This window comes from Muntiacus reevesi, chromosome 4 (genome assembly GCF_963930625.1).
Source record: "Muntiacus reevesi chromosome 4, mMunRee1.1, whole genome shotgun sequence".
NCBI lineage: Eukaryota > Metazoa > Chordata > Mammalia > Artiodactyla > Cervidae > Muntiacus > Muntiacus reevesi.
In genome coordinates, this window is record NC_089252.1 from 17,941,732 (window position 1) to 18,085,910 (window position 144,179).

A 144,179-nucleotide genomic window follows, 5' to 3' on the forward strand; every position below is an offset into this window, starting at 1 on the left:
GATGTACTCCTTTTCCTATTTGGAACCAGTCTGTTGTTCCATGTCCAGTTCTAACTATTGCTTCCTGACCTGCATACAGGTTTCTCAAGAGGCAGATCAGGTGGTCTGGTATCCCCATCTCCTTCAGAATTTTCCACAGTTTATTGTGATCCACACAATCAAAGGCTTTGGCATAGTCAATAAAGAAAAAGTAGACATTTTTCTGGAACTCTTGCTTTTTCAATAATCCAGTGGATGTTGGCAATTTGATCTCTGGTTCCTCTGCCTTTTCTAAAACCAGCTTGAACATCTAGAAGTTCATGGTCATGTATTGCTGAAGAATGGCTAGGAGAATTTGAGCTTTACTTTACTAGTGTGTGAGATGAGTGCAATTGTGTGGTAGCTTGAACATTCTCTGGCATTTCCTTTCTTTGGGATTGGAATGAAAACTCACCTTTTTCAGTCCTGCAGCCACTGCTGAGTTTTCCAAATTTGCTGTCATATTGAGTGTAGCACTTTCACAGCATCATCTTTCAGGATTTGAAATTGCTCAAACAGAATTCCATCACATCCACTAGCTTTGTTCGTAGTAATGCTTTCTAAGGCCCACTTGACTTCACATTCCAGCATGTCTGACTGTAGGTGAGTGATCACACCATCGTGATTATCTGGTCTATGAAGATCTCTTTTGTACAATTTTTCTATGTATTCTTGCTACCTCTTCTTAATATCTTATGCTTCTGTTAGATCCATACCATTTATGTCCTTTATTGACTCCATCTTTGCCTGAAATCTTCCCTTGGTATCTCTAATTTTCTTGAAAAGATCTCTAGTCTTTCCCATTCTATTGTTTCCCTCTATTTCTTTTCACTGATCACTGAGAAAGTTTTTCTGATCTCTCCTTGCTATTCTTTGGAACTCTGCATTCAGTTGCGTATATCTTTCTTTTTCTCCTTTGCTTTTCACTTCTCTTCTTTTCACAGCTATTTGTAAGGCCTCCTCAGACAGCCCTTTTGTGTTTTTGCATTCTCTTTCTTGGGGATGACTTGATCCCTGTCTCTTTTACAATGTCATGAACCTCCATCCATAGCTCATCAGGCACTCTGTGTATCAGAACTAGTCCCTTGAATCTATTTGTGTAATCGTAAGGGATTTGATTTAGGTCATACCTAAAGGTCTAATGGTTTTCCCTACTTTCTTCAATTTGAGTCTGAATTTGGCAGTAATGAGTTCATGATCTGAGCCATAGTTAGCTCCTGGTCTTGTTTTTGCTGACTATATAGAGCTTCTCCATCTTTGGCTGCAAAGAATATAATCAATCTGATTTTGGTGTTGGCCGTCTGGTGATGTCCATGTGTAGAGTCTTCACTTGTGTTGTTGGAAGAGGGTGTTTGCTATGACCAGTGTGTCCTCATGGCAAAACTCTATTAGCCTTTGTCCTGCTTCATTCTGTACTCCAGGGCCAATTTTGATTGTTACTCCGGGTGTTTCTTGACTTCCTACATTAGCATTCTAGTCCCCTATAATGAAAAGGACATCTTTTTTGGGTGTTAGTGCTAAGAGGTCTTGTAGGTCTTCATAGGTTCAACTTCAGCTTCTTCAGCATTACTGATTGGAGCATAGACTTGGATTACCATGATATTGAATGGCTTGCCTTGGAAATGAACAGAGATCATTCTGTCATTTTTGAGATTGCATCCAGGTACTGCATTTCGGACTCTTTGTTGACTATGATGGCTACTCCATTTCTTCTAAGGGATTTGTGCCCACAGTAGTAGATATAATGGTCATCTGAGTTAAACTCACCCATTCCAGTCCATTTTAGTTAGCTGATTCCCAAAATGTCGATGTTCACTCTTGCCATCTCCTGTTTGACCACTTCCAATTTGCCTTGATTCGTGGACCTAACATTCCAGGTTCCTATGCAATATTGCTCTTTACAGCATTGGACCTTGCTTTCATCACCAGTCACATCCACAACTGGGTGTTGCTTTGGCTCCATCTCTTCATTCTTTCTGGATTATTTCCCCACTGATCTCCAGTAGCATATTGGGAACCTATCAAACTGGGGAGTTCCTCTTTCAGTGTCCTATCTTTCTGCCATTTCATATGTTCATGGGGTTCTCAAGGCAGGAATACTGAAGTGGTTTGCCATTCCCTTCTCCAGTGGGCTATGTTTTGCCAGAACTCTCCACCATGACCCTTCCATCTTAGGGTTTTGATATATTCATTTAGGGAGCATAAACAGTCTATAATATAGTCCAGTTCATTAACAAATGAATTATTTAATCAAATTCTATACTGTTCTAATTAGCTTAGTTCTGAAATATGTCTTGGTATCTGGAATATGTAATTGTCTCAACTTTTTCTTCAGAAAAGTCTTGTGATTTTTGTCATTTGCTTTTCCATACATTTTGAAATCAGCTTAACAATTCCACTAAAATTCTACTGGTGTCTTAATTGTAATTGAATCGATGCACAGATCAATACAATGAGAACAGTCACATTTTTATGACTGTCAATAAACATTATTTATCTCTTCTTTTAGTTGGGCTTTCTTTTATAATTTTCTTGAGAAGTCTGGCACATCATTTATTTTATTAGTTCTCAGATACTTTATATTTTTGGATGTTATTGTAAAAGGAAACATTTTCTTTTATTATATTTTTCTGAATTATGCTGTTATATAGAAATACAATTGATTGTGTATATTGATCTTACAGCACACAGCTGCATTGCTGAACTCTTTATTACTAATAATTTTTCTGTAAATGCCTTCTGAATTCTATGTAAACAATCATAACATCTGAAAATAAGTTGTTTTGTTTATATCTCTCTGATTCTATGTCTTTAATTTCTCTTTTCTTATCTTACTTTGCTGGCCTGGGATGTCTGCTAACCCTTTACTGCAGATGATGATAACTGGCATATTGTCTTATTCTTGATTTTAAAGAAAGTGCTTTAAAATATTTACCCATGTGGTAGGTTAGGTAGATTATTATCTCTGGTTTTTGTTTTCCTTCAAAGGATGAGATGGTTGGAATTCATAACCAACTTGATGGGCATGAGTTTGAACAAGCTCCAGGAGTTGGTGATGGACCCGGAAGTCTGACATGCTGCAGTCCATGGGATCACAAAAAGGCAAACACAACTGAGTGATTGAACTGAACTGATTTCTTCTTTTTATCAGGATAAGAAGGTGTGTGATATTGTGATTTATTATAAGAAAGATATCTTTGTTGCACACTTAATGTACATGTTTTGATGCTGTTCTATATTATCAAGCGTAAAACAGACTGCCAGTCCAGGTTAGATGCATGACACAAGTGTTCAGGGTTGGTGCACTGGGAAGACCCAGAGGGATGGGATAGGGAGGGAGGTGGGAGGGGAGTTCAGGATGGGGAACACATGTAAATCTATGGCTGATTCATGTATGGCAAAAGCCACTACAATATTGTCAAGTAATTAGCCTCCAACTAATAAAAATAAATGGAAAAATAAAAGATATATTTGGTCTTCATCCTATACCTGGCAAAGAGATACTAAGACATGACATTTTATGTGATGAGAGCAATAAGTGTCTTTAAAAGCTACATGTTTGTTTTTTTTTTTAACACAAATACAGTATACTAACACATATATATATAAAATTTAGAAAGATGGTAATGATAACCCTAAATGCGAGACAGCAAAAGAGACACAGATGTATAGAACAGTCTTTTGGACTCTGTGGGAGAAGATGAGGGTGGGATGATTTGAGAGAACAGCATTGAAACAAGTAAATTATCATATGTGAAACAGATCACCAGTCCAGGTTCAATGCATGAGACAGGGTGCTCAGGGCTGGTGCAGTGGGATGACCCAGAGGGATGGGATGGGGAGGGAGGGAGGTGGGAGGGAGGTTCAGGATGGAGAACACATGTACCCCTATGGCTGATTCATGTCAATGTATGGCAAAAAGCACTACAATGTTGTAAAGTAATTAGCCTCCAATTAAAATAAATAAATTAATTTTTTAAAGTTATGTTAATGAGGAGATTTTGGAAAACACCTATGGATGGGAGCTGGTTGCCAGGAGAACCAACCATGTGATTTAAAATATGTAACTTTCAGGCCCATCTCCTTGACCTTCAAGAGGTGTGAAGGGCTAGAAATTGTGTTCAAAAATCAATGCCTAATAATTTAACCAATCATATTTATATAACAAAAACCTCCATAAAAACCCCAAAGGATGGAGTTCATAGAGCTTCTGGGTGATTATCATGTACATATTTGGGAAGATTGGCGGCTTACAGAAGACATGGAAGCTCCACACTCTTTCCTAATATTTTGACTTATGACTCTCTTACATCTAGTTGTTCCTGAGTTATATTATTCTAGAATAAACTGAAAATATAATAAGCAAGCTCTTTATCTCATTTCAGGAAGCCCCTCTATCAAATTAATCTAAACTAAGTGGAGGATTTCTAGTCTTTCCCATTCTACCCTTTTCCTCTATTTCTTTGCATTGGTCACTTAAGAAGGCTTTCTTATCTCTCCTTGCTATCCTTAAGAAATCTGGATTCAGAGGGATATATCATTTCTTTTCACCTTTATCTTTTGTTTATCTTCTTTCTCAGCTATTTGTAAGGCCTTCTCAGACAACCATTTTGCCTCTTTGCACTTACTTTTCTCAGGGATAGTTTTGATCAATGCCTCCTGTACAATGTTACAACCTCTGTCCATGGTTCTTCAGGCACTCTGTCTGTTGGATCTAATCCCTTGCATCTATTTGCAACTTTTACTGTAAGGCATTTGATGTAGGTCATACCTGAATGGTCTAGTGGTTTTGCCTACTTTCTTGAATTTAAGTCTGGATTTTGCAATAAGGAGTTCATGATCTGAGGCACAGTCAGCAACAGGTCTTGTTTTTGCTGACTGTATAGATCTCCATCTTTGGCTGCAAAGAATATAATCAATCTAACTTTGGTACTGACCATCTGGTAATGTCCATGTGTGGAGTCATCTCTTGCGTTGTTGGAAGAGGGTGTTGGCTTTGACCAGTGCACTCCCTTGGCAAAACTGTGTTAGCCTTTGCCTTGCTTCATTTTGTATTTCTACATTTGCATTCAAGTCCACTCTGATGAAAAGAACTTTTTTTTTTTTTTTTGGTGTTAGTTCAAGAAGGTTGTGTAGGTCTTCATAGAACTATTCAACTTCAGCTTCTTCAGCATTAGCTGTTGGGGCATAGACTTGGATTACTGTTATATTGAATGGTTTGCCTTGGAAATGAACAGAAATCATTCTGTTGTTTTGAGATTGCACCCAAGTACTGCATTTTGGACTTTTTTTTTTTTTTTTTTTTTTACTTTGAGGGCTACTCCATTTATTTCTAAGGGATTCTTGCCCACAGTAGTAGATATAATGGTCATCTGAAATAGCTTTGTCCATTCTGGCCCATTTTAGTTCACTGATTCCTAAAATGTTGATGTTCACTCTTGCCATTGCCTGTTTGACCACTGCTTATTTACCTTGATTAATGGACCTAATATTCCAGGTTCCTATGTAATATTGTTCTTTACAGTATCAAACTTTATTTCCATCACCAGTCACAGTCAGAAGTGTGTGTTGTTTTACTTTGGCTCAGCCTTTTCATTCTTTCCTGAGATATTCCTCTACTCTTCTCCAGTAGCATATTGGGCACCTAACTCTTCTCTGGTAGCATATTGGGCACCTACCTACCCAGGGGGTTCATCTTTCAGTGTCATATCTTTTTGCCTTTTCATACTGTTCATGGGGTTCTCAAGGCAAAAATACTGAAGTGGTTTGCATTTCCTTCTCCTGTGGACCATGTTTTGTCAGACTCTCCACCATGACCTGTCTTTCCTGGACAGCCCTAGATGGTATGGCTCATAGTAGCTTTGAGTTTTACAAGGCTGTGATCTACAAGATCAGTTTGATTAATTTTCTTTGATTCTGGTTTTCATTCTGTCTGCCCTGTGATGGATAAGGACAAGAGACTTGTGGAAGTTTCCTGATGGGAGGGGCTGGCTGTGGGGGAATCTGTGTCTGGACTTGTTTGGCAAGGCTATGCTCAGTAAATCTTTAATCTAATTTTCTGTTGATGGGTGGGGACTGTGTTCCCTTTCTGGTATCTCCTTAGAGACACCAAGAGAGCATTTCACATAAGGATGGGCACAATAAAAAACCAAAATGGTATGGACTTAACAGAAGCAGAAGATATAAGAAGAGGTAGCAAGAATACACAGAAAAACTATATGGAAAAGATCTTAATGACCCAGATAACCACGATGGTGTGGCCACTCACCTAGAACCAAACATCCTGGAATGCTAAGTCAAGCGGGCCTTAGGAAACATCACTATGAATGAAGCTATTGGAAGTGATGGAATTCCAGCTGATCTGTATTGCACTCAATATGCCAGCCAATCTTGAAAATGCATCAGTGGCCAAGGACTGGAAAAAGTCAGTTTCTAGTCCAATCTCAAAGGAAGGCAACGCCCAAAAATGTTCAAAGTACTGCACAACTGCGCCCATTTCACATGCTAGCAAAGTCATGCTCAAAATTCTCCAAGCTAGGCTTCAATAGTAGGTGAACCAAGAACTTTCAGATATTCAAGCTGGATTTAGAAAAGGCAGAAGAACAAGATATCAAACTGCTAACATCATCTGGATAATCAAAAAAGCAAGAGAGTTCCGGAAAAACGTCTACTTCTGCATCATTGACTACACTAAAGCTTTTGACTGTGTGGATCACAACAATCTGTGGAAAATTCTTAGAGTGTTGGGAAAACCAGACCACCTTACCTGCCTCCTGAGAAACCTGTATGCAGGTCAAGAAGCAACAGTTAGAACTGGACATGGAATGACGGACTGGCTTCAAATTGGGAAAGGAATATGTCAAGGCTGTATATTGTAGCACTGCTTATTTAACTTCTATGCAGAGTATATCTTGTGAAACGCTGAGCTGGATGAAGCACAAGCTGTAATCAAGATTGCAGTGGGGGATACATCAATAATCTTAGATATGCAGATGGCACCACCCTAATGTCAGAAAGCAAAGAGGAACTAAAGAGCCTCTTGATGAAAGTGAAGGAGGAGAGTATGAAAGCTGACTTAAAACTCAACATTCAAAAAATGAAGATCATGGCATCAGGTACCATCACTTCCTGGCAAATAGATGGGGAAACAATGGAAACAGTGACAGAATTTATTTTGTTGGACTCCAAAATCACAACAGATGGTGACTGCAGTTATGAAACCAAAAGACGTGTGTTCCTTGGAGAAAAGCTATGACCAGCCTAGACAGCATATTAAAGAACAGAGACATTATGTTGCCAACAAAGATCCATCTAGTCAAAGCTATTGTTTTCCTATAGTCACGTATGGATGTGAAAGTTGGACAATAAAGAAAACTGAGTGCTAAAAAATTGATGTTTTTGAACTGTGGTGTTGGAGAAGACTCTTGAGAGTCTCTTGGACAACAAGGAGATCAAACCAGTGAACCCTAAAGGAAATCAGTTCTGAATATTCATTGGAAAGGCTGATGCTTAAACTCCAGTACTTTGGTCACCTGATGTGAAGAACGGACTCATTGGAAAAGACCCTGATGCTTGGAAAGATTGAAGGCAGGATAAGTTAGATAGATGGTGGCGATAACCCTATATGCAAAACAGAAAAAGAGACACAGAAGTACAGAACAGACTTTTGAACTCTGGGGGAGAACGTGAGGGTGGGATTTTTGAAAGAACAGCATGTATATTATCTATGGTGAAACGGACCACCAGCCCAGGTGGGATACATGAGTCAGGTGCTCGGGCCTGGTGCACTGGGAGGACCCTGAGGAGTCGGGTGGGGAGCGAGGTGGGAGGGGGGATCGGGATGGGGAATACGTGTAACTCTATGGCTGATTCATGTCAATGTATGACAAAACCCACTGAAATGTTGTAAAGTGATTGGCCTCCAACTAATAAAATAATATTTAAAAAAAATAAAAAATAAAAAAAATAAAAACAAATATATAAACATAAAAAAAAAAAAAGAAGGGGATGACAGAGTATGAGATTGTTGGATGGCATCACTGACTTGATGGACATGAGTTCTGAGAAGTTCCAGAAGTTGGTGATGGACAGGGAATCTTAGCATGCTGCAGTCCATAGGGTCTCAAAGCCTCATACATGACTGAACTGAACTGAGGTGGGGGAGCTGTGGAAACTTTCAATCCATAGCTGGTTGGTCACAATCACAAGTGACAACCTGGACTTGGCGGGGGGGGGAGGGGGGCACTGGGGGAAGCAGTCTTGTATGACCGAACTCTTAACCTGTGAAATCTGGTGGCATCACAGGTTAATTGTATCAGAATTGACTGGAACTATATGTAAGAGTTGAACAGTGAAGAAAGATGAGTGCAGAAGAATTGATGCTTTTGAACTGTGGTGTTGAAGAAGATTCTTGAGAGTCCCTTGGACTGCAAGGAGACCCATCCAATCCATCCTAAAGAAGATCAGTCCCGGGTGTTCATTGGAAGGACTGATGCTAAAGCTGAAATTCCAGTACTTTTGACACCTCAGGCAAAGAGTTGACTCATTGGAAAAGACCCTGATGCTGGGAGGGATTCGGGGCAGGAAGAGAAGGGGATGACAGAAGATGTGATGGTCGGATGGCATCACCGACTCGATGAACATGAGTTTGAGTAAACTCTGGCAGTTAGTAATGGACAGGGAGGCCTAGCGTGCTGCGATTCATGGGGTTGCAAAGAGTCAGACACGACTAAGTGACTGAACTGAACTGAACTGATAGGACACACAGATGGTGTCTGAGAATTACTTGGTGTGCAGAAAGAACCCACACATCAAATTTGGTGATTGAAAGGAGAAAGTTTCATTCTTTTTATTGTTTAACAGGGTTTTATATATATAGATACATAGATATACAATTCTACTAAATATTTTTAATGTGTTTGTTGAGATGCCCTTATGCCTATTTTCTTTCTAATTTGCTTATGTAATGTGTTACTTTAACAGACTGTTTACTGTTAAATTAAACATTTATTTCTGTGATAAACCCAAGTCATGTGTGTTCAGTTACTCAGTCATGTCTGACTCTTTGTATTCCCATGGACTGTAGCCTGAAAGGCTCCTCTGTCCATGGTATTTTCTTGAGTGGGTTGCTTTTCCCTACTCCAGGAGATCTTCCAGGCCCAGGTGTTGAAATGGCATGTCTTCCATCTCCTGTATTGGTAGGCAGATTCTTTACCACCAGCGCCACCTGGAAAACCTTCCAAATTCAAGTTAAACAAAGAAGGCTGAGCACAGAAGAACTGATGCTTTCAAGTTGTGGTGCTAGAGAAGACTCTTGAAAGTCTCTTGGACAGCAAGGAGATCAAAGCAGTCAAACCTAAAGGAAATCAATCCCGAATATTCATTGGAAATACTGATGCTGAAACTCCAATACTTTGGCCACCTGATGTGAAGAGCCTACTCTTTGAAAAATACCCTGGTTCTGGGAAAGATTGTGGGCAGGAGAAGGGGGTGACAGAGCATGAGATGGTCGGTTAGCATCACCAACTCAGTGGACCTGAGTTTTAGCAAACTCCAAGAGATAGTGAAGGACAGGGAAGCCTGGTATGCTCCATTCCATGGGGTGGCAATGAGTTGGACACAACTTAGTGACTGAACAACTACAAACTTGATTTACCAATATCTCAGTTAAACAATTTTACTTCGAGTAAGAATGTGTTTGCAGCAACTCCTCTTCTTTTCAGTACTAAAGCAATGTTGGAGAAATCAGAATAATCTGCTCCTTGAGTATTGGCTAGTCACAGCAGATGGTCTCAACACCCTACTCTCAGCACTCAGACCTGATATATAGACAGGCTTTTGTTTGTTCATTTTTGTTTTCTAACTGCAAACACTAATGACTCTGCCTGAGGACTTTCTCTGACTATTGGAAGCCAATAGGTTTACTCTCAGGATAGGGGAGCAGGGCTGCAGAGTAAACGCCATTGGGAGCCGCCCTCAACTAGCAACAAATGGATGTCAGTTTGGGGCTCCCCAGGTGACACTAGTCATAAAGAATCCAGCTGCAAATGCAGGAGATATAAGAGATGCAGATTCAATCCCTGGTTCAGGAAGATTTCCTGGAAGAGGGCATGGCAACCCACTCCAGCATCCTTGTCTGGAGAATCCCATGGGCAGAGGAGCCTGGTGGGCTACACTCCATAGGGTCTCAAAGAGTCGGACATGACGGAAGCAACTTAGCATGCACACATGTGTATCCCAGTTTCCTTTCTCCTCAGTGGGAAAGTTTGGAGTCAGTGTATTTTCACCTTGCTTATAGTTTCTTTCATTGTACAAAAGCTTATTCAGTTAAGTTTTGAATCGTGTCACTCAAATAGCATGTATTCTTACTGCCTACTTTTCCTGCTTGTTTCTGTGATTGTGAACATGCTAAGTATTAAATTTTGATGGTAGATTTAAACATACTTTTCACAGTTTTGTAAATTTTTATTTTGTATATTTTAAAGCTATAAAAGTAGTTGCATACAAATTTAGAATTTTTATACCAACCTGGCAAATTGAAATCTTTATGTAGTGGCACATTTTATCTCTACAACAAGTGTTTTTGATATTAGTATAGCCAAATCAGGTGCATTTTGCTTAATATTTTCCTGATGCACCTTTTCCAATATTTTTCTTCTGTTCTGGGTATATATGTCTTAAATAGGCTCCTTGTAGAATGTATATAGATGTATTTTTCATGTAGTCAGTCAATCTGTTATTTTAACCTGAGTGCATAGTCCATTTATATTTATTGTAATAAATTATATATTTGGATTTATTTTATTTTGTAATACTTTCAACTTTCTATGTTTCCTTTTCCTGTTTTCTTGACATTTTTATTGACATTTTTAGTGGGGTTTTTGGCTGTAAATCTGCCTATTCTAGGGAAAAATTAATGCCTGCTTAAGGCTTCCCTTGTGGCTCAGCTGATAAAGAATCCGCTAGCATTGCGAGAGACCTGGGTTTGATCCCTGGGTTGGCAAGATCCCCTGGAGCAGGGAAAGGCTACCCACTTCAGTAATTCTAGCCTGGAGAATTACATGGACTCTATCGTCCATGGAGCCTTAAAGAGTCGGATACAACTGAACAACTTTCACTAAAAAAAAAAAAAAAAAGAGTAACAAAGCAAATATCAATGCATTAAAATAGAATATCTGGTCACTGTGAATTAGCAAAGAAGTTTCTGATAATTTCAATGGTAGCTTACAAATATGGATTTTTACTCAAGATACGCCTATAAATCAATAACAAAAAAGCCAAAAACCATTAAAAGGAGGAAAAAACACTTAACAGAAGAAAATATAGGAATATCTATCAGGCAAATGAAAAAGTGCTCAACAGTATTAGTTGTCAGAATTTGATCACCATGATTTTTTAAGTGATTAAAACACTAACTATTGGTGAGGATGCAAAGCAACTATAACTTGTAAATACTGTTGAAAACATTCTGACAGTTTATCTTAAAACTAAATTTACATCCTTCTACCCTCTAGCATAGTAATATACCCCTTCATATTTACTCAAAATAAATGAAAATATGTGTTCACAAAAATTATTGTGTAAAGATGTGTTAGCAACTTTATTCACAGTAGTAAAAATCTGGAAATAACTCAGGTGTCCATCAACAGGAGAATGAGTAAATAAAAGGTGATTTATTTACTTCATGAAATATCATTTAGCAATAAAAAGGAACATATTACTAACACATAAAAAATGAATGAATTTCAAAAACATACCAAGTGATTTAAAAAAACCTCACAGAAATTAATATGTACTGCATTGCTCCATGTGCAAATCTCTAGATAAGGTATAATCAATTTATGATGGAAAAACTTTAGGATAATGATTGCCATTGGAGAATGGCAGCAGACTTTCACTGAAAGGGCTATAAGGGGATTTCCTGGGATGATTACACTGTTATATTTTGACACAGGTTTATATTACATGGATGTATGCTTTTGTCAAATTCGATAAAATTTATTTTAAGATTTGTGCATTTCCTTCTATAAAAAGAAGAAGAAAAAGTGACAAATATGAGTGGAACTCTGGTTGATGACATGTGTGGTGGGTTATCAAAAAAAAGAAAATTTATTCCCACACTTTGCTTTAAGTCTCGTGAAAGAAATGAGATGAATGGATGGATAGATGGAGGAGTATAGTGAAATGTTTGTGATGTAGTCTGAGTGATGAATGTATAGATATGTAAATCTTTCACCTTTGCTTTATGTTTAAAATTGATCTTAATAAAAAATCGTTTGCATAGTGGGAGAGAATGAGAGGAGAAATACTGGAGTTAAACTCCTACCTGATTTTTTCACTCCTTTTCTTGCTCTTTACAACATAATCCGAACATAGCCAACTAAAAAGGAAATAACAACTCGTATCAAGTCCTTCCTTTGTTCCTAAGCCTCCAATGGTGTCCCATATCTATCAAAGGCCCCCCCAAAAAATGACCCCCTACCCCCTGTTGTATGCCTCTTTGACCTTAGCTTCCACCACAACATGGGCTGCTTACTCACATCATCTCCACCAATCTTCCTGCTGCTTCTTAAGCACACCCACATTTTTCCTCTTCAAAGGTTTAGCCCTGTTTCCTTAATCTAGACCACTCTTCCCCAGCCATCCAAAGATTTAGGTCTTTTGACCATATCAAGCCTTTTCCCAGTCATCATGTTCACAGAGGATCTTCCCTGCACACTCCATCTAAACTAGAAGGCATCTGCCTATGTACACAATCCCTTTCCTGATTATTGTTTTTTCTTAGAAGTCTAAATATTTAGAATATCTCTAAAACATGCTATATTTTTACTTATCTTGTTTCATTTCTTGAATTTTCCCTTAAAATGCATCATAGTAGGAATTTTTATGTTTTATTATTCTTTGTTCAGTATCCATAGCAGCGCCTGGCACACACTGTGCACTCAGTCACCATTTGAAAGGTGAATAAAAACCTATGGTTCTCATGTGTTAACCCAAGGTTTATTACTCCCAATAGAATACACTGTTGTTGCTCTGTCACTAAATCACGTCCAACTCTTTGCAACTGCATGGACTGCAGCATGCTAGTCTTCCCTGTCCTTCATCATCTCCCGGAGTTTGCTCAAACTCATGTTTACTGAGTTGATGATATTATCTAATTATCTCATTCTTGGTCACCCCCTTCTCCTCCTGCCTTCAATCTTTACTACCATCGGGGTCTTTTCCAATGGGTAGGCTCTTTGCATCAGGTCACCAAAGTATTGGAGCTTTAGCTTCAGCATCAATCCTTCCAATGAATATTCAGAGGTATTTCCTTTAAGATTGACTGGTTTGATCTCCATACTGTGCAAGGGACTCTCAAGAGTCTTCTCCAGCATCACATTTCAAAGGCATCAATTTTTTGGCCCTCGGCTCTCACATGTACAGCTCTCACATCTGTACATGACTATTGGAAAAACCATAGCTTTGAGTATGCAAAGCTTTGTTGGCAAAGTGATATCTCTGCTTTTTAATACACTGTCTAGGTTTGTCACATCTTTTCTTCCAAGGAGCAGCTATCTTTTAAATTTGTGGTTGCAGTCACCGTCTGCAGTGATTTTAGAGTCCAAGAAAATAAAACTTACCACTGTTTCCAGTTTTTCCCCATCTATTTTCTATGAAGTGATGAGACCGAATGTCATGATCTTCATGGGTTTTTTTTTTTCAATTTTGAGTTTTAAACCAGCTTTTTCACTCTCCTCTTTCACTCTCAACAATACTGGCCATCTATTAGAGCAAATGTGGGGTGAAGTGTTAGGCTAGAGTAAGAATACTCACTGACTACAGGATGTAGTCTCAGATTTTTCACCTTATTCTTCGGGTCATCATCATCTTTCCTTTCAAAATAATGGTGCTGTATTAACCTGGGATCTTAAAAAAATGCATAAATGAGTCCTTTGTATACATAGAGGCACAGGAGAATTGCAAGAGGGTGAGTTTCTAGACCTTCTTCCTCCACATTTACCTCCCTTTATTTCTTTGTTTATGTTAATATATTGGCCTTCCATAGCATATTTCATATTTTATTTACCTCAGATAATTATTTAAAAAAGCATAAATGGAAGCTCCACTCAGATCTTTAACAAAAAATTCTATTATTGTATCTGGGAACAATATTTGTACTATTACTATGAAAGATTTAAAGATCAAATCTTGGACCTACCTCTTTATAATTATATAATTAGACCCCCCTCTGTCCCCCTCCATTGTGTTTGATAAGATTAAAACAGGATCTAGGTAACATGGTGATTTTGTTGATTGCTTTAAGATAGAATCACATGAGATCATCCAGATATAGCACTTAACATCATGATTGGCACATATTAAATGTTCAATAGGGCTTCATAAGAGTTTCCCTTTACCTTTTTAACTTATTTAAGGGTTCTTAGTATACCAATGAGGTCTAAACGTTGTTCTTCAAATAGTCCATTTAATTAGATATTATGAAGAGACAAAGGAAACTATGTTTGGTATCTTCCAAAATATAAGCAAAAATGAGTTTTAGAAAAAGACACAGTCAGTTGCAAACTTCCTCCTTACTTGGGTCCCACACTTCTCTCCTGTCTCTCTAGTCACTACCAAGTATATCTCATCACCAGGCTCACATATGTGACAATGATAATAAGGTCTGTGCTGGGAAAAATATAGTGGGTAATAAATCAACACTGGGAGGGATGTACCAAACAGGATGGGAGGAGGGGGGATGACATTGTAAATAATCAATGCAGCAGGCTCTGTAAGAACATGGTAAAACATCTTACTTAGCATGGTTAATAAAGTTGAAGAGGGGAAAGCCGTGATAATATGGAAACAGGCGATCAGATTGCTGAAGAGCCCTTTGACTGCACAGTCAGAGCAGGAAGATAAAGAGAGTGACCTCCACCGCACTGGAACCATCTCTGAGCACCCACCCTGCATGGTGCTCATTGTCTGGAGTGATACACATAATTCCTCCCGACTCTCTGCCAGCAGTTTCAGGAATAAAGAGAGACTATATATATATACATATAAATTAAAGTTTATGCTAAGTCATGTCCAACTCATGATCCAATGAACTGTACCTTCCAGGTTTCTCTATCCATGGGATTCTCCAGGCAAGAATGCTGGAGTGGGTTGCCATTTCCTTCCTCAGAGGAACTTCCCTACCCAAGAAATGAACCCAAGTCTCCCACATTGCAGGCAGATGCTTTACTGACGGAGTTATATACGAAGCTCTCAAATATATATATATATTTGAGATGTATATATCTCTATCTGTGGTTTCCCCTAGAGAAGGAAACAGCAATCCACTCCAGTATTCTTGCCTGGAGAACTTCATGGACAGAGGAGTCTGATGGGCTATGGACATGAATGAGTGACTAACACCTAACACTAATTGTGGTTAGATCCAGGAACACACAACAATGCTGCTGAGAAGCAAAAGGATCCTCTCCCTATTTGGAGCAGCAAGATGAAAAAAGAATTCAAAGAGTGCTTTGATATTTGAACTGAGATATTATTAAGACTACTCCAGAATGATAGTGCAAGGAAGAACTTCTAGAATATTCTAGTCCAGTCCTCTTGATTGCAAGAGGGAGGGAATCAAAGTTCATGGAGTACATGTGTCTCTTTCAATTCTGGTTTCCTTGGTATGTATGCCCAGCAGTGGGACTACTGGGTCGTATGGCAGTTCTATTTCCAGTGTTTTTAAGGAATCTCCACACTGTTCTCTCTAGCGGCTGTACTAGTTTGCATTCCCACCAACAGTGTAAGAGGGTTCTCTTTTTTCTGCACCCTCTTCAGCATTTATTGTTTTTAGACTTTCTAATAGCAGCCATCCTGACTGGCGTGAGATGGTACCTCATTGTGGTTTTGATTTGCATTTCTCTGATAATGAGTGTACCCCAGTGTTCATCGCAGCACTGTTTACAATAGCCAGGACATGGAAGCAACCTAGATGCCCATCAGTAGACGAATGGATAAGAAGCTTTGGTACATATACACAATGGAATATTACTCAGCCATTAAAAAGGATGCATTTGAATCAGTTCTAATGAGGTGGATGAAACTGGAGCCTATTATACAGGGTGAAGTAAGTCAGGAAAAAAAAAAACACCAGTACAGTATACTATCACATCTATTTAAAGTTTAGAAAGATGATAACGATGACCCTATATGCTAGACAGCAAAAGAGACACAGATGTATAGAACAGTCTTTTGCACTCTGTGGGAGAAGGTGAGGGTGGGATGATCTGAGAGAACAGTATTGAAACATGTATATTACCATATGTGAAATAGATCACCAATCCAGGTTCCATACATGAGACAGGGTGATCAAGGCTGGTGCACTAGGATGACCCTGAGGGATGGGATGAGGAGGGAGGTGGGAGAGGGGTTCAGGATGGGGGACACATGTACACCCATGGCTGATTCATGTCAATGTATGGCAAAAACCACTACACTATTGTAAAGTAATTAGCCTCCAATTAAAATAAATTAATTAATTAAGAAAAAAAAGGTTCATGGAGAACCAGGGCCCAGTGGTGTTAGAGGAGAGATCAGGGTCTTGGCTGCCAGTGTAAGATATTAAATTGCATAAAATGCCTTGCACTCAGGAGTTACTCCTAGTAACTTCAGTTCTGAGTTTGTTGACTTCTCTTTTCTGCATTCAGAATTTAAAAAGAAATGGAAACGTTAGTACTAGACACTAAAGACATTAGTTAGAAAGCTGGGTCTTTTACATACTGGTATCACTTAGGCAAAGTACAGATTTGGGGCTTCAGTGTCTTCATTCCAAGTTGAAAAATTAGTTTGGTAAGACTTCCATAGGTCTAACACTCATAATTTGAAACATTTTCATTTTAAAATGGGCTTCCTTGGTGACTCAGAGGTTAAAGCGTCTGCCTGCAGTGCGGGAGACCTGGGTTCAATCCCTGGGTCGGGAACATCCCCTGGAGAAGGAAATGCAACCCACTCCAGTATTTTTGCCTGGAGAATCCCATGGACAGAGGAGCCTGGTGGGCTACAGTCCACGGGGTCGCAAAGAGTCAGACATGACTGAGCGACTTCACTTTCACTTTCACTTTTCATTTTAAAATTAAAAATGATCTGCCTGCCTAATATAAGAGGGGTGAAAACACGAAAGAAGGGGGGGGGAAAGTGCTACAATATCATAAGCCCTTGTCCCTTGGTAGCTTTGAAATAAGTATGCTATCGTTAAATTCATTGTTGCCATCTTAGCAAGGCAAACAGAAATATAATGTTTGCTAATTGAACTATAGAAGTAATAATTAACTTCAATGTAGAATGCAAAGTCCTCAGTAGTGAACTCTGGTTGTATAAGTGAAAGCAGTTATCAGAGGCCAAATCAGTTTAGAAAGGAACCATTCCAATTACATCTGGGTGGTGTTGAGTGTACACCAGTCATGGAGTGCCTTTTGCACATGCAACAATATTTTCCTCAGATGCTGCAGGAAAATGAGGCGAACATGAGAACTCATTGCCATGAGTAACCTGGGTCTGGGCAGAAAACTAGAATCTCTTAATCAGCACCCTGGCCTGAGGAGAGGGGTGGTAGGTGGAGTAAAACGTTGAGATGCTATCCAAGAGATGCTCTGACCACATTCACAAGGTGAGATGCTCTTATTCCTGTAGTACTTGATTGAGTCGATCGAACTTTCCTCTAGGAAGCGATTTTGCCCCTAAAATTTGTACCAGCAACCCTAGTTGGGGAGATGAAATCTACCTTCAGAATTCAGGATGCTGGGAATGGGGTACACCAGTTCCCACTTTCTGGCTCATCATAAAGGACAGTGAGGTACCTCTCAGGCCAGCAAGGTCACCTAGGGGGAAGGGACCCTGCCTCACCACCTCTGATGCCTGCAGGGCAGGTGGGACATCAAGTACTATGCTTTCTCTCCAGTCCTCAAAAACATTAAGATTGAGCTATGGAACAACAGGCCAGTTGTGCCTCCAGAGAGATAGTAGCTGGGATCTCTCCATAATGTCTCCTCTGGCTCATGTCTATGGTATGCTTACTATCCCTGTTTCCCACCCCTACAATGAGTATCTCCTGGATATCATCTAAGATGTGTTTATTTGTTTTGTTTGTTTGTTTGCTTTTCTCTTGATTCCCCTGATTCAAGCCTAACAAGTGATCATGTTGAAAAAGGATGCTCAGTAGATGATTGCTGATTGGGGAGCTGATTGAGGACTTGATTGACTCATTTGGAATAACTTGTCCAAATCTAGCTTACCGCAGATTCTCACAGAAACTTAAGAGAGAAGCTGTTTTATTATCTAGCCAAAGATATGTGTGAATTTTGTTAGGGATCTTTTTCAGAATATTTTCAATGAGTATTTTATTATACAACAAATTTTCTTTGGAGACCCCCTTCCTCCTACTTACAGCTCTCACTTGGCTTCTAATTTCAGCCCAAGCTGTGTCTCCACCAGTGATTTCATTCCCCATCTCTCTCTAGCCCTCTCCCCAACTAAATCATATCCATATTTTTTTCCAGAATGCAAAATATAGAAACAAGCATCTGTTTGGACAAAATCAGTTTTCACTTGTGAAAAGTGGATGCTTTGTAAAATCACAGGCAACAAGAAAAATGTCAGAGAGTGGAAGCAAATGTTGGAGGGATAATAAAAACCTTCAACCTGCAGTTGGATGAGCTGAGGAAGAGGTTTGCTAAAAACTATATCATCAAGACATATAATGACTTCATTTGGTCACTGAGTTTCACACCTCACCTTAGTGAGGGGTGGATCTCACCTCTGGGTCCCCTGAGGCTTGATTTCTCACAGTAATAAAAGGACTAACAGACTCCCGTCACTCCTCTGTGTTATGAGCAGATACATAGGATCAATCACTCAAGTTAGGGGGTGTCAGTTTCCTTGTTTTCACACAATGGTATTCCAAAAGCTGTTTTCTCTTACTGAGCAAAGTTGTCCAAAGTCCCACTTCCAAATAATAATGCTTTGAAAAGTTCTCAGTTTGATGAACACTGTCTAATCTATCTAATCTATAGAAAGAATGCTGTTGAATACTTGGCTCTTTAGTACCTAGGTCATTCCATCTTTATAATGTATCTGCATGAATGTCTTGGGCAATTAATTTGTCTTGGAGAACCTAGAATTCATATTTGGCACTAAGTTTGAATTATCTTATCTGTTATTAATTGAAAGGATGTGAGGTAAAATGCCTGGTGCTTAACAGTTGACTTCAACAAACTTTTACTGGTTATGAACTTCTTACGTGCCAGACCAGACAAAATGAAAAAGACCCTGAACTCACTGATGATCTGTAGTCTTTAAGGAAGGAAATTTCATATGCTGCAATAACTGGTTAAAGTTAATGATGTACAAGGGGCAGTTGGAACAAGAGACTAGACTCTGCAGGTTCTAAAGCCTTTCTAAAGTCTTTGTGGTATATCTTCACACTAGTTCAACATCCCCTTGTATTAGGATTTCAATACATGTTGAACAAACAATTTTTCAAAAGTTTGGGTACGTTTTGCCAAAGCTAATAATGATTTTACAAACTCTGTATTCACAAAACTAGATTCTGTGTCTTAAGAGAATGTCTTTGAAATGTCTCAAGAAATATTTAGCTTTCTTTGTAGAAGTAGTTTTAGGAATAAAGTGTGTTATAGTCTATCATGTATTCTATTGCTTCCATCATTCCTAAAGCAGAAATTGAATAATAGAAACTATATAATGATTAATTTAGAGCTTGATTTTTGGAGTTACTAGAGTTATACTTCAATAAGTTTACCAGTAGAAATGCAATGCCTCCTTCTTAAAAACTACCTTTCCTCAGTTTAGGTCAACACAATTCTATTATGAACTCCAACCTGTACATTAAAGGAACAGAGATACAAACAAAGATTGACCCTAAGGAGTTTACATTTTAACTGTGCTTATAATGTACTGTAATACAGTTATGTGGTTCACACAGGCATAACAGATAACATTATGAAAACATACATAATCAAACATGTAAGTGGAAGGTTTTGGAATTTATGTATAATTGCTTCATAAATTGAAGAAGCTTTCCTGGAATAGGTGGAATGTGAGCTGAACTTTGAAGCTCATTAGAATTGATGTGAAAAACAATTAAAATGAAGGTGTGAATAGCATCAAAAAACAAAGGCAGGAATTGCAAATAAGCCTGATATTATAAGGTCAGAAGGGCAGGTTGGAATTGAAGTATTCTTTGAAAAAGTGCCTCTTAATTGCACAGGATAAAGACAAAAGTTCTTAGCCAGGAATTCAAATACCCTCCAAATCTAGATACATTCTGCCTTTCATGTTTTATTTCTTCACGTTCCATGATGACTAAGTCAGCATGCAAGCGTGTGTGCTAAGTTGCTTCAGTCATGTCGAGTCTTTGCGACCTTATGGACTGTAGACTGCCAGGCTCCTCTGTCCAAGGGATTCTCCAAGCAAGAATACTGGAGAGAGTTGCCATGCCCTCCTCCAGGGGATCTTCCCGACCTAGAGATCGAATCCAAGTCTGTTATTTCTCCTGCATTGGCAGGCGGGTTCTTTACCACCAGCACCACCTGGTAAGCCCCCTAAGTCAGCATAGGATTTCCAATCTCTATGTACTTTTCTTACTTCTTTCTCTTCGAATGACAAACTAATCTCTACTTTTTATTTCATTACTCCCAATCAACAATAATTTACCTGTGATAACACTTGTTCTCCTCTGAGCTCAGTAATCTTTTATTGCCTATGTATTTATTTATCTTATTATCTACATTACTCTGATATTTTATCAAAACCATTCCGCATTGGAATTGTAAACATTCTGAGGCCAGTGAGCTTCTTTTAACACTCCCCATATTTGCCCACATATTTCTAACATTGTTAGGAGCAAATAGTCATGATAATTAGTAAGCAGATAGTCATGATAATTAGTAAGCAAAGGGACATATGAAAGGTAGATAACCTTTCCAGTATCTCTGAAATCTTACCATGAAATTTCTATTCTAACACTGTTTCAAGTACCACATTGGTTTGTGGTCCTGGTTCTACCTCTATTTCACAATGGGACTTTCAATATCACTTATGATTTTGGGTCTCCAGAATCTTTATTTTCACAGAGTTAATAAGAATTACCTTGCTCAGTTTATGTCAAGGAAGAAGACTCAAAACTAAAACTTACGTGCTGTAAATACTGACCTATTTTTTAAGATTTTCTCTTTCAAATGTCCAAAGCTAACACTGTGGGCAAAGTGACACAGGTTCTTTTGATGCAAATTCAAGCAGACAAGAGGACTGAGAAAATGGACCTCAATAAAGGAGGAGGCAATGGCAAGAAGAAGACAATTTTATCACATGAAACATTAAGTGACTCCAACATTGTTTATCTTGGCAGTTGGATCTTGATGCAGCTGAATAATGTTGAAGTCTACTTAACTTAAAATAATTCATCCTCCAGAGCAGATGTGATCGTCCAGAGCATATGTCATTTTTTAGTTTCTTATGGATTGAGTTTGGATATGACCCATCCCCTATAACCCTAATTTCTTCTTGCTATTATAAACTCTGGTGATTTTACTCTTAGAGACCCAGGGTGAGAACCCTCACAGCTGAATTAGTGGATGTGTGGCTGGTCCCAGGAGATAGCTAAGTTGAACTGAAGAAATCAAGTTTGCAGCCCATGACTAGGAGTGGGAACTTTATTCTGTGCCCACGGCTGATTGTGGACACCAGTGCCCCATGCCAAGGCATCATTTAAATACCAAGGGATGAGCTACATCACCGCACAGGCATGACGCCTGGCACCCACACTATCTCCAGATGGCTTAATGTGCAGAAATAGCCTTTGAGATCAAACTCAATGTGCAAAAGTCCAAACTCGTGATCTGTCCCCCGGGACTTTTCTGTAGTACAAGTACCTTCTGCTGCTTAGAGGCAGAGCTCACAGTTTGTTAAGGTGCAATTGAATATAGAAATTATCCTCTGCACCAACAGCACAAATATTGATTGAGGTCCTACAATCTGTGGGTCACTGTACTGAGCATTTAGGATATAGAGGAATAGTCTGTGGTCCTTCCCCTTAAGAGCTTCCACTAGTAGGGGGTAAAGACATATACAGAAGTCCCTTCTTATCCATGGGGGATATATTTCAAGAATTCCAGTGGATTCCTAAAAGCACAGGTAGTACCAAACCCCATATATACTGTTACTTTCCTGTATACCTATGATAAAAGTTTATTTTGTAAATTAGGCATAGTATGATATCACTAGTAATAGCTAATAATAAAATAGAACAATTATAAAATATACTATAATAAGAAATATATGAATGTACTCTCTCTCTCTCTCTCCCAAAATATCAGTTCAGTTCAGTTCAGTCATTCAGTCGTGTTTGACTCTTTGTGACCCCATGGTCTGCAGCATGTCAGGCTTCCCTGAACTTCACCATCTTCTGAAGCTTGCTCAAACTCATGTCCTTGAGTCAGTGACACCATCCAAGCATCTCATCCTCTGTCGTCCCCTTCTCCTCCTGCCTTCAGTCTTTTGTGTCATCAGGGTCTTTTCCAATGAATAAGTTCTTCGCATCAAGTGGACAAAGTATTGGAGCTGATGCCATGATACACTCCTTTCCCAATATGGAAACAGTCCATTGTTCCATGTGTGGTTCTAACTGTTGCTTCTTGATATGCAAACAGGTTTCTCAGGAGGCAGGTAAGGTGGTCTGGTATCCCCATCTCTTGAAGAATTTTCCACAGTTTGTGATGATCCACATAGTCAAAGACTTTAGTGTAGTCAATGAAACAGAAGTAGATGCTTTTCTAGAATTCTCTTGCTTTTTCTATGGTTCAGTGGATGTTGGCAATTTGATCTCTGGTTCCTCTGCCTTTTCTAAATCCGGCTTGAACATCTGGAAGTTCTCGGTTCACATACTGACTGTTGAAGCCTTTCTTGAGGAATTTTGAGCATTACCTCCACTGAATGAGGTCAGTTTTCATATCAATCCCAAAGAAAGGCAGTGCCAAAAATGATCAAACTACCACACAATTGCACATGCTAGCAAAATAATGCTTGAGGCTGTATATTGTTATCTTGCTTATTTAACTTATATGCAGAGTACAACATGTGAAATGTTGACTGGATGGAACACAAGCCAAAATCCAGATTGCAGAGAGAATTATCAATAACCTCAGATATGCAGATGACACCACACTTATGGCAAAGCAAAGAGGAACTAAAGAGCCTCTTCATGAAAGTGAAAGAGGAGAGTGAAAAAGCCTGTTTAAAACTCAGCATTCAAGAAATGAATATCACGGCATCCGGTCCTATCACTTCATAGCAGATAGATAGGGTGAGCTATTTCAGATCCTGAAAGATGATGCTGTGAAAGTGCTGCACTCAATATATCAGCAAATTTGGAAAACTCAGCAGTGGGCACAGGACTGGAAAAGGTCAGTTTTCATTCCAAATCCAAAAACAGACAATGCCAAAGAATGTTCAAGCTACTGCACATTTGCACTCTCAAAATATATTATTATTTAAATTTAATGCCTTTTCCATTCTACCTAAGCACTTATCACCCATTGTGGCCACATTTGCATTTTGAGGTCCACAGCAAAATTAGTGCAAATTTCTTTTTCTTTCTTTGCAGTTTCACAGGTAGAAGATTTGTTCTTAGCATTGATCTTAGCAACCTTAATGTGTGATTGTCTTTCCTTTTCATGTTAATTCAGAAAACTTTCACTTTTCACTTGGAGCACTTTAAGGCATCTCTTTGGCAGATCCCTGCTTCTTCAGATTGGGGCCATTGAGTAAAATAAGGATTAATTGGTCACAAGCACTACAATACCATGACTGCCTATCTGATTATCGAAAGGGCTACTAGTAACCAATGGGAGGACACACTGGACAATGGATGGTTCATGTCCAGGAGGAAACAGAGTAGGCTCATGTGAGATTTCATCACACTACATAGAACAGCAAGTAATTTAAAACTTATGAGTTGTTTACTTCTGAAATTTTTATTTTACATTTTCAGACTGAAGTTGACCATGAGTAAATGAAACCACAAACAGCAAAAGCATGAATAAGTGTGGAGTACTGTTTAAGTAAACATAAATATTTATATAAGTTTGCCTAGTAATGCCAAGCAATTCATGTACAGGAAGAGAATGTAGAATTTCATAGTAGAGAGCTACATGTTGAATTCTGTAGCCAAACATCCCCAAAACAAACAAGCATCATTGGTATCAACTCCAGAAGTTGTCTTCTGAAGCAGTGCTGTCCGACAGAACTTTCTGTGGTGATGAAAATGTTTTGTTTTGAACTGTTCAACATGATGGCCATTGGTCACAGGTGGCTAGAAGCACTTGAAATGGGCTAATGTGACTGAGAAAGTAAATTTTAAATTATATTTAATATTAGTGCAATTTAATTTACTTTTAATAGCTACATGAGGCTAGTGACTTTCACATTATTCAAAATAGTTCTTGAATATCTATGTTTCGTTGTGCACACAAGAACATAGGCACAGAGATGTTGCATTGAATATGCTCAAGGGATAAATTATTTAGAAGCTGTTCTAATTCCTAGCCCAGGAGGATCTTGAGCTTATGTCAAGTCTCATCAGGAAGAAAAGCACTATTCTCATTACAGTGGATAGGTTCGGTCACTCTCAAATTACTTTTGTGCTGCCTTCAGGAGAAACTGGGGGTCTCTGAATGGAAAAAGAACATTTTATACAAATAAATATATATTACTCAACCATAAAAAGGGATGAAGCAATGTGATTTGCGACAACATGGATGGACCTAAAGATTATCAGACTAAGTGAAGTAAGTCAGAGAAAGACAAATATCATATGACACTGCTAACATGTGGAATCTAAGAAAATGATACAAATGAGTTCATTTACAAAACAGAAAGAAACTCACAGACATAAAAGACAAATTTACAATTACCAAAGGGGAAAGATGAGTGGGAGGCATAACTTGGGAGTTTCGAATTAACATAAACATACTACTGTGTATAATTATACTATATATAACAGATACATCTAATGTATAGTGCAGAAAACTATACTTAATAACTTGCAATAACCTATGATGGAAAAGAATCTGAAAAAGAATAGATTTATATATGTGTGTGACTGAATCACTCTGATGTACACCTGAAACTGATACAAGATTATAAATCAACTATATTTCAAATAAAATACGAATAAAGGAAACAAACAAAAAAGACAGAGTCTCTAGACTGTGTGTTCCATGAGGTAAGGGACTTCATCCATATCCTTCACTCTCATAATCCCAGCATTTAGAAAAGTAAATGACACATAGTAAGTGATCGGGAAATATGTAAATGAATGGGCAAACAGTATTGTAAATATCTTAACTGGGTGGACTGAGCTAGCATTTGTGGTAAAATTCTGCTATCTAGATGAGGAGCACTGTCTATTTGTAGGATGGGTAAAAATTAGGCTGATTCTAGCATGGGGTCTTACACATTTCACATGCTCAATCAATACTTATTGGATAAACATGTTGTGTTTATTTCAATAATTTCTTCTCCCAACTAACTATTTAGAACAGGAATTTTGTCCACTTATTTTTTTTTCTTACCCCATGGAATGCCTGATACTGGAACCAGCACATTCAAAACTTGTCAAGCTTTTTTGACTGGATTATCTAGAAAGGCAAAAGACATTTTTGAACAGTCACCACTCTTTTGGAGGGAACAGTAGAAAGAGACTAGAACTTCTTTACCCTTTTTTCATGTTTTTATTCTCCATGGAGGTTTAGCAGAGGTAGTGTTACAATACAAAGAACATAAATATCCACATTGCGCAGTGAGATATTGGGGAGTAAGCTGTGTGAAGTCCTCATTTCTATTTTATAAATTATAAAATGTTTTATCTGCCTTACCCATCCTCCTGTCTTTCTATTAATTTTCTGTTAGTTTAATAGCTTCTACATATTCCTTTTATATAGAGAAGTCAAAATATGTTTCCATGAAAATCAAGAAAAAGAAAAGAAAAGCTTTTTGCTTCCCAGTGATATGAGCACACACTGATACACTTGATCTTTCCCAGTGGAATGGGCATGGGAATTAACCCACACACTGGCACATGAACTTCTTGTTTCTGCCAAACGTGTCAGCTGAGACAGGGTTGCTAATTTATTTATGGGGACATATGTCAATGTCACTCTGAGAAAATGGTTCCAGGACACATTAAAAAAAAAAAAAAAAAAAAAAAACTGACTGCTGTCAGAGCTGACCTTATGTGTAGGTGGAATAGCCACCTGCTTGCTCACTTCTTGGTAATTCAGGAGATCCAGAGGGCCCTGCCTCACCTCAGTCTTTGCTCAGAGTCTTTCTAAGTGAACTTCATCAGGGTTTCCATCTGAGCAAAGTCAGTGCCCCTATGAAAGAAATGTGCCCTGTCCATCTATAACTACTCTCCACTAAATGTAATCAGAGAACAGATTTTGATAGGGATTGGAAGAAGGTATAAGATAAATTGCTAATACTTAATGCCAGGCTCTAATTGGAGGAATGGGCATGAAATAATGAGACCGGAGGCCTTAAAACATCACTGTCTCTAGAGATTCCTGCAGGCACATAATGAAAGGTAAGCAATGCCAGAGGTACATCTATTCAAGTCTTAAACCCAAGTCTTGGATGCATCAGTCAATACAAAAGTTAATTCCTTTGCAGCAATGACCACAGTCAAATTTCCACATCTCTCTCTTAGGCTCCAGAAGAGGCACCGTTTTCCTGTGGGTATCTGAGATCCTTCTTTCTTTAATGCCTAGGATCCAAAGCTGCTCACACTCAGCAGGCAATAGAAGAAGTGTCTATCCTAGGATCTTTGCTTGTCTTCATGTCTCCTGTTCAATAGAACCATTGTCCCTGTTTCTGTGATCAGGGAGTTTATGGACCCTGACTGTTTGGGCTTTTGATATCCATTAGCCTAGCTGACTTCCCTGGAAAGTAGCCTCTGACCTGACAACTTTCTGTATCTTCCAGCCCACACTTGTATGATCGAGCCCTCAGCCCTGCCTCCTCCTGGTCTGCCTGAGACCATTGCTGTCCTCTCCTCAGCATGGCCCCCAGGGTCCTGCCTTAAACGACAAAGGGATATCAAAGCTTCAGTACCAGGCTGAGACAACTGTTAGAACTGCTATCTTTGTCGATAGTCTGGTGGCAGTGGTCCTTGCGAGAAAGGAAGTACAAATCGAGTTCATATTAGGAACAGTGGCAGAGAGACAGAAGCTAGTCTCTGCTGTTATCAACTGCATGACCTTGGGTGACAAACTCTCTGAGCTTCAGTTTCCCCATCTATAATTGGGTGATACTAATATCCACCTTGATGGCTCTTGGGAGAATTAAATGTTTGAAAGTGCCCAGGGCAAGTCTTGGCACATAGTAGGTAATCAATATACGGGGGATTCTTTTCTTCCTTCCTTAAAATAACTGAGCATGAGCCCAAGGTGAGAGTTGAGATTAGCTAATATCAATTTACTCCTTTGTGCTAGGACCTCCTCTTTTTACACTTCAATTCTGTAGGCATTACCTTTCTATGTCAGAGGTTTCCCTTACGCAATTTGGGCAGAGGATCCATAAAGTTCTTTGATGCATGGCAACCCAAACATAGGATTCCCAGGACTTTTCCCACTGAATTCACTGGTGCATTCTTTGCTTCATAACTAGCTTTGCAATATCAGAGAAGAAGAGAAATATGATTAAAGGGAGATAAAACAATCATGAGGAAGACAAGACATGGAGGGATATAATATATCAAAGGCCTTGAAGATAAGGAAAATTATGGGGGAAAGAAGTATAAAAAGACTGAGAGTAGTGGAAGGAGAGAGAAAGAAGGCATACAGTAGGAAGGAAAGGAGAAGGGGAAAAGGCAGAAAACTCAGAGGAGATAGACTTTCCTAATATGATTGGGAGCTTACCAGATACTGGTTGTATAACTTTGAGGCCTCTTTCACTAAATAAGTTTTCCAATGGAAATGACAATTGAAAACAAGAATTTGAGAATCCAGGTCAATTCTCACTCCTTTGAGGAACCCATTTTTCTCTTTTGGTTCATGGTCATTTAGTCCTTGCTCACTCTTCAACTTCCAAGCCAACAATAGAGCTTTATTGCATTACGTTTCACATGGTTTATCTTTCCTCCCTGTGTAAATATAAAACTATTCAAAGTCAAAGACTAGGGACTACCTGATCGTTGTACTTTTCACATGACCTAGACCAGTGCTTTCAATATAGTCAGGCTTAATAAAATAGGCAGGGTGCTGACTTTTCACCCAAGCATCCATTTATCATCTGGGAGAGGGGGTAAGTGATTTCAGCAACATTCAGAGGCCAGTCTAAGTAGGGTAGCTTTAGGCGTGCTGCACAGCTTTCTTTGGGACTGAGGAAGCCATGCAAAAGGGAATGGGGCTCTATGTAAATAGGATAAGGACTGTCTAGCCAGTTATCAAAGAATAATTTCAAAGGAGACTAGCCTTGGCACCACAGATGCTTCCCCCACAATCCTTACAACTTTGTGTCTGTTCACATATGCTTCTTGTTGTTATTTGTTTTTTTAAAAAAAATTTATTCAGAAGCCTCTCTCCTAGGGAAGATGATCTTTAAATCAGAAGAAAAAATAGCTAGGGTCATTTACAAATAAAGTAGTCAGTAGAATAAAGAGTCTCAGGCTTCCTTGATGGCTCAATGGGTAAGGAATCTGCCTATGATGCAGGAGACACAGGAGACGCTGGTTCAAACCCTGCGTCAGGAAGATCCCCTGGAGAAGGAAATGGCAACCCACTCCAGTATTCCTGCTTGGGAAGTCCCATGGACAGAGGAGCCTGGTGGGCTACAGTCCAAAGGGTCGCGAAGAGTCAGACATAATTGAGCAGCTAAGCTCAACACGTACCTAGAATGGATAAACAACAAGGTCTCACTGTATGGCACAGGGTACATATTCAATATCCTGTGATATCATAATGGAAAATTAAAAGTCTCTCGAGCTTCCCCTGGCAGTCCAATAGTGAAAACTCCATGCTTCTATTGCATGGGACACAGGTTCTACTCTGGGTTGGAGGAATAAGATCCCCATGCCACAGGGCGTGGTCAAAAAAAGTCTGTTCCCCTATCTGCCACCTTGAAATTCCTGCACATTCCCTTTTCAGGAAAATTCCCTGGCAATAGAACCATAAGTCCTGTACTGTAACTATAGGGATTTGAATTTGATTATCCCTGATTTCCACCTCACTTAGAAAGAATCACATAGAAAGAATGGCATAAGCAAATTAAAGCAAATTAAAAGAACTATCTGTCTGAATTTGGATTAATTGGGTAATACCATCAAAGCTTCAGTTTTCTTATCAGAAAGATAAGAATTTTATCATTTTATGAACTGACAAATATAAAATCACGGAACACAATGCCAAGTTTTTGATAAGAGCTCTGTGAATGCTTGTTTACACCCTCTGGATTATTTTGTATATGCATCTTTTATCTTGTGGGTGTTATTGGGGCTGACTTGCAATCTGATTCTTATTTAGTCCAAGCTTCTTAGAAAACAATCAGCATCTGAGTTTGGTAGTGATGATGGTAGAGGAAATGGAGACACATGAAAATAATTAGGACACAGAATAAGATTCTTCAGTAAGCAGAATTTGTGCATCTCCTCATTCAGAAAAGAAACAAGAATTTAATTAAATATTTGAGATAGAAAGTTTTCCATGTCCAAAGTGACTGTATCGTTAACACATATTTCCCCATGGCCCTTCATTTTGTCTTAAGTTCTCCCAATTATTCTTACATGATAACAAAAGAAAACTGGACTTGATTCAAAAGGTCTCTATTTTAATTCCATCTCTGTTGTTTACTAGCAAAGTGAATGAAGCCTGACAGACTTAAGTCTCATATTACCCATGTGTAATATGAGGACCCTCTGCTACAGGATCATGGCTAAAGACCAATGAGTTTAAGTCCACCTGGTTACCTTGTATGTAGATGTCATTAAACAACTGTCTATGGAAGCCAACAGTGACCCCTAAACAGAGGAAAGGCAGCAAGCAGGATTCTTTCCATTTTTCAGATGAGGAAAATAATGATCAATGAAGTCAATTCTGAGAATTAATGACAGAAACGTGATTGGCACTTAGAAGGCCAGATGCCTAACTTATTGCTGCCACCTCTAAATAGTATCAGGCTGGTGGTTTTGTGAGTAATATTGGAATTGTGCAGGTCTAGTGTCTAAATGATGAGGCAGACCTGGTCCTGAGTTGTTAGATGCAGCTAGTCATTTTCAGTTTATTCTCCCATTGCCACCACTGTATCAGCCCCAGAAAGCACAGAGAAGTCATCTCCAGTCCCACAACTCACCCAGGAGTGACCTCCACTAGTTTGCTGCATTTGCTGGACTGCTGCTTTCATGTCATTTTATAATCCCTGCCTACAGATGTGATTCGTATTTCCTTATATTCACAGACAACCAAAATGAATTTGTCTCATCATGTTTTACACCTCTGAGACCACAAAGTAGCATCACTTATTATCAGTCAGGTGGCTATTAGCTCACCTATCATAGCTTACAGAGTGACTAACAGTAGTTAAAAAAAGAAAAAAGAAAAAACATCTTCTGGAGGCAATAGCACCCTTTGAAGGAATGAGGATTCCACAATTCTCTTCATGGTTCAGAAGACCATATGGTTTGCAAATACATGAGCATTGATATCCAAGTAGAGAAGTAACTGGGAAAAGTCATAGTTAGAAAAGACTGAGGACCTCCAAAACCCATGTATCTTATTTAGGTTTTCTTTTTATGTATATACAAAAGAGTTTTTCATAAAAATCTATGTTTAAAGCCTTCTAAAAGAATTCTTTCAATTAAAATAAATTGAAAATAAGAAAAACATATCCAGTTATCATTTACTTCTCTATTTTTCATTCATAAATAACTTTTCTTTTTTATCTTACAATAAATGTTCTTCAAGGTGACACAGGGTATGATGTCTTCCACTAGCAAATCATTCAGATTTCCTTCTCTAGGAGCTGCCTGAGTGCCTTCTCAAGATTCGAGTCTACCTTCAAACCTAATGGCAGTGCCAACTGTGGTCTGGGGTGGAAGAGTCAATTTCCAGTTTTTTCCTCACACAGATATCTAATTAGATCAGTCCTCTGTCCCAAGGTAGGGCAATTTGGATACATAACAAGCAAAACTGATTTTATAATCACTTCTTCAAATAAATTAAAGTTATCATTGATGTAAAGAGAAAAATATATATACTTTATAATTTTGGAGCTGGTTTCCTTGGATTTCTCATCTGTAAAATAAGTTTTAGGATGTTTTTATTCATGAGTATGCCCAAAAGATTATATGGAATAATACACATGAATATACCTTTAAAAAGTTAAAAAAAAAAGACTCATTCAAAATTTACTGCTTATTTTCTTTATTTTTCTTTATTATTTGTGTCTGAAGGTATTTTTGCTAAAAGTTCTAACACCAAAATGAGGTCAGCAGACTTTAAAATCAGTTAAATCAAATAAAAAGTTAGTGAAGAACAGCTGGCGAAGGTGCCTTTGCTAAACTGAAAGTTATGAGGAAAGTATAATGAGTTTACAGGGAAAACACAGCCCCTCACCCCAGGCCCGCATAGGTTCCATGTTTGAGTGACCACAATCTCATATAGATGGGAACCAACTCCATTTGAACTTGCAAGGACTAAGGAGAAAGGAAACTCAAAACCTCAGTCATGGACTGCCAAGATTTTGAAATATTGTTAGACCTTGGATCATAAATCTGAAGGCAAAAATGAATCAATCAATTCAATCTTTATGTGCAAATCACTCTGCTAAAACCAACAAAAAATATCTTGATCTTTATACACCAAGACAAATGATTGAGGGCTAATACGATTGGAAGCAGGCATAATAAAATCAGTACCTTGTGTTCATGTAGCACTTTAAAATTTACAAAAGAATTTCACACTTTCTTATTTTGTCCTCACAACAATTTGTGAGGGAGGTATTATTCCTATTGTAGATGAGAGAGATTCATCATTTTCTCAAAGTCACGCAGGCTAGTTATGTGACAGAGATAGGGACCATGGACAATTCACCATTGCATCCCCAACACCGAGCTAACAGTGTGATACTCTACTTAATGTGACAAAAGAGTTTTTCAAAGAGTATCATAGTTCAGATGAGTAAAAGAACATATGAGATTCATTGGTTAGGTTACACTTCATGGAAATCATGTAGGTTATGTAGAAACAGAGAGGGTGGGAAAAATATAAATATCCCTAGTAAGTGGTATATAGATATGCTAGGTGGAAGGAATCAAGAAAACAAAATAATAGAAGAAAGAGATTGTGTGGACTATTCCAGAGGATTCATGATTAGCTTCATGGCTTGACCTCCAGGGATCAAATTCAAGCATATCCCTTAACTAGCATAAGTTCAGAAGGAATCATATGACTTGACCAGGAAGCAGATGGTCCAATCTTGGGTCACAAGGGGCAAGGATGAATCTGTGACATTGTCACTAGGGACACATTGTTGGATGTCTATGGTATAGCTGCAATGCCTCCGGGGGGAGGTGGAATTAATAGATGGGATGTAAAAACTAGTTAGTCTGTAGGAAAGAATATAATGAAACTAGAGACCCTGAACATGCCAAACTAATGCAGGGCTGCAGGGCTTGGCATCTGCCTGCCCCTGTTGTACATATATAGCCATCAGCTTCACAGCTAATAAGCAAGCAGAGGGAATGACAGGCTTTACCTAATGAAAATGGCAGCTATCAGTCTGTGACTCGAAAGGTCTGGCTCCGATTCCTCTTCCAGTTGATGACTTGATCCTTGTCGAATTAGCGGGGTTGTAACAAGGAGGCTGTATGTGAAGGCTGCCAAGTGTTCTTTTAAATCCTCTCCAAATTTTCCTTTTGCATACTTCCCACAGAAAACTGTGGCTACTTAGAAGAACGTGTGTTCTTTATTTTCTCTCCCAGAAGACAGAAAGTAAAGTATCCTTTACTGAATACCTGTCATAAATAGCAGATTAATAGCAGATAAGAGAACCTCAAAAATGTTTAATTGGGTAAACATTTGGCTCAAGAATGTAAGTATTTTCACCAATTATCACATTTACCTTTATAAATTTTGTTCATCATCCAAATGCAAAGCTATAATATGTACTCATCATTTATGGTTTCTTGGTAGCCCACGCAGCTTCTAATCTTGACTTGATTGATACTCAAACAAATAAAACTCAGATGGTTGCTTTTGATAACATATTCTCACCCTCAACACGGCTTTTGGTGACATATTCTCACCCACAACAAGGTTTGGAGAGCAAGGTTGAACAGTCACTTAGTTAATCCGACTTAGAACAGCACAGAATTTACCTTGCAAATTTCTCATATGCTCTGAAATATACAAACTGCACTGGCCACCTCAGACCTCTCCTCCTCAGTGTCAGAATCTTCCCTATTTTCTCACCTCTAGTTCTCACATTTGGAAATGTATCCTTTTAACATATTTTTCAACATTTTAACAGATGCCTCAGAGTGTTCAATAGAGGTAGACAGAAAAGGGAATTTCATCTTATTTTACAGACGACAAACCTGCGATTCTATGAGGCAAAGAAGTTTGAGAGGTGTTGGGGACCAGATCTCCCCACCTCACTCTGAATCTAGTCCTCTATCATGAGTATTCTCTCTATGGTTCTTTTCTATAATCACAGAACTGAAAATATGGTCAGAGAAAGCGCTAAAAGAAAGGAATATCAGTGATCATGTATAAATATAACTGGGCTCAGAGCAATTATGCAAGTTTCCCAAAGCCACATAACTACTAATCAAGGCAAAAGAAATATAGCTCAGGACTTTCGAATTTAAGCACAATGAAGAGGACTTTCTACTCAATATAATGCCTCAATCAGAAACAGGAAACAAAATAGGGAGCCTTAAATCACACCCTGTGCAGACTTTTGAGAGTATCCCAGCCATAATCAGACAGCAAGCAGCGGAATGGTCAGCTTGTCCATTCTGGATTTCTGAACAACAGCTTCTGCTCAAAATAAGCGGCAGAAGCGTGAAGTGCTCACAAAGAAATCAAATCAAATCAAATCAGCATTTGACTCCTTAAGGAAATGTTCCCCGAGACAGCAGCCAGCAAGGCTGTCATGCAGGGATGTGTGGCTTGCAGGCAGCCATCCATTCAGGCCACTGGCTACCCACAGCTGACTCTAGGAGTAGTATTTGAATCTGCCCTGAGGGGGGCCGGAGCCCACAGACAGCCGGGCCATCTGTTCCGATAATACCACATTACTCTCTACACTCAGTAATGAAGGCTCCTGAGTAATCTTTCATCAGAATGACTTCACGGCATTAAAAATGTATTTCAATACATAGCTTGTTTAAATATTTAACCCTCTTCGGCTTTGAGAGATTGATTCGGAGCTGCAGTGTTTATATGGGCAGGAAACATTGATTTTCATATGCATGCATGCATTAATTCGGGAAGACTTGGGCACACACCAAAGGTTTTGATAAATGGATCTTTAAATCTCGGACTTTAATGGAGAATATTGGTTTGCCGCCCAGATCCCATCCCTCTGCCAGTATTTAAATATTTTCAATTCTCATTTCCCGATGGTGAGGGGGAAAGTCAGTAGATGAACAGATTTTGGAGAATTATTTTGGGCAAAGTTTGTTTATCCAACACACACACACACACACACACAGAGATATTATTCATTTTGCTGGCCTGCAGTGGGAGCTATTTGTGCACAGGGCTGTCCAACTTTTATTAGATCTGTCTACAGCTCACCTTTTTCTGATAACTTGTCAATAAATTCAAAGACTGCAGTATATAAGCAGCACATGAAGGGTCCAGGGACAGAAAACATTCTTCTTATTTATTTATTTTTTATTTAATGTGGGACATCATTTAAACTCACTCTTGTACTCAGAATTGCCTTATTTAAGCCCCACCCTCAGCTTACTAAGTCTTCCATGCTGGGGGTTCTGGCTAACTCTGAACATTTTTGGAAATATAAAATACTTCACTGGGTTTGGAAGACCAATCTCATCATGCAAGAAGGACTGTAAGACTTGTAAGATCTCTTTACCTCTGTGTAGATCATTACTCAATACCACCCTCCTTTATCTTCTCTCCAGATATTAGCAACAGTCACTTCAGTCATGTCTGACTCTTTGTGTCCCTATGGACTGTAACCCGCCAGGCTCCTCTGTCCTTGGGATTCTCCAGGCAAGAATACTGGAGTGGGTTGCCATGCCCTCCTCCAGGGGAATCTTCCTTACCCAGGATCATACTTGTGTCTGCCTCCTTTGGCAGGTGGGTTCTTTACTTCTTGAGCCACTTGGGAAGCTCCATGAGGTGCTTAACTAACATTCTGTCAATATCACTGAGTAAGTGAGGAAACAAACCTCCAAGAGTGTAAACTTTTTCCAAGTGCATTCAGCTGGTGAGTGGTAAGCTGGAGGTCTGACTTGACTTTTTAAATTGTCCACCGTTGTCGGTGGAGACACTTCAGTCTTCAAAAATACACATTCATGGATTGATTAGCAAAACTAAATCAAAATCTATGGGTCATATAATTAATATCACACAATGTTTTGGCAATGATAAAACAATGATAAATAGGATAGAGGTCTGCCTTAAGGAAACTTGAGAAAGAGGTTTGGAGTAGAAAATTAGAAAACAGAAAGTTAGTATAGTCAGGATGATAAAGATATTTGTGGATGTAGTGGGAATAAATACTCTGCAAAAGATAACGTGATTTTAGAGTTAAGAAAGCCGAAGTACAGTCTTTCACCACCTATTCAGCAAGAGAATTGTCTTAACAGCCTAGCATAAAATACCTGTTGACTGTAATGAATTAACTTCTTTTCCATGTATCTATGATGGCACTAGTCAGGTACCCTTCTTGAGAGAAGTGAGAAAATGATAACTCATCATTTTCTGTGTTTTCTGATTGACTCTAGAGGAGAATAAATGAGCTCATCATGGAAAGTTTCATGGAAAAGAGAGAGAGAAAGAGAAAACAAGCACTGTTTTTCTAATATAGATTTAGGTTTTATGTCTATCTCCATAATACATACACATATTTTGAAAACACAAAGAGTTTTTAATGACAATCCTATATCCCAATATACATATACAGTCACTCTTTGTATCTTATTGTAATCACCATATTTCTAAATACTATGCAAAATTTTTAATTGATTTCAGGCAGTATTCCTTATACAACATCTGCTCTTATCTATCACATATATATAAAATAGTGAGTCATTCAATTAGCTAAGATAATAGTTATATTAATATTATAAGTATATAAATACTGTTCACTTCTGAGTCAAATAATATATCATTACTGAGTTCCCTCTCTTTACAGCAGTTTGCTTACCATCAGCTTTTATTTTATTATTTTCTTTCTTTTTCTTGCTTGTTCTATCCAAAAAGCACAGATCTCACATTTTTCCTGAATGTTCTACCGTATCAGATATTCTCTTATCTCCTTCTATTCTCTGAGGACTTTCCTACCAGACTTTTCTTCTTACTACAGTCTAGACTTGAACTATCACCTCTAAGATTTTTGTTTTTTCATTATGCTGTAAGGAATTCTCTTAACTGCTCTCTTGGTATGATTACATTCTTTCCTGGCTATAAAATATTCATCTATCTTGGTCAACTAACTGCATATTTCTAGAGCACACCATTATGTTATGTCTCAAAAAAGAGTGACTGGTAGGTAAATTTTTCTGAACTTTTCTTGTCTTTGTTTTGTCCTCAAATTCAGCTGATAACTTGACTTGTGTCTGAATTCTAGGTTGAAAATAGTGTTTACTCAGAGTTTTGAAAGTATTCATTTCCAGCATTTCTTTTTTGCTATTTTGAAAATATATAAAACCATTACTTTGCATGTGACTACTAATTCCATCAACACTCTCTGTTCTGAAATATCACAATAATTTGTCTTATATGGATATATTATATTTCACAATGCTAGGCACTAGATGAACATTTGTCTTTCAATGCAGAGTTCCATATCCTTAAATTTAAAAAGAAAAAACTGTTGTTATCTCTCCAATATAGATATTTCTTATGTTTGCTCTGGACTCTACTTCAGCAGTTTAGGTCTTGTGTTTATTTTGTTTGTCTTTTATCTTTTTATTTTTTATAGTTTTAATTTCCACTGTTTTTGCATAATACTTCATGGTAAATTTTGACTTTATGTTCTTATTTACTTGATTCCTAAAAAACAATATTTTACTTTTTCACAAGCTTTTTTATTTTTAAAAGAAATATTAAATTTTAAATAGCATTCTTTATCTTATATGTGGATTTTATTATTGTTATAGTTGAAAATAGTTATGAGGAGAATATTTATTTAATTTTTGTTTGTCCCTACATTATCTGCCTCCATCAGATAGCTATCTTTTTTTTGTATCTTCCATTGAGTTGTCTTTATGTATTTAGTGATCTGTTAGTCTCTAAAAAGACTTAACTGTGAAGCATGTTAATAGTAACAATTAGGAAATAGAATCTTTCAATAGAAATAATAGCATAAGTTCATTTTTCAATGAATCGTTTGTCTCTTGAACATGTGGAATGACTACTAAAATGTTTTAAACAATAGCTGAATTTTAAAATAATGTAAATATCACTGTGACCCAGAAGTAGTCAAAAAATACTACAATACATGGGGATAAAGTTCTGAGTTCTGAGTGTATGTGCCACAAATGGCAAGACTTGTGAGTTAAGGGAAGAACAAACTTCCATGAGAGTTGGGGGACCTGGGCCCAAAGACAGTGCCTTGAGTGGGCTCCCTCACTCGTGAAAGAAATGAATTGAGAGAAGTTCTGTCAAGTATTTCTAAGTTTATAGCTTTGCCTCATGACCAGGAACTTAATAAATATTTTAGCTGACTCTGCATAGGTAGGTGATAGCTCTCCTCGGTGGGATGAGAAATCAAGACTGCCCTCATAGAGCTCTTGGACTAATTAGATGCAATCGTGGGACCTCTACATTGGAGAAGATGACTGGAAAGGGAGAGAAAGAGAGAAAGAAAATGAAACAACAAAACTCACAATTTGTTGTTGTTTAGTCACTAAGTCGTGTCTCTTTCTTTGTGACTCATGGACTGTAGCCTGCCAGGCTCCTCTGTCCATAGGATTTCCCAGGCAAGATTACTGGAGTGGGTTGCCATTTCCTTCTCCAGGGCATCTTCCTGACCCAGGGATCATACCTGCATCCTGCATTGGCAGGTGGATTCTTTACCACTGAGCCACCAAGGAAACCCAAATACACAATAGAAATGCATAAATATAAAGTAAACCTAATATTAGCAGAGTCAACCAAATGCAAAATCAACAGAATAAAGTCCAGATGAGGTACTGTTATAAAACAGTATGACAAAGCTTTATAACAAATATAATTACAATGTTTTAAAGAAAATAGAATGAATTACTTCCATTAAAGCACACACACAAGATATTACAAAACAAATTAAAGCAGCAGTAAAAAAATTTAAAAAAATTTCTCTTTATTGAGAAATGTTGGAAATAGAATATGGGAAACTGAAATTAAATAAAATGTTACAAAAATGAGATAAATTATTGACTGAATAAAGTCAAAGAAAAGCATGCATAAACAGGAAAGTAGTACTGAGGAATTCACTCAGAAAAAGAATTCACTCTTAATGTCATGAAATTAATTCAGGCATTATTTCCCAAATTGAAATATACATAAAGATGTTCTTTGGGAAAAAAAAAGGGACTGTGTTCCCTTATGAATTTGACAGGCATTGCATGCTATATCTCTCACACTTGGAGATGCATAGTTTATATAGACATATCAAAGTCTATGTAAAGTATCTCATGAAAAATAGTTTTATTTCATATTTCCCCTAAACTATTGGTCTTTTGCAACCCCATGGACTGCAGCTTATCAGGTTCCTCTGTCTATGGTATTCTGCAGGCAAAAATACTGGAGTGGGTTGTCATTTCCTCTTCTAGGGGATCTTCCTGACCCAGGATTGAACCCGGGTCTCCTGCATTGCAAGTAGATTCTTTGCCATCTGAGCTACCACAGAAGTCCTAACTATTAGATACTGGATTTTATTTCTAACTACACAATATATTTTTTTTCAAGAGATAATGCCTTGTTATGCCAAATATTGTAGCTTTTCTCCTTCTTTCCCTCTGTCTTTCTTTCCCCTTCCCTTCCTGTCTTTCCCTTTCTCCCACCTTCCCTCCTTTTTCCCGCTTTCAGTTTCTCTCTCTCTCCCCCTCCTTCCCCAGTCCTTCTCTCTTCCTCCCTTTCTCCATCTTTCTGTCTCTCTCTTCCCCTCCTTTTCTCTCTGTCTCACTCCCTTTCTCCTTCTCTTCTTTTCTCCCCTTCCCTCCCTCATTCCTTCTCTCCCTCCCTTTCTCCCTCCTTCCCTCCCCTTCTCTTCTCTCTCTCCCCCCTCTATCTTCCTCTTTTCTCCCTCCATCCCTCTCTCTTTCTCCAGCACCCTGCCTCTTTCCCTTTCTCCCTGTTTCTCTGTCTTTTTCTCCCTCATTCTCTTTGTCTCTGTTTCTCTCCCTTGCTCCCTTCCTTTCCCTCTTTCTCTGTCTGTCTTTCTGTCTCACTGTCTCTCTCTCTCTCTTTCTCTCTGCCTTTCTCCAAAAATAAACAAGAAAACATTGCAATATAGTTTAAAAAAATCCAGACTGAGTATGATAAAACTAGGATTTTAATTTGACTTCTGTCACTAAAACACCCTGTGATACCTGTTACTATTTTTTTCTAGAAAAAGAAAATAGAGTAATAATTTCTTATCTTTTATTACTTTAATGTTAATTTTTATGAATAAAATATGTCATTTCAATGATATGTGACAAACTAGGGTGAGCGATGCTTTGGTGGAGAGTAAGAAAGTGTTTTCCCTGTTTTCTACAAGTGACACATGCAGGCAAATACCCTCTTGATATCCAGGTATGTTAGACCCTGTACTCTGAGGTGACCAGGATGATAATGAGTGGACTTTAAAAAGAAATCTTGAAAGGGAGGAATCATGCCTGTCAAGTACACTACAAAATAAAACAAGCAAGCAAATATAAAATGTTGAGAAAGCCTATGCTGAAATGGGGACAATATCCAAGATGGTTACTCTTACAAATGCTCTAAAGTGAAAATGGAACTCACAGACATTAAAGTAGACCCAGACTTTGTTACCACATAGCAGAGAGATTCCTTGCATTTGATAACCTGTTAGGTTATCACTATCAGTGACACAACTACCACAAAGGTGCTAGTTCTTGGACCTAGGACTTGGCATTTAAATAAGCACAAAGGGCTTCCCTGGTAGCTCAGCTGGTAAAGAAGCTGCCTGAAATATAGGAGATCCCAGTCAGATTCCTGGGGGGGGAAGATCTCTTGGCAAAGGGGTAGGCTACACATTCCAGTATTACTGGGCTTTGCTGGTTGCTCAGATAATGAATCTGCCTGCAATGTGGGAAACCTGGGTTTGATCCCTGGGTTGGGAAGATCCCCTGGAGGAGGTCATGGTGACCCACTCCAGTATTCTTGCCTGGAGTATCCCCATGGACAGTGGAGCCTGGCTGGCTAAAGTCCATGTGGTCGCAAAGAGTCAGACCCGACTTAGCGACTAAGCACAGGGTTGTTATATAGATTGACTGTTAAAGCAAGGAAACTCAATCATTACCAACAGAGGAAGGAACACAACAGGGCACATGCTAAGGAGTTGAGGGGGGTGGGTCAACTGTAATCATTCAACAGAGCAGGATAAATATAGTGTCCTAGAAGGATAGATTCCAATCTTCAGTCACAATTTAAACAAGTAATGGACACTGTCCAGGCTGAAGTAAAGGAGATTCTCATCAGTGGATAGAGCACAGATATGGTAGAAGATCCAAATTACCAAGAAGAGCAATCAAGGACTACTTATTGGATTAGACATTCAGTCTCTTAAGTTTTGGCTCATAGAAAAGCTCCACTAGATAGTATTTTGGCATACCATCCCAGAGCAGAGTTGCAGAAATGGTATTAGGATACTAAAGTAGAATTATCAAGTATTTGCAATATCAGATGGAAAAGACAGCATGGGTCGTGAATATGCTGAGGATTAAGCTTATTTAAAGCAGTCAGATGCCATTTGAAGATCTTGGTTTCTATCTTCCTTCATGATCTACTCTTTATGCATTTTGTTTTATGCTTTACAGTTTGGAGATCATTCTCCTAGATAGATAAAATGGGAGTTAAATAAGAGATGAATGAATCATTCTGCCTTTGCTGTCATTTTTAACAGTACCTTATCTACCCTAAGCCACTTTTGTACAGGCTAAAATTACCATTTACCTGAATCCCATATTTGTTCTTTCTTTTCACTTCCTTCTGGTTTTTTGCTTTCCAAGTAAGTTTCTTAAAGGTATAAGGTCTCTTTTCAGCATATCTGCTCGTTTGCATGTTCCTTTTCCTATCTTTGGCACATGTCCTTTAGAATATGACTTCATCACTTAATTCGCATTTTAGTCACTCTGTTCCAGTAAAGGAGAGTTGAAAATATAGAGGGGAAGTAAGAATATATGTAATCAACTAGTATTTTTCTCTTTCAGAAAATGAATACACATATCAAGCATCAGAAAAAACATATACAAATTACCCAATGATAGCTGCCGTAAAGAATATGGGATCAGTATAGAACTGAGAAAAATAAAAGTAATATTTTTTTTAAAATCATTGCTCCCTCTATGAAGGCTTGTAGAAACATAACTTCTAATGGACAGGAAGTACAGGGAAAGAGGCAAGAGTCTGAATACTGATGGAGTGAGGCAAAATCTACACAGTAAGCTGTAGTGCTCATGTTGCTTACTTACTGGACCCTCACAAGACAGATCAGGGGGACTGGGCTAACTACTAAAGACTGCGTGTTTCTTTCTAGAAGCTATTTGTTCCAAGATGATGTGGTCATCTTTCTCCAAGTCTCCTGTCACCGTGACTCTACTAATCAAGGTCTCCTGCTTATCACAGTCACTTATGGAAGCTTATTGTGTCCTCATCTTTGTGAAAGGCAAATGTATCAGCAAAGAGAGGCATGAAAATGTCATATGCTGCCTTTTTGCCAATGTGGACTTTTTATAGATTTATTTATGTATTTATTTATGTATTCATTCAAGTATTCAACAATGGCATCTATGCATTAAATTCCTTTAGTTATAGAAATGAAATATCATTGCCCTCACTTAGCTTATAGTCTAAGAAGAAAAAATAGATATTACACAATTACAATTGTGATAAGCCTTTGAGGAAAAGTTAAATATGCTAATTGTACATTTGATTAGAGGATCCAAGCTTATTTGAGTGAAATTTTAGCTGACCCATGTGATGAATGAATAGAATTAGCTGAGAGAAGGGAAGGGAGACACTAGAATAAGAAAGTATAGTCATAATGAGGTCCAGAAGTAGGAGGGAACACAGAATATTTTAGAACTGATAGAATTCATGCTGTAATAGAATAAGGATGAATTGTCTAACAAGACATGAGAAAGTCTCAAAGACTCAGAAGGTCTCATATGATTGAAGGTCTTTCAGCTTATGTGAAAGTGTTTGGAATTTAATAGAAATTGGGAGTTATCTAAGAGTCTAAACAAGAAGGTGTCTTGAATGGATTTATTTAAAAAATATTTTATTTGTTGCTGTGTACAGATGTGAGAGAGATCAACTAAGAAGCAATTGCAAGAAGCCAGAGGAGGTGGGATGCTAGGATGTAGATAGCACGGTAGTAGTAAGAGAGTTATTTCTGCTTTGACTGTGGGGTTTCAGTGTTGATGGATAGCCTAGCCATTATTGGAATGTGAATAAGAAGGAGAAGTGAGATCTTAGTACTGTTATTTTATTTACATTGGATCAACTAAAGAGCTTCTGGCAGAAGAAAAGAGAATAGAACAAAAGGTGTGGTTGAGCAGAGAACATAAATTGGGCAAAAGAGAAGAGAAAGTTTAAGAAGGTATAAATAGATGAAAGAAAGATGCTAAGTATGTACCATGTATGTGACGCACATACTCAAAAACCTCTCTTTCCCCTTCTCTCACCCCATTTCTTTCTCCCTCTCTCACTCACACATCCACATAACACATTCCATGAGCAAAAACAAAGATTTTAAAAATATGTTTTCATTTTTTTTTGGTGGGGTTTTGAAAATTTTTAATAAAGACTTAAGTTGATTAGATTTTTTTAATAAAATTTAATCTAAGACTGAACTGTTTAGGCAACTCAGTTTTCTTCAGATTACAGATAAGACTGAGTGACTGATTTGATTTGAATTTTGAGGAAAAGGAGATCATCAAGTGTAATACTCAGTTTTCTTGCTTAAATAATTATCTTTTGCTGAGAAAAATAAGAAAATATTTGAAAAGCTCTCTCTCTCTCTCACTCTTACATTTTAATTTCCTTGTGTGTCATTTTTGTGATCTGTATTAGAATGACTATGTGTTTTGTCTTGTGATTTTCAATATAGTACCTTCTCACAATGATTTCACTTTGTGGTGTTTTTTCTTTTTAATCACCAAATTGCTTTTCACTACACTGTATCAGACAAATTTGAGGATTTCTGTTCAGAAATATAATAGTTTCTCTGATTACATTGCTATTTCCTCATGTCCTTTATTTAAGCACCTTTTTTTTCCTTAAGACAAAGTCTTCATTTCTTATCTTCTAATCATTTGCTTGATCTCACCAAATTTCAGTGACAGTTTCATCACTGCGTTTACATGCTTATGTCATATTTCAAATGCATTCTTTCGACAGTAAGAATTCAGTGTGTTGGTATAGATGACCACTCTTTTACTATTCCTTTTTTCTTCAATTTCCTATTAGTTTATTTTTTCTTTCTTTCAACAAAATTTACTATTTTCTATGTGCTAAATATTATCTAATATTTATTATTATGAAATGACCAAGGTTTGTTTTCATACATTAACATCCTAATCAGAAGGGAAGAGAGAGAAAATAAGCATGAGAAGAGTGGGTACATACTATCCAGATGAATAAAATAGGTTGATGTCATTGTGACTTGAAAGCTACTTTAGCTTTCCAGGGAGGTGACATTTAAGATGATAATGGAATAAGAGGCCATATAAAACCTTGTGAAGGTCAGGAGGGATAACATTCCAGACAGAGGGGATTGGCCTAAGGCAAGAAAGAGTTTGGGTTGTGTAAGGAAGAAAAGAAAGAACCAAAATGACTGAATCCTAATGGGAAGAGGAAGAGAGATTAGAGATGAGGGTCAGCACACTGAGAGCTTTGTGGGCCAGGGTCAGGGGTGAGTATTTACCCAAATGAAATGGTACATCCTAGGAACAGTCTGAGCAAACAAGTGGTATAATATGGATTATACCTTTTAAAAGTCCATGCAGTGGTCTTTTGGAGGATGACTTGAATATGAACATGTGAAGAAGCTGGAGGCCAGTAGATATTTATTCTGAGAGTTTGGCAAAAGATTATTAATCATTCAATTAAAATGACAGTGTATGTTTAGAGGAGTGAACCAACTTGAGAAACACTTTGGAGGAACAATCGATGAGACTCGTTAGAGAGGACATGGTAGGCTGAGTAAAACAGAGGCACCAAGGATGATACTTAGATTCTCTACTTGAACAATTGAGGAGATGGAGGGTTTTTTCTTTTTTCTCTTTTTTTTTCCTGAAAAATCTTTTTTTCTTTTCATGAAAAATTAGGAATTGCCTTTCTTTGATTTGGCCAGATTAATGTCGGGATAGCTGCTAACCATTCACATAGAATTTAAAAATATTAGTTGGATAATCTAAACTGATGTTTAGGGAAAGCCTAGGATAGAGAGTAGGTATTTGCAAACTGTTATATGGATGCAAAGTAGAGCTATGAGAATAAAGAAGATCAACCAGATATGCTGGAAGAGTGAATGGAGATGAGGAGCACATTGGGGATAGATTCTAGAGTTTACCAACCTTAAATATCAAAAAGAGGCACAGAAATATGGAGAGATAGAGACTAAGGAAGTAAAAGAAAACCCTAGTGAGAGGTCCCCATTGTGGAAGCTGAAGGAGAAGATGTTATTTTAAAGAGGAAAGGTATTTTAATAGTTGATCCTTACTGATAGATAAATAATATACATCAGTGCATGTCCCTTGGGACATGTTATAACTAGACTAACATCTTTATGGGAAAATTGTTCAGTATTTACCCTTCAATACTAAATAATTTTTTTCCAGGACTCTAGTTCTCTTCCACTGGTGGTTTATCTTTTTTTTTTTTTCCTTGTTCATCAAAATCAGGTACAAGATAATCTTCAGGACAGTAATTCTGCTCAGGGTAATAAAGACTCTTCCCAGTTTCTCTCTCTGTCTCTCTCTCTCTCTCCTTTTTTTTTTTTTTTTTTCCTGATTTATGCTCCTAGGCAAATCAGCAATGAAGAGCAGCTGGTAGGGTTGGCAAATCAGTAGAGATTATAGGTATCTGCTTAGGCATCACAGAGATCACAAGATTTGGAGTCAGAATTGGAATCGAGTCTCATTTCTGACACTTACTATGAGCCTTGGGGTCAAACTACCATACATCTCTAAAATAAGAATCTCAACTGTGAAGTAAGGTCAAGGAAATCTATCTCCTAGGGCACGTGTGAAGATAAAGCAAGATAATAAATGGTAAATGCTTAGCACAGTGCCTGGCACATGGTAAATGTTTCATAAATGTCAACTACTACCAATAAAAATTATGACTGTAATTTCAAAACTGATTCATGAAAGGAGAAGAGGACAGGAACTGGATCAGAGAAGCACAAAGATTCTGTGGAAGGAGGAATAATGTGGGCAAACAAAGGGCAACAGGTTAGAAGAATCTGTTTTGAATCAAACAGAGGTTACTCGAAGAGCCAACTAGCAATCTCATTTAGTTACATTTTCATTTCTCAGAGAAACCACAGAAGAGGCAAGGGTTTGCCTCCAAAATTTCATAAGAAAACTCCTGGTAAAACTCATTTCTCATGGGATTAAAGAGTGCTTACTGAGTAGCCAGCCCTCCCTGGGTTGTCTGTGCCCGTATTTACAGGTCAGCTGCGGCTGTCCAAACTCTCTCACAACGTGTTCCATCCGCAGTTTTAATTTAATTCTCTTTCCTTTCTCCTCTTTTCCTCTCCACATTGTCTAAGTGCTAATAATAATAATTCAATTTAATAACATCCATCCTCAAAGAGTACTCAAGCCCATCCGGTCCTCAAGGACACCTAACCCTTCCCGAGCTCACCTCTCAGCTTCTTTATCACACTTGAAGCACATCATAAACTACATCTTCCCCAGACCTTGTCATAAAGGGTGAGGCTAGCATTGCAGGAATGAAGTCAGGAAATATAACCTTGAACTGGTTTATCTCCTCTCCTCCCTGCCCTTCTCCCCCCCCCTCCCCCCCACCTTTCCTCTTCTCTTTGACCAGTACTTTTCCTTCACAGCCAGAAAGGAGAAAAACTTAAACTCCTGTTCCCAGTGGGGCTTCCTGGAATGACTCACTTTCTGTTTGGCAATTGAAGGCTGATCTAATGTGAAGGATGCTCGGCATTGATAGCTGCCTCGACAGTCATTAATTTGCTAATAGAAATTGCTTTTTGATGATGCAGGTCAGGATGATGGCCTCTAGTTTGTGGATAAAGAAATTGAAACATGAAATGTTAAATGTCTTCTATGCAGTGACAGTGCTAAGAATAAGTGGGAGAAAGGACCCACTTATCTGGCATTCAGTTCCCTGAAAACTTTAGGTTTTGAAATAACGGAAAAGAAAAGGAAAAAGTGAATATAACATTATGAACAGCCAAAATAATTATAAAAATGTGTGCTTAGAAGCACCTATGCATTTTACTCACAGAATTATGCTAGATTAATTTACTGTCAGTTGACACACAATTTTAACAACATTGCACACTTTGCCTCCAAATACACTTAAAAAAAAAATTAAAGACAGAAATGACTTCAAATAATAGTTGAAAATTATAGGATGGACATTATTGTTGTTAAATCTTCATTTTCATTAGTTGGATCATTCTTTTGGCCACATTATAGATGAGAAAACTAGGATTCTGAGAAGTTATACCATGTAAATAAGGTCACAGAGGAGGTTCAAAAGACAAAATAAAACTTCTGTATATAGAGCATCCTAATCCATCTGTCTGAAAATGAAAACGATATTATCTACTACATGAAATTGCTTTGAGTTCATGTGTAGATGTATAATACAGAGTTATGGAAAGGTAAATAGTATTTTGCAGAAATTCCTAAGAAGGGTACACAGGCTGTCATCAGTATCTCAGTGAAGGTTAATTGATAACCAGTGAGACTGGGCTGTGTGGGCAAGGAATTGGGCTAATACAGACAGTGTTCCCAGTCACCACAGGGCACTGAAGCCTCTGCTCTGAGACTGCACATTTTCATTATTTTCTCTTTTAGTGGACTCCAATCCTCTAGACTGTACAAGTCCGATACACTAGACTATAGACATTAGATTGTGTAATACTCGGTGTCACTCTGTCTTGGCATCCTTCTGCAGTAGGGCATGATGTTCCCAATCCGCTGATGGATACACTCTACTTAGCCTTCCAGGGATTTGGAAGAAGTGACATCACATGGGTGGCAAATTGGCAGCTGGCTACTGGGGTCTTCAACTCTTTAACATTTTCTCCTCTCAATTGCACTGATCTCTCTATTAGTGGTTTCTACCTCTGGAGATCCTATGTTGCTTTGCTTCCTACCATCAAATATCAAATACTGTATGGGCAAGGTATCTGACAATTTTTGCTGAAAACTAATCTGTCCTCACTGAAAGGAAGCTGATCATAACTCATTTTTAGAACAAGGAGCAAATATATCTGTGTATTTTGTAGTGAAGTCTGTGCTACTAAGGTAAGTAGTTCAGATCTCGTTGTCCCTTTAAAGGAAAAGTACTATTTCTTCCAGACTGCGGGAATGTTGGCAGCTGACAGCTCTCACGTGAATTCTTATACGGGAATCTCCTTGACCTGAAGAGAGTCACCTTGACAAAGATCACACTCTTTTATGAGAGCATCACACATTCAGCAGTCTGTTCACATGAGGATATAAACCAGGGAAACAATAACTTCCTTGTCCCCATGTGGAAGAACTCTGAAAGGCCATTCCAGGTCAAGAGCTCTCATAGAACCGTCCTAATGCTTTTGTTGTATAAGCAACAAAGTGTTCTTCTTTTTATACCCAATTCTGCACCCTTTTGTCTGTCATAAGAGTGGTTTCTAGAATACTAGAATTAAAATATCTTCAGATATAGGTTTGCCTTTCTTACTTGGCAGACCTGATTCATCATTTATATCTCAAACTTGCTTCCCACATTGGTCTTAGTACAAGAATAAAGGACAGTTTCCTGCAAAACTCTGCTTTAGACCAAGGGGTCCTATTTAGAACAAAGAAGGTGTGACAACACGTACATAACCATGGATGGGATCAGGTGGGCCTATCAGTTCCATGCCATCCAGGTGATGCCACACTGCTAGACAAGCCACCACGAGGGCACCAGCTTGGTGATATGCCCTGTGAGGAAGATGTTTCCATCTTCTAGGACACACCAAGGATCCCAGTAGTTTACATCATGAGTCTGGAATTCAAAATGAAGAGCTGGGAGGTGAACACTTACTGTTAGTTTCAGTGCCTTGAGAAACATGTGCTTCTCATCTTCAAAGCCTCTGCAAGGTTAGAGATCTTAGTTCCCAAGAAGGGGAGTCTTCTAACAGAGAAAAAAGCATGAATGCTGCTACAGTTTAGGCTACAGTTCCCACCCCATCCTTTCAACTTCATTGTTTCACGAGACCATCAGCAAAGCAAGTCAGGGTTATGGATTCTGATTATCAGAAAGAGACAGGGTTGCTGTTACACAATGCAGAAAAGAATGTGTTGGATACACAGGTCATTCATTTAGAAACCTCTTGATGTCACTTGGCTCAACTTTGATGAGTATCGATGGCAATTCAAGACCATCAATCGAGGGAGCTCTAGCTCTTCCCACTCAACTATATTTTACATTTCTTTAGGGAAAGAGGCTCATTGGAATCCAGAGGGGCCCATCATACAAGGTGTATCTGAGTGTAACAAGATATTAATTGGCATAAATTATAGTGGATGCTCTGGTGTGCTGCCCAGATCCCTATCCTATAAGACAGAGACCCTCACTCTTCCAGCTTCTGGGAGTCTTGACTGTTGACAATTCTCAGCTTAGTAGCTCTTCTAAAATTCCCCACTGCTGAAGAGCATCATTTTATGCGAGTATTTTTTTTTTAATTCTCAGAGAGCTATCTAGTGACTTACTGATGTACATCCCACATTTTGTATCTTCTTAGAGCACACCATAATAAGTTTGAAGTTTGCCAATCATTGGCTCGGAGTTTATTTCCAGAGGATCCCAACCTCAGCATACCTATAAATCTCTACGTATCCAGGAAAAGTTGGATTAAAACCAAAGCAAACAACAGAAAGTAATATTTTTGCCCTCCAGAAAGAAGTTTCAACACAGAAAGTGTTTCCAAGTATCTCTGCTTTCCCAGAGGGAGACATATTGGGGGAAGGGATTACTATTAGGAGGTCATTAAATCATACTTATGCTTTGCTATTCTAAGTGTACTCTAAATACTAGCAGCATCAGTGTCATCTGGGGGTTTGTCAGAAACACGGACTTCCTCATACCATCCCAGACCTAGGAATCTCAGGGTGCACTGTGTAAAATTCCCAGATACTCTGTGTATATATTCAAGTTTGAAAAGAACTGCTCTAGAAGAGTAATCTTGAAATTTTTTGAATAACACATTCATATCATTTAATAAATGAGCATGTACCTGTAATATTTATATTATGTAGAGCAATATAACATTTTTATTATTATATGTATTTTATATGTGATAATATATACAAAATTTATCATTTATAATAATATTGTGTACAATTAGACTAATGTGTCATAAACATTAATAGAGCGTTCACAAATACAGAGAATTAAAAGAAGAAGGCACCTTCCTCCCAAGAGGGAGGGGACATATGTACACCTACAGCTGATTCATATTGATGTATGGCAGAAACAATTACAATATTGTAAAGCAATTATCTTTCAATCAAAAATTTAAAAAATTAAGGAATAAGGAGAAAATATTAAGGGCAATTTTTGCTCCCACTAATTGAAATATTGTCACATTGTTCCACCATGGATGTGTGTTTTCCATATTGATGATTTCTGCTCTCTATGCAGACAAAATCCTGTGCATAGGTAGGGTCTTGGGGGGGGTTAATGGCAATATCAAGATTAGAAAAATTCAGAGATTGTTTTCTCTGTGGACTGGCAATGGGAAGAAAATTAGAGTGGTTTGAATAATTTTGGCATAGAGTAGTTGGCATAGAGTGATGACAGCAACTAAACATGCCCCCATCTCAACTAAACTAGCAGATTCTGGGGACAGAGAAATTTTCTCCTTTATTTTTCATTCTGTGTGATTCCAGTCCAATATGTTCCCCAAACCTATCCATTGTTTTACATGGGATGCTTGCTATTTGCAGGTATCTGACTGAATTTTCAGCAGCTGCTTAGCAGGCCATTTCATTTGTCAGGTAGGCGAAGGTAATGAGAATTTATCAATCCCCAGTTCAGATTCACAACTGATCTGTCACACACATTTCTATAAATATTGTTCTCACTTACCCAGGATGCATTTACAACTAGCAGAATATTATATACATATTTTATGCACATATTTATATATCTGCATATATATGTACATGTATATGCATATTTTATACTCACACATATAATGCATATTCAAACCAAGGTTTATAGCTCTACTCCTCATTTTTCTGGCGTGCCCAAATGGGCCAGTACAATAGTGAAGCTGCAAGTGAACTGACATCTTCAATAATAACTGTATTACTGCTGAAACTTAGGAGTTAGTTTGGAACCTGTTCAGGAGCCCTGGCATGGGAGCTGAGTTCCACTGTTCCACTAAGAAGAAACACCCTATAATTTTTACTACAAGTGGAAGGGCAGCAAAATGAGCAAAATAAAGGGCAGCAAAAATATTCTAATTTGAGAAAATTAGAAACTTCTCAAAGTAATAGCCATTGTGTCAGCTGCCTTGTCAGCCTCTTTGTCAGCAATGTAAAGTTGCACAGGAATGAGAAGGAAAAGAAAAAATTAGATCTCTTTCCAAACGCAAGATAATTAAATTATTTGAGTGAGGAACAGAAGGTCTCAGGAAGGAAAGCAAAAGGCTTTATTTTCCAACAAATGAAGCGATGTAGGGACTGATAACCAGCAATAATCAAGACAGTTGAGTATTCTGTGTGGTGGCCAGAGGGCGTTGTTCCAGAATGTTTGAACTGCATGGCTCATGAGCAGTCATTGATGAAACATTTTCTCAAACCAACCTTTCCTTCCAAAACCTGGTAGCAATGTGTGGAGGGAACAGTGTATTTCCATTCATGACTGCTGTTCAAGTTCACTCTATCAGTCCTTCTCAACTCCAAAAACACAGAAATGGTAAAGAACCTACAGAAAGAGAACCCATAAGAATAAAAAGCTATTTGCCCAAAGTCCTCTCAGACCTGTTGTTTATGGTGACAGAAGCAAGCTGTGGAATCCAGGGAATCGGCTACTAAGGCATAAAAGGGAGTAGACGTCTTCAGTCAGGATTGGGCGTGGGTCTCTTCTCAGTGCTGCAGTGGCATTTTTGTCTTTGCAGGGAAATTAAAAAAATAACTCCTAGATTACTTCATGTAGTTATTCTTTTGTTGAAAGCTGTATGACTAGCTGGGCTTTCCTGGTAGCTCAGCTGGTAAAGAATTGGCCTGCAATGCAGGAGACCCGGATTTGATGCCTGAGTCGGAAAGATTCCCTTGCGAGTATTTTGGTCATCAGATGTAAACAGATGACTCATTGGAAAAGTCCCTGAAGCTGGGAAAGCTTGAAGCCAGAAGGAGAAGAGGACATCAGAGGATAAGATGGCTGGACAGCATCACCAGTGCAATGATCATCAGCTTGGGGAAACTCTGGGAGATGGTGAGGGACAGAGGGACTTGGCATCCTGCAGTCCATGGGGTCACAAAGAGTTGGACACGACTGGGCAACTGAACAACAACAACATAGGATGAGGAAAATGGTGGGAACAGCCATATGACACCCAACTGAATTGAGCTGATCTTTGAGTTAATCAGCAAGATGAGCAAAATCAATGTGGAGCCAAATCAAAACAAACCAAAAACTTTCACTCTAGATGAGCATGCAAATTAAAATTCTAAAAAAAAAATTTAAAAACAGAGAGTAAATTTGCCAGGCAGCACAATTAATATTTCAAAATATTCATTACAGATTAAATGTATTTTACTATTTGACAGATACTTAAGTTTTTTTTAGTCTACTGTTAGTCTTCATTTAGTATGCTGAGGATGATCAAAAGATAATGACAACATGCCATTTATTTGAAAAAATTATGGAAACACACAGAAAATGAAAATAAGATCAGAGGTATAGGAAAAAACAGTTTGGAAGTTTGGAAGTAAAAATATATAGTCTTTTAAATAAAAATGCAACTGATATGATAACTGTAAACTAGACTTAGTAGAAAAAGTCAGTAGTTTGAAAAATAGCCTAAAGGACAACATTCAGCATATAGGAGAGAGAATTTCATAAATTATATGAAAGAAGAGTTAAAGAGAAAATTTTCATGATCTCAAGGTAGGAAAAGTTTCTTAAATGTGATACCAAAATCATGTTCCATAACTAAACACATAAAAATAGATTAAGTGAATTTCATTGCATTTAAAACTTTTGCTTTGAGACAAATAAGATAATGAGAAAGCAAATTAAAGACTAGGCAAAAGTACCTGCAAATCTCTTATGCAGAAAGGACTTGCAAATGGAATATATTATACAGAGAACTCTCAAAACTTGATAGGCAGAAAACAAACAACCCAAATAGAAACTGGGCAAAAGTCTTGAGCATACAATTCACCGAGGAGTACATACAAAAGGGGAGTATATACAAAAGGTGGATATCATGCAATTAACCGCATGTAAAGATGTCAACATCAATAGCTCATCAAGAGACAAGCAAATTAACACCATCAAGAGATATTACTGTACATCTATTAGGAAAGTTTAAACAAAAATTGCTAATAATAACAAGAGCTACAGAGGATGTTAAGAAACTGGCAGCCATCATATGTTGCTGGTGGGAATGTACAATAGAACATGACTCTAGAAAATCATTCAGCAGTGTCTTTAAAGATATCTTTACTATATGATCCAGCTATGCACTCCAGAGTATTTAACCTAGAGATATGAGAAAACAATGCATTAATGTTTATAACAGTCTTATGCATAATCATCAAAACATGGAAACAACTCAAGTTTTCTTTAGTAAGCTAATGGATGAGTCAACTGTAGTATGTCACTAAAAATTATTGTCAATATATTACACAAACTATTGATGTATTTAACAGCTGGGACACATCTCAAAGGCATCATATTGAATAAGTCAATCTCAAAAGGTTGCATACCACAAACTTTCATTTGTGCAACATTCTGAGACAGGAAAGACTTCAGTGACAGAGAACAACAGAGAAATGGCAACAAGGAATTAAAGATTTGGAGAAGACTTGACTATAAAGCTTTAATAGCATGAGGAATTTTAGGACATTGTATAACTATTATGTATCCTGATTGTGGCGGTATTTGAACATGAATCTAGACACCATATAAAATCACAGAATTAAAAACCAAAAATAATCAAATCTATGTTAACCTGAAAAATTAAGTTTAAACAAATCAGCGAACAATGTAACAGAATGTATGTTGCATGTTTCTGCAAGTGGTAGGTAAAGCATATGTATAGAACCCTTGGACCGACCCACTAGTCAAAAAGCAAGGCTAAACTATAAAGAACCAATAATATGCAAGTTGCATCCTCTCTCCAAAAGGCAACATAAGTCAAAATAAACAAAAAGTTCACTTTGGGCAAATCATGTATTTGGATATTTGGAAATGAACTTTTAATTTATGGACTAAAAAGAAAATGAAAATTACAAAATGCTTAAAAATGAAGGACAATGTAAGTTCAATATACCTTCTAAAATGAGTGAGTGTAAGAAAATCCCTTAAACATTTAACAAGGATAGTAAGAGAGCAAACCAAAGTAAGCTAGAGCGAAAAAAACAACTAAATAGAAATCTAAGGACCAAGAGAGTGTATCAGTTAAATCTGAAGCTCGTGCTTTGGAATTTGGGGGGTATACAACCAATATTTTGTAGTAACTGTAAATGGAGAGTAATCAATAAACCATGTATAAAAATAAAAATACTAAAATAAATTTTAAAATTCCAAAACAAATAAAAAACCCAAACCTTTAATAAAAATAATGAAGTGGGAGAAAAGGACAGCAAATGCATACATATACAATATTGACATAAATAAATGGGATATGATTGCATAATTACATAGAACACAGAACATCTTAAAATATTAGAGATTATTAAAAACATGCACCTGGATTTAAAAACTTAATGGAATGAAAGATATTCTGAAAACACATGAATAAGCCAAAATGAATGAAGAAGAAATAGAAAGTCTTGATAGATTAATAATAATTATTGAACTTAAGTGTAACAATGTTTTACCCCCAAAGTTAATGACTCCAGATATTTTATAGCAAATTTAGTAAGAAATTATGTAATTTGATAAATTCAATGTTTTGGAATACAAGAATGTATTATGTTATTCTGTAATTTTATTTGAAGTATTTAAAATTAAAGAAAATTAAAAGCAAATGAAGACACAGAGCCTGACGTGGAAGCCATGCCTTCAGTTTCTGCATTTGTCTCTTTCTCACAATGATGTAAGACATCTAACATGACTGAGGCCCGATTTTCTTTTTCTTATGAAGTTAATATAAGGTCATCTACATGAATGTGCCTAGGACATACATGATTTATGTTCTATAAGTATTTCTGAATCTGATTTGATCTGATCATCTCAACTTTAAAAGCTTAGAATCTAGTAATGGGTCTTATTATAAGGCATCAACACAGAGACAATAGTACTGTAAGACTGGACCAAATAAAGACTGCTTTTGAGTCTGTAGGATTATCAGTTGAGATCTATTTGTGGAAGATGAATGAGGCAAACTGATAACTAGTTAATTATTACTAGAATATGAACAAATAAATTCTGAAACTGTGAAACCCAAGCATCAAAATTTGTAATTATGTGAGCATTAACAGACATAAGTTTGAGTAGTCTCTGGGGGTTGGTGATGGACAGGGAGGCCTGGCGTGCTGTGATTCATGGGGTCGCAAAGAATTGGACACGACTGAATTGGATGCGGCTGAACTGAACTGAATGCCCCTACTTGTATGAATGTGAGAGTTGGGCTGTGAAGAAAGCTGAGCGCCGAAGAATTGATGCTTTTGAACTGCGGTGTTGGAGAAGACTCTTGAGAGTCCTTTGGGCTGCAAGGAGATCCAACCAGTCCATCCTAAAGGAGATCAGTCCTGGGTGTTCATTGGACGGACTGATGCTGAAGCTGAAACTCTGACTGGCTTGATCTCCTTACTGTCCAAGGGACTCTCAAGAGTTTCCAGCACCACTGTTTGAAAGCATCAGTTCTTTGGTGCTCAGACTTCTTTATGGTCCATCCAACTCTAACATCTGTATGTGACTACTGGAAAAACCATAGCTTTGACTATACAGACCTTTGTCAGTAAAGTGATATCTCTGCTTTTTAATATGCTGTCTAGTTTTGCCATAGCTTTTCTTTCAAGGAGTGAGTGTCTTATAATTTCATGGCTGTAGTCACTGCAGTTATTTTGGAGCCCAAGAAAACAAAGCCTGTCACTATTTCCATTTTTCCCCATCTATTTGCCATGAAATGTTGGGACCAGATGCTATGGTCTTAGCTTCTTGAATGTTAAGTTTTAAGCCAACTTTTTCACTCTCCTCTTTCACCCTCATCAAGAGGCTCTTTAGTTCCTCTTCGCTTTCTGCCATCAGAATGGTATCATCTGCATATATGAGGTTATTGATATTTCTTCCAGCAATCTTGATTCCAGCTGGTGATTCATCTAGCCTGACATTTCACATGATATACAGGATGAAAAGGGACAGGAATTGATAGCTTCAAATGTGTCAAGACAAGAGACGTGAAAGGGGAAGGGCCAGAATCTGTGTGCTGCATTGAGAGGGAATGGCATTGTGTCACTTTAAGTTGCTACCAGAACTGTCCTATGCCCTGCTATGCCTTTCCACATGGCGAGGTTTTCACAAGCAGGCCTGATAACCTTGCAAGAGTAATGCTGTATGCGGATAAGGACCAGATGAGCCTCAATGCTCTGCTCAAACCTGGCAGTGTATTTAAACATGCAATTATAATCCCTTCATCATGATATGAAAATAAATTTGATCTTTTTAGTCCTCTGGTGATGGATCCAAAATAGAATTGCTTGTGAATACGAGTCTAAACTGGTGTTTAAATATTTCAGAAACTTTTAGAAAATGTTGTGAAGTTGGGACTTTGTGTTTTGTGATAGTGAGTCTTGGAGGTAGGCTCTACAACAGCGGTAGAATGAGCCTGGTTGCACCTGTGTGATGCTCTTAGTGTAACAAGAGCTTTGTCTACTACCATCATCAATTGTGCAGCTGTCATCTGAAGGGTGTGGTGCTAATCTGCTATGTACATTATCTTAATCTTCACAATGTTTCCATAGATCAGATGACTTTTTTTTTTTTTAATTTACATTTAGCAGATATGAAATGCATCTCATTTGGCAAATGTCATTTATTGCACAGTCACATAGCCTATAATTTCAATTCAGAGGAGTAAATCTATACTGCACATTCTATGACTCTGTGTCCAAAAGTGGAAGTGGAATAACAATCACAAACCAATTCTGTTCCTCTTCTGTGTGAATTCTGTGCCTTTTCTTTCAATGTCAGAAGATTTATTTTACTAGTTAGATTTCATTCTGGGACAATCCTAAAATCATCTGTCTGATGGTCAATGACATGGTAGGTACTGGTTTAGCATCATTCTAGGATAAAAGAGATGCTCAATGAAGGCTACAATTCTTAAAGCCTACATAAGTGAGAATCTATTATCTGACAAGTCTCACCATGGGTTGGAAACAGTATTGCACTTAAGAACGAAAGACCCTAAACTGGGCCCTACAATTTTCTGTAATGCTGCCTCTATGTATTCAAAGATCCACAAGCTAGTTCCATTCTTTATGTCCACACTTGAATGTTCTCCTCATACTCGTAGTTCCCCTTCTGGTTTAGAGCTTCTTATTTCCCTCTCTAGCCTTGATTAGAGTATATAATTATGTCACTGTGCACAGCATTTCTGCCCACCCCCACCACTGTTTTGTAATTTGAAATGAAGTTGCTGAGGAAAGAACACAGCCTTTGTAAATGGCAGGAGTATGGGTGAATTGCACTTCTGACTCTTACTACCAATTAACCTTAGAATATCATACACTGTGGAATCAGAGAGATCCAATTCAAATCTCAGATCTTCTCCTTTGTTGTAAATTCTTGGGGAAATGATGTATCTAAACCTCACTTTCTTCCCTTTCAAATGGGGTTACTACTACTGGTATTAATTATACCATGGGACCAAATAGAAACACCATACATTTAGAGTAGCTAGCATGCTCTGACTGTTTGGTAAATGATAGCTTTTGCTGTTAAACTTTATGTCAAACACTTGACCCAACACCTAGCAAATGTCATGTCAGCTTTATTCCTTTTCCATCTTCTTAAGCATATCTTGAGTATATTCTTCACATCTGGACTACAACTTTAATTGGACACTGTGACTGCTGCTCTACTGAACTTGCATGGACAGCCCTGGACTAGGTCAGCTTTTTCAGTCTTCATCCTGCCCCAGTATTTTTCGAGCCCCATCTCCCATGGTGAACTAGTAACTTAAAACATAACTCACTGAATCCTAATATTTGAACCACAAGGAACCACACATAGAATCTTTTCTATGCATTAATTATCAGCTTTTCTTGGTGGTTGTTGTTGAGAGGTCATGAAAGTTCTACATATAAATAAATAATTAATCTTCCTGCAGGTCCTATTAGTTTCCTAAGGCTTCTAAGAAACAAATTCATATGAGCTTGGTGGCTCAAATCAACATAGATTTATGATTTTATTGCTTTGGAACCAGAAGTCTGAAGTCAAGATGTTGGCAGGGCCATGCTCCCCCTGAAGTTTCTAGAGGAGGCTCCTTCCTTGTCTCTTCAATCTTCTAGTTTCTCCCAGAAACTCTTAACTTCCTTGGCTACTTCACTCTTATCTACAACCCTGATCACATTGCCTCCTCCTGTTTGTGTGTCTCCATGTCTTCTATACCTTATGTATCTCATAAGGGTAGCTCTTAATGTACTTAAGGCACATGCAACTTATCCAGAAAACCTCCTCATCTCAAACTCCTTAATTTAATGATGCAGGTAAACAACTTTTCCCAATTAAGTTCACATTCACAGACTCTGGGATTTAGGAAAAGGATGTATCATTTTGAAGGTCACTAATCTATTCACTGTACTAGAGAGAGGAGAAAAAAAAAATGGAGAATAGATGGACGTATGTCTTCCCCAGGGGAGATCTGTACACAGACTAAAGGAGAGTTAAACCCAAAAAACACAGGCCACCAGGCCACACTCCTTTCTCATCCCTCAGGTTTGACTCTAATGAAAGAATCAGCCTGTGGAGGTACCATTTAAAGAGCTGCATAAAATCACCTCTCAGACAAAACAATCAAGGTCTTAATTGACCTCTCTGTTGAACTTGTTTCTTCTAAGAATACTTCACACAAGTGCTTGTTTTTTCTGGTTTAAGGCCATCGATCCTAATTTGCCCACACTCTGATCACTTGAAATAATTCCTTTCCTTACTCCTTACCTATTTCCAGCATTTATGTTCAGTTATCCTACCCCCCACCCACTGTCATCATTGCTGTAGGCTGGATATATGAAGTTCTTTGAATAATCTTTCTCTGTAGGTCATATCCTCTAATCCTTTTTATCGTTTTTGGATCCTCTCCAATTTATCAATGTCTCCTTCTAAAACAAGCAGCCAAAATGCTACCAGAAGTGTTGTGCCTCTTGTTTTTAAACAGAGAGATAACAGATATTCACAAAGAAGTCAGGGGATTTTCAGAAACACATTCTGGAATTAAATCACATGTATTAAGTCAACCTTTCCCAGTGCTTTATGCTCTTCTCCACTCCTTCAGCAACTGCATTAATTTCTCCAACCATCAGGGGAAAGGGATAAAACAGACAGTTATGGGTGGATCAGTTACATCTAAAAATAATAGTAGCTGCCATTTATCCAATGTTCACCACGTGTCACAATGGGTCCTTTGCATGTAGTTATTACCTCATATGGTCTTGTCCTTTTTCAGTTGCACAGGTGAGAAAACCTAGGCTGAGAGAAAGTAAGAACTTTGTGGATATATATACAGTGTTAGGTGACTTCCCTGTGGCTAAGTGGTAAAGAATCTGCCTGCAATTCAGGAGCCCCAGGAGATGTGGGTTCAATCCCAGGGTCAGGAAGATGCCCTGGAGGAGGGCATGGCAACCCATTCCAGTATTCATGCCTGAAGAATCTCATGGACAGAGGGGACTGACAGGCCATAGTCCATGGGGTCCCAGAGTCAGACATGACTGAGGAGACTTAGCAGGCAGGTGTTAAATCTTGATGCAGGGATTCACTCCCAACTTTGGTTCCAGACTCGATCACATTTTAAACCACTAAGGAAACACTAAGAATACTACTTCATTTAAAGGAGAGTTCATTAAATATTCAGTTTGCTGGCTGCATTAAGCTATTTTATTCTCTCCAAAATGATTTGCTTGTCTAGATTTGGCCTTTGAATCAAGACTAACCTTTCTAAAGGGTCATTACCTTAAAAGGTCATTTAATCTATACCCATGCCTTGGGGGTGCCATTCAGGAAGGTAATTCCTCAATGTCAATAAAGCATTCTCTTTGCAACTTAAACTCTGTTTCTTTTCAAAACTCTTTTACATGAGTTTGAAGCAAATCTGCTAACAATGGGTTTCAATAAAGTCAATACATACACATCAATCAACTAGTCTACTCAATCCTGATCTGGGTTCTACAAGTTTTATAAGGGAAAAATTGTGTATATATATATATATATATATATATATATATATATATATATATATATATAAATTATATAGAAGTTATATATATATATATATAACTTTTGTTAAGGAAATAGATCTTACAGAAGATAAGGATTGAGAAATTATTAATGGGAAATTCTCAAAATGGTCCATGAATCAGGGTGACACTTAATGGCATAGACTGGGGATTTGTATACCTGTTTAACAAGAAATACTTAAGAGGTTTAAAAATTTCATTCATAAGCCCATCCCAGGCCAACTGGATCAGATTCTGGGACTTGGTAGTTAAAAAAAAAGTTTCGGATACTTACTATTATCAGTCAGATTTGTGACTATAGACTATTAACAGAATACAAACTCAAAGAAAAGATACTAACATTGGTAATAGTAAGATTGATATCTTACTGGTATTTAGTATTTTCCAGTTTTCAAAGCAATTTTCCACCAACTATTTCATTTGACCTTTGCAATTAACCAAAATGTTGTTTTATAGATTAGAGTCAAGTAGCATATGATAACACTGTAGCTCAAGGTACTAAATTCCTATTCAGGCCCAAGTCACAAGGGTATTAGCTGACAATGCTGGACTGTAGCCCAAGCTTCTAAATAGCTACCCTAGTCCTTCCTAGTCAGAGAAGCTGGTAGCTTTAATCAAGGAAAGATGAAGCTAGTAAGAAAAGAATCCTGCTTGGGAAGAAATAAAGAAAACTGAATTAGACTCTAGTCCTGATTCTCATGTACTACATGGTCTTTAACAACTCATCTTATCTTTCCAAGCCTTACACTGTTAATGAACATGGGCTCTAGACACATAACCCTTGGCCAAACACTGGTTCGATCACAATAGTTGAGTTACCATAGAGTAGTTACTTAATTTTCCTCTGCCTTAGAGTTCTTACCTGAACAATAAGCTATTATGAACATTAAATGTGCAGATATATGTTTTATATATATACATATATATATATACACATATATGCACAGAGCTATTATATACATATGAAGAGACAGAAACAAAGAAAAGGATTGGGGGAAGGGAGAGGGAGGATATTAGAACAGTTTCTAAGAAGTACTGAATATCTCATTAAGTATTCAGTTCATTTGCTCAGTTGTGTCCAACTCTTCGCGACCCCATAGACTGAAGCACGCCAGACTTCACTGTCCATCACCAACTCCTGCCCTATGTAAACTCCTGTCCATCGAGTTGGGGATGCCATTTAGCCATATCATCCTCTGTCGTCCCCTTCTCCTCCCGCCTTTAATCATGCCCAGCATCAGGGTCTTTTCCAATGAGTCAGTTCTTCACATCAGGTGGCCAAACTATTGGAGTTTCAGCTTTAGCATCAGTCCTTCAAATGAATATTCAGGACTGATTTCCTTTAAGATAGACTGATTGGATTTCCTTGCAGTCCAAGGGACTCTCAAGTGTCTTCTCCAACACCACAGTTCAAAAGCATCAATTCTTTGGCACTCAGCTTTCTTTATAGCCCAACTCTCATATCATACATCATTTCAGTTCAGCCGCTCATTTGTGTACGACACTTTGCAACCCCTTGAATCGCAGCATACCAGGCCTCACTGTCCATCACCAACTCCCGGAGTTTACTCAAACTCATCCATTGAGCTGGTGATGCCATCCAGCCATCTCATCCTCTGTTGCCCCCTTCTCCTCCTGCCCCCAATCCGTCCCAGCATCAGGGTTTTTTCCAGTGAGTCAACTCTTTGCATGAGGTGGCCAAAGTATTGGAGTTTCAGCTTCAACATCTGTCCTTCCAATGAACACCCAGGACTGATCTCCTTTAGGATGGACTGGTTGGATCTCCTTGCAGTCCAAGGGACTCTCAAGAGTCTTCTCTAACACCACAGTTCAAAAGTATCAATTTTTCAGCACCCAGCTTCCCTCACAGTCCAACTCTCACATCCATACATGACCACTTGAAAAACCATAGCCTTGACCAGATGGACCTTTCTTGGCAAAGTCATGTCTCTGCATTTTAACATGCTGTCTATGTTGGTCATAACTTTTCTTCCAGGAGCAAGCATCTTTTAATTTCAAGGCTGCAGTCACCATATGCAGTGATTTTGGAGCCCAAAAAAATAAAGCCTGACACTCTTTCCACTGTCTCTCCCCATATATTTCACATGAGGTAATTGGACCAGATGCATGATCTTAGTTTTCTGAATGTTAAGATTTAAGCAAACTTTTTCACTCTCCTCTTTCACTTTCATCAAGAGGCTTTTTAGTTACTCTTCACTTTCTGCCATAAGGGTGGTGTCATCTGCATATCTTAGGTTATTGATATTTTTCCTGGCAATCTTGATTCCAGCTTGTGCTTCATCCAGCCCAGCGTTTCTCATGATGTATTCTGCATATAAGTTAAATAAGCAGAGTGACGATATACAGCCTTGACGTACTCCTTTTCCTATTTGGAACCAGTCTGTTGTTTCATGTCCAGTTCTAACTGTTGCTTCCTGATCTGCATACAGGTTTCTCAACAGGCAGGTCAGGTGGTCTGATATTCCCATCTCTTGAAGAATTTTCCACAGTTTATTGTGACCCACACAGTCGAAGGCTTTGGCATAGTCAATAAAGCAGAAATAGATGTTTTTCTGGAACTCTCTTGTTTTATTGATGATCCAGCGGATATTGGCAAATTGATCTCTGGTTCCTCTGCCTTTTCTTGTAACCAGCTTGAACATCTGGAAAGTTCATGGTTCACGTATTGCTGAAGCCTGGCTTGGAGAATTTTGAGCATTATTTTACTAGCGTGTGAGATGAGTGCAATTGTGCGGTAGTTTGAGCATTCTTTGGCATTGCCTTTCTTTGGGATTGAAATGAAAACTGACATTTTCCAGTCCTGTGACCACTGCTGAGTTTTCCAAATTTTTTGGCATATTGAGTGCAGCACTTTTACAGCATCATCTTTCAGGATTTGAAATAGCTCAACTGGAATTCCATCACATCCACTAGCTTTGTTCATAGTGATGCTTTCTAAGGCCCACTTGACTTCACATTCCAGGATGTCTGGCTCTAGGTGAGTGATCACACCTTTGTGATTATCTGGGTCATGAAGATCTATTTTGTACAATTCTTCTGTGTATTCTTGCCATCTCTTCTTAATATCTTCTGCTTCTGCTAGGTCCATACAACTTCTGTCCTTTATTGAACCCATCTTTGCCTGAAATGTTCTGTTGATATCTCTAATTTTCTTGAAGAGATCTCTGGTCTTTCTCATTCTATTGTTTTCCTCTATTTATTTGCATTGATCACTGAGGAAGGCTTTCTTATCTCTCCTGGCTATTCTTTAGAACTCTGCATTCAAATGGGAATATCTTTCCTTTTCTCCTTTGCTTTTCGCTTCTCTTCTTTTCACAGCTATTTGTAAGGCCTCCTCAGGCAGCCATTTTGCCTTTTTGCATCTCTTTTCCATGGGGATGGTCTTGATCCTTGTCTCCTGTACAATGTCACGAACCTCCGTCCATAGTTCATCTGGCTCTCTGTCTATCAGATCTAGTCCCTTAAATCTATTTCTCACTTCCACTGTATAGTCATAAGGGATTTGATTTAGGTCATACCTGAATGGTCTAGTGGTTATCCCTACTTTCTTCAGTGTAAGTCTGAATTTGGCAATAAGGAGTTCATGATCTCAGCCACAGTCAGCTCCTGGTCTTGTTTTTGCTGACTGTATAGAGCTTCTCCATCTTTGGCTGCAAAGAATACAATTAACCTGATTTCAGTGTTGACCATCTGGTGATGTCCATGTATAGAGTCTTCTCTTGTGTTGTTGGAAGAGGGTGTTTGCTATGACCAGTGTGTTCTCTTGGCAAAACTCTATTAGCCTTTCCCCTGCTTCATTCCATACTCCAAGGCCAAATTTGACTGTTACTCCAGGTATTTCTTGACTTCCTACTTTTGCATTCCAGTCCCCTATAATGAAAAGGACATGTTTTTTGGGTATTAGTTTTAAAAGGTCTTGTAGGTCTTCATAGAACCATTCAACTTCACCTTCTTCAGGCTTACTGGTTGGGGCATAGGCTTGGATTACTGTGATATTGAATGGTTTGCCTTGGAAATGAACAGAGATCATTCTGTCATTTTTGAGATTGCATCCAAGTACTGCATTTCGGACTCTTTTGCTGACTATGATGGCTACTCCATTTCTTCTAAGGGATTTCTGCCCACAGTAGCAGATATAATGGTCATCTGAGTTAAATTCACCCATTCCAGTCCATTTTAGTTCGCTAATTCCTAGAATGTCAACATCCACTCTTGCAGCTGGCAAAATCATAGCTTTGACTATATGGACCTTTGTTGGTAAAGTAATGTTTCTGCTTTTTAATAACTGTCTAGGTTGGTCATGGATTTTCTTCCAAGGAGCAGGCATCTTTTAATTTCATGGCTTCAATCACCATCTGCAGTGCTTTTGGAGCCCCCCCAAAATAAAATTTCTCACTGTTTCCATTGTTTCCCCACATATTTGCCATGAAGTGATGGAATCAGAATCCATGATCTTAGTTTTCTGAATTTTGAGTTTTAAGCTAACATTTTCACTCTCCTCTTTCATTTTCATCAAGATGCTCTTTAGGTCCTCTTTGCTTTCTGCCATAAGGGTGGTGTCATCTGTGTATCTGAGGTTATTGATATTTCTCCTGGTAATCTTGATTCCAGCTTCTGCTTCATCCAGCCCAGGATTTCGCATGATGTACTCTGCATAGAAGTTAAATAAGCAGAGAGACAATATATAGCCTTGACATACTCCTTTCTCAATTTGAAACCAGTCTGTTGTTCCATGTCCAGTTCTAACTGTTGCTTCTTGACCTGCATAGAGATTTCTCAAGAGGCAGGTCAGGTGGTCTGGTATTCCCATCTCTTGAAGAATTTTCCAGTTTGTTGTGATCCACACAGTCAAAGGCTTTGGCATAGTCAATAAAGCAAAAGTAGATATTTTTCTGGAACTCTCTTGCTTTTTTGATGATCCAGTGGAATTTGGCAATTTGATCTCTCATTTCTCTGCCTTTTCTAAATCCAGCTTGTAAATCTGGAAGCTCATGGTTCACCTACTGTTGAAGCCTGGCTTGGAGAATGTTGAGCATTACTTTGCTAACACGTGAAATGAGTGCAATTGTGCAGTAGTTTGAACATTCGTTGGCATTAAGTCTTAATTTAGGGAAATTAATCAGGTAAGTGAAAAGTTTCGATTAATCATAGATGTTTTAACACTGACTCTTAGAAGAAAATGCTGGAGAATAAAATCAAATGTATTGAATACATTCTAAGTAAGAAGAATTTCTGATATAATCATTATTTCCCAATTTTTTAAGAAAAATATAGTAATTTAGCATTTAGAGGCTACATAGCATGTGCCAGACACTGTGCTAAATATCTCACATGATTACTCCCGTTAATCCTCAATACCATCCCACAACCTGTGAACATTCTTTCATCTTCATTTTACAGATAAGGAAATGGAAGCTTAGAGAAGCTAAGTAAATTGCCCAGAGTCAAAGAACTGGTGAGCAGAGCTGGTCAGGGATTAGTTCACAGGTCATCTGTATCCAGGCCCTGCTCTCTGAACAAGCCCCTAACTGCTTGTGCATGTGCAGCACATGCACACTTTCCAAATAGAAGAAGCTTATCCTTCACACTTGTCCCTTCTTTCTGATTCTTTCTCATCATCTCCCTTGCTTTCCATTCCCTCTCAGATTCCACCTGCACCCACGCCACCATCAGTCTTTAGTAGTATTCTTTAGCTACATAAACTCTATCATATCAACCCTCTTCTCAGACCAGCCCTTAATAGAATTGATCCATATGCTGAAAATTACTTCCTGCTTCACAATGAAATTGTCATTTTCTGTTCTTAGCCAGGTAATGAATGCAGAGATCTGACTATGTAAGTCACAGCGAGGAATGCTTCATAATAGAGAGATAATCTTTACATTTCTGGAGAAATTTGTTTTCTAAAAAAGCATTGGTTAACTGAACGACATCTTTACTTAGAAGAGTGTTAGACTATGAAAATGGGGAAATGGAGGATTTGGCCTGGATTAGGGAGATATTCGGAGGTAAAATGCCCTACAGAGCCTTTCACAGAACCTCCAGATACCTGTTTAAAAGGAAGGCCACAGTCATATTTCAAGAATTCACACATTTGAAAGTGAAAGAGTGAATGCGCCCAAGTAACACTGGTGTTTGGAGGACAACAACTCTCATCATTTTATTAAAGAAGCCACAGAGTGATGGCAGATTGCATGCCCTTTCTCTGGAGTAGCCCAGCCCCCTTCCCATTTTATTAAATCCAAGAGAGAAGCATTGTCCTTTGGTTGACAGTAAACAGACATACAACATTGCCTCTGTCTCCTTCGAAAGCCAGTGCTAAGGTGTTTTCTATAGTATGATATTTACAGACTAAAGAAGGATGACATTTCAAGGATAAAGACAGCCTGCTCCATGGTGGGAACAGTTGCCTGGAAATTCACTTTTGTTAGAAATGACTGTTTCTCCAGTTGCGCCATCACCTGTTTTCCATCATTAAAGATTTTTCCTTTTTGGAGAAATCTATAGATTCATTTTAAAGTGCCCTGTACCACACATGCAGAGCAAGACTGGCAGGGAGCCTGAGAAGAAGGGGAGAGGTTCTTCTAGTCACAATATCCTGGAGGGGTTCAGCAAGGAGATGGAACCCTGGATCTTCTTCTTCATACTGACTGGCTGTCTTCCAGAAACATCATTAAGAATCTCCTTTGTGAAACCAAGGTGTCTCTGATCTCAAGAAGCTGACTCCTAGAAGTAAACACAAAGAAAAGTAACCAGCAATACAGGAGTCAGGTAGAATAGAATATTGAATATAGATGATAATAATATCAATAATAATACTACCTTGATTGTTCTATTAATATCTGGTAAATAATGTATATTTGCATGTGAGTGTGTGCTGTGTGTATATGGAATATGCATATGGTTTATACATATATGTGACTGTGTTGTATAAATATATAACATTTTCATACTTAATCTCCTTAACACAATATTGTTCCTTATCAACACCTGAGGACATGAAGATTGGCGGGGGGGAAGCTTTCCCAAGGGTGATAACTGGGCCAGACTCCAGGGTACATGTTTTTAATTCCTGTAATACCATATTCTAATAGTATAGTAAATGCATCAAGAGTTTAAAGAAAAAAACTAATCACTAGAGGCTGCAATGATGTATGGAAATCAAGAGGTTTTATTGGACAAGTTCTTGACAAATGGATAGGTCAGGATGGAAGGGCAACTGAAGGCCTGGCATAGGATGGATTGAATAGAATGAACTAATATGCCCAGACAATGGTGGGGGTGGGGCAGTGAGAAGATTTTGATTAGAAGGTGATCTTGGGGTTGAGATTTCATCCTGGGGGCACTGTAAACTTACAGAATATTCTCAAATAAGACACATGGCACAATATCCTTCCCTAATAGGAAATTGTCTCCTGAAGGCTTCTTTTAAATGTGGTCATCCATTGTGATTGTGTTAAAAATAAACACGTGGTGAAAGAGTCCTTATATTTTAGAGATATATTGAAATGTTTAAGGATGAAATGGTAGGATGTTTAAAGTGTTTGCTTTAAAAATGCACTGTGTGCACTGGAGGAAAACGTGTAGGCATAAAAACAAACTTGGTCTCCTGTTGGAAATTACCAAAATTGATCCATGGGTTCATGAAAGTTTGTAATACTCTTCTACTTTTGCATGTCTTAAAATTTTTCCATAAAAATAAATTAAATAAAAATCATTAGAAACTTAAGTACTGCTTTAAATGGTGAGTATTAAGTAAAATAGAAAATAATAAAGCTACCTGTGAATTTTTGCTACTGTGAAATAAAACATCAATGAGTTTTCCTGGGAAAAAAAGTGAGCATGATTTCAAGATCAGCTCTCAAGTCATTTCCCATTATGTTATTAACTTAGAAAAGTACAAGTGATAATACCAATACCTAACACATATAATCCTTTGCTCCAAAGTATTTCACATGTATCATTTTATATGATCTTCATATGATTCCTAAGAGTAGCTGGCTCCCAGCATGAAGTTTGTCCTACTTGGCATCTAGTGAGAGGATTCTGGTGGAAACTTAAATATCTTACTTTGACCTTTGAACTTCTCATGGCAATTTAGCAGAGATAGTAATTCTCATGAAAAGTTAGCAGAGATAGTAAATAACAAAATGATGGTGACTGTCATTGCTGTCGAAGAAGACAAAAGACCCAAACACATTAGCAAAAGTCTGAAAATAATAATCACATCCTCAAAAAAAAAAAAAAATAGTCACATCCTCTACTTTATATATAGAAGGCTCTCAATGTATATTTCTTATGAGTGAATGACCCGTTTTCATACTGACATATGGTGCATGGGGATGCAAAGAGTCAGACACAACTTAGTAACTGAAAAACAACAACAAGTATGGTTAAAATAGCCACCTACAGCAGTCTAAAATTCAGTCCCATCAATATATTTTCACACGCATTTATTAAAACACTAACTGCTTGTGTGCTACATCGCTTCAGTTGTGTCTGACTCTTTGCAACCCCATGGCCTGTGTAACCCACCAGGCTCCTCTGTCTATTGAATTCTCTAGGAGAGAATATTGGAGTAGATTGCCATTTCCTCCTCCGAGAGATCTTCACAACCTAGGGATCAAACCTGTGTCTCCTTAATTGCAGATGGAGTCATCACAGCTTGAGTCACCAGGGAAGCTCTACTCTTAAACGCTTGTAAGGGATAATTCAAACTTTCTGATAATTTCAAAAAGTTTACCTTTTTTGTTTTTATCTTGCCTTGCCCATTTCCGTCTTATATGAGAAAGGACCTGTGGAGCAGATCAGATAATAAGCCCATCCAACTTAGTAAGTCTAGAAAGAGTATGAGAATTATTAAATTGAAAACTTATCTTGTTCTTATACATATTCTACCGTTTTATTCTTATTTCCCTTTTCTCTTTCCAGACTCAGTTTCCTATGGGTACTTAGAGTTAATAAGAGGTAGGATAATATACTAAAAAGAATAAGAATTTTAATTCATTCAACAATATTGATGCCAACAATTTTGTCCTTGAGAAAGTGTCTTTAGGTTTTGTTTTCCTAATTTCATTATTCATCAAAAGCTTTGCCCACTTCTTATGAGATATTAGTTGCCACAACACCTCTTAAATGATGAGTTAACATATCAAATGTTTGTTATGTATAAAGCTGGTATAGATCTAAAAAGTTATCATCAAGTAGCAAAAAAGCGAAGCTCAGATGGTAGAACTGAAACACCACATTTGAGAGTCTAGGCCAAGGTAACCTACCAGGTGCCCTTCTATTCATCGCCCCATATGTCATAGCCTGTTATGCTCAGTTATAGTACTTATAGACTAGAATAAGAAATGAGAAGTCATAATTATTAATAAAATGTAGCTCAGTCATTAAGCTGGGCTTTCCTGATAGCTCAGCTGGTAAAGAATTTGCCTGCAATGTGGGAGACCTGGGTTCGATCCCTGGGTTGGGAAGATCCCCTGAAAGAGGGAAAGGCTACCCACTCCAGTATTCTGGCCTGGAGAATCCCATGGAGAGTCCATAGGGTCACAAAGAGTCAGACACAGCTGAGTGACTTTGGCTTTCACTTTTCACTTTCACTTTCAGTCATTAAGCTATCTTATTGGCAAACTTGTTAGCCTCTTACCATGCATTACCAACCATTATTTTGATATTTTAGAGGTTTGGCCATTAGGCCATTAAATGCTTTGAATTCCATTTTCCTTCTATATAAAAACAGTATGACACTGATGGCTAGTGGGTTGTTTTATTTATGTCAGTGTGAATAAGGTAGTAAAAGTAATAACAATCATATAATGGTCATATTTTATATGGTAGTTACTTACCATGATGTAATTAATGCATTCCATCTTCATTACTTGATATGGGCCTCCTGCCTTGTTTCATGTAGACAGCTGTTTATGTGGGCATCCAGATGCTGACAGCATTTTGTCTGCCAGAGCCGAAGAGAGAGGTGAAGAAGGAAGCCTTTCAGCTAATATATTCCGAATGCTTTCTCTTCCTCCCACAGTTGGTTTCTAGGACTCTGTGCTTTGGAATAGGGCTGGCCATAGACTCTGCAACAACAGATTCTGCAAAATATGATTGACAGTCCATGACAAATGTGGATATGCCAGGTACATTCCCACATTACTTGTGGTATGTGTGCTGTTGAATTCCCTATTTTACAAGAAATATCTTCAGGGGCTCACCCAAAGACACAGAAACAGGAGGAAGCAGAACAAATACTGGGTCAGACCCACTCCACACGTGAGCCCTTCTCATATTCCACTGCTTCCCTTGGTCATGAAAGTGCCTTGGTGGGAGGCCAGGTGAAAGAAACTGGTTTCATAACTAAATCATGGTTCATCAGTACACTCGGAACTTTGAATTAGCATTTTATTGAGCAAAATTCAAAGAAATGTGATAAAAAAATATGTGGAAATATTGAGAAGTTTGTTTAAAATAGCAGGTGACTGTCTGGGAAACTGCATCCAAACACTTATGTGGATGCTCAGAGCAGACTTGGATTCTGTCTGCATGAAGCTGCATATCTGATGGTGGACAGTGCATTGTCCCTGCTGGTGAGGGGTTTATCTCTCCTTTGAAAATGGTGAGCTGATGCATTGGTGGATCCTACCCCACCTGCTTTTTGCCTTCCATGTACTGTATGCATAATCACATGAGTAAGATGACCTACTAACATGATGTCCTGCTCAGAGTGTAGCACAAGAAAAAAATTGGGCTGTTTGTTTTAGAACTTCCTTTCTGTTTCCATTTTTGATTAAGCTCTGGCTTTAAGTATCAAAAGTGATGTAGTTTCCTTGGTAGCAGATTTGTATAGCAGTTGCTAACGAGGATACCATGGTGAGTTTTCTTTCTGGGGAGATGTGTGGGAATAAGCAAGGCTTCCACTACTCCCCAAGTGAAAGCTTTACCTAAATCTGTCCTCTTATCGCTCTCCTTTAGAGATTTATAGAATAATAACTGTTCTACCCATGAGCCTTCACTGTTGAGCATCTTGGGAGAGGATCTCAGTTATGGAGAAAAGCCGTTGAGACTAATCAAGTCAGGGGCTCAGAGAGACCCACTGAGCTATGGACGAGATCAGTGGAACATTTCAAATCAAAGGGAACTTGCTAAACACCAGTATTCTTTGGACCTTCACCCACATTCAGGCTTCTATCCTCTGTATGTATGTGTGTGGATGGCAAGAATAAGGGTAATGGCCAGGTGGATAATGATGGGAGGAGAGACAAAGCCCATTATTTGGAATGTCTGTTCCTTTAAGTGAATGCCAAGTTGTTGTAGAGAGGGTGGTAATGAGAGGTACAATAGGCAAGGTTCTTAGTTCTAGCAAATAAAAGCTAGCTTTTATAGTTTAAGACATATAGTAAAGAATATTGGCCAGCTCTGAATCTTCAGGCTAGGCAGTCCAGGAGTGTGTCCAGAGCCACACCATAGAACTAGCCACATGGGGACAGCTGAGTACCTCTGCCAGGGCATACACCATGGGAGGGCTACATCTTCAGCCACCACTGCCCCTGGAAACTGGATATATCCTACCATCATTTCCTAGAAGGATTCCACATGAAGTCTACTTCTTTTAAATTACTATCTTCCAATTCACAGTCCATCCCTTGTGCCTGATTGAAAGACATGAATGGCCCACCGCTGCAAAAACACTGGAGAATTGGGTACCTGGCAGAATTGGGTACCTGAAAAGATAGGAAGTAAAGTATCTCAACCTAAAAAGAACGCTCAAATTTAACAAGTATCTGTTTAACAGGAATTTATGCAGGAGAAATTGCGAGCAGAAATGGGGCTAGGTGACAAGTAAATCCTTGCTGTTGCTCAGTCACTAAGTTGTGCTCGACTCTGCAGCCCCATGGACTGCAGCACGCCAGGCTTCCCTGCCCTACATTATCTCCGAAACCTGGCTCAAACTCATGTCCGTTGAGTCGGTGATGCCATCCAACCTTCTGTTGCCCCCTTCTCTGCCTGCTTTCAATCTTTCCCAGAACCAAGGTTTTTTCTAATGAATCACCTCTCCTGTTCAGGTGGCCAAAGTATTGGAGCTTCAACTTCAGCATCAGTCCTTTGAATGATATTCAGTGCTGATATCCTTTCGGATTAACTGATTTGATCTCCTTGCAGTCCAAGGGACTCGCAAGAGTCTTCTCCAAGAACACAGTTCACAGTTCAAAATAATGAATTCTTCAGTGCTCAGCCTTCTGTATGGTACAGCTCTCACATCCATAAATGACTACTGGAAAAAAGATAGTTTTGACTATACGAACGTTTGTTGGCAACATAATGTCTCTGCTTTTTAATATGCTATCTAGGTTGGTCATTGAGCTAACCTAACAGCTCAGTTGGTAAAGAATCTGCTTGCAATGCAGGAGACCCCAGTTCAATTCGTGGGTCAGGAAGATCCACTGGGGAAAGGATAGCCTATCCACTCCAGAATTCTTGGGCTTCATTTGTGGCTCAACTGTTAAAGAATCCACCTGCAATGCGAGAGATCTGGGTTTGATCCCTGGTTTGGGTAGATCCCTTGGAAAGGGAAAGTCTACCCATTGCAGTATTCTGGCCTGGAGAATTCCATGAACTGTATAGTCCATGGGGTCACAAAGAAGCGGATATGACTGAGTTACTTTCACTTCACAGGTTGGTCATAGCTTCTTTTCCAAGGAGCAGACCTTTCTTAATTTCAAGTCTGCAGTCAGTATCTGCAGTGACTTTAGAGACCAAGAAAATAAGTGTCACTGTTTCCATTGTCTCCTCATCATCTATTTGCCATGAAGTGATGGGACTAGATGCCATGATATTCACTTTTCGAAAGTTGAGTTTTAAGCCAGTTTTTCACTCTCCTCTTTCACTTTCATCACTAGGTTCTTTAGTTCTTCTTTGCTTTTAGCCATAAGGATGTTGTCATCTGCATATCTGAGGTTATTGATATTTCTCGTGGCAATCTTGATTCCAGATTGTGCTTCATCCAGCCCAAAATTTTGCATGATGTACTTTGCATATAAGTTAAATAAGTAGGGTGATAATATACACCCTTGACACACTCATTTCTCAATTTTGAACCAATCCATAGTTCCATGTCCAATTCTAACTGTTGCTTCTTGACCTGCATAAAGGCTTCTCAAGAGGGAGGTCAGGTGGTCTGGTATTCTCATCTCTTGAAGAATTTTCCACAGTTTGTTGTGGTACACACAGTCAAAGGCTTAGCATAGTAAATGAAACAGATGTTTCTTCTGGAATTCTCTTGCTTTTCCTATGATCCAACGGATGTTGGTAATTTGATCTCTCATTCCTCTTCCTTTTCCAAATCCAGCTTATACATCTGGAAGTTCTCAGTTCAGACAACATTGTTGTCTAGCTTGGAGGATGTTGAGCATTACTTTGCTAGCAATGTGAAATTAGTGGATTTGTGCAGTAGTTTGAACTTTCTTTGGCATTGCCTTATTTTTGGGGTTTGGGATGAAAACTGAACTTTTGCAGTCCTGTGGCCACAGCTGCATTTTCCAAACTTACTGGCATATTGAGTGCACCACCTTAACAGCATCATCTTTTAGGATTTGAAACAGATCAGTTGGAATTCCATCACCTCCACTAATTTTGTTTGTAGTTATGCTTCCTAAGACCCACTCAACTTCGCATTCCAAGATGTCTGGCTTTAGATGAGTGGTCACAATATTGTGGTTATCTGGGTTGTTAAGATTTTTTTATTTAGTTCCTCTGTATATACTTGCAACCTCTTCTTAATACCTTCTGCTTCTGTTAGGTCCATACCATTTCTGTCCTTTATTACATCCATCTTTGCATGAAACATTCCCTTGATATCTCTAATTTTCTTTAAGAGATCGCTAGTCTTAGCCATTCTATCTATTGTTTTCATCTATTTTTTTGCATTGTTCATTTAGGAAGGCTTTCTTATCTCTCCTTGCTATTCTTTGGAACTCTGAATTCAGATGGATATATCTTTCCTTTTCTCCTTTGCCTTTTGCTTCTCTTTTTTTCTCCACTATTTGTAAGGCCTCCTCAGAAAATCGTTTTGCCTTGTTGCATTTCTTTTTCTTGGGGATGATTTTGATCACTACCTCCTGTACAATGTTATGAAAACTCCATTCATAGCTCTTCAGGCACTCTATCAGATCTAATTCCTTGAATTATTTTTCACTTCCACTGTATAATTGTAAAGGATTTATTTAGGTAATACCTGGATGACCTAGTGGTTTTCCCTACTTTCTTCAGTTTAAGTCTGAATTCTGCAACAAGAAGTTCATGATCAGAGCCACAGTGAGGTCCCAGGGTTGTTTTTGCTGACTGTTTAGAGTTTTTCCACCTTCAGCTTTATATAAAACCAAACACCAAAAGTGCAACTAGCTTCTGAAAACCATTGACAGGAGAATGTTGGATCCCACCAAAAAAAGATATCCCACATTTAAGGACAAAGGAGAAGGCACCTCAGGATGATAGGAAGGTCACAGTCACTTGAAAATCAAATTTCTTACCTGCCAGAGATGCTTGGAGGGTGCAAACAACCAGGACCAAGGGAAACCAGGTCCTTTGTGCCAACCAGGACCCAGGGAAAGCAGCAGTGACCTCCACGAGATACTGAGCCAAACCTACCTGTGAGTGCGTGAGTGTCTCCTGCAGCAGCACAGGTCAGCAGTGGCCGGCCGCATGGACAGGGCTGGCTGCAGCAGTCCTGGAGGCTCAGCATGTGGTATAGCTTCTTGGAGGAGGCTGCCATTAGCCCCACGGGTGACCCACAAACTGGAGAACAATTATACCAAAGAAGTTCTCACACTTGCAAAAGTTCTAGGGCCCACAACAGATTTCTCAACTTGGGGATCCAGCAAAGGGACTGTGAACCCTCAGGGAATTTGACTTTGAAGACCAGTAGGATTTCATTACTGAATTTCCACAGGACTGGGGAAGCAGAGACTCTTAGAGGGCACAAAATAAAAATAAAAAAAGTGTGCACACCAGGAACCAGGAGACAGGAGCTGCGACCCCAGAAACGACTGAGCCAGACTTGCCTGTGAGTGTGCAGGAGTCTCCAGTGGAGGCATGGGTCAACAGTGGCTTGCCACGGGATCTGGTGCACTGACTGAAACAGTTCTAGGAGGCACAGCAGGCTGGAATAAGTCCTTTAGAAGGAGATAACCATTATTGCAGTTACCCCTACCATAGTCTGGCCTGAGGCCAAGCTAGGGAACACAGCCCCACCCTTCAGCAGAAAATTCCATTAAAGATTTACTGAGCATGGACTTGCTCACCAAAGTAAGACACAGTTTTCCCAAAGCCAGTCCCCTTCCATCAGGAAACTTCCACAAGTCTCTTATCCTCATCCATCAGAGGGCAGACAGAATGAAAACCACAGTCACAAAAAACTAATCAAACTGATCACATGGAACACAGTCTCGTGCAACTCAATGCAACTATGAGCCATGCTGTGTAGGGCCACCCAGGGCACGGTGGAGAGTTCAGACAAAACGTGGTCGACTAGAGAAGAGAATGGTGAACCACTTCAGCATTCCTGCCTTGAGAGTCCCCTGAACAGTATAAAAAGGAAAAAGTAAACCATTGAAAAATGATATGGACCTAACAGAAGCAGAAGATATTAAGAAGAGATGGCAAGAATACATAGAAGAACTATACAAAAGACATCTTCATAACCCAGATAACCACGATGGTATGATCACTCACCTAGAGCCAGACATCCTGGAATGTGAAGTCAAGTGGACCTTAGGAAACATCACTATGAACAAAGCTAGTAGAGATAATAGAATTCCAGTTGAGCTATCTCAAATCCTAAAAGATGATGCTGTGAAAGTACTACACTCAATATGCCAGCAAGTTTGGGAAACTCAGCAGTGGCCACAGGACTGGAAAAGGTCAGTTTTCATTTCAATCCCAAAGAAAGGCAATGCCAAAGAATGTTCAAACCACCACAAAATTGCATTCATCTCACATGCTAGAAAGTAATGCTCAAAATTTTCCAAGCCAGGCTTCAGCAGTATGTGAATCGAGAACTTCCAGATGTTCAAGGGGGATTTTGAAAAGACACAGGAACCAGAGATCAAATTGCCAACATTCATTGAATCACAGAAAAAGCAAGAGAGTTCCAGAAAGATGTCTTCTTTTGCTTTATTGATTACGCCAAAGCCTTTGACTGTGTAGATCACAACAAACTGTGGAAAATTCTTAGAGACAGGAACACCAGACCACCTGCTGTGTCTCCTGAGAAATCTGTATGCAGGTCAAGAAGCAACAGTTAGAAGTGGACGTGGAACAACAGACTGGTTCCAAATCAGGAAAGGAGTACATCAAGGCTATATATTATAGTCACACTGCTTATTTAACTTATATGCAGAGCACATCATGTGAAATACCAGGCTGGATGAAACATAAGCTGGAATCAAGATTGCTGGGAGAAATATCAATAACCTCAGATATGCAGATGACACCACCCTTATGGCAGAAAGCAAAGAGGAACTAAAGAACCTCTTGATGAAGTTGAAAGAGGAGAGTGAAAAAGCTGTCTTAAAACTCAACATTCAGAAAACTAAGATCGTAGCAGCTGGTCCCATCACTTCATGGCAAATAGATGGGGAAACAATGGAAACAGTGAGAGACTTTATTTTCTTGAGCTCCAAATCACTGCAGTAGGTAATTGCAGCCAAGAAATTAAAATATGCTAGCTCCTTGGAAGAAAAGCTATGACCAACCTAGACAGCATATTAAAAAGCAGAGATATTACTTTACCAACAGAGGTCTGTCTAGTCAAACCTATGGTTTTTCCATTAATCATATATGGATGTGAGATTTGGACTATAAAGAAAGCTGAGCACCAAAGAATTGATGCTTTTGAACTGTGGTGTTGGAGAAGACTCTTGAGAGTCCCTTGGACTGCAAGGAGATCCAATCAGTCTATCCTAAAGGAAATCAGTCCTGAATATTCATTGGAAGGACTGATGCTGAAGCTGAAATTCCAATATTTTGGCCACCTGATGCAAAGAACTGACTCACTAGAAAAGACCCTAATGTTGGGAAAGATTGAAGGAAGGAGGAGAAGAGGATGACAGAGAATGAGATGTTTGGGTGGTATCACCCAAACATGACTCAATGGACATGAGTTTGAGTAAGCTCCAGGAGTAGATGATGAACAGGGAAGCCTGGCTTGCTGCAAAATCCACAGGGTCGCAAAGAGTTGGAGACGACTGAGCAACTGAACTGAACTGAAACCCTTGAGGACTGATACAAAGTAAAAGGAAGCTGGAGGGGCACCTGGGATTATGATTAGAAGTCAAGTCAGCAAGTTGATGGCTCATTTCAGAGATCAAGGATGCTGCTGGGTCATGTTAAAACAAGTGTTCAGAGGTGCTGGGAAATATACTAGCAGTAGCTAGTGAATTAAGATATTACTCTGTTGGATATTAAACTCCTAGTCTATGCACTTTTTGATTTAGGAACAAAGTGAATCTGTTTTTTTGTGTTTTTTTTTCCTTTAGTTTTATCATGTCTTGCTTTGGTATTCATAGGGACCGAAAGGTACTGACAAATCCTATGTTCGTTTATTCAACATAAATTATCAGGCATATGCAAAAATGCTTCTTTTGGTCCTAGGTACTGTGCTCTAGGTACTAGAGATACAAAAAGGAGAAACATACCATTCCTATCATCAATGTATTTACAATCTGTGGAGAGCAAATGCAAAACAGTGGGATGGGTCAAGATAGACCAAAAGAACCAATTGTTATTCTTTAATCTGATCTTTCTTTCCATCATAGATTTTTTTTATCCCAGTTGGAACTTATATATTCATTTGCTTGTTTATTTGCATGAAGATCTCTATCACTCTACATTCTCTGATGAGTGTAAAGTATACGCCAATAAACATGTATTTTAAAAATGAACTAAAGGATAATGATGAACAATGAACTGAGCATTCCTCAGTGAGTATTTGTAGGTAGATAATTAGATGATAGGAAGAAAGAGAAAGTTAGAGTATGGAAGTAAAATATCTAGGTAAAGGCCAGGATCTATAAATCACTTAGTGCTGCTGAAATATAAATGTTGAAGTTAGTTAAGTCAACAGAGGTCAGATATAAAAGGGGTTTGCATTAGTTTCCTAATTCTTTGTATTCTATTTATATGTTCTCATAGCTTCCATGTTTCAGGAATCTGGGCATGGCTTAGTTGGTACCTCTACTCAAGGTCTCTTAAGTCTGCAATCAAGGGGTTGAGTCGAGGGTCCAAGCTGAGTGTCAGAATCCTCTTCCTAGAACATGTGTTTGTTAGGCAAAATTCCCTTTCCTGCCAGCAGTAAACCTCATGATGTCTTTCTTCTTCAAAGCCAGCAGAAGAGTTAGCACCCCTTAAAAAAAAAAAAAAAAAAAAAGACAACTTTCTCCTGATTAATTCAGGCCCACCCCCATGCAATTTTCTATTGGCATGTAGTATAACTTAATCATAAGAGTGACATCTGCAACATTGACAGGTCAAGGGAAGGAGATGCAAGGCAGAACTTGGCATGCCAAAACTTAGCAGTTTAAGGCCCCTCTTAGAAATCTGCCTACCACATCGTTGCACATTGTGTAAAGGAGCTTGTCGTCTCTCCTGAGTAATGGAGAGTCACTGAAAGGTTATGAGAAATGGAATAGTGAAAGCATGTTGTTTTATCTGTGAATCAGTGATGTGGATGACAGATTTTAGAGGGCATGAAGTTTGGCTGAGATATAAGTGAAAGATGGTAATGGGGCATTGGGAGTGAAGGGTACCCCTGTTCACCTGTAATTCAGATCAGAAACCTAGGCTTCACCCCTGATTTATCTATTTGTTTTGTTTTCCACATCCCAACCATCAGCAAGCTGTATCAACTGTAACTTTCTAATAGTGAGAGAACATGTAACTTTTCTCCATAGCTATCACCTAGCCTAAGTCATCATCATCAACATCATTCATTCTCTATATCTTTTAAAATATAGCTTAGATTTATGTTACTACCCTTCTCAGACCCTTCAATGGTTTCTCATTGCATTTAAAATAAACTAAAACTCTTCATCATATCTCACCGGATTCTTTCCTCTGCTTATTTTTTAGACATAATGATAGGCTCTGAAACCACTGTGTTTCAGCTAAAGGCCCTTTGTTTGTATAAGCTAATTGTTCATCACTCTAAGGTCTTTGCTGCTGCTATCCCTTCAGCTTAGACTTCTCTTCATCTAGATATTTGTAGCTGGCTCCTTCACATCATCCAGGTCTCAGGTTAAATGTCATTTTGATACAAGGATAAGTAAGTCATTCTCAGTCATAGTACCTTATTTTATTATCTTCCTAAGGGATCCATATACAGATTAATTTATTTGTTTATAATTTGCCTCTCCCACTAAAAGGAAGTTTCAAGGTGCCATCCTTTTCACTCATTATCTCTAATGTACAGACATACAGCTGATACATGTCAGATTGTTTAACAAGTATTTATTAAACCAGTATATGTATTTGAAGAAAATTTGAAATCAGTTGGACTTAATGATTAATTGAATACGATTGACAATGGAAATGAAACATGAAAGGCTCTTAGCGTTTTAATTTGAGCCTCTGAGATTTAAAAAAATAATACAGAGAAAGGAGTAGAATCTGGACAGAAGATAAGCATATCATCTAAACAGAAAGATAATAAATGAGATGCATAAGAAAACCTTATAAATAGATTTACAAAGCTTTAGGAAGGAAATGGATCAACAATATTCAGTAATCAGACTACAATACAGCCATTCCATTCAATATGAAGAACCTGCTGATGACTTTAGGAAGAGGAATTCCTTTGTCTTCTGCAAGATTAAGTGAAAAACTGGGGAAATGTCAAGTATCTCAAACATTAGTCATTTAAATAAGTAACCACTGAGGGATAGGAGTTAGTGTCAGAGAGTCACACCTCTGTAAGGACAAACATGTTTAAACCATTCTCCCTGGTTTAACGAAAGAGCGTTTCTAACTACTCAATGATGAAGGAGTGATTCTTGTTCTTGCTGAGGGTGGGTAGATATTTTATCTGAATTTTTCATGCCCAGCATGTTTTCCTCCTAATGTTTTTCTTGCCTTTTTGAAAGGCCATGTTTATTTAAAGGAAAAACTAATCTGTCTGTGCCTGATGTTTTTCCATTTAGCTTAGCCAAATTTTTTTTTTTCCCTTAAGAATTACATGCTGATCAAGTGATGTCGTTGACTTTCAAAAGTGAAAGTCACACTTACCTAGCAAAAAATCTCCTGACCCTACCAAAAGGCATGTACTCACTTTGAGATGGCCACCCCAGGGCGTCTGCCTGAGGTTATGGGCTTGGGAGAAGTGACAAAGAGTGCTGTGTCCTTTTACTAGAGGCCAGCAACTGAACACGAGGCAGCACTGGAGATTAACCCTCTGCTAGGGCTCTGTGTTATCTAGTCCATCATTCATTTGGCAGCTTGTTCCTGAAAGTCTGTGTGTTTCAGCTTTTCTTCCTAAGCACCACTGGTCTAGTGACATCATAGGATATTGAGACACAAAACAAAAACAAGGAAGAGAAATTAGTGGAGTGTTTGAATCAGACCAAAGGCAGGCACCCAATCCCCCATGTGAATCTGCACCCCACACATTAAGGAGAATCCTGTGCAGAGGATGATGAAACTGCCGAGTCCTGGTTTATACAGAAACTAGGATTGTGGATTGTGGATTTGGATGAAGTCTTGTTGCTGTTGGTTTATTCTTGTTTTCCATCTTGATTCCTCACTAAGACTCATGTTATTCAGGAAATACAGTGACTAAGTCCTTAGGTTGCCTCCTTGAGCTTCAGCAGAAATTGAAGGATGTTGACACCCTCCCTTACCTTCCCCAGGGGACTTCCAGGGTGAATCTTCCTCCAGTGGGTTCTTCTGGTGACATTCAGCTCTGTGCACTGGAGACCCAGCACAGTTTCCATCTATTTGTTTCATTCTGGAGCTCTCAGTATCAGAATGAGTTCATGGCATCACACCTTTCCTAGCTCTCCTTTCCTCATTTCTTCCTATGAAGGAATATGAGAATCAAATGATCTGAAGATCACATTGTTTTGTTTATTCATTAAGCCATGTCTGACTCTTTTCTGACCCCATGAAATATAGCCTGCCAGGCTTCTCTCTTCATAGGATTTCCCAGGCAAAAATACTGGAATGGGTTGCCATTTTCTTCGCCAGGGAATCTTCCCAACCCAGGGAGCAAACTCACATCTCTCACACTGACAAGAGGACTCTTTACCACTCTGCTACCTGTGAAGCCTGAAGATAGTGTAAGCATGAATTAACAGGACAGGAAGATGCTCTGCAGATTATTTTGCTCAGTGTCATTTTGAGTGTTTCATATTTATTTATAGTTGGTAAGTACCTGTTTTACATTTAAATTAGAAAGAATTAAGATTATCTTTTTAATAGTTTCACACTTTTCTTGGACTCCTATATGTTTGTTGAGTGGGGGAGAATTGACTGAGCCAGTGCTAGGAATGAGAAGTAAACATAAGACTTTTTATTCCATTGGTCCAGTGTCACACTTGTCCTAGCTTAGAAAATGATGGATACCTAATGAATTCCAACCACTCTCTGGGGAGAGCCGGGGTCCCCTGGCTGCCAGTGTTGAGCTCTGTTCACCACACCACAGATGCTCAGGTGGCAATGAGGGTGTGGGACTGTGCTTGCCCAACGAACATGGGCAGGAGGAGAAGGGTCTACAGAGGATGAGATGGTTGGATGGTATCACCGACTCAACGGACATGGGTTTGGGTGAACTCCGGGAGCTGGTGATAGGGAGGCCTGGCATGCTGTGGTTCATGGGGTCGCAAAGAGTCGGACACGACTGAGCGACTGAACTGAAATGAATGTACATCAGCAAAATTAAACTACTCATAGTAGATAACTTCTCTCAACTCTGGTATCCTCTAATTCCCCACTACTGACCATGTGCCTGCAAGTTAAATATGTGAGTTCTGAGTGGTGATCAGAGGGACTCAGAAGAAATTCCTTTTCTCCCGTTTAGGGCTTACCATGTGGCGCTAGTGCTAAAGAACTTGCCTGCCAACGCAGGAGATCTAAGAGACGTGATCCATGGATCGGGAAGACCCCCTGGAAGAGAGCACGGCAAGCCATTCCAGTATTCTTTCCTGGAGAATCCCAAGGACAGGGGAGCCTAAGCATCCATGACACTGTCCTTCCCTGTGATTTCCACTCTGCCGAGAACTAAAGAAGCTTTGCAACCTCAATTCTTGCCCAGAGGGAACTTCCTCGTTTTCTCCTGAACCTACTGTAAATTGTTTCACTTTCAACGTAGTCAAGACTAGGCATGACCTTTAGTAAGAGTTTGCTAAATGTTCAGTAATAACAAAATGGAAGTCTAGACCTACAGTAGGTTATAGCAGACAGCTAAATGCTAAGGATCACGGAGCTCGGACTTTCCAGGCCCATCCACAGGATCTACCTCTATGAGTCAGGAATAACTGCCCCAAATGGCCTGGAGCACTCTGACTGTAACAGGGAATAAAATCTGACTGTTTACTAGATTTGTTTCTTTTATATTAACCTTTTTTATTCTATTGCTTTTGTTTCCAGTTAAGAATGTTGCCTATAGACTGAAATATATAGGATAGCCCATTCTCAAGGGTCTAACTTGAAGGTTATAACACTTTTCCACTCATATAGAGATAAAAAGTTGCAGAACAGAGAACAACATTTGTCTTGTTGGAGATTACAGGAACACTATGACCTGGCCTGCATGTACAACTACAAGAACAAAAGATTCTGACACCAAGAAGTTTGTAACAACCAAGCACATCCCTACCTCCTGTTAGTATAAAAGAAGCCTGAATTCTGACTTGGTTAAGATGCTTCTCTAGGACTTTAGTCTTCCATCTACTTGGACTTGCAGCCTTCCAAATAAAGTTAATGTTCCTTGTTCCATCAGCTTGTATCCTGATTTATTGACTTGTTGTACAGTGAACAATATAAGCTTGAACTCAGAAACATGAACACCACTGCTGCCAAGTCCAGACCTAGCTGCCAGGAGACTGAAAGAAAAGTTCTGCTTTCCCTCTGGTTCTTAATGCCTGCTTCTCCATCTCTCATTCCCTAATTCAAGGTAGGCCTTATATCAGGGTGTGTGTATGCATGCGTACTAAGTCACTTCAGTTGGGTTAGACTCTGCGAAACTGATGGAAACATAGCCATTCATTGTGGGGATATTCTGCTTCCACCCACAAGGGTATGATCTTACACAGTGGCCTCCATTGTGGTAGTTTAATAAAAATGTCCTAGTTTCAGATTGGTGTCTCCTGAATTATAAGTTCATAAATATCATTCATTCATTTCGTAAACCAATGTTTGTTGAGTACCTAATATGTATAACTTGTCACTGTGGCTGGCAAATAGTAGATGTTCTCTATATTAATATATCTATTCACTGAATGAATGGATAAGTCTGGTACGTTCACTTAGATAAGTTGATGGCTTGTTACAACAACTCTCTCTGTAATCACTTCTAATCTGAATTCAAGTGAAGGTTGTATCCTTTTATTAGTAACCATGGGCAGTGAAAGTGAAAGTCATTCAGTTGTGTCTGACTCTTTGCAACCCCATGGACTATACAGTCCATGGAATTCTCCAGGCCAGAATACTGGAGTTCTGTTCTCTTCTCCAGGGGATCTTCCCAACCCAGGAATCAAACCCAAGTCTCCTGCATTGTAGGAGGATTCTTTACCAGCTGAACCACCAGGGAAGCCCAAAGAATACTGGATATCTTCCTGACCCAGGAATCGAAGCCAGGTCTCCGGCTTTGCAGGTAAATCCTTTACCAGCTGAGCTAACAGGGAAGCCCAGCAACCATGGGCAAGTTACCTAATTTCTCTAAACCACAACTGCATGATTGGTATAGGAGATGCTGTCAATGATGATGGTGATGATGATGATGATGATTATAAAGCAATAATGTCTCTCTTATTGGCTTGTTGTCAAACATTTCAGTTATGGCAAGATAATATTAGGATATGAGAGGACTCAGTTTCATCATGAATGAGATCTATAATTAATCTTGTGAATCTGAGTCTCATGTACCTAATGAATTGTAGTTAACTCGTAAAATCAATGAGGTTTACCTCTGCCAAATTCCTTGTCTCAGTTTCTGGGGTACTGTTCTGGGTGTCTGTGTGGATAACAGTCTCTGAACAGGGTCTCCGTTAATTGGGACCCTGACAACCTGTGCAACCTTTTACAGATTTCTCACTTAGAAATCATGTGTCTCAGTTTCTGCTTGAAGGTCCGTCTTGACCAGACTCACTGTCTGGAATTCTGACCAGGAGCATGCTCAGTCTCCAGTGTTGCTTGCCTCCATGTTTACCAAACAGAATAAATCCCTCTGATTATTGACACTCAGCAAGCCTGGCCTCACCTGGGCCCTTGACAGTTGTTACTTTTTAGGAATAAAACTAAAATCTATATCAGAGGCTTATCTCGAAGATTACAGGAGAAAAGAAAAAAAATGTGAAGACAGCACAGTAATTCAACTGAAAGTATTCAGTGAATGATAACCTTTATAATAATGATGTGCTGTCATTGTTCACTTCCTCTTTTCATTTATCTCTGCCTTATCCTTTTTTACTTATCATTTAATGATACAAATTAGCTTAAGCTATATGGGTTGATTGGTAAATAAAGTCCTCATTTTCTACAGTTCCAAAAAACCAAAGGACATCTGGCACTATAGCCCGGTTGATGCTGGGATACAATTCAGGCCCACAATTTCCTCCGGGCTAATTTATTTCACCTTGTCTTATTTTTAATGTAAAACTCATAGACTCATAAAGGTCTCCCATTATTCCAGGAAATGCTTGCTTATAAATTTAAATTTCTTCCTAGAATCTATCAGGTATCAACATTTTAATATTTTATATACTGCAACCATACCTTCAGGACACACGACTTGTTTCTATAGCAGATGAGCAATTGTGATTTCCTTTCAGGAAAACTTTTTATTCTTTGAACAATTCTAACAATGGTTGAATTTCTAGAACAATCTACATGATGTTTTGTATTATTCATGGAAGAAACTATGCCTCCCAATTTATTGAATTCCCAGATCTATCTCAAGTAAACTCACAGTAAAAAGTCTTGGGACATTGGTATAAAAAATATGGCCACAACGTGGCCTTTAGTGAAGCAGCTAAATATTTTTATACTAATTTGGTTTATCCAGGTTTTACTATTATAAGGGCCAATATCTAGCAGATAAAATTAATGTAAGAGAAACAAAGTCTTTGGTCTGTTGTCTTCTGGAAAATAAGTACATTTATGAATTATTCTCAGTGTATTTGGACCACAGGGGAAGTGATGAGCTCCACTTATTTGTCTTCTTTCCAGATGCTCATCTCATCCTGCATTACACGCTATTGGAACAACAGGCTTCCATCCATTCTTATATACTTCAAAGTACTCAGTCCAGTGACTTTTATAATACTGGAGTCAAAAGCATTTAAAATAATACATAAGTCATACATAAGAGCACAAGAATCTGTTTGCTTTTTAAAATATTGGAATAACAGGAAGCAAGTGAGAGAATAGCATTAAAACATGCATGTTATCACATGTGAAATAGATCACTAGTCCAGGTTCAATGCAACAGTCAGGGTGCTCAGGGCTGGTGCACTGGGATGATCCTAAGGGATGGGATGGGGAGGGAAGTGGGAGGGGGCTTCAGGATGGGGAACACATGTATCCCCATGGCTGATTCATGTCAGTGTATGGCAAAAACCACTACGATATTGTAAAGTAATTAGCCTCCTATTAAAATAAATAAATAAATTTTAAAAACAATAATAAAAGAAGCATGAAAATAATATCAGAAGTATAGGAGAGTATTACTACTTTTTGCTAGAAAGGACTAAGACTAGTAAAATTATGATCATCATCCTCATTATCAATTTTTTATTTGATAAATATTTAAATGTGTAACTTGTCTGTAGAGTTAGGAGTGTCTTTTTCTATTTTTAACCTATGTTCTACTTAGCCTCCTTCTACCCCATGCTTAGATTTCAGAGAAATGCTGGTGTTGTTGTTGTAGCTGTTGTTATTCAGTTACTGAGCTCTGTCCAACTCTTTGTGGCCTCACAGACTGTAGCATGACAGGTTTCTCTGTCCTCCACTATCTCCTAGAGTTTGTTCACATTTATTCCCACTGAGTCAGTGATGCTATGTAACCATCTCATCCTCTGCTGCTTCTTTTTCATTTTGCCTTCAATCTTCCCCAGAATCAGAGTCTTTACCAAGGAGTTGGCTCTTTGAATCAGGTGGTCAAAGTATTGAAGATTCAGCATCAGTCCTTTCAATGACTATTCATGGTTGATTACCTGTAAGATTGACTAATTTGATCTCCTTGCAGTCCAAGAGACTCTTAAGAGTCTTCTCTGGCAACACAACTTGAAAGCATCATTTCTTCAGCCTTCTTCATGGTCCAGCTCTCACATCCATACTTGATCACTGCCAAAAAAAAAAAAAAAACTTGACAATACAGACATTTGTCTACAAAGTAATGCCTCTGCTTTTTAATATGATATATAGGTTTGTCACAGTTTTCCTTTCAATGAGCAAGCATCTTTTAATTTCATGGTTACCATCAATGCCCAGAGTGATTTTGGAGGCCAAGAAAAGAAAAATCTGTCACGACTTCCTTTTTTCCCCTTCTATTTGCCATGAAGTGATGGAACTGGATGCCATGATCTTAGTTTTTTGAATGTTGAGTTTTAAGCCAACTTTTTCACTCTCCTCTTTCACTTTCATTAAGAGGCTCTTCAGTTCCTTTCCATGTTCTGCCACTAGGGTGATATTACCTGTGTATGTGGCTTGTAGATATTTATCCCAGCAACCTTGATTCCAACTTATGATTTGTCCAGCCTGGGATTTCGCATAATGTACTCTTCATATAAGTTAAATAAGCAGGGTAACAATATATAGCCTCATCATACTCCTTTCCCAATTTTGAACCAATCAGTTGTTCCATGTTGAATTTAAAGTGTTGATTCTTGACCTGTATACAGGTTTCTCAGGAGACAGGTAAGTCTGGTACTTTTCCACAGTTTGTTATGATCCACACTGTCAAAGACTTCTGTAGTCAATGAAGCAGAAGTAGATGTTTCTACGGAACTAGCTTGCTTTCTCCATGATCCAACGAATGTTGGCAATTTGACTTCTGGTTCTTCTTCCTTTTCTAAGCCCAGTTTGTACATCTGGAAGTTCTTGGTTCACATCCTGCTGAGGCCTGGCTTGAAGGACTTTGAGCATAACCTTGCTAACATGTGAAATGCTGTGTCTTTGTGTGTTGGTAGCTCGGTTGTGTCCGACTCTTTGCGGCCCTTGAACTGTAGTTCGACAGGCTCCTCTGTCCATGGAATTCTCCAGGCAAGAATACTGGAATGGGTTGCCATTCCCTTCTCTAGGTGATCTTTCCAACCCAGGATCCAACCCAGGTCTCCTGCATTGCAGACAGATTCTTTACTCTCTGAGCCACCAGGGAAGCCCAAAATGCTATAATACTATCTAATTATTTTTGTTTAGACTCAGACTCCTGCCAAAGATCCTCCACTTGATTTCCTTCCACACCAAGCTGGAGCAGGCACAAAAACTATCTCAATGACCCTGTAATGCCTTTAACTGAAAATGCAACTTCATCCTAACTAGAACCTATACTCTTTTGGAGACTAATCTGCTATTTTAAGCATATCGAAGTAAAGCAAAATGTGTCCACATATCGAAGTGTCCAAAATGAAGACACTTCCAGACCCATGTTTCTACCCAAAATGCTGCATAGATGAATATAGGTCTCATCCTTTCTCTCTGAGACTTGCTCCCACTTCTGAGACTGCTAATGGTATGTCTTTATCATAATTATCACCTCAAGAGGATGTCGGATTTGTACTGATTTTTCATTCTTTTAGTAAAGGTTATTCTTTAAAAGTGACTCCATTGTAGGTACTAGAGGTCTAAAAGGGCCCTTTCCTAATGAATTTAAAGTTAAGAGGGAGAGATGAGGTTTTGCATGGAGATAACATATTCTTATCCCTCAAGTACTTGCAAAAAATTTAGAAGAATAAAGAATAAGGTGGCAATTTTTTTAAAAAATGCATGTCAAAAAATCTGACATCTTAAAACATATTCTATTAATTTTTATATAGGTCACATCTATGTAATAACTCATAGCTTACATTTTCTACCATTATACTGAATTTCACAAAATGTTTACACTTGCAAGATGTGATGAACAAAATATATTCAATTATATTTTCTATTCTAGTCTATTTATTTCAATAACAAAAGTGAAACCTTACCACCAAATTGATTTTCAAACCCATTAATGGATCCTGACCCATAGCTGAAAATCCTTGTCTCAAAAACTCACACTCTATTAACTTATATCTTATAAACAAGTTTTAATAATTTTGATGATTAACCCCAACATATGAAAACTGAAAACAGCCAATTGTACAGTTAAACAAGATTGATACTGAATAGAAATAAGAAAGAAAGCAAAGATGTGAACCCTTCCAGCAAGACATGTGAAGAATCAGAAACATTTTCTGGAGTACTCACATGGGGGCCATTTAGAAAACACTTATGGACACCGTTGGGGAAGGAAAGCATGGGATGATTAGAGAGAGTAACATTGAAATATATACATTACCATCTGTAAAACTAGATAGCCAGTGGAAATATACTGTATGATGCAGGGAGCTCAAATCCAGTGCTCCATGGCTTCTTAAAGGAGTGAGATTGAGATTGAATGAGCGGTGGGAGGGTGATTCAAGAGGTATATGTATACATATACATACATATATGTATGTATACCTATGGCTGATTCATGTCCATATATGAAAGAAACCAACACAATATTGTAAAGCAATTATCCTCCTATCAAATGACACATCTCTTAGAGTAACAGAAATAAAAACAAAAATAAGCAAGTGGGACCTAATTAAACTTAAAAGCTTTTGCACTGCAAGGGAAACCTTAAGGTGAAAAGACAACCCTCAGAATGGGAGAAAATAATAGCAAATGAAACAACTGACAAAGGATTGATTTCCCAAATATACAAGAAACTCATGCAAAAATACCAGAAAAACAAACAACCCAATCAAAAAGTAGGTAGAAGACCTGAACAGACATTTCTCCAAAGTAAACATACAGATAGCTAATAAACATATAAAAATATGCTCAACATCACTCATTATTAGAGAAAGAGATCTTTCTCAAAACTACTATGAGATAATCACCTTACACCAGTCAGAATGGCCATCATTAAAAAATTTACAAGCAATAAATGCTGGAGAGAGTATGGAGAAAATGAAACCCTCTTGCACCATGGATGGGAATGTAAATTAATAAAGCACTATGAAGACAGGATGGAGATTGCTTAAAAAAAACTACGAATAAAATTACCATATGACTCAACAATCACACTACTGTGCATCTACACAGAGGAAACCACTGAAAAAGACACATGTACTTCAGTGTTCATTGCAGAACTATTTAAAATAGCTAGGACATGGAATAACCTAGATGCCCATCAACAAATGAATGGATAAAGAAGCTGTGGTACACGTATACAATGGAATATTACTCAGCCATTAAAAAGAGCACATCTGAGTCAGTTCTAATGAGATGGATGAGCCTAGAGCCTATTGTACAGAGTGAAGTAAGTAAAAAAGAGAAAAACAAGTGGTGTATATTAATGCTATATATGGAATCTAGAAAGATAGTAGTGATGAACCTATTTGCAGGGCAGCAGTTGAGACAGAGGCATAGAGAACAGACTTGAGGACATGGTGCAGGGTTGGGGGTGGGAAGGAGAGGGTGGGATGGATGGAGAGAGTAGCATGGAAGTATATGTTGTTGTTGTTGAGTCACTCAGTCGTGTCCCACTCTTTGTGAAACCATGGACTACAGCATGCCAGGCTTTCCTGTCCCTCACCATCTCCCGGGGCTTGCTCAAACTCATGTCCATTGAGTTGGTGACACCATCCAATCATCTCATCTTCTATTGTCCCCTTCTCCTCCTACCTTCTATCTTTCCCAGCATCAGGATCTTTTCCAATTAGTTGGCTCTTTCCCCCTCCAAACACCATCCCAGGTAACAGAGTCTCTCTGTACACCATGTGGTTTAATAGCCTAAAAGCTGGGTCTGTGGGAAATACTAGTTTTATTATTTTTAATCACTCCCAACTGACAGAAATAAGTCTATACTTCTGAGAGAGACGCTAATACTGAACGTTGACCTCTTCATTCTCTTAGCGAGCCTCCCCTGTCAACTCTGCTCCACCCTCACCTCTCTGGACCAGCCCCTCCTCCCTCAACTCAGCATAGGCACCAAAATCTCTGTTCAGTCATCTCAGCATTTTGTGAAATACTGTGGATTTTTCTCTGACAACTCAGTCTCCAATCCTTCTCCCTGATAGGATTTCTTTTTTTTTTTTCCCCTACATCCACGTTTAAGTACTCTCTCTTACCTGAGAAATGCACATTTCATCTTTATTTTCCTATTTTTTATTATAGAGTCTTATTAATTCTGTACAAAGTAACTAAAGACAGAAAAGAGTGAAAAGTCAGGGGATGGAGAAAACTAAGCCTTTTCTTGACTCAGGAGTTTGGAGTTCCATGAAATCTATGGACCTCTAAGGTAAGCAGAAGTAATCCTCAGTTATCTGCAATATCAATTTGTGCAGAACAATTTCTTCCTAAATGATTATGTAAATGTACTTCAGTTGCTTTTATGCCAAAAACATTCCATATTGCTTTGCTAGTAGAATTTTTGGTTGTCTGGTGAAATGTATAACAGTCCCCACAACTTGATAGAGTGCATTACTCTAGGTATGGCTGAGGAGAATGGGTTTCACAAAGACTCTAAGTTCCAGAGCCCTTACTCTTAGTGTTTCAGGAAATGTTTTGACCCCCAAAATATATGTCTGCTCAAACAAGGCCCTAGTAAGTTGTTCTGTGTATATTGACAACTGATTCTAAAGTTAATATGGAAAGGCAAAAGTCCTACAAGAGCCACCATAATAATGAAGAAGAACAAAGTTAGGGAACTGATACTACCCAATGTCAAGACTTACTGTAAGCTATGTCAGACTGGTACTTGTGAAGGTAAAAAAATAATAATAAAATAAACCAGTGAAACAGATTAGAAATAAAAGAAATAAGCCTACATCAATACTGATCGGTCAAAGTCAACTGATCTTTGATGAAGGAAAGTTTACCTAATGGGGAAATGATTGTCTTTTCAAATGCATAAATATGATGCTGGAAAAACTGAATATCCCCCTACAAAAAAAATTATAATAAAAGAATATAGACACAGACTTTTCACAAAAACTAACTCAAAATGTATCATAGACCTAAATGTCAAAGGCAAAACAATAAAACTTATGGAAGATAACTTAGGAGTAAATGTCGATAACCTTGGTGATAACCTGTGGTGATAATCTTTTAGACACCACACAAAAAGCATTGGGCTTCCCAGGTGACTCAGTGGTAACGAATCTGCCGGCCAGTGCAAGAGCTACAGGAGATTTGAGTCTGATCCCTGGGTCAGGAAGATCCCCTGGAGGAGGAAATGGCAACCAACTCCAGAATTCTTGCTAGATTAATCCTGTGGATAAGGGACCCTGGTGGACTACAGTCCATGGTGTCAGAGTCAGACTTGACTGAGCAACTGAGTACCACATGCACATGGCACTACTTTAGTTACATGTCACAAGTTTGATATGAAGTATTTACTTATCTTCTCAGTTTTAGTATATTTATGTCTTCTATTGTAATTTTTTTTTTGAGACATAGATTGTTTAGAGGCATGTTTTTATTTTCAACCAAAATTATTTTTAGGTTAACTTTTCTGTTATTGCAGATCAAATTTAATTATGCTTAATGAACATCCTCTGAATGCATTGCAGTCTTTTGAAATTTGTTGAGAAATTTGTTGACAACTCTGTGGTCAATTTTAGTAAATGCTTGATGAAAACTTGAAAAAAATTTCTGTTATATTGTTATTAGGTTAAGGGTTCCATGGGGTTTCCCTGGTGGCTCAGTTGGTAAAGAATCCGCCTATAGTGCAGGAGACCTGGGTTTGATCCCTGGATTGGGAAGATCCTCTGGAGAAGGAACAGCTACGCACTCCACTATTCTGGCCTGGAGAATTCCATGGACTGTATAACCCATGGGGTCACAAAGAGTCGGACACGACTGAGCGACTTTCACTTTCATTAAGGGCTCCATTGGCTCATGTTTGTCCATTGAGTCAAGTTTGTAAAAGATATTGTTTAATTCTTCTCTATCATTAATTGGCATTTTTTGACCCATAAGTTCTATTGATTATTGAGAGGCATTTTAAAATATAAAACAGATTTGTAGATATGTCTGTGTAAACTTGTCAATTTATTTTATATGTTTTCAGTTAATGTTATTAGATAAATATACTTTTAATATTACCACATTTTTCTGGAAAATTAAATCTTATCCTTAAAGAATCTTTTCACTGTTAATGCTTTATTTGCCTTAAATCTTCACTTACTGAGATTAATGTAATCTACATTACCTTATAAATACAAAATATGACATAAATATTACATTGTACTGTTTATATATATCACATAATATATTTATTATATGCTATATTTATCATATATTTATGTTATCTGTCTTATATATATATAGTGATATATACTTGTGTATATATTTTATATATGAATATTTCTTCACTATAAATTAAGTGTACTCTTTATCAAAATATATTGCCTCTTTCTTGTTTTATTTAATTGTATTTTATCTTTTAATTGGCTTATTTAATTTAAATGTACATTTTCATTTTAAATGATTACTGATCTAAAGAATTTATATTCATCACTTTACACTTTTTTTACCTATTTTTCCTTGTTTCTTCTCTCTATTGTATTATTGTATTTTATTGTATTGTAAATACAAAAAGTATTGTAAATACTTTTTGCAGTCCATTTCTCCTCTTATTATTTTGAAAATGTTATGCTATATATTTTAGTGGCTATTATAGAAATTAAAACATGCTTTCTTAGTTTATCAATGTCTGAATTTATTTATGGCTTTCTGGTTTATTTTACTGCTATTAAGAAACCAGTTGAATTTTTATTGATTGCTCTTTTCAAATAGTATGACATTCTTTGTTTTTGTGATCTTATTTCTGTTTTTTACATTTTGCAATTTCATAATAATTTGAATGGATGTCAAGAAGATCCCTTGGAGAAAAGAATGGCAGCCCACTCCAGTATTCTTGCCTAGAGAATTCCATGGACCGAGGAGCCTTCCAGGCTACAGTCTGCGTGGTCGCGAAGAGTCAGACACAACTGAGCGACTAACACACACTTACAGATACACTTTTGTCTTCATTCATATTATAGCTTATCTCTAATTGATGTATCTCCTGAAAGATTACTATTTCAAGTATACTTCAAATATTTCTTCCTGTCACATTTTTCCTCTTCTCTTTTTGTTTTATGTTCACTCTTTATTTCAGTCCTGTCTGTATGCTGCATCCTGTATGATTCATTCAATGCATCTTTTAGTTTACTAAAATTCTTTTACTAAAATACTTTATATTTTATTAATTTTGCAATCAGTTGGTCTCAAATTACTATTAAACTTTATCTTTGAGTTCTTTATTTTAATTAGTTTATTTTTAATATTTATGAAATTTATTGATTTTTACAGAGCTACTACACACTTGTTTTCTCTTGAAGTTATTTGGAAACTTTGCTTTCACTATTTGAAGAAATACAGTGTTTTAATTTTTGTCTTGTAATTAAGGTATCAAAGGTATTTCTTTAAAAAATCTATCGCTACTGTATTTTCATCATGGTGCAAAGTTTTCTAGCATTTTTTTTTCATTTTTAATTTAAGCAAATGTACGAGATGAAAAGCCATGAGTAATTTTTTTCATCACTAAGTTGTTTGCTCAATGAAAAATTATAAGGCAAAAAACACTTTAACTGCAACCTAAGTAAAGAAACAGTGATATGAACTAGACCAAGATCCTCTCCATGATCCTCAATCATAGACGATATCTTTTCCCAAAATATAACCCTTGACCTGACTTTTTTAGTAATTGCTTTTTTTCTTTATGCTTTTTTCACCCAGATTGCAGTCCTAAGCACCATAATATAATCCTGATCATTAATTCCTCACCATTTGTTAAACGTGTATATGTATACATGATTTCCCCTTTGTATGTCTTCCTTTCTAAAACAATTTATCTGAACATCCCAGGTTATTTCACCTTTAGATTTCCCAAAGTTTTGAATTTTTCTGATTGCTTATTCTTGGTATAGTTCTTCATGTATCTATGTTCTCTACATCCCTCACAAATTGGCATCTGAATCCAGACGTTTGATCAGGGTTAGCTTTAATCTTTCTATCAGGATAATATGTGCCTTTATAAGTAGACACAGAATGTCTGGGTTTGCTTTTTATTTTATTCTTTTGTACTTTAGTTTTTGTCTGTGTTCAATGCATAGGTATTTAATTAGAGGTTCAAAATGGTAATTTTCTATATATATACAATTAATTAGCTTGAAAAAATTTATAGATACTTCCTTCATATACTATTTATACAATTAGGTGTATTATATCTATACATACTATACTTACTTTTAGAGTTCCTGTAGATAGTGCAAATTAATGCTTAATTTATCCCTCTCATTTATGCAATTTTATAATATATTGATTTCATTTTATCCTCAGAAGATGGCAATTTATATATTTTTGAAAATATATTATTAACTCATGGATCTGAACATGCATTCGTTTCAATTTATTAAAACTGGTATCTTTATTACAGCTCAAACTGCCCCATAGCTGGCCTGTGTTATAGATAAAAGTTGTTTTCTGAGTCCTGTGTATGTAACTCTACCCACTCCAGTATTATGGCCTGGAGAATTCCATGGACTGTATAGTCCATGGGGTTGCAAAGAGTCGGACACAACTGAGCTACTTTTACTTCACTTTGATTCTAGAAGATTTTGGTAGGTTAATTGCTATCAAATGACAAGAAATTCCAGATAGACATTCTAGATTCAGACATTTCTTCACAAGTCTTCATTTCTTTCAACAAGAGATAGTATTTCAAGACCAAAATTTGAATTCCAGAACGCTTACTACTGAACCAGAAATATCTCTTAAAATAATTCCCCCTTATAATGTCATCTGTGTATTCTTTTTTACTTTTTAATCATTTTGGTTGTCTGGATCTTCATTTCTAGTAAATTCCTTAGGAAAGAACAGTATACTCTGAGCTTTTGTATGCTGATAACTTCTTAAATATGATTTTATATTTGAAACTCAACTTTACTGAAATGCAACTTTTCCTTAAACATTTTAAATATGTTAATAGCTTTTTTGGCATAAAACATTACTACAAAAAGTCTAACAGTAAACTAATTTTATTTTCCTTGTAATTCATATGCCCTTTTTCCCCTTAGATATCCAAAGTATTGTTATTATTTTTCTTTAAAGACTAATATTATGAATAGAATACATCTTGTTTCTGGTCATTCTGGATCAATATTATCAAGTGCATGCTATTTTCTTCAATAGGTATTTTCCAAACATCAATACAGAAATTTAACTTGAAAAATAGATTTTAACATTTGTTCTCTTTCTTGCCTTGGCTTCCTTTTCAGGACCTCCTATTATAAATTGGATCTTCTGTGCTTGTCTTCGATCTCTCACTTCCTTCAACAACTTTTTCTTTAATCTTACCTTTAATTTTCTACGGGTATTATTTGTCACTTTCATTTACTTTGTATTCCATTTACTTTAGCCTTCATTTCTTTTTTTATTATTTATTTATTTTACTTTACAACATTGTATTGGTTTTGCCATACATTGACTTGAATCCGCCATGGATGCACATGTGTTCTCCATCCCTCTCCCAAGTCTCCCCCCATCCCATCCCTCTGGGTCATCCCAGTTCACCAGCCCCAAGCATCCTGTGTCATGCATCAAACTAAATGAATGGTTACTTCGATTTTGAATTCTTGGATTCTGTCACCTAGTTCTGCATTTTTATCATTCTGATATATGTATTCTCTTGTCTTACTATAGATGTGAGAGTTGGACCATAAAGAAGGCTGAGTGCTGAAGAATTGATCTTTTCAAACTGTGGTGTTGGAGAATTCTCTTGAGAGTCCTTTGCTTTGCAAGGAGGTCAAACCAGTCAGTCCTAAAGGAAATCAACCCTGAGTATTCATTGGAAGGACCAAAGCTGAAGTTGAAGCTCCAATACTGTGGCCACCTGATGTGAAGAGACAACTTCCTGGAAAAGACCTGATGTTGGGAAAGATTGATGGCAGGAGAAGGGGATGACAGAGGATGAGATGGTTGGATGGCATCACCAACTCAATGAACTTGAGTTTGAGCAAGCTCTGAGAGATGATGAAGGACAGAGAAGCCTGGTGTGCTGCATGTCCATGGGGTCACAAAGAGTCAGACACCAATGAGCAACTGAACAACAAATGTCTTATTTAATATTATTAATATATTTTATTTATTTATGTTTGTTTGTTTGTTTGTTTTTTTGCTGTTTGAAAATTTTAATTTGGCAAAAAGCAATCAATGAATCAAATATTTGGCATAAAATATATTTTAAATATAGTACTTATAGTTGTTGTATATATATTAAGTATGTCTTTCTGACATTATTTTAGCCACTGGAAAGATGTTATTATTCTCCTTGATCTCTTTTACTTCATATAGTAAATTTGCATGAGGCTCTATAGTTCCTGTAGCTGTTGGTGGTTTGCTCCTACAGGCTTGTAACTTGGAGTATATGAGCAAACCTTTTATCTAACTTTTGTCTTAAGTTTATCCGTGATTTTTGTTTTTTATTTTCACGTGTAAAATTATTTATAAACAGAAATAGACACAGATTTATGGAGCAAAGTTATAGTTAAAAAGGGGAAAAGTCAAGGAAGGGATAAATTGGGAAGTTGGGTTAATATATACATAATATTATTTATAAAATAGATAAACAAAAAAGTCCTCCTACATAGCATAGGGAACTCCACCCAATATTCTGCAATAATCTATAAGGAAAAGAATCTGAAAATTAACTATCTATGACTTTTGCGTTTGTAAGCATAGAAAATAAGGTAGTTTTACTATGAAAATCAAGATTCAAAGAAAAATAAAGTGATGAGTTTCATCAAATTTCTTTCTACTTTTTTCATATTTTCTAGTTTCTCTTTCTATATGTCAGAGATCAGAAAATGTTTATTATTAAAGATCAGACAGTAAATAACTGCATATTTACAGTCTGTATGGTCTCTGTCAAAACTACTCAATTCTTCCTTCATAGCAAAAAAAAAAAAAAAAAATGACTGCATTCCAATAAAACTTTATTTTAAAAACCAGATAGTTCTCAGATTTGGCCTACAGCTCATAGTTTGCAAACCTAGTTTGCAAACCTAGTTTGCAAACATAGTTTGCTATTTACATCCCACTGGGAGTGATGGAGCCATCCATAATCCATGAACGCCAATGGAAACAGATGAAAAGATCTTGCAGAAAAGCCTATTTTCTCCAATCAAAGAATGAGAAAGAAGAATGTTCCCATCCCATCCCATTGGTGCTTCAGGGACCCTGAGTCAGACCTTGTTCATAATTCCCAGTACACTAAGGCCAACAGAGATAGCTCCCCTTTCCCTCTCCAAATGGGGAGGAAAAGCCACATTGTCTATCCTTGTTTAAAATTAAGCAAATATCAATCCCATGTGCTTTCATTGAATAGCCCATCTGTTTATACTGATACAGTGTGTGGACTGGGTTATGGAGAGGATGAGCTAATGAAAAGGATTCTTTTAATTTGTGTATAAAGCTTTAAGCAAAAACCTAGACATATCATGGTGAAACAAGCTAGATCAACACAGCAAAAGTTGTGAGATTTCAACCACAGTATGGAACACTGCCTGATTTCAGATTAGCATCTAATATCATACAAACTAGACAGAGTAGAAACACTGATTTTGAAAACTCAATTGACAATTGAACCACTTTCAACAAAACTACAATAAGATGTGTACTCTAAACCTAAAGACACTGATTGCCTGCTTAAATATTATATTAAAATAAAAACTAAACATAATACTGAAAACATCCAGAATAAAAGCCAGGTTTACTTGCCATATCAAAAACCAGGAAAATCTCACCTCAAATGGGAAAGACAATCAGCACATATCAATACAGAGATGAGAGAGATGTTGGAATTATTTACAAATTTTAAAACAGCTATCAAAGTGCTCTATGTAACTATAAACATGGTTGAAAATTAGAATATCTTAGCAAATAATTAGAAGCTATAAAAAAGAATTTTAGAATTAAAAAAAAAAACAGCTACTGAAAAAAACTCTAAATAGGCTCAACATAATAATAAAATTGACAGAGGAAAGAATCAGTGAACTTGAAGGTAGATCAGTAGAAATGATTCAATCAAAACAGGAAAAGAAGACAGAAACCCTGAAACCTTGAAAATTAATAAAAAGTCTAATGCTAAAGTGGCTACCATCCATGGGGTCACAAAGAGTTAAAAACAACTTAGCGACTAAACTACCACTCAAGTAGTCAAAATCCAATAAGGATTTTCTCATGGCCTTTCTTTTTGTCTTCTTCTTCTGGGACTCCTATGATTCAAACGTTGGGTCGTTTCACATTGTCCCAGAGGTCCCTGAGGTTGTCCTCATTTCTTTTGATCCTTTTTTCTTTTTTCCTCTCTGCTTCATTTATTTCCACCATTTTATCTTCTACCTCACTTGTCCTATCTTCTGTCTCTGTTATTCTACTCCTAGTTCCCTCCAAAGTGTTTTTGATCTCATTCATTGCATTATTCATTTTTAATTGACTCTTTTGTATTTCTTTTAGGTCTTTATTAAACATTTCTTGCATCTTTTCAATCTTTGTCTCCAGGCTATTTATCTGTAACTCCATTTAGCCTCCAACTAACAAAAAAAAAAAAATTTTTTTTAAATTAAAATAAAAAATCCAATAAGGAATGGAAAAGAGTTTTGAGGCCAATAAAATATTTGAAGAAATAGTACCTTGAAAACTTCCTAAATTTGAGAAATAAATAAAGGTAGCTTAAGGAGCTCAATGACTCCAAAAGAGTTTACACGAAAAACAAATCCATGCCAAACATAAACAGTCAAATTTCTGATAACTAAAAATAACCAAAATTATCTTTAAAATAGCCAGAGAGAAATGATGCATTACCATAAGGGAATAATTACATAAATAGCTTCAGATTTATAGATCCAACACAATCCATAACAAAATTTGAGCAGGTATTTTTGCAGAAATTGACAAGTTCACATTGATGGTAAAATCTATATAAAATGCAAAAAAAAAAAAAAAAAAATCCTTGAAATAAAAGGAAGAATTAGGAGAACTTTCTTGATTTTAAAACTAACTATAAAGCAGTAAAAATCAAGATAGAGTGATAATTGACATAGGAATAAACATAAAGATAAATGGAAGAGTTAAGAGTACATGAATAAATCTTTTTATATATGGTCAACTGATTTTTGACAAAGATACAAGGGAATTTCAATAAAGAAAAAGATTATTTGTTGCCTGAGTCTAGAGTTGAGGATTGAGAGTGACAGGAATGACATATGAAGATTATTTGAGGGTGGTAGAAATGTTCTAAAACTAAATTATTATCATTGCTGGAAAACTCTGTAAGTTTATTCCACATCATTGAAGTACAAACAGGTGAATTATACAGTTTTTAAATTACATTACAATAAAGCTATTCTTAAAACAGATAGATAAGAAGCAAACTTGAAAAGGAGATCAATCTGAGGATTCACTATTTAATTATTTTGAGTTTTAGAATAAGAAAATAGAAAAATGGAAAGAAAAATTATACTAAAGAAACAATTTTAAACAAGTTCCCCAAACTGAAAAATAACATAATAAATGACATCTAAAAATAAATAAATCCTAAAACTAACATCATACTTAAAGGTGAAAGGCTGAACTCTTCTCAAGTATAATCAAAAGACAAAATATAAACTCTTATTATTGTTATACTCATTATTATCACTCATTTTATAATATTATCTTATTATTTTCACACTGTTACTATTGTTAGAAAAGACTCTGATGCTGGGAAAGGGTTAAGGCAGGAGGAGAAGGGGATAACAGGGGTTAGGATGGTTGGATGGCATCGCTGACTCAAGCTCTGGGAGAAGGATAGGGAAGCCTGAGGTGCTGCAGTCCATGGGGTCACAAAGAGTCAGACATGACTAAGTGACTGAACAGCAAATTGTTATCACTGTTATTCAACATCCTACTTGAGACTCTAGCCAGTGTTATAGGGCAGAAAAGAAACAACAGTCATACAGATTGGAAAAAACAAAATAAAACATATTCATTTTGAGACTTAAAAATCACAGAAGATGACTAAAAGCTGATAGAACTGAAAAGTGATTTTAGTAAGGGCATAATATACAAAGTAAATATACAAGAGCCTATTTAAATTCTATACAGTAGCAGTGACCAATTAAAGATTAAAATGAATGGAATAATATAATTTATTATAGCTCCAAAGTCATGAGTTACAGAAAATCATGTATAAATATTATGAAATATGTGAAAGAGCTATATGCTGGAACCATAAGCCACTGGTGAAAAAAATCTAAGACCTAAAAAGTTATTGACATATGCAATATTTATGGAGCTTTCCAGGTGTCTCAGTGGGTAAAGAATCTGTCTGCAATGCAGGAGATGTGGGTTTGATCTCTGAGTTGGGAAGAGCCCCTAAAGGAGGGTGTGGCAACACACTCCAGTATTTTTGCCTGGAGAATCCCACGGACAGAGGAGGCTGGCAGGCTACAGTCTACAAGGTCACAAAGAGTCAGATACAACTGAAGCAACTGAACATGCACCATATTTATAAATTAGAAAACCTAATATGTTCAAGATGTCAGTTTCTTCCTGACTAACATATTTAATGCAATCCTAATCAAAATCTCATTAAGTTTTTTGCAGAAATTTACAAGATGCTTCTAAAATATGTATGAAAACATAGGAAAATATTTCCTCAAAGTAAATCATAAAAGAAAGGAATACTTGAGATCTTGGCATCAAAAAGAAATATGAAGAAAAATTCCCTCGAGTAACAGTGACAGAGATCTCATGAAAATAACTGTGAAGTTGCACCAGCAAACAAAGATTTCAGATAGTAGCTATCGAACACAAAATTCCAGAGGGAAGTCTCCAAGGAAAATATGTCAGTGCTATTTTGTAAAACAAGTTCATCTTAATGAGACAGAAGTTAAAGATGTTTTACATCTCTGACACAGAGTTCAGATTAATGATACTCAGAAAAATAAGATGAAAAAGCAATCATATATTCAAAGAAGAGAATATGATACACAAGAAAAGAAATTGCGTGAATGTGTGTGACGCTGGTAATATACGTGTTAAATCTTTTTTCAATAGGGTAGTAAGTCCAGAGAGAAAAATTTTAAAAATCAGGAAACAGAAGTGTAAATTTGTCATTTAGGAAAACATCTTTGAATAAATGAAGAAACAACTAAAAGACATAACACTGGAATTTAAGTGGGGAAGTAGGGAGTAGGAAACTGCTATTAATTGCAATCAGTCAGTCAGTCAGTTCAGTCGCTCAGACATGTCGACTCTTTGCGACCCCATGAATGCAGCACGACAGGCCTCCCTGTCCATCACCAACTCCTGGAGTTTACTTAAACTCGTGTCCATTGAGTCAGTGATGACATCCAGCCAATTCATCCTCTGTGGTCCCCTTCTCCTCCTGCCCCCAAACCCTCCCAGCATCAGGGTCTTTTCCAATGAGGCAACTCTTCGCATGAGGTGGCCAAAGTATTGGAGTTTCAGCTTCAGCATCAGTCCTTCCAATGAACACCCAGGATTGATCTCCTTCAGGATGGACTGGTTGGATCTCCTTGCAGTCCAAGGGACTCTCAAGAGTCTTCTCCAACACCGCAGTTCAAAAGCATCAGTTCTCCGGCACTCAGCTTTCTTCACAGTCCACCTCTCACATCCATACATAACCACTGGCAAACCATAGCATTGATTAGATGGACATTTGTTGCCAAAATAATGTCTCTACTTTTCAATATTCTATCTATGTTGGTCATAACTTTCCTTCCAAGGAGCAAGAATCTTTTAATTTTATGGCTGCAGTCACCATCTGGAGTGATTTTGGAGCCCAAAAAAATAAAGTCTGACACTGTTTCCAGTGTTTCTCCATCTATTTCCCATGAAGTGATGGGACCAGATGTCATGATCTTAGTTTCCTGAATGTCGAGCTTTAAGCCAATATTTTCACTCTCCTCTTTCATTTTCATCAAGAGGCTTTTTAGTTCCTCTTCACTTTCTGCCATAAGGGTGGTGTCATCTGCATATCTGAGATTATTGATATTTCTCCTGGCAAACTTGATTCCAGTATGTGCTTCATCCAGCCCAGCGTTTCTCATGATGCATTCTGCATGTAAGTTAAATAAGCAGGGTGACAATATACAGCCTTGACGTACTCCTTTTCCTGTTTGGAACCAGTCTGTTGGTCCATGTCCAGTTCTAACTGTTGCTTCTTGACCTGCATACAGGTTTCTCAACAGGCAGGTCAGGTGATCTGATATTCCCATCTCTTTCAGAATTTTCCAGTTTATTGTGATCCACACAGTCGAAGGCTTTGGCATAGTCAATAAAGCAGAAATAGATATTTTTCTGGAACTCTGTTGCTTTTTTGATGATCCAGCAGATGTTGGCAATTTGATCTCTGGTTCCTCTGCCTTTTCTAATAGCCAGCTTGAATGTCTGGAAGTTCACAGTTCATGTACTGCTAAGCCTGGCTTGGAGAATTTTGAGCATTACTTTACTAGCGTGTGAGATGAGTGCAATTGTGCGGTAGTTTGAGCATTCTTTGGCATTGCCTTTATTTGAGATTGGAATGAAAACTGAACTTTTCCAGTCCTGTGGCCACTGCTGAGTTTTCCAAATTTGCTGACATGTTGAGTGCACCACTTTTACAGCATCATCTTTCAGGATTTGAAATAGCTCAACTGGAATTCCATTACCTCCACTAGCTTTGTTCGTAGTGATGCTTTCTAAGGCCCACTTGACTTCACATTCCAGGATGTCTGGCTCTAGGTGAGTGATCACACCATTGTGATTATCTGGGTCATGAAGATCTATTTTGTACAGTTCTTCTGTGTATTCTTGCCACCTCTTCTTCATGTCTTCTACTTCTGTTAGGTCCATACCATTTCTTTCCTTTGTCGAGCCCATCTTTGCGTGAAATGTTTCCTTGGTATCTCTTTTTTGAAGAGATCTCTAGTCTTTCCCATTCTGTTGTTTTCCTCTATTTCTTTGCATTGATCACTAAGGAAGGCTTTCTTATCTCTCCTGGCTATTCTTTGGAACTCTGCATTCAAATGGGAATATCTTTCCTTTTCTCCTTTGCTTTTCACTTCTCTTCTTTTCACAGCTATTTGTAAGGCCTCCTCAGACAGTCATTTTGCTTTTTTCCATTTCTTTTCCAAGGGGATGGTCTTGATCCCTGTCTCCGGTACAATGTCATGAACTTCTGTCTATAGTTTATCAGGCACTCTATCTATCAAATCTAGTCCCTTAAATCTATTTCTCACTTCCACTGTATAATCATTAGGGGTTTGATTTAGGTCATACCTGAATGGTCTAGTGGCTTTCCCTACTTTCTTCAATTTAAGTCTAAATTTTGCAATAAGGACTTTATGATCTGAGCTGCAGTCAGCTCCCAGTCTTGTTTTTGCTGATTGTATAGAGCTTCTCCATCTTTGGCTGCAAAGAATATAATCAATCTGATTTTGATGTTGACCATCTGCTGATGTCCATGTGTAGAGTCCTCTCTTGTCTTATTGGAAGAGTGTGTTTGCTATGACCAGTACCTAATTGCAATAGATATATTGTAATATGTACATCTCATAAAAATTTTCAATTCAATATTTATTAAAATTTTAGAAAGGGTAGCACACACATAATGCATATATTGCTAGTGTACAGTTTAATAATTTTCATAAAAGTGTTCTTAAGTTTCAAAGCCCAGTTAAAGTCTGACACTCTCCACAAATTCTATTACCTGTTTGTTGTTCACTTGCTGAGTCCTGTACAACTCTTCATGAACCTATGGACTGCAGCAAGCCAGGCTTCTGTGTCCTTCACTATCTCTCAGAATTTGTTCAAACTCATTTCAGTTGTGTTGATGATGCCATCCAACTCTCTCATCCTCTGTCACTCTCTTCTCCTCCTGTCCTCAATCTTTCCCAGCATCAGGGTCTTTTCCAACAAGTCAGCTTTTCACATCAGGTGACAAAGTACTGGAGTTTCAGCTTCAGCATCAGTCCTTCCAGTGAATATTCAGATATGATTTCTTTTAGAATTGACTGGTTTGATCTCCTTGCAGTCCAAGGGACTCTCAAGATTTTTCTCCAGCATCACAATTCTAAAGCATCTATTCTTCAGCACCCAGCCTTCTTTATGATCCAATTATCACACTCATACATGACTACTGGAAAACGATAGCTTTGACCATATGGAACTTTGTCGGCAAAGTGATATCTTTTCTTTTTGATAGAGTCATATCATCTGGTTATCTGAGATTGCTGATATTTCTCCCAGCAATCTTGATTCCAGCTTGTGATTTATTCAGCCTGGCATTTCGCATGATGTACTCTGAATGTAAATTATATAAACAAGTTAACAATATATAGCCTTGTTATAATCCTTTCCCGATTTGGAACCAGTCTGTTGTTCCATGTCTGATTCTAACTGTTGCTTCCTGACCTGCATATAGATTCCTCTGAAGACAGATAAGGCAGTCTGATATTTCCATCTCTTGAAGAATTTTTCACATTTCATTGTGATCCAGACAGTCAAAGGCTTTAGTGTAGTCAGTGAAGCAGAAGCATTTGTTTTTTTTTCTGGAATTCTCTTGCTTTCTTTATGATCCAATGAATCCTGGCAATTTGATTTCTGTTTCTCTGCTTATTTGAAATCTACCTTGTACATCTGGCAGTTCTTGGTTCATTAACAGCTGAAACCAAGCTCCTTATATTTTGAGCATAATCTTACTGGCATGAGAAATGAGCACAATTGTACAGTAGTCTGAACATTCTTTGGCATTGCCCTTCTTTGGGAATGGAATGAAAATTGACCTTTTCCAGTTCTGTGGCCACAGCTGAGTTCTCCAAATTTGCTGACATATGGAGTTCAGCACTATAACAGCATCATCTTTCATCACCTTTTAGAATTTGAAATAGCTCAGGTGGATTTCCATCACCTTCACTAGCTTTATTTGTAGTAATGCTTCCTAAGGCCCACTTGATGGGCCACATCCTAGACACTCTAGGATGTCTGGCCCTAAATGAGTGACCACACCATTATGGTTATATGGGTCATTAAGACTTTTTTTGTATAGTATTTCTGTGTTCTTGCCACCTGTTCTTAATCTCTTCTGCTTCTGTTAGGTCCATTCCATTTCTGTCCTTTATTGTGCCTATCTTTGCATGAAATATTCACTTGATATCACCAATTTTCTTGAAGAGATCTCTAGTTTTTCCTATCCTATTGTTTTCCTCTCTTTTTGCACTATTTCTTTTTTTTTTTTTTTTTAAGAAGACCTTCTTATCTTCCCTTGCTATTCTCTGGAACTCTGCATCCAGTTTGTTGTACCTTTCCCTTTTTCTCTTGATTTTCACTTCTCTCTTCAGCTGTTTGTAAAACTTCCTCAAACAACCATTTTGCCTTCTTCCATTTCTTTTTCTTTGGGATGGTTTTGTTCACTGTGTCCTGTACAATGTTAGGAACCTCTGTCCATAGCTCCTCAGGCACTCTGTCTACCAGATTTCACCACTTGAATCTATTTGTCACCTCCACTGTATACTTATAGGGGATTTGATTCAGATCTTACCTAAATGGCCTAGTGGATTTCCCTACTTTCTTCAACTTAAGCCTGAATTTTGCAATAAGGAACTCATGATTTGAGCCAGTCAACTGCAGGGTTTTGTTTTTTTTGTTTTTTTTGTTTTTTTTGTTTTTTTTTTTTTTCTGACTATGATAGAGCTTCTCCGTCTTCAGTTGCAAAGAATATAATCAATCTTTGTATCACCAAGTATCAACCACTTGGTGATGTTCATTGTGTAGAATCATCTCTTGTGTTGCTGGAAAAGGGTATTTGCTATGACCAATGTGTTCTTGGGACAAAACACTTTTAGTCAATGCCCTACTTCATTTTGTACTCCAAGGCCAAACCTGCCTATTACTCAAAGTATCTCTTGAAATCCTAGCTTTGTATTCCAATAGTCTATGATAAAAAGACCTTTTTTTTTTTTTTCTTGCTTTCAGTTCTTGAAGGTCTCGTAGGTCTTCATAGAGCCAGTTAACTTCAGCTTCTTCAACGTTTGTGTTTGTGACATAGACATGAATTACTGTGATGGTGTATGGTCTGCCTAGGAAATGAACCAAGGTCATTCTATTGTTTTTAAGGTTGCATATGAGTACTGTACTTCTGACTCTTCTATTGCGTATGATGTTTTCTACTGTTTTCTAAGGGATTCTTGCTCACAGTAGTAGATATAATGGTCATCTGAATTAAATTCACTTATTTCCACCCATTTTAGTTCACTGATCCCTAGATGTCAATGTTCACTTTTGCTACCTTTTCTTGACCACATCTAATTCACCTTGATTTATGAACCTAACAGAGGCAGAACCTAACAGAAGCAGAAAATATTAAGAAGAGATGGCAAGAATACACAGAAGAGTTATACAAAAAAAAAAAAAAAAAAAAAAGATCTTTATGGACCAGATAACCACAATGGTGTGATCACTCACCAAGAGCCAGGCATCCTGGAATGTGAAGTCAAGTGGGCTTTAGGAAGCATCACTATGAACAAAACTAGTAAAGATGATGGAATGCCAGTTGAGCTATATAAAAAAGATGATGCTGTTAAAGTCCTGCACTTAGTATACCAGCAATTTGGAAACTCCACAGTGGCCACAAAACTGGAAAAGTTCAGTTTTCATTCCAATCCCAAAGAAGGGCAATGCCAAGGAATGTTGAAAATACTGTACAATTGTACTCATCTCATACGCTAGCAAAGTAAGGTCAAAATTCTCCAAGTCAGGCTTCAATAGTATATGAACGGTGAACTTCCAGATATTCAAGCTGGATTTAGAAAAGGCAGAGGAAACAGAGATCAAATTGCCAACATCTGCTGGATCATCAAAAAAGCAAGAGAGTTACAGAAGTAAAACATCTACTTCTGCTTTATTGATTATGCCAAAGCCTTTGACTGCATTGATCACAAAAAAGTTCTTCAAGAGATAGGAATACCAGACCAACTTACCTGCCTACTGAGAAATCTGTATGAAGGCCAAGAAGCAATAGTTAGAACTGGACATGGAACAATGAACTGATTCCAAATTGGGAAAGGAGTACATAAAGGCTGTATATTGCCACCCTGCTTATTTAACTTCTATACATCATGTGAAATGCTGGGCTGGATGAAGCACAAACTGGAATACAGACTGTCAGAAGAAATATCAATAACCTCAGATATTCAGATGAAAACACCTTATGGCAGAAAGTGAAGAGGAACTAAAGAGCTTTTTGATGAAAGTGAAAGAGGAGAGTGAAAAAGTTGGCTTAAAACTCAACATTCAAAAAACTAAGATCATGGCATCCAGTCCCATCACTTCATGGCAACTAGATGGGAAAACAATGGAAACGGTGACAGACTTTATTTTTTTGAGCTCCAAAATCACTGCAGACGATGACTGCAGCCATGAAATTAAATGACACCTGCTTCTTGGAAGAAAGGCTATGACCAACCTAGATAGCATATTATAAAGTAGAGACATTACTTTGTTGACAAGGTCCATCTAGTCAAACCTATGGTTTTTCCAGTAGTCATGTATGGATTTGAGATTTGGACTTCCCTTTCACTGCAAGGAGGTCAAACCAGTGAATCCTAAAGGACATTAGTCCTTAATATTCATTGGAAGGACTGATGATGAAGTTGAAATTCCAATACTTTGACCACCTAATGCACAGAACTGACTCATTGGAAAAGACCTTGATGCTGGGAAGGATTGAAGGCAGGAGGAAAAGGGGATGACAGAGAATGAGATGATTGGATGGCATTACTGACTTAATGGACATGAGTTTGAGCAAGCTCTGGGAGTTGGTGATGGACATGAAAGCCTGGCGTGCTGCAGTCCATGGGGTTGCAAAGAGTCAGACATGAATGAGCTTCTGAACTGAACTGATAAATCTAACATTCCAGGTTTCTATGCGATATCGTTCTTTACATCATTGGATTTACCTTCATCACCAGACACATCCACCAATGAGCACCATTTCTGCCTTGACCCAGCCCCTTCAATTCTTTAATTAGTTCAGTCACTCAGTCGTGTCTGACTCTTTGCGACCCCATGAATTGCAGTATGCCAGGCCTCCCTGTCCATCACCGACTCCCGCAATTCTTTAAGGAGCTATTAGTAATTGCCCTCTCCTGTTCCCCAATAGTATATTGGACACCTTCTGATCTGATGGCCTCATCTTTTGGTGTCACATCTCTTGTCTTTTCATACTGTTCATGGGTTCTCGTGGCAATAACACTGAAGTGGGTTGCTGTTCCCTCCTCCTGTGGACCATGTTTTGTCAGAACTCTTCACTATGACCCAACTGTCTTGGGTGGCCTTGCACAACATGGCTCACAGCTCAATGAGTTAAGAAAGTCCCTTTTCCACAACAAGGTTATGATCCATGAAGGATTACCTACTGGCAAATTCTGTTTACTGAGTACAAACAAAATCTGCATCCTAAATATACTGTCTTTCACATACTTAAATACATTTAGTTTGTAGGGTTACGTAAGTTTGAAGAAAGAAGTAATAGAAAACCTAGTTATTTCACACAAATTAGGGATAATCACATGGAGGTTTTGGCTCTAAAAACTTCTGGAAAGAGGACTACAATTGACCTCATTTCTGCATGAGTAAGAAGTGAAACAGGCAAAATAACAAATCTAACTTTATTTTTCAGAGAAATGCAATTTAATTCCCTTTCTTTATTCCCCTAATGAAATCTTCAGCAAATTCCCCAACATTCACTAATTTCCTTTTGGAAATAAAAATTTACTTTGGAAAGCACAAATGGAAAGATAAGAGGATATGAACATAAGAGCTACAAACCTGAGAAAAGAGGCAAGCAGTCTTTCAACACATAGAAAGTCAGCTTGTTTCCATGACCACTAAATATAGAACACATATCTTAAATCACAGGCCATAAGGGGAATCAAATTATTAGACTCAAAGGGTACTACATGCCTCTATTTGATCCTGAAATTTTCTAGTCAACAAAGTTCATTCTGAAGTCTTCTTTTGCTCCAAAACATTTATTATATTCTTTACTTTGGGTAAATAATTAAGTCAGTTTACCCCAAACTTTTCTAAGTTTAATGGTGAAAGTTCTGCTTCTATGAAATCCCCTTGTCAGTGGCAAACTGGGATGGTTTGTCACCTTAGAACTCCAGGATCACCTGGCCCCTCCTCAGTGCTAGAGAGTTTTAATAGGTAATTGTTAACTGAATTAAAGAAATGAAGGTATGAGATGATATGAAGGAACCTATGCTCCTTCAGGTCTGGGGTCACCTCAGTTTGAAAGATGGAAGGGGTCTCTTGATACACTCTCTCAGGAAGTTACATAAAACCACACTACCAGATTACAGACAGGAAGCTTGCTGTCACACTTGCTGCTTTATTCAGTCTGCATGGCTCTCTCTGAATCCTGTCTTAAATGCAGCATCCTTGTACTCTTGAGAAAACCTGAACTTAAGTGACAGGACATAAATAGCTGGAGAGAAAAACCTAGTTCAATATAGGCCAGAGAAAATCCAAACCCCCACAAATCCCACCCTAAGTCCGCAAGCTGGAAAAGTTAGGAGCATTACATCACCAGTGATTGCTCCCATTGGCTGATTGTACCTGAAGGATCAGAACACTTGCTCCTTGTACTAACTCTTTCTTTCTCTTGCAAAGCATTGGAAACCTAGGTAGCATAGACTGTGACAAAGGTCCTGGGCAAGAACAGCTTATCAGAGGGGCCTACATTTCCAGTTCATTGCTTTAACGTGCAAGACGGGGTGAACATGTCTGTGAACAGGACACAGTGAGCCCAGGAAAGAGCTCTCCTCCTTAGGAAGCCTACGATGCTAGTTTGACTAGGAGTTGAAAGAGATCTCCAGCGAGCTAAATGTGCTCGCTTTCTTCTCCCAGTGGTGCTATCAGGAAAGATTCTCATTCTAATAAGTTTTGACAAAAGCGGGCAAGGAGAGCAGGTGCCAACGAATCCAACTAGTTGGAGGCATTAGAGACACCATGGGCACCAGAGGATGGAGGTGTTGCCATGGGAACCAAGTGAAAGGTGTTTGGTGTTAGCTGGTTAGGAGGTTTGTTTTCTTAAGACAGAGCTGAACAACTGCAAGTCATGCTCTGTTTTCTACTTCAGCATCAGTGGGTAAATCCCCCTGCCCCCCATCTCCCCATTCCCCAGCCTTAAATAGGATTTGAGGAATTTAATTTATCTGCTAACACGAATAATGCTTAAATATGAGGCACACCAAAATCCTTTGAAAAAGGTATTTGCAGCAAATCAGGACAGTTCTAATCACAGAACTCTTTATGTTGGAGAGAAAATTGTTGCTTCAGGGTTAGAGTGGTGTTTTCTCAGCGGGATTTGAAGACATCATTTTGAGCTGCAAAGCTCTCACCCTAGCTTGCATAAACATCTTTCCATCACGTGTTCTTTGGCATTCATACTTCAATTTTTAGAATTCACATATCTTGGAAAGGACTCTGAAACACAGGACTGCCTAAGAAAGGGATAGGATCTCTGATTTTGCAGATATTTTTAAAGTCTTCTAAGGACAAGGAATCAAGGAAGAGGAATGTTGAGTGTCAAAATAGTAATTATCCAGTAGCAAGTACTATAATTGAGGTTACCATAAATTCAGTCCTCTTCTAAGAGCTGAGGAAGACATAAAGAGGATCAAAATTAGGATTCTGGTGACCTTCCAGACTGAGGCATCTTCTTGACTTGACAAACAAATGAATAATGGAGGGGATCTAGGAGGTCTGAGCTATAGGAAACAGGAGGAGCATGTTACATGGGTAAGATGTTCATAACCTGAAAATGAGGGAAAGGCATATGCTCTCTCGAGCAAGACTAAGAAGGATAAACAGCATATGCTCTAAGTGGGGTCATGGCAGTAGGTAGCAAGCAGAAACAGTATAACAAACATGGAAGAACAGTATCACCGAGCTACCAAAACAGGAGTCCACGTGCTGAGGTTAGAATTCAAAGTGTAAACTTAGTTATAAAATCAGAACCAAGACTAGCTGAGAGTATCCATGCATAGGATTAAAATAGAACTAGCAACCAGTGAGTTGTAATCCTGTCACTGGGACATTGACTTAGAATTTTTAATTGATCCCCAGGGTCATCTCTATACCTATAGAATGTAGTTAGTGATGGAAATTATGAAGGTTATTAGAGACACAAGAGAAGGAGCCCTCATTTCAGGGATACCTCAGATTACCTGCAATCAAATAGTTTGTAATTCTGCCATGAAAAATAAGCTTTTGAATTCACAGGTTTCAGTAGAGCACAATTATGTGCCAACCAGATATACAAGTCCTCAGTGCAACAAAGAGAACATAAAATAGAGGTTGGCGTGAACTGGAGTAAGTGGTGGGACTTGAAGAAGTATATCTACTTTTGTAAATGCTGCATATATGCTTGATATGTTTGTATATAATCTAAGAACTAAGTGCAAAAATAAAATGCATGTATTATGTGTGCATGGATATGTATAATTAGATAGATAGATAGATAATAGATAACTATAGAGATGAGGATAGTTTTATCCAGTGTGGTATCCATAAAATCATAGTTTATTCTATCATTTAATATTCTTAATACATTTGTTTTTTTCCAATTGGTCTAGTTTCTAGGAGACATATGTTAAACTCAATGTGGTTCCAGTTTAACAATGATTTCTTTAAAACTTTATCAGTCTTTGCTCTGCTTCCTTTATATAAATTGAAGTTTACTTTTAGGAGTCCTGGTAAAGAAATTATTTTATTATCATGTAATGATACACAAAAAGCTTATTGCTTTAAAATTTCCACCCAGCTTTTATGTCTTTATCTCTCTTTGCTGCATCCTGAGTAATTTTCGTGATTTCAAATTCCAGTTTACAAATTCTCTCTGTATTAAATCAGCATTTTAACACATATATTATATTTTTCATTTCATTGGTAGTTGATATTTTACTGTTTCCTGTCTCAAGATTGCAAATGAGAAGGCCAATGATTACCAGATTTATTTTTCCTTTGTAAATAACATATTCTTCTGCAAATGAGGTTATAAGGTTTTTGTCATTGTCATTGGCGTAGATGAAAAATTTTATACAGTATGACTAAATGTTTTACTGTTTTTTGTTTATTTTGTTTGCTTTTTAGCATTGCTCCAAATTTAAATTCTGTGAGCAAATTCAAGGCATAAACTTCTTAAGCTCAGGAAATTTTTCTTTTACTATTTCTTTAAATTTTGATCCTTCCCCAAAACTTTTTGTCTCTCTCTTTAAAGCTTCTACCATTTGAAAAATATGCCTTGTCTCTTTGTTCTGTTATAATAGCTGTCTCTATTTTTTCTGTTTTGATTAACTTCTTACAGTTATCTAGGTCATAAATGTGAATCTTAATATTGATCATCCCAACTTTCAATACACATGGAAAATTATCTACTTGAAAATCATATTTTAACTTTGAAAACATATTTGTGCCACACCCTCAATGTAGGATAATAAAACAATTAATTAATAAAACAATTAATCCCAGGCATCCAAGGTTACCAGTGATTGTTAGCTCAAGAGAAACAAGTTGGTTGCAGTTGGAATAGGCAAGAAGGAATCTCTGTTGAGGGTAGCATTTCTCAGAGTGCTCAGCTTCCAAATCCTTGAGAATATCCTCTCTAAATCTCCCTCGCATTTTCAAAAAGTTGATAACAATTGTCATCAAGGATATGGAGAAATTGGAACCCTCATATGTTGCTTATTGAAATGTAAAAACGTACAGCCATTTTGGAAAACTGTGTGATGGTTCCTCAAAAGGATAAAGAAAAGTTTTGATGTTACTCATCAATTACACTTCTAGGTATATATGGGAAATGAAAACACACATGAACTCAAAAAGTAGCAATTATTCAGGTAGCATTTATCATAACAGTTTAAAAGTATAAATAACTCAAATGTTCAAGTTGTCATTGATAAATAAAATGTGGTATGAAACTCTTTGCAACCTCATGGACCTGAAGCACTCCAAGCTTCCCTGTCCTCCATTTCTCCCAGAGTTTACTCAAATTCATGTGCATTGAGTCAGTGATGCTATCTAACCATCTAATCCTCTATTGCCTCCTTCTCCTCTTGATTTCAATCTTTCCCAGCATCAGGGTCTTTTCCAATGAGTTGGCTCTTCACTTTAGGTGTCCATAGTATTGGAGTTTCAGCTTCAACTGAAAGCTTCAGTCATTTCAGTGAATATCCAGGGTTGATTTCCTTTAGGATGGACTGGTTTGATCTTACAGTCCAAGGAACTCTTAAGGGTCTTCTCTAGCATCACAGTTTGAAAACATTAATTCTTCAACACTCAGCCTTCTTTATGGTTCAACTCTCTCATTCATATGTGACTACTGGAAAAAAACAAAGCTTTGACTATATGGACTTCTGTCCTCAAAGTGATGTCTCTGCTTTTTAATATGCTGTCTAGGTTTGTCGTAGCTTTCCTTTTAAGGAGCAAGCATCTTTTAATTTCATGTCTGAAGTCACCATCTGCAGTGATTTTGGAGCCCAAGAAAAGAAAACCTGTCACTGTTTCTATTTTTACCCCTTCTATTTGCCATGAAGTGATTGGACTGAATACCATGATCTTAGTTTTATTAATGTTGAATTTCAAGCCAGCTTTTTCACTCTCCACTTTCACCTTCATCAAGAGGCTCTTTGGGTCCTCTTTACTTTCTGCCATTAAAATGGTATCATCTGCATATATGAGATTGTTGATATTTCTCCTGGCAATTTTGATTTCACCTTGTGATTCATCCAGCCCTACATTTCACATGATGTATTCTGCATATAAGTTAAATAAGCAAAGTGACAATATATAATATTTTCACACTCTTTTTCCAATTTGGAACCAGTCAGTTGTTCCATGGCTGGTTCTAACTGTTAGGATAAAACAATTGCTGATTGGCCAGCAAGGTGGTGGAGTAGAATGAGGTGAACTCACGTTTTTTTGCAAAAACACCAAAATCACAGCTAACTGTTGAACAACCAACAATTCCCCCCACCTTAAAAAAAAAAAAAAAAAATCTGGAGCTTACCAAAAAAGATACCCTACCCCTTAAGATAGAGAAAAAGCTACAACAATATGGTGGGGGAAGGGCAATCATGATAAAATCAAATCTTATCATGGCAGGTGGGCACCCATAATCTGGAAAATAATTAATCACGGGAGTTTTCCCACAGAAGTGAAAATCCCAAACCCTACATCAGTCTTCCAGCCTGGGGGTCCTGGGGATCCAGGAAGAGGAGAAGCCCTTAGAGAATCTGATTTTGAAAGCAAGCAAAGTTTGATGGCAGGAAATCCACAGGACTAGGGAAAACATCAGTTTCACTCTTGGAGGGTGCACACAATGTCTAGTGTGCACTAGGACTCAGGGGAAAAAGCAATGACCTCATTATAGACTGGGTCGGATCTATATGCTATTATTGGAGGGTCATCCATGCATTCAGGGGGCAGCTGATGCTCATGATGGGGACAAAGACACTGGCAGTGGCAACTCTGGCAAGTACTCATTGGTGTGAGTCCTCATGGAGGCTGCTATTTTTCTCACAAGACTTTCCATACCTTAAAGCCTGTAGACTCCCTTACTGGGATATCTCAGGACCAACAACCAACAGCAACTCAACCCGCTCATCAGCAGAAAGGTTGCTTAAAGTCTTCTTGAGCATGGGCCTGCCCACCAGAGAGACAATATCTAGCCCCACCCACCAATAGGCAGGAAGTAGTTCTTCTCATCAGAAAGCCTGCACAAGCCTCTTGGACAGACTCCTTCACCAAGGGGTGTCTACAAGAAGAACTATGACCCTGCAGCCTGTGGAACAGAAACTGCAACCACAGAAAGTTAGATAAGATAAAACAGTAGAGAAGTACATCCCATAGAGGGAACAAGATAAAACCCCAGAAGAACAAATAAGTGAAGTGGAAATATGCTACCCACAGGAGAAAAGAATGATAGTGAAGATAAAGATCTCAGATAAGGAATGAAGGCACATATTGAGAAGATACAAGATATGTTTAATAAAGACCTAGAAGAACTTATAAGCAATACAATAAGAGAGATGAAAAATAAACTAGGAGAAATTGATAGCATAGTAACTGAAGAATAGATAAGTGAATTGGAAGACAGAATAGTGGAATTCTTTGCCACAGAATAGAATAAAGAAAAAAGAATGAAAAGAAATGAGGATAGTAAATAAAAAATACCCCAAGACAAATGAGAATGAAAGCATGGTGATTCAAAACCTATGGGACTCAGCAAAAGCAGTTTTTAGAGGGAAGTTTATAGCAATACAATCTTACTTCAGAAAACAAGAAAAATCATAAATAAACAACCTAACCTTTTGCACCTAAACCAACTAAAGAAATAAGAACAACTGCAACAAAACAAAGAACCCCAAAATTAGTAAAAGGAAATAAGTCATAAGGATCAGAGCAGAAACAAATGAAACAGAGATGAAGAAAACAATAATGAAGATCAGTGAAACTAAAATCTGATTCTTTGAGAAAATAAACAAAATTGATGTGTCTAACCATATTGATAAAGAAAAAAGAGAGAGGGAACAAATCAATAAAATTGAAAATGAAAGATGAGAAGTTATAACTGACACCACAGGAACACAAAGGTCAATAAGAGACTACTATAAGCAACAATATGCCAACAAAATGAACAATTTATAAGAAATGGACAAATTCTTAAAAAGGTACAATCTCCTAACACTGAAGTAGGAAGAAATAGGAAATATGAATGCACCAATCACAAATAATGAAATTGAAACTGTGATTCAAAAAACTTACAATAAACAAAGTTTTCAGGACCTGATGGCATATCATATATTTAGAGAGGAGTTAATGTCCATCTTTCTGAAACTATTCTAAAAAAATTGCAGAAGAAAATATTGCAAACTGATTTTATGAGGCCTTCATCACCCTGATACCAAAACCACACAAAATATCACAAAAAAAGAAAATTACAGGCCAATATTACAGATGAATCTAGAGGTAAGAACCCTCAAAAAATTACTAGCAATCTGAATCCAACAGTACATTAGAAAGATCTTACCCCATGATCAAAAGGGATTTACCACAAGGATGCAAGGAATTTTCAATATCTGCAAATCAAAAAGTGTGAAATATCACATCACCAAATTAATGAATAAAGGCTACATGATTATCTCAATAGATGCTGAAAAAGTTTTCACAAAAATTCAACACCTGTTTATGATTAAAACTCTCCAGAACCTGGACACAGAGAAACCTATATCAAAATAATAAAGGCCACATATGATAATCCTACAGCTAGCATTATAGTCAATGTTGAAAAGCTGAAAGGATTTCCTCTAAGATCAGGAAAAAGACAAAGATGTCCACTATTATCACGTTTATTCAGCATACCTTTGGAAGTACTAGTCAAGGCAATAAGAGAAGAAAAATAAATAAAAGAACTCCAAATTGAAAAAGAATTAAAAATTCACTGTTTTCAGATGACATGATGTTATACACAAAAATATTAAATATGCTGCTAGAAATCTATGAGTGTTCATCAATGAATCTGGTCAAGTTGCAAAATACAAAATTAAAACACAGAAACCTGTTGCAATTTTATATACTGACAACAAAAGATCAGAAAAAAGAAATGAAAGAAATAAAACCTTTTACCATTGAATTAAAAAAATAACTATTAATAACAATAAAACCACCTAAGGAGGCAAAAGACATGTGGTCCAAAACTTTAAGATGCTGATGAAAGTAATTGAGGAAGATACAAATGGAAAAATAATCATGTTAGTGGATAGGAAAATTCAATAATGTCAAAATGGCTATAGTATCCAAGGCAATCTACAGATTCAATGCAATCCCTATCAAATTTTCAATGGTATTTTTCATAGAACTAGAACAAAAATCTTAAAATTTATGTGGAGACACAAAATAGATAGCCATAGGAATATTGAGAAGGAAAAATGGAACAGGAGTTATCCCATTCCCTGACTTCAGTTTATACTACAAAGCTATATTCATCAAAACAGTATGGTGCTAGTACAAAAATAGAAATATAGGTCAATGGAACAGGATAGAAAGCCCAGAAATAAACCAATACACCCATGGTCAATTAATCTATGACAAAGGAGGCAAGACTACAATGGAGGAGAGATAGCCTCTTCAATAAATGTAGCTTTGAAAATTGGACAGCTACATGTAAAATTAGAATATTCTTTAGCACCATAAAAAGTAAACTCAAAATGAATCAAAAGCCTAAATGTAAGGTCAGATATGACAAAACTCTTAGAAAAAACATGCAGAACACCCTTTGACATAAACCGCAGCAATATCTTTTCAAAGTTGCCTTCCAGAGTAATGCAAATAAAAAGAAAAATAAACAAATGGAAACTAATTAAACTCAAAAGCTTTTGTATACCAAACGGAATCATAGGCAAAATGAAAAGACAACCCACAGAATGGGAATAAAAATTTTCAAATGATGAGACCAATGAGGGATTAGTCTCCAAAAATTCCAAACAGATCATGCAGCACATTATCAAAATAAAGCAGATAACCCAATCAAAAAACTGGCAGATGACCTAAATAGACTTTTCTCCAAAGAAGACAAACTGATGGCCAAGAGGCACATGAAAAGATGTGCAACATCACTAATTAGAGAAACACAAATCAAAATTACAGTGAAGTATCACCTCGCATAAGTCAGAAAAGCCATCATCAAAAAATCTACTAACACAGATAGATAAGAAAGCTGTGGTACATATACACAATGGAATATTATTCAACTATTAAAAAGAATGCATTTTAATCAGTTCTAATAAGGTATATGAAACTGGAGCCTATTATACAGAGTGAAGTAAGTCAGAAAGAAAAACACCAATACAGTATATTAACACATATAGATGGATTTTAGAAAGATGGTAGTGATGACCCTATATGCGAGACAGCAAAGAGACACAGAGGTAAAGAACAGACTTTTGGACTCGTGGGAGAAGGCAAGGGTGGAATGATTTGAGAGAATAGCATTGAATCATGTATATTATCATATGTGAAATAGATCACTAGTCCAGGTTTGATGCATGAGACTGGGTGCACTGGGATGACCCTTAGGGATGGGATAGGGAGGCAGGTAGGAGGGGGCTTCAGGATGGCAAACACATGTACACCCATGGCTGATTCATGTCAATGTATGGCAAAAACCATTACAATATTGTAAAGTAAGTAGCCTCCAGTTAAAATAAATAATTTTTAAAAAATCTACTAACAATAAATGCTGGAGAAGGTGTGGAGAAAAGAGAACTCTCCTGCACGGTTGTGGGACTATAAGTTGGTTTAGTCACTATAAAGAGTGTGGAAATTTTTTGAAAAGCTAAAAATAGAGCTACAATTTGATCTGACAACCCCACTCCTGGACATATACCTGGAGAAAAACATGGTTTGAAAAGATACAAGCACCCCAGTGTTCACTGCAGCACTGTTTAGCCAAGACATGGAAGCCACCTAAATATCCATTGACAGAGGAATGGATAAAGATGAGATGGTACATATATACAATAGGCTGTTAATCATTAAAAAGAATGAAATAATTTCATTTGCAACACCATAGAAGGACCTGGAGATTATCATACTAAGTGAAGTAAGTCAAACAGAGAAAGACAAAAATCATATGATATTGCTTATATGTGCAACCAAAAAATGAATAAAAATATAAAAAATGATGCAAATGAAAGTATTTAGAGCATAGAAACAGATTCACAGCCTTAGATAACAAATTTTTGGTTACTGGGGGAAAGGGAGCAAGAAGGGATTGATTGGGAGTTTGGGTTGATGTGTGCACTACTCTATTAAAAATAGATAACCAACAAGGACCTACTGTATAGCATAGGGAAATCTACTCAATATTCTGCAATAATATAAATGTGAAAGTAATTGAAACTAGCAGTGTTGTTAATCAACTCTGCTCCAATATAAAAATTCTAAAAATGTTAATTGTAATACTAATAGTTTAATTTGTCCTACTGTATAGTATTTCATTTGCATATAATGCTATAATTTATATATTTATCTTACAGTTGATAAAATAGTTGGCCTCTTAATACAGGGCTACTCTGGACATGTTTATACAGATACCTGTTTGCATATATACATCATTTCTCTAGGGTAGAAACCAAGGAATGAAATTAGTACATACTAGGTTACATGCTCTGGAGAAGAAAATGGCAACCCACTCCAGTATTCTTGCCTGGGAAATCCCATGGACAAAGGAGCCTGAGGGCCCACAATTGAGGGGGTCACAAAAGAGTCAGACATGACTGAGCGACTGAGCTCAAGCACAGATTGCAGGCATCTTTAATTTCACCTGGCACTACACCAGTATTTTCTGCAATAGTTGTGTTTGAAGCCATATGACAATAATTGCATCGAAATCATTTTTACTATATTCCTGGAACATTTTTGGGTCCCTGAGTTTGGACCTATAACAGGAATACAAACATAAAACCCTAGCACAACAGTGAAAACTGAGAACTGGGCAAACACTAGGATAGTGAAAAGGGTATTATTGTTGACTATAAATGTATGCTTAGTTAGTTATTTCCAAAAAGTGGGATAGCAAGAGTTAGAGTTCAAAGGAATCAATGAATAGTATAGGAAAAGGGGTATGTCAAGGCTGTATATTGTTACCCAGCTTATTTAACTTATATGCAGAGAACATCATCAGAAATGCTGGACTGGAGGAAGCACAAGCTGGAATCAAGATTGCCGGGAGAAATATCAATAACCTCATTTATACAGATGACATCACTCTTATGGCAGAAACTGAAGAACTGAAGAGCCTCTTGATGAAAGTGAAAGAGAGTGAAAAATTTGCCTTAGAACTCAACATTCAGAAAACTAAGATCATGGCCTCCAGTCCCATCACTTCATGGCAAATAGATGGGGAAACAATGGAAACTGTGGCTGACTTTATTTTTTGAGGCTCTAAAATCACTGTAGATGGTGATTGCAGTCTTGAAATTAAAAGGTGCTTACTCCTTGGAAGGAAAGGTATGACCAACCTGGACAGCACATTAAAAAGCAAAGACATTACTTTGCCAACAAAGGTCTGTCTAGTCAAAGCTATGGTTTTTCCAGTAGTCGTGTATGGATGTGACACTTGGACTCTAAAGAAAGCTGAGCACTGAAGAATTGATGCTTTTGAACTCGTGTTGAAGTAGACTCTCGAGAGTCCCTTGGACTGCAAGGAGATCCAACCAGTCCATCCTAAAGAAGAACAGTCCTGGGTGTTCATTGGAAGGACTGATGTTGAAGCTGAAACTCCCATACTTTAGCCACCTGATGCGAAGAGTGGACTCATTTGAAATGATCTTGATGCTGAGAAAGATTGAGGGTGGGAGGAGAAAGGGATAACAGAGGATGAGATGGTTGGACAGCATCACCGACTCAACGGACATGAGTTTAGGTAAACTCCAGGAGTTGGTGATGGACAGGGAGGCCTGGCATGTTGTGGTCCATGAGGTCACAAAGAGTCAGACAGGACTAAGCAACTAAACTGAACTGATGGTGAGAAAGTGGTTTAGAATTTACATTATAAAGAGAAATAAAGATTGAATGGTATTATGGGCAGCAAAATGTGTCAATTTTTTTTTAATTTATGCTATGTAGGTTTGCAAAACCTAGGGAAGGAAGAAATGGAGAGTGAAAGATATTAAGTATAGAAAAGAATTATTAACAAAGTGAAGTTCCAGAGAAACTCCAAGACTATAAGAACAAGAACACAGATAAAAGAAAAGCTATTGAAATGATAAGTAGGGGCATGCCTTCTTCCAAAATGATAGCAAAAAAGGAGGAGTGAAAAATTTAGAGATTTTGAGATGGAAGAAGGGATTCATGTTTGACAGCATCATGAAGGAAAGAGCTGTGCATACATGTATCAGGTACACTAGTCTACACCTACACAGAAAATCTCTATGAACACATTTGTAGAATATTGGAATTAAGACTCTTTTAAAGATTTTCTCAGTTTATCTCATTTATTTTAATAGACTATCTTTTGGTACAACTCAGGATCCATTTCTACTGTGGAGCTTTTGTCCTACCAGTACAGCCTACATGAAATGAAAATTTCAAAATTATAGTTTAAGTTTAGTTCATTAGTTGCTGTTTTACTGACTTGGACAAGAGTTTTAACCTCTCTGATGAGGAGGGTAATAATATCTTACTGAAATCTTAGTAGAGTTGATTGATGAGATAACATGAAAAGCATTTTGTAAATGCTATAGCACTAAGCAGATACGAAGTCATTTTTTATAGCCTATTGTCTGACCCTCTCTTCATCTTTTTTAATGGGATGTTGCATTGCTATCCAAATGTTTCACTTGTGTAAACATAGTCCTCCCAACAAGAGGAGCATCTTATAGGTTCAGCAATTCAAGTGAAGCTGTTTGACTGATTGACTTGACAACCATGGCAAAAATGGAGCAGAAAGTGTGAAAACACAGATTGCCACATAATATCCAAGCATCCTGTACTGTACAGTGATACACATTGGTACACTGAGAATAAATCAGGCCTTTAAAATACACTGAAATGTTACATTACCAAATGATACAAGTGGCATTCAAAAAGACCATGCATTTTAATTGGAGACAAAACACACACCTATGTAAACATTTTTTAAAAATTCAAGAACCACATAATAAAGAAATTGGTATAGGAAATGTTGGAACAAAGCCATCATTTTGTGCTGAATTTGAGATGAGGTCTAAAGCATTGGTTCTTCAAGTTCCATTTAGATTACATTCCTTTTTTCCAAACCTAAACATACCATTTCTAACCAAAGTACAGGATTGCATCTCAGAGTTCAGGGCTTCACTTTCTTCTTCCAACTCCTTCTCCCCATTCATAGAAATCTAACAGAAGACTTTGAGACATCTCTAAAGAAGCTGGTGGTTCCCCTGAGAGAATTAGAAAGATTGAATTACGAGAAAAAGAGAAAGCTAAGAGAGTTTCAGTATTTGAAAAGTAGACAACAGGGGGAAAATAGTGCAGTGACACTGAGAATTCCTGCTTCCTTGGAGCTGGGAATTGATAAGATACATATTGTACACAATGGGAGTAAATAGCATGGAGATCTATGGAAGAGTTCAGCTATGGATTGTTTTTAATCTTATGCATAAGAATTCTGCTAATTGAAAATCCCCAATAAATAGATCAATAGACTTCATTGCATGGTCTAGATTTGTCCCTACAGAATGCCTGGTGCAATATCTTCTACTTTCCTTTAATTAATGTTCTGTGATTCACCACATATTTCTGAGGAGACAGGCTCACATAGATAATTGATCCACGTGTGACTCACAGACGTGACTGCCAGAAAACTTGCTCTCTCATCCCAAACACAAGCAAGGAGACATGTCAGTGATTCAGAGCTATAAAAAGTAGCTCCTCATTGCAAAGGTTTGGAGTCTCCTTCCTTAAGCAATGTTTCTTGAATCTGGAAATAATAGTGGAAAAGTAAAAACTGAACTTTCCTGGAAGGTGAGAGGTAGGAGAGCAAGAAGAAATCCTTTATTCTCTGTGAGCGGGTATCTGTGTATGTTTTCATCAATGTTTGCATGATTGCATGTGTCTGTGCTTTAAGTTTTAAAGGAGGTAAAATGGTGGAGATGCTGCATGGAGTTTCATCCTCCCAGGTCAGCAAGATAATTCATTCAAAGTAAAGAGAAATAAACAGGATATTTTGGGAAGCTTATTTCCTTTCAACTGCGAGAAGATTGAGTTACTTATGATGGCATGTGAGATCATCACAAGATTTTTTTAGGTTGTGGAGGAGCTGATGCAATGTCTTCAAGCACCTATTCTGCTCTTTAATTTTAGCTGGCTCTGGTGAAAATTTAGCTCATAGGGACTAAAGGTGTGTGAATATATAAATTTATGCACACACTTAAGCACACATACATGCCAAAGCAAAGGCACAGTCTCACTCAGATTACTACACATGAGGCTGTTGATTTGTAGATTTCTTAGTAATGGCAGCGCATTTGTCCCAATACTAGTGGCAAAGAAAACTAAACTAGCCCACACTGGAAAATAAATGAACTTTACAGAAAATGATGTACAATTTCAGCAGAATAAACATTATATACCTACACACAAGGTAAAAGGAAAGTGAAGCTAAGAGCTCATTATTTCTCAGTCCTGTGATTTAAAAAGAAAATTCTGGAATTCTCAGTATAAAACCCCTCGTGGGGGTTTTCCTTCTTGGAATAAAACAAATGGTAATAGCCTGCATTATTTCTGTCCTTGGAAGATGGAAGTGAGGAAAATCTTAATGAGTTTTAATTGTGGGTGGTGATGGTAAGAGGTGAGTAACAGAGACCTTGCATGCAAAGTCACTCCTCCAGCTAGAAAACCTATGTGTGAGAGCTAGAATAGAAGAGACTATTTTTGTTTATTCTCAACAGTTAATTAGAAAAGGAGTGAATCTCATTTTAAAGATAAATAATCATTTTTTTCTCTAATTAGTAGGAGGAAAGGAAGATCATACTAGATAAGGTGAATAGATGGTCATCAGTATCTTTCAAATTCCAAAAGAAGAGGTCAAAATCTTCTGGTGTTCCTTTGAAATGTCAAAATTCAATCTTAATAATACTGGCCTCGGGAAGGCAGCTCTGCATACAAAAAGAAGCTAGAAAACTGCCAGTCAGGTTTACTTCTGTCTGACTGCGTCAATGTGCACAAGGGCAGGCAAAGCTTCTTTGTTGAGAGTAGAAGATTGAATTTACAATATCTTCACTTATTCAAACTAAAAGAAGAGAGGCAGTCGTTAGAATTAGTGATTAGCGTAAATTATTGAACACTCTTTTGAAAATTTCATTCCAGAATGTCTATCCATACTAAGAGTTAGATGAACCCTAAAAGACATGCTATTTTATGAAGTAGGTTCATGGACTAACTGGAGATACATTTTTTTAAAATGTGTTTTATTGCATTAAAGTATTGGGGCATGAGTCAATCCAGCAAATGACTGACTGTTGGAAACTTAGTTTATAAATGACTAGATAATAGTTATTGTCTGAGCATTTATCAGTTGAGTGTGTGTTGACTGGAGCAAATCATAAACTTTTCTAGATAAAAATGCACTTTTCAAATCTTGAGTGGTTTGTATATGATGTGGGCTGAATTGTGCCCCTTCCCAAAATTCACATGCTGAAGTTATAACTCTCAGTATTTCAGAATGTTACTATATTTGGAGATAAGATCTTCAAAGAGGCAATTAGGTTAAAATTAGGTCTTTAACATCAGCCTTAATCCTATGACTAATTCAATATGAAAAGTGTCTTTATAAGAAAAAGAAATTCCACAAGGACACATTTTGAGGGTGACTCCATGCAAAGATACTGAGAGGACACAGTTATCTACAAGCCAAGACAGAGGCCTCAGAAGAAACCAGCCATGCAGGCACCTTGATCTCAGACTTCTAGCCTCTAAAAACTGGGAAAATAAATTTCTGCTAAGTTGCCCAGTCTCTGGCACTTTGCAATGGCAGTCTATTACAGACTGAATGCTTATGTCCTGCACAATTCACATATTGAAGCCCAAGCACTGGTGTGACTGTACTTGGTATGGTTCCTCTAAAGAAGTAATTAAGGTTAAATGAGTTCATAAAGGTGGAGCCTTGATCTGACAGTATTAGTGTCATTTTAAAAAGAGACATCAAGAGAGTTCTCTCATGCTTTCTCTGAGCACTTACCAAAAAAAAAAAAAAAAAAAAAGAGGTCATGTTGGCACACACTAAAATGGCAACCACCTGCTAAGCAAGAGTCAGAATGAAACCTACTTTGCCAGTGCCTTTTTCTTGGACCTCCCAGCCTTCAGAAATGTAAGAAAATATTTCTGTTGTTTAACCATCCAGTCCATAGTATATTGTAATGGAAGTCTGAACAGACTACTACACAACTTTGACAAATTAATATATACCATTTATGCAAAAGTTATGTTTCTATCTTATGTTTACCCTGAAGATCAGGAACTGGGAATTATAGTCCTATATATCCTATGACACTGAGTTCCAAAAAATGTTGCTGCAATATCCTTACTCTCAAGGGGTTTTTAAAGTAAAATTGAAAATTGACTTCATAAAGTTTTAATCATTTACAGTAATTTCAATTGTTTATGTATATTTAACTGTACTTTGCATTTATAATTATTAATATTAATCCAAATTACAATACATTTACATTTTTATTGATTTTTCAAGACACCTGTATAAGTTAGTTATCTCAATCACAACTCTCAGAAGCCTGGGACAAAGATGCAAAGCACAGCATTTGCATTGTACCCATGGAAATCTAAATTTGGAGAGGCTAAGTAACCTGCCCAGAAGGTCATCTAGGTGAGAAGGATGTCCATCCACTAGCAACAGTAGTTATATTGAAGAGAAATGAGAACCTTGTAGAGAGGACTATGGTTATGCCCATTAGGTTTAGAATCATTTCAGGGTTATTTTGTATAATTATTGCTTATGTAACTATAATAATAAAAAAAAGTTATTCAAGACAACATAACCAGAAAGTTCAGTTCAGTTCAGTCAAGGAGTCATATCTGACTCTTTGTGACCCCATAGACTGAAGCACACCAGACTATCTTGTCCACCACCAACTCCTGGAGTTTGTTCAAACTCATGTCCATCAAGTCACTGAGGCCATCTACCATCTCATGCTCTGTCATCCCCTTCTCTTCCTGCCTTCCATCTTTCCCAGCATCAGGGTCTTTTTCAGTGAGTTAGTTCTTTGCATCAGGTGGCCAAACTATTGGAGCTTCAACTTCACTGTCAGCATTTCCAGTGAATATTCAGGACTGATTTCCTTTAGGATTGGCTGGTTTGACCTCCTTGCAGTTCGAGGGACTCTCAAGAGTCTTCTCCAACACCACGGTTCAAAAGCATTAATTCTTCAGTGTTCAGATTTCTTTATAGTCCAACTCTCACTTCCATACATGATTACTGGAAACCACAGCTTTGACTAGACAGATCTTTGTTGACCAAGTAATGTCTCTGCTTTTTAATGTGCTATCTAGGTTGGTCACAGCTTTTCTTCCAAGGAGCAAGCATCTTTTAATTTCATGGCTGCAATCACCATATGCAGTGATTTTGGGGACCAAGAAAATGAAGTCTCTCACTGTTTCCATTATTTCCCTGCCTACTTGCCATGAAGTGGTGGGACTGGATGCCATGACCTTAGTTTTCTGAATGTTGAGTTTTAAGCCAGATTTTTCACTTTCCTCTTTCACTTTCATCAAGAGGCTCTTCAGTTCCTCTTCACTTTCTGCCATAAGGGTGATATCATCTGCATACCTGAAGTTATTGATATTTCTCCTGTCAAACTTGATTCCAGCTTGTCCTTCATCCAGGCTGGCATTTCACATGATGTACTCTGCATAAAGATGATAAAAGCACAATGACAATATACAGCCTTGATGCACTCCTTTCCCAATTTGGAAACAGTCCATTCTTCAATTATTTCCATGGTCAGTTCTAACTGTTGATTCTTGACCTGCATGCAGATTTATAAGGAGTGAAGAAAGGTGGTCTGGTATTCCCATCTCTTTAAGAATTTTCCACAGTTTGTTTTGATCCAAACAGTCAAAGGCTTTGGCATAGTCGATAAAGCAGAAGTAGATGATTTTCTGGACCTCTCTTGCTTTTTTGATGATCCAATGGATGCTGGCAATTTGATCTCTGGTTCCTCTGCCTTTTCTAAATCCAGCTTGAACATCTGGAATTTCATGGTTCACGTACTGTTGAAGCCTGGCTTGAAGAATTCTGAGCATTAGTTTGCTAGTGTGTGAGATGAGTGCAATTCTGTGGTAGCTTGAACAGTCTTTGGCATTGCCTTTCTTTGGGATTGGAATGAAAACTGACCTTTTCCAGTCCTGTGGCCACTGCTGAGTTTTCCAAATTTGTTGGCATATTGAGCACAGCACTTTCACAGCATCATCTTTTAGAACATGAAATTTAACTGGATTTCCATCATCTCCACTAGCTTTGTTCATACTGAGGCTTTCCAAGGACCGCTTGATTTCAAACTCTAGGATGTCTGGCTCTAGGTGAGTGATCATACCAGAAAAGTGAGTATTAAAACAAAGAATAGATCCGGCTTTTGAACCCTGGATCAACATTATATTTATACACTTAATAGGTCAATTTTAGTCCCATTTGTTTTCTTTAAAAAGGCACTGTCAACGTTTTTAACGACTCTGAACATGGAAGAACCTTCTTTCCAATCCCTCTCTATATGTTCAACTTGTGGAAAATGCTGACTCTTAGTTCAGTCATTGATATAAATATTGCCTTGGAGATTAGAGTAAGAAGGAGAATAAAATAACTGGGTTACTGTTTGTTCTGGTTACTCTTTGTTCTGTAGCAATGAGACAGAGGAGATCTACACCATGCATTTCCACACAAACTTTCTGAATTCCAAGTAATTCACACTCTTCAATATTAACACATCATCAAAGACAATTCTCAGTCCAAGAACATTCAACACATGCCTAAGAAAAGTACAGATGTTCATTGGACTTGGACTTTCAGCCTTTAGTGAACTATCAATAGCAATCTACATAAGAAGGAAAAAAAGAAAGTAGGCAATTATTCTCCAGTGAAGGTTAGCACCTGAGATTTTTAACTGTGCTATACATTAGAGGATTTAGAATTGGTTCTCAAAACTAGCTGGAATGAAGATCAACAGAGGGGCTTTGAAGAAATTCAGATTCCAGAATTCTGGATAAAATAAAAGCATATTATCCCAGTGATACCATGCATGAAGAAATGCTTTAAAAAATGTGACCAAATGAAAATAAATCAAGATAAAATCTCAAGATAACAGAAAACAAAAGTCTCAGTGTAAGAATGAATATTGAGCAATGTATAATAAATTAAACTGAATATCAATACTATAAAAGAAAACTGTAATAGAAGTTCTAAGCAAGAATTACTGAAGCAACTCAAGAAATAGTGTTAAACTAAAAATTCTAAACCATCAAAACAAAATCAGAGCAAAGAGTTAAGAAACTAAAGTGTGTTCTGGTTGTCTTCTTTATAGTGATGGTGAATAAAGGTACAGGAAAGTAAAAACAGAGATTCCATGGTCCAACTACACATCTAGTGCAAACTATCTTGCGAAATAATCCAGGAATCTTGGCTTTTGTTAAACTTACCTGTGATTCTGATGAAGTATTGTCAGGCAGGCTTTTGGGAACCACTGATTTAGATAGTTCTAAAGCCAGAAGTAAACATGCATACTGCCTATCAGTGCATTGGCTCCTACTGCTCACATTTCTAGACAACTATAGGCAAAACCATTTCCTCTGTCTTAATTCCAATTCCACTAGGTGGAACTTATATAACACAATGAAAAAGACTTCTGAGAGACTGGTCCTGGAGATGCTGTGTACGTGACTGATTTTTTTTTAAATATGAATTGTATTAGATAAACTATAACATATACAGGTTCAAATTTAAATGAATTTAAAAAAATAAATGAATTTATAAGGAATCATGTTATATTTAAGAATGATACTTAGGGGAAATTGTAGAATTTTGTTCAGGAAACAATCAAAAACTCTAGATAATTTGGCAACAGATATTTGGATTGGAGGCGGGAAACATGACATTATTTCTCCAAGTTTCTCCTGATTCTATAATGCCTTCTTCATCCTAGACACATAATAAGCACATGTATTTTTAAATAAGGGAGTGAGTCAATGAAAACAAAGTTCCTTGGGTGTATCTTGGGAAATGCAAGATGAAATCAAATCAGAAATGAAATAGTTTATTGCTATTATTGTCTGGTAACCACAGACTGAGAGGTCAAATCTTAAATTTGAATGCCTAGAATAAATGAATCTAAACGGATTTCTCAGAAGGCTTACTGAAAACAAAATAGAAAGGAAACAGTGACAAGGGGAGCAGAGGGCAGAATGAATAAAAAGTGGAGGTGAAGTTTTATGGTAATTTTGTAGTCATAAAGTCATCAAATTTCAGGTTTGGCAGGAACCCTAAAGGTTATTCCTGCCAATCACACATCTCATACTAGAAAATCCTAATTTTTTTCCCCTCCAGTGAGATGACTCAGTACCTCTGAAGATTCTACTTTTCCTCCTTGGAAAGTTCTAACTGTAAAATGCTTCCTTTTTGGAACTTTATCCTATCTCTTTGACATTTCCTCTCTTAGCATCTATTTTTCACATGGACTTTTGATGGCATAGTTTTATCTCTTGTCTACATGTCAGATTTACACATATACACACGTCCATAGAAGCTTCTAGTGTTCTATTTAAATCTATAAAAGAGGTTTCTAATTTTCTCAGATGTTTTTCAAATCAGGGTTCTTAACTCCTGATTTCCCTTTTCTAAACTTCAAATTTGGGTAATCAGAACTGTTTGGTGACTTTAGAAAAGGGGTAAATTAACATTATCCTTGTTTCTTATGTTTTTCTTGGATGATTATTTTCAAGAACCAGTGTGGATCTTCTTTTGGCAGATTCTATTATGATTTCTGCTTCCCTTATGGCTCAAAAATAAAGAATCCTGCAAAATCAAGACACAGGAGATGTGTGCTTGATCCCTGCGTCAAGAAGGTCCCCAGGAGTAGGAAATGGCAATCCACTCCAGTGTTCTTACCAGGGAAATCCCATGGACAGAGGAGCCTGGAGGGCTACAGTCTTTAGGATTGCAAAAGAGTCAGATATGACTTAGCGACTAAACAACAAACAAAACTATGACAAGTATACTGTGCAGTCAATATGCATGCCATAAACATTTTTTCAGCTACTATCTAAAATTTTCATGCAAAATATATTATGTATCTTGATATAAGCCATTCATGTAATTATCCAAGGTAGAGCCTTGGGTTAGACCATTAACAACTTTCTTCAACATTTGCATTAATACACTTATCAGTATTTATTTATGATTTTATAATCCATTACTTATCTAAGTAGTAAGTTGTGTAACTATTTCATTTTTTATTATTCACAAAAGCGACTTTGCTAAATGCCCTGTTAAAAGACAAGTATGTCAAAGCCACATGACTCACTCCATGTAACAGACCAGTAGCAGAGAAAAATAATGCCTTGTTTTTTCTTTCCCTCCATGGTAAATTCATGTTGGGTCTTATAGTTTTGAATTTTTCTATCGCTATGTACTCTCAAGTCATCTCTTTACTATAGTTTTAAAAAACTATCTGAAGGTTGATAAAAAATTCATGAGTAGTTGAAGAAATTACCGTCTTCTTCCTTTGGAAAACAGTATGTTATTTGAACATAGATCCACCTGCAATGCAGGAAACACAGGAGACATGGGTTCAATCCCTGGGTAGGAAAGATGCCCTGGAGAAGGAAATGGCAACTATGGCAACTCCAATATTCTTGCCTGGGAAATTCCATGGACAAAGGAGTCTGGTGGGCTATAGTCCAATGGGGTCACAAAGAGTTGGACACAACTGAGTGACTAAGCACACTTCTCTATTATATCCTTTATTCTCCAAAGTCCCTCAAAGAACACTGTGTACCTCATTTGAAACTTTATTTAAGACCCTAGAATATAATTAGCCTAAGTTGCCAGTCTTAAGTTTATATAAGAAAGCAAGATGTTTTACAAAATTCCTTCAGCAACTATGCAGGCGTTGGTCATGCTGATTGCACCCTCCCATGTCAAAGAAAATTCTCTTCAATGCAAAATGTGAAATCAAATAGAGGTTGTTAATTTCTACTTTGTCTCCAGCATCCATCCATATGAAATATATATATATATGTGTGTATATATATATATATATATATATATATATATATATATATACATTATAGCTTATTTCTCATCAATACATATGTATTCCTGGATAGCATGATGGTCTTTGAATTTTTGCTTCAAACAGATTTTGCAGAGTTTGATTAATCTTAGTCTTTATGGGAATATTTTCTCAAGAACAAGTGAAATAACCACACAGTTGCTTTTTTGACTAGGACCACTATGAGATAAATTCAGATCAGCATCTTATTAATCACTCCACCACCCTGACAGAAAGACCCCATTGGTTTACTTGGTACCTGGGGATTTTAACTACTTCAAAACAAGTGCCTCCACACACCCGAAGGGTCTGAGGTTCCCTTTCCACACTATTTGTTAAAGGTTTCTTGGGGAAAGTTAAGAAGATTAAGGTATAACACTTCTCAACTCACATATTACCTCTGAAACTCAGGAAACTGAACTCATATTAGCAAATATGCCCTTCCTTCCTATGTCTAGTGCCATCCCCAGACTTTTTCCAAACTTTTTTGTTTAATGAAATAAATTAGCAAAACCAGCATTTACCTTGTGATCAAGATATCTCCTCTCAAGCTTGATGCTGTAGTTTGCATCCTGGGTCATACTGAGATCTGTTCCTAGTTACATGTCGGAGTCATCGGAAGCATGATGGGAGATCTAAAGGGAAGTGGCAACCCCAGGCAAACTAACTAACTGAAATACTGTAGTTATGGAACCTGCTGTATCAGAAAGGAAAAGAGAGGCTGATTTCTGACTCAGCTGGCAGTGGGAACTCAGTGGTAATTGAGGGTTTGGTAATGTAAGTCATGTAAATTATTTCAAACAGTCCTCTTCCAATATCTATTTTTAAACTTTCAAGGATCAATTTCCTAGTTCTCATTTAGAAAATATGACAAGAATAGGAACTCATATTTGAGTGCAATTTAGCAACCCAAAATATTGTTTATATATTATTTCAGGTATATCAGCCAAAATATCAGGCAACAGCCCAAAAGAAACAAATTAGTCTATTTTTTAGGATAATGATAACAATGCTAATTCTCAAATTTGTTTCTTCTGATTTCTTTTTTTTTTAATTAAGGAAAATTTATTATTTTTTCCAGCAAAGACTACTGAGATTATAATTGGGGTTGTATTAAACAAATAGATCAATTTTAGAAGAATTTATATGTAACTCATTTCAATCTGTTAAACCATATACACAGTTATTCTTATGTTTATTTAGGTCTTGGTTTTCCTCTGTAGTGTTTTATAGTTTTCTTCATATAAATATTGTGCATCCTTAACTAGGCCATGTTTTTAATCCTATTACAAGTAGTACTTTCTAAATATTTTATTTCTAATTATTTATTGACAGGAAAGAGAAGAGAAATTCTGTATATACATGCACAGTCACACATACTTTCTCATGTATAAGCTTCTTAAACCTGCTTATTAGTCCTAGTAGCTTTTTTGTAGAAACTTGAAGATAACATCTATAGACAATAAAGTCTGCAAATACAATTCATATTATTTATTTTTTAATTAAGTTACCTTTTATTTATTTATTTTGCCTATTGAACTAACTAGAACCTCCACAATTTAAATTGGAAAGTCGTAAGCAGACATTCTTGCTCTTTTTTCATCTTAAAAAAAGGATTCCATTTTTCTACATTAAATACGAAGTTAGCAGCAGGTTATTTTTGGATATGCCTTGAGGAAATTAACTTTTTTTAAAAAAATTAACTAATTTGCTTTAATTGGAGGCTAATTTCTTAACAATATTGTGGTGATTTTTGCCACACATCAACATGAATCAGCCATGGGTGCACATGTGTCCCCCCATCCTGAATCCCCCTCCCACTTCCCTCCCACCCCGTCCCTCTGGGTTGTCCCAGAGCACCGGCTTTGAGTGCCCTGCTTCATGCCTTGAACTTGCCCTCACCATCTATTTTACATATGGTGATATACATGTTTCAATGCTATTCTTTCAAATTGTCCCACTCTCACCTTCTCTCCCATAGTCCAAAAGTCTGTTCTTTACATCTGTGTCTCTTTTGCTGTCTTGCATATAGGGTCAACATTATCATCTTTATAAATTCCATATATATTCATTAATGTAGTGTACTGGTGTTTCTCTTTCTGACTTACTTCACTCTGTATAATAGGCTCCAGTTTCATCCACCTTATTAGAACTGACTCAAATGTGTTCTTTTTTATACCTGAGTAATATTCCACGGTGTATATGTACCACAGCTTTCTTATCCATTCATCTGCCGATGGACATCTAGGTTGCTTCCATGTCCTAGCTATTGTAAACAGTGCTGCAATGAATACTGGGGTACACGTGTCCCTTTCAGATCTGGTTTTCTCAGTGTGTATGCCCAGCAGTGGGATTGCTGAATCATATGGCAGTTCTATTTCCAGTTCTTTAAGGAACTTCCACACTGTTCTCCATAGTGGCTGTATTAGTTTGCATTCCCACCAACAGTATAAGAGGGTTTCCTTTTCTGCACACCCACTTCAGCATTTATTGTTTGTAGACTTTTTGATGGCAGCCATTCTGACCAGCATGAGATGGTACCTCACTGTGGTTTTGATTTGCATTTCTCTGATAATGAGTGATGTTGAGCATTTTTCATGTGTTTGTTAGCCACTTGTAAGTCTTCTTTGGAGAAATGTCTGCTTAGTTCTTTGGCCCACCTTTTGATTGAGGCATTTATTTTTCTGGAATTGAGCTGCATGACCTGCTTGGATATTTTGGAGATATATTCTTTGTCAGTTGTTTCACTTGCTAATATTTTTTTCCCATTCTGAAGGCTCCCTTTTCATCTTGCTTATAGTTTCCTTTGCTGTGCAAAAACTTTTAAGCTTAATTAGGTCCCATTTGTTTATTTTTGTTTTTATTTCCATTACTCTCAGAAGTGGGTCATAGAGGATCTTGCTGTGATTTATGTCAGAGAGTGTTCTGCCTATGTTTTCCTCTAAGAGTTTTATAGTTTCTAGTCTTACATTTAACTCCTAGTTTGCTAATATTGTTTTAGTATAAGTATTATGCTTGCAAAATGTAATTTTTATCTCTCTGAGATGATTCTATTTGTTTTTATATGTGTTTTCCATGTATATATCAATGATCTGAAAAATAATGTTGATTAAATTTTTCAAATTTTGGTCTAACATTGCATTTCCATGTGAATAGAAACAGTTGATTATGATATAGTAGCATTTTTATATATTACTAGACTTTATTTGCTAATATTTTACTGACAATTTGGACTATGCTTATAAATTTTGTTTTCTTAAAGTGTTTTTGGCATCAGAGAAAGGCAAACATCATAAAATATGTTGGAAATCCTTTCTTTTAAATTCTCCAGAAGAATTTGTATAGAACTGATTTCCTCTTTTCCTTAAATGCTTTGTAAAATTTCTAAGTAAAGCTACATAAGCTTCACATTTTTCTTTGTTAGCTGCTTTAATATAAATTCAATTTTTAGATAGGTCTAGAAATATAAATTCTTCTTGATTGAACTTAGTAGTTTGTTTATTTCAAGGAATATGTTTCAATTATCAAATGCATTGGCTTAAAAATGATAATATTTCCTTTTAAATTGGCATCATCTCTAACAACTATTCATTTATTGCTGGTGTTGGTAGTTTGTGTCTTCTCTCCTTTTTCCTGATTATTCTGTAAACAAATTTACCAATTTAGTTGATTTTTGAAAATTATATTTTGGGTTTATTTCCTTTTATCCCCTTTCTTTCTCCTCTTCTTATTTTCTTTCCTTCTTTTATGGCATTAAATTTTGAATATTATTATTATTTACCTCCTCCACTTACTTTTGCTTAATTTTTTTTAATTTTTCCTTTTTTTAATACTTAAAGCATTAATTTGAGATGTTTACTATATAATATAAATATTTACTGCTATAAATGTTTCTGAGAGCTCTATTTTAGCCACACTCCACACATTTTTATACTTTTAGATTTGATGTATAGGCAGCTAAAATATTTTCTAGAGTTTTAGTCCCGGATCAGAAGAAATTCTAAAATTCAGTGTTTTTCCTCACTGAATACAACTACAAAAAATACACATAACATATAAGTAGTTTTTTGAGGCTAGTAGAATAAAAAGCTGCAATACTGAGAAAGAAGATAAAGATTTAAACTATTATAGAACTGGGGATAAGTTTAGTGTATTTAGTGTATTTTATCCCTCCAGCATGCCTATTGGGGAAGGATATTGTTTTTCCTCCGAGTGATAGCCACTATCATCTTCTGTTGAGGCCTCTATACCTTGTACTGCCTCCATGATGTTATTTTTCATGTAGGTTGTAAGAAATATAAATAGAGCAAAAAATAAACCAATTTTTTTTTTTCTTCTGAGCATTCAGAATTACCTTTGTAACTTTCTTTAGCCAGTACTAGCAGACTTGCCCCAGAGCACTGTCTGTCTGTGCTGATATGCTCTTCTGGGTTTCAGACTATATTGGATTCAGGCTAAGGAACATAATTAACATTATATTCTGTTTGTGCATATATATTGCTCCTTTGTGCAACAGGAGATGTTGACAGCTTAATCATTGTGATCTTAAAACTCTCTCTCTGTTCATTCCAACATCTGAGTCATCTCTGAGTCTGGTTTTGTTGGTGGTTTGCCTCTTGACAGTGAGTTTAATGGTCAGTTTTCCCCCCTGACTTTCTGCTTATCAACATCATGACACTAAAGATAAAATAATTACTAAGAGATAAAATTTACTAGATAAAGATTACTAGAGATAAAAATAATTACTAAGAGAAATTAGATGCTTATCCCTTTATCATGCTGCTAATATGGGCAGTTGAGTAAATCTAGTCAGGAGTTGACAGGCGCATAAGATTGCTGCTGCTTTGGCTACTTTCCGTGGGACAAAAGATTCAAATTTCTCTTCCAGAGGACAAGTGCCTACTATTTGTCCTGGGATATGATCATGTGAGGGAGGAATTCTCTGTTGTTTTGGTTCAGCTTCTATCTTGTGGCAGTCCTAGGCACTTAGGCTTAGGGTGAGGCTTTTTCAGAGTTACAAACTTCTTTCCCTGTCGCAACTCAAAACTGCCTTGTATCTGAATTAGTGTTTATTGATGTTTTCTTATTCTTCTCCCAGAAGTAGGAGGCTTCTACTAGGTATTACAAGGGGATAAGAAGATTATCAGCACCTAGAAACTAATTTTGAATGAATGTAGATTTCCTGTCCCTTTCTCCTGAGGTGGCATTTTCTTTCATCTTCTGGTCCTTGTGGGCCATAGTCACTGTGGCTTTCAACTTCTGCTCTATAGGAAAGAGGAGTCTGGGGAAATAAATAGGCATATGTTGCTTATCCTGCACAACTGAATAGCTGATGGTCTTTGTATGCCTTTACCAATAAAAAGAGGCTCTGATTTTCTCTTATGCTCACAATCTTTCCTCTGAGCACCTACAGAAGATCCAGAGGACTGAATCTTTGGATCAGTGCAAAGTCCTTTTAGTCAGGTGGCCCCAACTATTTTAGACTAACATGCTAACCTACACTTGACCATTGGCAGTTTTCTAAAATTATAGCATATTAATTTTCATCTGTTCCTACTGTGTCTAGCAGGATGACTCTCCTGCCTGTATACTGACAGATGGGTTTGATAACCCATCTCTTTTCAGCAAGGCTACTCACACTTTAAATTTCAGGTTACCAGGTCATCGTGTAACCTCAAAATTCCAGTGGACATTTGAAAAGTTATTATTTGGTAATTTAATCAGCTTTTTCTAATTGCTATGTTGGGCACATCATCTTCTACAACTTTCATCAATGAATTAAGAAGATCTCTGACTTTGCCATAAATACTGTTTCTGCCCAAAAGGTATCTCACATCCCTTCTTACTTTTTGATGTATACAGCCTCTGCAAGTGTGAATATTTGACTTTTTCTTTCTCTAAAGTTCAAATTTGTTGCCTGTACTGATTATTTGTCAGTCAGCATTTATCATTCCACATATGTGTGTTTCACTTTTCATATATGACTTCAATACTAGTATAGACAACATATTCTTTATGAAAAAAAACTATTATATTTTTATTATCCCTCTTCATGTTCACAGTCAGCACATAGAAACTGCTTTTGAATGAATATAGATTTTTTCGGACAAAGGTCATTAGAATAACATTGTAACATTTCTCTTTCTCTCTCTCTTCATTACAAACATGCTATCTCACAGAGCCAGATTTTATAGATGATTAAATAAGATATTGGTGCTTTTATTCTGCTCCCATGTTAGCTTTCACTCCAATCCCAAAGAAAGGTGATGCCAAAGAATGTTCAAACTACCATACAACTGTACCTATTTCACATACTAGCAAGTTTATGCTCAAAATCCTTCAAGTTAGATTTCAGCAGTATGTGAACTGAGAACTTCCAGATGCACCAGCTGGGTTTAGAAAAAGCAGAGGAACCAGAAATCAAATTGCCAACATTTGCTAGATCATGGAGAAAGCAAAGAAACTCCAGAAAAGAATCTACTTCTGCTTCATTGACTACACGAAATCCTTTGACTGTGTGGATGACAGCAAACTGTGGGAAATTCATATAGAGATGGAAGTACCGGACCATCTTACTTGTCTCCTGAGAAACCTGTATGCAGGGTCAAGAAGCAACAGTTAGTACAGGACACAGAACAACTGACTGGTTCAAAATCGAGAAAAGATTACAATAGTCACCCTGCTTATTTAACTTCTATGCAGAGTGCATCTTGTGAAATGCCAGGCTAAATGAATCACAAGCTGGCTTCAAGATTGCTGGGAAAATATCAACAACCTCAGATATGCAGATGATACCCATTTAATGGCAGAAAGTAAAGAGGAACTAAAGAGCCTCTTGATGAGGATGAAAGAGCAGAGTGAAAAAGCTGGCTTGGAACTCAGCATTAAAAAACACTAAGATCATGGCATCTGATCCCTTCACTTAATGGCAGATAGAAGAGGAAAAGTGGAAGCAGTGACAAATTTTATTTTCTTGGTATCCAAAATTCCTGTGGATGCATCTGCAGCCATGAAATTAAAAGCCGCTTGCTCCTTGAAAGAAAAGCTACAATAAACCTTGACAGTGTATTAAAAAGCAGAGATGTCACTCTGCTGACAAAGGTCTGTATAGTGAAAGCTATGGTTTTTCCAGGAGTCATGTACAGATGTGATCAGTGGACCATAAAGAAGGTTGATAATCAAAGAATTGATGCTTTCAAATTGTGGTGTTAGAGAAGCCTCTTGAGAGTCCCTTGGACTGCAAGGAGATCAAACCAATCAATCCTAAAGGAAATCAACCCTGAATATTCATTGGAAGGACTGATGCTGAAGTTGCAGCTCCAATATTTGGCTACCTGATTTGAAGAGGAAAGGTTGAAAGCAAAAGGAAAAGGAGGTGGCAGAGGTTGGAATGGTTAGATACCATCCCTAACTCAGTGGACATGAATTTGAGCACACTCTGGTAGATAGTGGAGGACACAGAAAGCTAGAGTGCTGCAACCATGGAGTCAGAAAGAGTAGGGCATGATTTAGCAGCTGAACAATAGCTACCCATGTTCTAGGTGAGGGGTTTGGGTTGTGGTTGGAAACAGAGGACCAATCTCTCTATATGCTAATATCTTGTGGCCCAGATTAGGGCTCCATCAGTAACTTGGCCAGAAGTCAGTTTCTGTACATGTTTATGGGATTGCTGTACTCACAGGTTAAGGACACCTATGTCAGCAGTCATCTGTGGTTGATGTTTCTACCTGACTGTTTTTGGAACACACCAAAAAGAGTAAATCAGGGATTGATCCTGTGATTTATGAAACTCACTGACCCAAAGCTCTAACCAAATGAACAGAGTTCCCCAATCAGATCATCAGAATTCAATATGTCAACACAGAGAATACAGCAGCATGCTAACAGTTGAAGGCCAAGTAGGTTCCCCAAATAAGCCTTTCAACTGAAGAATGCTTTTAGCTTTATACCATCAAATTGCCGGCAATTAAAAGTGAAAAGATCTGTGTATTTATAGTTTGACTCTTCATAAGTTGTATGTATCTATGAAAGAGAAAGACAGGGAGAGAGAAGAACCTGGAAAAAAATACAGCAAAATAACAATCTTGTTTTTATTTATTTCTCAGTTTAAAGCTTCAATTAGTACATCAAAAATTGTCTTAGGGTGATTCCAGGAAAGATTAATGCAGAAGTGATGAATCTTACCTTTTATCTCAATTGTGTGACAGAAGTCATGCAAAGTTGAAAAGCTGCTAATTTAGTAGTCAACAGTGTCAAATAAAATTTCTAAACTGTATGTCTATAAAAGAACATCTCAGCAATAAGGCACAGCAAATATGCTTCAAAACAGTGCAGTCAGCAAATCTGTTTCAGGTTTTGAAATATCTAGCAATGACATTTATTAGAAAGAAACTTTAATATATCAATGATATAAAAAGCTGTCTCTTCATCAGCATTGCTTTATTATAGGCACTAATTTTGTGCAAAATCCTTCAGATTCTTTGCAAAACACCTGCTGAACTTAAAGAAATATGGTGAGTGCTTGCACAGAGCCAGATGTAGCTTAATCACGTAATACTGAATTTGACTTGTGTGGTGCTTAACAATAAACGAACTGAGCACACCAGTACAGAAGGCTTAAATCTTCCTCAAATTTGTACAAAGTTTTCAATGAATATACTGTTTGTGTTGATTCTTTCTTCATCAAGTTTGAGAATATAAACAAATAGCAATTATAAGAATCCTATTAAGATTGAGTTTTTAAATTAAATTGAATCACATTGAAGACTATGGTATGAAATTGCACTCTCTACTCTCACACCCCCATCCTCCCACCTATTTCAATTTCCCCAACTGGCTGCTTACTGACTACTTCTCTCTTTGTACTTCACTTGCATTCATCTATTCATTATGCCCTGTTTATTCTATCCGATTACTTGAAAATTTTCATGTTATAGACGAATCTGCTTCAAGGTCAGATATGACGGTATTGTGGCTCAGTAAAAGATGGAAATAGAATAAGAAAGACCATTTTCTCATTCTCTCTTCTGCTGCACACGATTAGTTTTATATGTTGATTGATTTTCAGGGGTAGGTTAAGTCGATTTCAATGAATTTCACTCACCCAGTGTTGACCAGATTAAGTTTCAAAATTGTTTACCCATATCTTTTTCTCTCCTCTTTTCCCAATCTTCTAATTTATATGTTCAGAAGACATTGTATTTGTACATATATGATGTAGTCTCTACGTGGGCCTACATGTATTCACATTCCCTATTGAATTAACTATTCTTTCTTCATTGATTCTTATTTGCATTGTAATGTTAAATAATGGTACTTTAATTTTACTTCTTCAGATAAGCTGTGTGCTTGAGAAAACCATAAAACAATGAAACCTCATGAATATTTATATCAATGACTACACAGAATTATAGTCATAATCTCTGGAACTAGTTCTCACCAGTTCAGAATTAATTATCAAGTTCAGTTTTAATTGCATTCTTCTAAATTACAAACCCTTCCCTCCCCCCCCCAAAAAAAGACTATAATGAATTATCTGGTAAGTACTTTACTGGGACTAATGCATCTAGGAGAGCTTCCGAAAATCCTATTCTTAATGTCTAATAACCAAACGAAGACATATGATCCCAAACCAGCATTCTAATCCTTGTTATCCAATGTATTAGACATTTGAGGCTGCTTCTTGGGGTTTAATATATTTCATTTTCAGTCAAGATTCAGTAAGAATTTAATTGAGTTTGGGGAACTTTTTTATTAAAAATTAAACCCTAAACACTCATTGTTTTGCTTCCTTATAGTTATGGGTCTGAAATAGCATACAGAGAGGAGTATTTAAAAGGGTGACCTCGGGAGAACTGCTAACCTTTTATTTAAAAAACTTAAAAGACATGTTTAACACTAAGATATTAAGATGTTGAGTCAGAATATTAAGGCCATATATTATTTGAAGTAAATGAGATCTATGTAAAAGTTTTCCAGCCAGAATGCTAAAACTATAGGAAAAATAATAAAGAAGAGCCATAATATTCTCGGAAAAGTACTTGAAATAAAATGAAATTTGAAAAATAAAATGCATGTTAAAGTACAAATGAAACTTCCAGAGGCATGTTTATTTATTGTTTTTATGTTTTATTATTATTATTTATTTAGCTTCGACTGCATTGGATCTTCGTTGCTTTTGTGCAAGCTTTCTCTAAATGTGGTGAGCACAAGAACCTGCTCTTCGTTGCAATGTGTGGGCTTCTCTTTGCAGTAGTTTCTCCCGTTGCAGAGCACAGGCTCTAGGCACGCAGGCTCACTAGTTGCAACTGTAGAGCATGGGTTTAGTAACTGTGGTGCACCGCCTTAGCTGCTCTGTAGCATGTGGGATCTTCCTGGCCCAAGGATTGAACCCGTATCCTCTGCATTGATGGGCAGATTCTTATACACTGCACCACCAGGAAAGTCCTATTAAGGTAATATATAAGGTATCATCGGTACTTTTCTTTTTTTTTCCTCTCTTTTATCTTATTTGTGAATGAAGATATCTGAAGGCTAGTACTGCATTGTAGTGGGATGGAAAGACAACAGATGAAGTTAAACACGTAATAATTTGACAGCATTCATTCCAAGAACTTTCCCTCATGCTCAATGATTAGAATTCTAGTTGACAAAGCAGGGGAAAAATGATGAGAAATATGGTGTCGGTTGGAAACCTATTCCTAGGTAGATAGCACTGAAGGAGCCCCAGTGTTCACCCAGTAGGATTCTTTGATTCACTTGAAGTTTGAGTCAAGTTTTAATAAATATTTGGTCTTAACCATGTCCAAGTTTGAAACTAAGGAATGTCAGAAATAAAGATGAGCAAATTATCACTATAGTGGTGAAACGGGTTAACAGGAAGAAAGAAAACAATTATCTGCTCCCCCATCAAAACAATTTGAGAACAAACAAAATAGGCAGTCATTTAAGGATCAATATCAGTGAATCAATATAGAGACTGGAACCCAATGTATTGGAAGCCCTACGAAAAGGATTCAATTGAAAAAAGTCATCTTCTACTTTAAGCAAAGGCTCAGTGACCTAAAAATAATTTTATAATGTATTTATGAATATATTAAAATGCAAATAGATTTCCATATTTATATGAAAGAAACACCTCAGTCTTGAGGGCCACATTCTAGAAATTAAGACATTTTCTGGAATGAAGAGTTTTGGTTGGAAACGCTGCTAGGTCACTGGTGACTTTCCAGGGCTTAATACAATTCCCAAGACACAGAAGGTACTGCCTACATATTTGATGAATGAGTGAAGAAATGAAATTTTGAAAGTTGTTCCAAATCAGAAGATGCAGTTGTCTAGAAATCAGACAGAAGATGAATATTGTCATAAAAGTGTATTTAATTCCATCTGTATTTTATAGCTGGTTTGTTCCTAAAAATGTTCATTTTGTTTCAACATCTTATGAAGAATTTAATAAATCCACTGACAGTGACACCTATCATCCCTTGGTTTAATAATCTTCCCACATGACTTTCTTATGCAAGTTCTGCCCATTCTGGGTAGTCCAGGAACTCATGTAGATGGCTACACCAACAGGACAGGTTCTTCCCTTGACATTATTTATGTGGCAGCAATTTATACTCACAGATTAGATCTTTTAAGAAAACCTTTTTCCTGCTCTCTGGTCAACAAATGGTGACACTACCCTATTTGATCAATGTAACTCCATTTGAAGTCAGTTTAAGTAGAGTGAACTAAAATGGCAGAGGATCAGATTAACATTTTTTATCCATCCTCTTTTTCTAAAGGGAGAAAATATCCCAACTGTGTGTTTTTCATCATCTGCTTCTTGAATTCCATTGCTGCCCAAATCAGGCACAAACAGCAGCATCTGAGCTGTATGATCTGCCTCTTTTAAAATAAAGTTTTAGAGCATACCACTGGTTTTTGACACATTTATTCCATAATATATTAGACACAGTGCAGCTTCAGTCATTATTAAACATTTTTAAATGTCCAATTAGGAACACATAGCATATAACATATGACACAGCGTATGTTTTTATCACACTGCATTAAAATCATTACTAAAGGGACAAGGCGGATGTGGCATACTGTTTTATAACACGGTGAAAATGTGACAATAATCACTGCAGTAAAAATGACCTAACTGTAAATACAGATTGTCTTCTATGGACCTTAAAATAGACAACTTATATTTAAAAGCATATTTTTATGATGAGTCCCCTTTTCAATACCTACTCCCTTAAACCAAATTCCATATAGTCCATATGTGGAAGCATTCAATGAAAAAATAGCCACACCTATTTATTTTTGAATGATCAATTGAACACTGTCCACAATTATAGAGCAATTCTGAACCTCTCAGAAATGATGGAAATGGCAATTTCTGAAAAGTGGTGTTTAAATGCAGA